Source organism: Alligator mississippiensis, chromosome 4, assembly GCF_030867095.1.
Source record: "Alligator mississippiensis isolate rAllMis1 chromosome 4, rAllMis1, whole genome shotgun sequence".
NCBI classification, from domain to species: Eukaryota; Metazoa; Chordata; order Crocodylia; family Alligatoridae; genus Alligator; species Alligator mississippiensis.
This window is the reverse complement of record NC_081827.1, coordinates 159,395,378-159,502,682: the sequence shown is the minus strand read 5'-3', so window position 1 is coordinate 159,502,682 and position 107,305 is coordinate 159,395,378. Positions and strand designations below refer to the sequence as shown.

The following is a 107,305-nucleotide window of genomic DNA, read 5'->3' as shown; positions in this document are numbered from 1 at the left end:
TGGTGGGCTAGTTAGAAGTGAGCAACTAATTAGCACGCTAATTAGCCTGCTTGCAATGTCATGGAGACACTTCTATTTTTGGAGGCAGTGAAGCAGGCATGCGGGCACCACTCTGGAGGATGGAGAGTTTCCCATGTTGACATGGCTGCAGGTTTTCTAAGGCATTAAGTCCTAAGAGATGCAGATGGTTCCTTGTGGGACACCAAAAGGGCCAAGTTCCATCAAAATCAAGGCAAGTCAGGAGTCTTCTTAGCTTATACACTTCTGGAGATCATAGTGAGAGCTTCACACCATCTTTTGGCATCTACATATTTTGAAAATCTGGCACTGTAGCACTTGGAAGCCATAAGTCATACTCACTTGCAGTGAGATTTATGATAGCAGGGGCTCTTCATTTTAAGGGAGGTTTCCAGGCTCTTCCAGTAAAAGCGATGCAAATCTACATGGACACACACATAGGCTTATGTACACAGCAGGCTTATGTTTGTTTAGCAGCTGATCAGAAGAACTCACTTGTCATTGCCTAAAGCTAATGTAACGCAACGCTCTCTGGGATAGATGCAAGCATCCTCCCAATGAGTTTCCATAGAACTAAAATCATATAGATGTCAGCTGATGTGTGATTTCTAGGCACAGGTGAGGACTTAAGCACAATCTTAGAATCAAGCCTTGATGAGTCAGGGCTTGGTGCAGCAAGGGGGAATCCAGGGTACCAGCCACCAAAACTGGCAAAATGGGGTCTGACTCAACTCCCACTAAAGCCAATGGAAAGAATCAAACTGGTTTCTATGAGCTTATACATGCCAGACCTTGTCCCAACAGCTGAGAATGGTAGCTTCTGGTTGATGGAGTAGGACACACAGAGTCCAGGTATACTACCATTCCCTGCTTATCTCCAGACTGAAAATGACCGTGCTGTTATGAACACAAATGGATCTGAGGTTCAGACATGCTTGTTGTTCTCTGGGTGCTGAAGTGGCATGGCTCCACCATGCTCTTCTGTGGCCATTTACCTGGTACAAAGTGAACTACAAGCTGCTGCTACTGCAACCTTGAAGCATTTTGCAGTTGCTTCATGGTGGCATAAATGACTGCATGAGGGCAGGGCAGCAAGAGTCCAACCCACAAGCTCCGCTAAAGGCTTAAGCAGTTCAGGAAGGGAAACAGAGCCTTTCCCTGAGCCTGAGTCTGAATTCCAGCCTCCTGCTAGCACAGGAGTCCAAGACATGAGATAGCATGCGCTCTGCCTGCCTCGAGTATGGGGCATGATCCTTTTCCTGGAATCCCCTGGGCATATGCTAAGCAATAACTTATCTGCCATCACAGTGGCAGGTCATTGGCAGTGCCCTTGTCTCCTCCACTTATCACCTGTACTGCATTGCTGGGTGTTTGGGGCTTGGTCTCATAGGGTGCTTTGTGGTGCAGCATGTGTGAAGGGTTGCAGTGGACAATTTTGAGAACTCTTTGGAGAAGCAACTGCCCACAAATGTGGGGGACTGACTTTGAGAGGCCCCTTCCAGCACTAGGCTTCCACAGTACCCAACCAACTAGCAGAAGCCCTTAGCTTAGACAAGAAAACCAGAAAAAAATCAGCTTCTTGGAAGCCTAGTTTGTTTGCCTCTGGAGATGGTTTCATGCTGCTCTGCCAGTATGTTATGTCAGTAACGCCACAAAAGACTCACAGTGGAGACCCAGCCTTTGAGGACACCAGACTCAGGCTCAGAGGCCTTTCAGCATGTGTTTGAATGCAGCCCAGGAAAGTGCTGTTATCATCCAATTGCTCTCCAGTGACCAAGTTGCTGACTTAGTCCTGTTCTCAATGGTCAGCCCCTCACCATGGTGACTACATCTGCAGCATAGTGGAAACTACAGACCTTTGGAGACTTAACACCCCATGGGATGTGCCCTGTTTATACCCTTGCTGTCTGTACCAGGATACCACAGCTCTCCTTAGGTGCAGCAGCTTTAGACCCCAAAGGGCAGGGAGAGAAGACAGTGGCAGGTGTTCATAGGCTGATCCCAGGAAAGGAAGTGAAGTGCTGTATTCTCAAAGCACAAGCCCCAATCCATCACCACTTGAGGACATGAGACCACAGGCTTATAGTTTCATAGCAGCTAGGGTCAGGAGGGACCTGAACATATCATCTAGCCTGACCCCCTGCCACAGGCAGGGATGAATGCTGGGTTCACAAGACCCCAGACAGGTGATCATCCAATCTCCTCTTGAATTTGCCCAAGGTAGGAGCAAAGACCACTTCCCTGGGATGATGGTTCCAGATTTTGGCCACCCTAACTGTAAAATATTGCCTCCTGGTCTCTAACCTAAACCTATTCTCCATCAGCTTATTACCATTGTTCCTTGTCACCCCAGGTGGTGCTGGGGAGAAAAGGGCTCTTCCTATTTGCTGATGATCTCCCCTGATGAGTTTGTAGGCAGTCACCAGGTCCCCCCTCAGCCTCCTCTTGTGCAGGCTGAACAGGTTCAGGTCCCTCAGTCTCTCGTCATAGGGCCTGTCCTGCTGCCCTCTCACCAAGCAGGTAGCCCTCCTCTGAATTCTCTCCAGGCTGGCCGCATCCTTTTTAAAGTGCGGCGCCCAGTACTGGACGCAGTACTCCAATTGCAGCCTGACCAAAGTCGCATAGAGGGGGAGTATCACCTCTCTGGACTGTCTTGAGATGCACCTTTGGATGCATGACAAGGTATGGCTGGCCTTGCTGGCTGCGGTCTGGAATTGGCGGCTCACGTTCACCTTGGAGTCAATAATGACTCCGAGATCCCTTTCCACCTCTGTGCTTTCAAGAGGGGAACTCCCCAGCCTGTATGTATACTGTGGATTCCTTCTCCCATGGTGCAGCACCCTGCATTTATCTACGTTGAACCCCATCCTATTCTCATCTACCCACTTTTGTAGTCTGTTTAAATCTAGTTGCAGCTTCTCTCTCCCTTCAAGTATGCCCACCTCGTCCCATATCTTAGTGTCATCAGTTGTAGTGGAGTGCCTGTGAGTAGGGTGGCCATCATAAAGGACATTCCGGTTTTCTCCTACTCTGTCCTCTGTCCTCTATTGCTACAAAACCCGATGCCTTTATGTTCTCTATTTTTCTCTTGAAGAGACAATGGTCTCTTGAAGAGAAAAATAGAGAACATAAAGGCATCGGGTTTTGTATCAATAGAGGATAGAGGACAACCAGACTGTCCTCTATGATGGCCACCCTACCTGTGAGTGATAAAGGCCCCAACTGAGATGGGCACATGGCATGCTTGGACTGGTGTAATCAATCTTTATGCTGATATAAAAGAGAGAGCAAGCAGACACATGACACAGCCTTATACCAGCACAAAATTACTCTAGGAAAGTGTGGTAAAATTACACAGGTATAAGTTAAGACTTGTATATCCACAGCTGCACCCAGGTAGCCATTTGTTATAGACCATTGTCTTGCCCCACCTAGACAGCCTTTTCTCCCACTACTCCATTCTCCAAGCCTTCATAGGGAACACCTGACTATCCCCAGCTGAGCTGGCTGATTGCACACAGCTTGTACCAGCTAAGGGCTGGTCACCCCATCACAAGGGTCCTGGGCCCTGTGTACCATGGGAGTGAGTGCCTTCTGAATTGCTAAGATGGAAATAGGGGTGTGGAGGGATATCCAGGGTGCATGGAAGTGAATTATCCAAGATGACAAACACAGGAGTACTAGGAATCACATTCCAACCTCCTCAGATCCAGGTCAGTGTCCTGCACACCAGATCCACTGATTCTCACACTGCTGGACCCGGATACTGGCTATGGTGAGTCGCAATCCCCATAAGGCCCTGGCACCAGGCAGCAGGAAACCTTGCTCTTTGTCTGCATGTGTTTTTGTCCAAACTGATCAGAAGACAGAAAACAGCCCTTTGGCTACAAAAGTGAGCTTAAACTGCTGCTCCTGAGGTGCTACCCACCACCAGCCCTTCCCTCTGTCATGCGTGAGCTGCAGTCTCCCTCTAGAGGTAAAATCTAGGCCTGGCGCCTAGATGGTGTCTATTTTTGTAGGGTTATTTATAGACTCCCTGCTTAGCCAGCATCAGCTTGTCACAGCTGGAAAGCAAAAGTGCATTTGGGCATGGAAGAGCCAGGCCATCCCCACCCCTACCACTGCACATACTCAGCACCCATCCAGGAAAGGGCAAGGAGGCTGCAACACAGACAAGCCACTCAAATACAGCAATGCAAAAACAATGCGGAGCATCCCAGCCATCCACATGTCCCATCCTACAGTGAAACTCTCTCTCATAGATTCATAAATTGTAAGGCTGGAAGGGACCTCAGAAAATCATCAGGTCCAGCCTCCTGCACAAAGCAGAAAAGACAACTGGGGTCAAGTGACCCCAGCAAGGTGACCATCCAGTCTCCTCTTGAAGATTTCCAGAGTAGGCAATTGCATCACCTTTGGAAGAAACTTATTCCATAATCTGGACACTCTAACTGTGAAGAAGTTTTTCCTTATGTTGAGCCTGAAACGGTCTTCCAGGAGTTTGTGGTCATTACTCCTGTTTTTTCCCCAAGGGTGTCCTAGTTGTTCACCGAGCATTTGATGTACTCCCCTGATGTAGTGGTAAACTGCTACCATGTCCCCTCTCAACCTTCTCTTTTCCAGGCTGAAGAGGCCTGGGTCCCTCAGCCTTTCTTCGTATGGCTTGCCACGCAAGTCTCTGATCATACGGGCAGCCCTTATCTGGACTCTCCCAAGCTTTACCATGTCCTTGTTAAAGTGCAGCACCCAGAACTGATCTGCTGGACAAAAAGAGTGTTCCCAGGTGTTGGTCCCACAGCTTCATCCCTGGGGTATAATCCAGGAGGTATGATCCAAGGTGATACTTCCCCTCTATCAGGTGCTGGTCAGACCGCAGTTGGAGTACTGTGTGCAATTCTGGGTGCCGCACTTCAAAAGGGATGTGGATAACCTGGAGAGGGTCCAGAGAAGGGCCACTCGTATGGTTAAGGGCCTGCAGACCAAGCCCTATGAGGAGAGACTAGAGAAACTGGACCTTTTCAGCCTCCGCAAGAGAAGGTTGAGAGGCGACCTTGTAGCTGCCTTTAAGTTCCTCACGGGGGCACAGAAGGGAATTACAAGAAATAATGACCACAAGCTAGCAGAGAGCAGATTTAGATTGGTCATCTAGACCCAGCACTCTTTCCTGCCTATGCAGGGGATCAGACTCGATGATCTATTGAGGTCCCTTCCGACCCTAACATCTACAAATCTGTAAGGCTGTAAATCAGTCCCAGTGGAGTAGCAGCAGTTCAGCCCGCCCAAACCTAAGTGTTTCAGCAGAACTTATGAAGGTGCCTGGCACCCACCACCAGGCCCTGAATGCCAAGGTGCCCAAGGATCCTTTTAGGCACCTACCTAGGGCCCAGACATCCAGGACTCTTAAGCTGTGAGCATCACAACAGAGCTCCTTCCCAAAACCATCTGTCCTCACAGCCGTGGGGTGGGGGTTCCCAACCCCAGCCTAAAGGGGCAGGACAGCTAGCAGAGGCCATGCAGGGTGGTGAGCTCTCCTGGAAAAGCCTGGCCACGGGTGTCAGGCCAGAAAGGCCCATGCATGCAAGGAGTTCACTCAGAGCACTTGAAAGCAGCCCCTGCTAGGCGGGAAGTAGGCTCTCGCCTGGCCTGGGGCAAAGGTGGCAACTGCCCCGCTCAGTAGGGGCAACAGGCAGGAAGAACAGGCAAGCCCTTGTAGGATACCAGGGAGGAGGCTGCAACCCTAGAGCACTACATCACGAAAACCACCCTACCTACGACTCCCTGGGCGTCCCCTTTAAGGCAAGTAGCGTGCACGTGTCCACCGGACAAAAATTCCTTAAAGGGGAGGTGCTGCCCTAACTAGGGCCTAACAAGACCAGCCGGAAAGGCGCCCTATCCCCGCCTCGCCCCTAGCAGAACCCCCGTGGCCACGGGTTCGGGTCCCCGCTGCGGCATAGGGGCCGGGGCCTGCCAGGCCGCGGCACATGGCGGGGGGGGACGCCGCACTGCTGCCATGGTAAGTCCCCCGGGGGGGAGCCGGAGTGCAGGGGGCCGGGCGCGGGGCGGTGCTGGGACTGACGTCTCCCCCTGCCCCCAGGCCCGCCGCCGCCAGCCGCTCTTCACCCTGGACGGGGACTTCGAGGACGAGGTGAGGAGCCGGGGCCGGAGCAACGCCCCCCGGCCCCTACCCCGCCCGCCAGCCGGCCCCTCGGGCCCGCCATGCCTCCTTCGCTGGCCCCCAACGGGCGCCAAGCGCCGGCGCCCGGGGAGCCCCAGAGCCAGCCTGCCTGCAGGATGCCGGCGCGGTCCCAGACCTGGCCACGGCTGTAACAGCCCCCGGCGCGGCGGCGCGGCTCGGGGCGCGCTGGGAACGTCTTGGCTCCAGGGGCCTCTCTGTGTTCAAAGGGCCGGCCGAGCCACCCCAGTGGAGCGTCCCAGGTTGGGGGGTGGCTGACCTTTCGCGGTGCTTCTTGTGCTCTTGCAGGACTTGCTGTCAGCGGTGGAGGATGCAGAGAGCCAGTTCTCTACTCCGGCCCCTGTGAAAAATACAAGATGCCTGAGGCCCCTCTCCTCTGGGGCAAGGGCTGCCGGCGGCATGCTGCCACCAGCCCAGGAGCACCCTTCCTCTGCAAGCCCCAGCTCTTCGAGCATGCTGTCCCCAGGCTTTGGGCTGCAGAACCTCCCCACGCTGAGAGCTGGGCTTGACGGCTCCTCTGGGAAAACAGCTTGCCTGAGACCTCTCTCGGCAAAGAATGACCAAACTGTGGCTCCTTCAGCCATGGGCTTCAGGGATCCAAAGGCACAGGTGTCCCTGGGGCTGGCAGCACAGGCCCAGCACAGATCTGGGTCCAGCTTGGCCGGGGGCTGTGCCCCAAGCCACAGCTCCATCGCAGGGTTCAGATCTGTGCAGGGAAGGCCAGCCACATGTCCGGTCCAGGAAGCTGCCACCGAGGAGGAGCTGGACAGTGAGCTGCTCCTGGCAGCCTGTATGCAGCTGGACATGCCCAACTTGCAGCCAGATGCTGGGCCTGCCCTCACGGAGCAAGGGCAGCGAGGGATGCCCCTGCGGATGAACGCAAGGGATGAGAGCCTCCCAGGAGGGACTGTGCTCAAAAAGCTGAGGGTGGGAGATGAAACGGTAACTCCAGGCCGGGGCTGCTCAGCCCCTTTGCAGCATGATGGTGCCTGGGCCAGCCCGACAGAAGCAGGCAAGCCACAGAGTCCATCTCCTTTCCAGCAAGCAGATCTCTTGCTGAAGCTGAGGCCTAGCATGGCAGGTTCTTGCTCTGCTCAGTCTGATCCAGCAGCTCTAGCAAACTGGCGGGCAAATGCAGTCTCACAAGGCAGCACTGGTGTAGGTGGGTCCTGGGATACCATTTCTATTCCCAGGGGCCAGATACCAAGGCCTTTTCAGGCATCTCTTGGTCAGTCAGGAATGCCTGCAGTAAGGGCTCCACATGTTGCTTCCCCCAGTAGTAGGCATCCAAGGCCACCAGCACCACAGATGCCAAATCACAGCTGTTCCACGCCCAGATTTCCTGGCAGCGGTTGGCAGCCACGCACAAGGGTCCCAAATAGCCCACAACCCTTGATGGCTTGCATACAGTCCCCAGCTACCACGCCACGGACTCCCTGTTCTGGTGCTGCCACTGCAGGGACCTTACAGACCCCAGTGGTCACCAATCACCTTGTGCAGCTGGTGACGGCAGCCAGCAAGACACCCAAGGCCACTCCCCGCTCCACTCTGCGAGCAAAAACCCGCTGCTTCCCAGGACCAGCAGGAATTCTGCCTCGCCAGGTGAGCTGCGTTGTGGGGTAGGAGCGAGGGTGTTGCTGAAGGGAAGTCTAGCTGGAGAATCCTCACAGTAGGTGAGAGGAAGGAGTCCAGCATGACCCAGATGCCAGCTGGTATATGCAGGGATGGCATTTAGAAACTGCATCTCCCTACTTAGAAGCAAGGGTCTTCAATGGCTCTTGGCTGTGCTGGTCATGGAATTGCTTTTGTGAGTTGACTGCCGTAGGAATGTATATAATCACAGCTGTGTTGCTCCCTCCCCCTTTTTCTAACAACCAAACTTGGCCCTGGGGTGACCTGATGACCTTTAAGTGAAATGATCCTGGAGTCAGCTGGGGTGAGGGTTTGACTGGCTTGATATGGGGAACAGCTGTAAAACCAGGACTCTGGCTCAGACCTGGGTCCTGTTTCTTCTGAACCTTTGGGTTTGATGTTTGGCACAGCTCCAGAAGCAAGTTATTTCTAACGCCTGTTGAGCTCTTATAAAACCCTGGGCATGCTCTGAGAGCTTGCAGGTGTGCACACCAGGAGATTATCTGCATGACCAAATGCCACTTGACATGCTCTTGAGCATTCAGGTTCATGAGCTGTCCCCTTCTGGTGCCCCCTGAGATGCTGATGAATCTCACCCTGTTTTGCTGTTCCATTCCCACTTGTTCCTTGTGATAGCCACAGGAACCTCCCTCTCATTAGGGAGCTTCCAGTTTACACTCTGGGCAAGAACTGTTATCTCAGTTGAGGGAGCCAGGCTCATGCTCTCCCATGACCTTAGGGCAGCCTGTGCCAGAGTCCAGCCCTGCCCTATCACTTGTTAAACAAGATTTATAGCTAGGCTTTTTTCCTTTTGGAGTGATTGCTTGCAAGGCCCCAGAGACCAACTAAGAGATGTAAAACCTGTTAATTGTTCTTGACAGCTTCCCCAGTGCAAGCTGTATGCTGCTCTTGGCAGGATTAGATGCTTGTAAATAATGTATGTGTCTTGCTTCCCCCCCCCCCCCCCCCCCCCTTAGCATGGTGGGAAAAATCTGGAGGAAATCCTGATTTCCACACCTCAGACTCCAGCTCATGGTGCACTGGCAAAGCTACAGACAGAGGTAATCCCCCTTTTCCCCCCACAACTTTGTGCCTCTAATAGGAGCAGCATTAAAGTCTGTCTCAATACCTCCAAGCTTTATGATGCTTCTTCTGGGTACCAACACCCTCTTTGGGTTGAATTCTGTCTTGGCAAAGCCAGTTGGGGATCCCAAAGCTTTGCTTTACATTCTGAATGCCCCAGGGGTCTAGGTGCTAGACACCTAGAGGATCCACAGGAACATAAGTCCTTCCAGTGCAGCCCTGGTGCCCTGTGTTTCTTGACACTTGGGTTCAGCAATCTAACGTTCTATCAAGTAAGGGGCATGTCAGGAAGCAGCTGATGTAATAGTTCCCTTATGTGCCCTCAACACCCAACTTGCAGTGCAGGTTCTATTTGTGTGAACTGTAAGGCCATAGTAAAAACTAAACATAACTCTGAATACTCCAGGAAATGCCCAATTCCCAGCAGTCAATAGAAGATGACTTTGGAAAAGGCCCCTGGATTGCCATGAAGACTGAATTAGGCTTGGATGAGAGAGACCCGTCCTGCTTCCTTCGGACATACAGCGTAGTCATGGTGCTCCGGAAGGTAAGAAGGGGCTGTTATGGGGGAGCAGAAAGAGGTTATCAGCTCCCCTGTGTTGTCTCTGCCTTTGTTTCCCCTGGCATTTTGCATACACTCTGTGCCCCCATATGGCTGGGTGGCTCATAGGAGAGGGCCAATTGTAGATCCAGGATCTGGTACTTTCACTGCTCACTCCCACATCTCTGCTGTACCTGCTAGGATATGTCTGAAGCAGCTGCAAGGGAGGAAGGTGCGTGATGTTTTGTGATGCCTCTTATTGGACTAGCTGTATAGTTGGGAAAGATGTTAGATGAGCCTTTGGGCCCAAAATGCCCTTCTGGTTTGGGAATGAAGCATGCATAACCTTGGCTAAAACCCAGGAAGATCTATTGATTTTTGTTTGTTTGTTTTTTGTTTTTTTTTGTTGTTGTTTTTTGTTTGTTTTAAACCCTTTATGAAAATGAGTGGTTACTAGAAAGGTGCAGTTAGCAGTATCATCCAACACAGCTTGCTGCTTGTTTTCCTCTGGATCAGTGGTTCTCAATCTTCTTGGAGTCAGGGCACCACTCCATAACTTTGAATTTGGCAGCACCCTGGTTGAGAACTCCTGTTGTGCTGCCTCAGCTTATCTCAATGGTTCTCAATTGGGGTGTAGCTGCTGTCACTGCTGCCAGGTAAAAATGCCCTGTGGAGCAGGGCCTGGGATGGGGTATGCATTCATGCCTGCAGTAGGGTTTTCTGATGAGCCTAAAGCAGGCAGGAGCTCTTGCATCAGCTGTGAGGCACACAGGACAGTTCCATCTGCCTGTTTCTGGGAGATATTGTGCAGGGTCAGATGGGAAAGAGCTGCAGCAAGAGCAGGTGCTCCTGCATGCTTTTGGCTTGTCAGATAGCCCTAATGCAGGTGGAAGTGGACATGTACCACAGCCCTTCCCGGTCCAGCTGTGCAGTTCCACCTGTCTGTAGTTGGCAGTGCATACACTGTAGCACCCCTGAAAACCATTGCTCCCCCACTTGAGAACCATTGCTCTGCACTGTCACAGCTACAGCACCACCATTAGGCAGGAAGGTGGCATTTTCCAGTTGTCATTTGAGTGCTGTGACATGAGATTGAGGTGAGCAAGCTTGATACACAGGTCTTGGCCACAAGAGCTTGGATTTCTTGTGACATCATCTTAGCCCAGCTGTTCAGTGTACAGGTCATTCATGGGTGTCATTCTCACAGCCACAACAGTGTCTCTGCTACCAGCCCTAGGAGTTAAGCCTTTGCTTTACAGTGTACAGTCCCACAAAGTGGGATCCCATCATTCCAAGACTACTCCCCACTGAGATGCTGTGGCAGAGGAAGATTCTCTCCCTGCATCAGATGGTGTTTTAAACTTGGTTATCAAAGAATAATCTGTTACAATGTGTGGGTGTCTATCATACAGGGGACAGCACTTCTATCTTCAGAGGAGTGTGTAGCAGATTTCCTAGGTGTGTGTCAATCAGGTGACTGCACTGGACTGACCACATTCAGATGTGCATAGGTGCTTCTGCCTGATCCATTCAGAACCCTATGCCTTGCAGGAACCATATATTCCTATATATAAAATGCACCCCTTGAAAGGAAAGGCATTGTGCACCCAAAAGCCTGAGTAACATCTCTCCCAGCTACACAGTTTTTTCAATAAAGGAGAGCACCAAAAAATCCTTGCCTCTCATTTAAAAGAAAAGAAAACTCTTGGGGGGAGAAAAATGTAATGTGTGATTGATTGGATGTAAGTCAGTTTTTATTACTATAATTTAAATTTAATTTTGTCTTGTGGCTTTAGGTATAACCATAGAATCATCAAAGAATAGTGCTGGTAGGGCCCCCAGGAGATCATCTAGGTCTGCCTGCTCCAAACAACATTAGCTCTAAACCAGCCCTACCCAGGGCTTGCATCAAGATGCAGCTTTTAATTTTAGACCTTTTTCTTGGGGATGGGGCACAAAAATGTCTTGTATCTGAGCATACCACCCAGCTGTCAGCTTAGCCAGCCACAGATGTGTATACTGGGACCTGTAGCTTCCTCTTACTGTCACTCATTGCTCTTGCCTTTAAATAAATGATCAGATCTTGCTATCTGTGGCTTTCTGGGCTCTTTATTCTTCTGCCTCTTTCAGAGGCTTTGGCCCCTTAATCTAATTAATACAGAGAAGCATCTGCAGACACACAAGTGAACAATTCTAGTGCTATCTTGCAGCTCTCTGGGCCAACTGGTAGAAACTGGGGGGAGAAGAAGGATTCAGAGAAATAATTTAGCTCTTGATCAGATTAATCAGAGGAGCCAGTTTGCCTAAGACTGAAGTAAGTGGAAGGCTCTTTGTCATTTGAATAGATGTAGGTTCTAGCCAGGCTGGAAATAAACTGGCTTATAAAAGAAACTACATGCAACAGGACAGTTTTGAAAGCTATGCTACCATTCCTATATGCCCTGGTACAGGTAAACGTATACATAGGGTTGGTGTGGCCTGGCCCAGTGGTATTTTGTTTTCTCAGCCTGAAGCTACTTGGATTTATTCCCAGAAGGAGCTGTCCCAGCCCTTGAGTACAGACTCTCTACACTGTTCTGCTCTCTTCCTGCTACCTGGCAGGAACAGCTAGGTCAGTGAGGGAGGCAGTACTGCCTCCCTGTAATGGCAAACATGGGTCAGATGCATCCTTGTTAGACTCCCAGGGCATTACCACAAGACTGGAGTATCAATCAGCAAGGGCTCCAAAAATTCCCCTATGGTCTGAAACATTGGTTACAACTTGTGTTATGGTAACATCCACGGACCCCAGGTTGGTGGGCACTGAATAGGCACATTGTCTGTCTGTGCCCCAGGGAGTTTCCATTCTAGCTAGATAAGGCAAAGGGGGCATCCTCCCCACTCTATTATAGAGTCCTAGGACTCTGGCAGGAAGTGTGTGGCAGAGCCAGGAGGTGAATCTAATTTCGGGCCCTTACTCTGCTGAGCCTGCACTTCCTCTACTTAGGACATGCTACAGCCACTAGTTCTCCATGTTTCTGTCTATACAGGCAGCACTGAAGCAGCTCCCGAAGAACAAGGTCTCCAGTATGGCTGTACTGATCAAATCCCTGTCACGCAGCAACGTTGATGCTGGTGCAGTGTTCAAAGACCCCACTGGTAAGGGCAGGGGCCAGCACCTCTGGGCAGATGAGCAAAACCTGCAGACTGCTTGAGGCACAGCTACAAGCAGTTACCTGTGGATACCAAAGCCTAGTTTCCCAGCTGGAAATCCACATGGGGCCTGCCTGCCAGCTCTTCCCATGATCCTTCATGTTCCCTCTGGGTTCTACTTTCTGCATTGACCCATACAACTGAGACCCTCCTGTCTGCTGATCCCCATCAGCTCTTGGTTGTTCTGTGTGCTGCTGCAAGGACATGTCTGCCTCATGGTGGCAGCAGCAGCGTCCCTGAGCATGCTCCCAGCCTGGAAGGATGGGAGCTGGAGGAGGTTGCTCTAGGGGTGCCCCCTGCAGTCACTCTTGAAACCTCATTTTCCAGCTGGAAGTGACTAGAGAAGCTTCACTGCCTAGTTTCCAGGCTGACCCAGTGGGAATGGGCAGGTGTGGCCTACTCCGGGATGTTATTGCTGGGACATGCTGGGGGTGCAATGTGCACTTTAGCTAGTAGTGGCCTGTGCCTGGTACTTCCAAAGGCATCTAAAGTCCTTTCTCTTAGCTCCTAATTTTCCTGTGTGTGTGCATGTGCACAAGAGAATTTTTTCCCAACTCCTGTTGCAGTTGGTAGATGCTCCTCAAACCTGAGGTTAGCCAGCCCTATATCTTAGCACATGACTAGATTATTGCAGCAAGCCCTGCACAGCTCTTTTCTCTGCCTGGCTGGCTGTGACCTCTTGCAGCCTCTCCATGCTGCATGGAGAAAGACTTGGTACTTGGGCATCAGACACCAAGCTGATCCCCTAGGTTCTACCTGCTGGGGCTAGCACAGGACTGATCCTGGTGGGAGAGCCCCTGAATCTGACTGGCTATTGGGATGGAAACAGTGAGATAAGGTACAGCAAGCAAAATGGTTCTGCAGCCTGAGCCTTTGTCCTCTCCCTTGTCAGGCCTGATCACCTATTCATTCCCTTCCTGATCGCTCATCCCTGTGTTCTCTTAGAGGCTTCCCCAGTTGGTTGGTGTGGCCTAGGTGTAGTGACACAAGGCACTGTTACAGCCAGTCCACTGCTTGGCCCAACCTTGGTCTTTCTCTGAGTGCCCCAATGGCTAATGGATCCTCTGTGCTGCCTGCAGGAGAGATGCAGGGGACGGTGCACCGCCTGCTGCTGGAGGAGAGGTCGAGTGAGCTGAAGGCCGGTGCAGTGCTTCTCCTGAAGCAGGTACAGAGCTATGGGGGGGGCCCAATGTTGGTATTGAGGGCATCTGCTGTAGAGATTTCCTCCTCAAAAAAGCCAGTCACTATGGCAATAAAGGTGCTTTCTGGGTTCCTGTTCTGGGGAGTAGGTCTAACAAAGAGCCTGTTGCTCCCCCGCTTGGAAGTGAGAGGCATGTGCAAGTTCAGCCATCTCTTGCTGCCCTGGTACCCTGAGAGGAAGGATAGGAGGGGACAGGGTGTCTTGGTGCTGCTTTTTCCCCAGTGAAATGCCCTGTGGACAATGACAAGTTGTTCTCCACCCTTCCATCTCTGTTTAGAGGCCAAAGACTAAATAAGCCGTGGACTGAACTCTCCAACCTCACTGGCTGGGATGGCAGGGAAGTCATTTCATGAGCCCCACTGTGCCTGGTCTCTGGATCAGGGCTTCTGCAGTGTTGCCAGTTGCTTCTCACAGAGGCTTCTGAAATCTGTGAAGCATTGTGCAAGCACTAATTCTTCTTCTCATGGCCTCTGCCCATTTCTGCTCCCATGGGCTGGGCCAATGGCAGAGACAAAAGAGCCCTGGTAACACGGGATATGGCTGTCTGCTGCTGTAGGTAGGGGTGTTCTCTCCATCCCACCGCAACCACTACCTCAATGTGACGCCCAACAACCTGGTGAAGATCTATCCACTAGAACTGGGGGAGAAGAGCCCTTCTCAGCTGTCGCAGGAGCCCAAGGACAAGAGAGGGGGGCCAGTGCCGGCATCCTCAGAGGTACAGTGTAGCTTTGTTGTACAGCAGGTGGGGTAGCTACTGGAGTGGGTGGTAACAGTTCCTGCAAATGCATAGAAGTGTTATGCTCAGAACCCGAGTACGGCTTGGAGCTGAGCTGTGATCCAGCTAGGTGGAGGGGCAGGTTTGCTGGCTGGGGAAGAACAAGATGATCCAGGGGCTTAGTGTTAGGATGGGGAAGACATGCTGAAGTGGGACACCAGGAAATGGGAAGACTGGCCTGATTCTGTGTTTCTGACTGCAAAGAAAGGGAGAGTTCCCTGAAGCTCAACTACCTGGCATTTTTGTAGGGCCAAAGTCTACCTGAATTCCAGCCAGAGCCTTCAGCTGCTGTCCCAGGGACTGTCCCTGGCACTAGGGCCACATGGAGCTCCAGCATGGATGGAGGCTGGAGCATGCAACAGTTGCCAGGGGGGTTTCCATCATGTCTGGAAAGTTGTGGAGCTGGCAGACGGGGGTCAACTGGACCTGCTGAAGAGGAGCCCTGCGGGTCTGAGGTCTGCGAGATGGGTAAGGCTGGTTCTGCCACTGAAGTTATGGGTCAACTCTCCAGGGGAGCCTAGCTCACTGGGTACCAGTTGGGGGCAGAGGTCCCTTGAGCTTGGTTCCAGGGGTAGGTGCTGGAAAAACTCGTCCCACATTCTGACAAGGCCTGAGGCCTTGCCCTGCTCCCATCACATGTGGATCTCGCCTTGCAGTCTGGGTACAGAACTCCTAGCACTTTTCTGCTCTCTGTGTCTGTCTTCACTGAATGCATCTTAATAATCAGGAGACAGGTCCATGCACTCAAAAACCCAGCTCCTGGGTTGAAAGGGCTAATCTTTCAGTGAGGTGGCTGCATGGTTGAGAGAACAGGGGCAGGTGAAATGGATGTAAGCCTCTAACCTCCCCATGCTCTGTGCAGATGACCTGGATGGGCTCTTGGGAGAGCTGCCGGAGGACTTCTTCTCCATGTCCACCATGGAGAGCAACAGGTGACCCCTGTGCAGCAGCAGTGTACAAGACAGACAGCTGGTTGGGTGTCCAGCCCACAGTAGGAACTGGCCTGAACTGGAGTGGAGCAGATCAAGGGCACTGACCTGGGAGGTGGCTCTCAGGCCTTTGGCCTGTCCTTTTTTGGGTTTCCTTTTCCATGTTTTGCATTCTGTCCTGCATCTGTGCTGCTAGCAAGAGCCCTGGACTGACATGAAGTGATGGCAGCTTGTTATCCTCACGCTCACTCTGCAGGGCAATGGCAGCATTCCTTGCTGTCCTGTAATGCTCACTGCCCCCTGTAGTTGGCTTCTGCATTAAATGTACCTTGTGACACTACTATGGTCTTCCTCTCCTGCCACTGCTCTGCTAACTCCACCTGCATATCTCTCTCTCTGTCTGTCTCTGTCTCTCTGTGTCTCTCGAATCATGCAAAACCAGGCCCCTCACAGCTGGGAGAATGCAATTCTGTGTGGGACAGCTGCACCAGGGGCTGCAACCAGAGGCTTCTTTTAACTGGAACTTGTCTCCCATAAAGCTGCATCATGGAGCTGGCTAGGTTGTATGGGTAAGGGAGGAGCCCAGGCCTTACTCCTCCCATTGATGTCATTAGGGGGGAGGGGGGGGGTGTGGACTGCAGGATCAGGCCTGAAAAGATCAGCTTCCATCAGATAGATTGGGAGTCAAGGCTGCTTTGTACCTTGTCTGTGGGGGATCTACAGGCCACATTCTTCAAAGGACTGTGCCCAATGCAGACCTCAGAATGGCTCTGGAGGTGGGGCTACTAACCAGGCCACCTGGAGTCCCTGCTTCATGCTCCAGACTGCCTGGATTACCAAGGCCATACCTGCATGCTCAGGTATCCTACCTTTCTGGCATTTTATTTGAGCTTACAGCTCTATTCTAAGGTGCTCATTCCCTAAGCACTACTTGTAAAGGGATGATGTCTCGTCTAGCCTTTAACTCTTTGTTTGCTTCCATGATCCATGCTGGGCAGCTGTGTTAAGTCCAGCCTGACTAGCAGATTGTGGGGGTGTTTAGGTTACAGGCATGCAGTAGGGCCACTAATTCTTGGAAAATAACTTGGGAAATAATTGTTAGGAACTTAAAAGATGCAACAGGGATGTTTCTTCTGCTCTTAGCTATGGGAAAAGGCCAGGCTGGTTCTTCAGTTGATGTAAACTGTAACCATCATGACTTCAGTGGAGCTTTGCTGAAAATCTGTCCCTGTAGGACCTGAATTGTTCCTTCAGTTTATGAACACTGACAGGTGGTGGCTCATGAAGGCAAGACAAGACCCCACGTGCTACTGCTCAAGATGTGACTGGTCTATTAATGCAACACCCTTGGGGCAGCCGCTTTTCTTCTCCAGTCCCCAGCCCTGATCTGTTTTAAAGCTGTTGTTTAATGATTTTTGAGCCCCTTTATCAGCAGTGATAGAGCTTAGAACTTGACTTGTAAGTTAACTCTAAGATGAAGCTAACTGCCTCCCTGCCCCCACCCCTAAACACTTCCTGTTTGGCACTTTGCCTCTTATTCATCAAAGCTCCTGGTTCCCTATGTTGGCACTTTCCTGTACTCATGCTTGATGGAAAGAAGCCAGATCAATACCTCCATGTTGGGCAGCTTTAAGGCAGGACTCTGCAGTGGGTTCAGCTGTGCACTTGCTTCCAACAGTGCAGGAAGGGGCCTGACAGGCCCCGCAGGGTGGATCTGAGGAACACCTGTCCATGCGTAGCTGGTGCCACCTTAGTTGTGGGGGTGCATAGCCCCCCCCTCCCCCCCCCCCCCCCCCCCCCCGGACCAGTCCTGCCAAGCTGGAGGGGGAGTCCCCCTGCGGCCAATCTCACTGCCTGAGCCCGTGACAGCCGATTACTGCAACTGCTTCTGGGAGCAGCTGCAGCGATCGACTGGTGCTTGCAAGGGGGCACTGCTCCCCCCAGCCCATCACCTAAGCAGTGAGCGCGGCTGGGCAGGGGGTGCACTGGCGCTTTCGGGTGTACATGCACCTCTATGTACCCCCTGCGTGTTGTCACTGCCTGGGGCCTGGGCTGTCTGTCCCAAAAGCTACATCTCCCAGGTGGGCCCTAAATCTCACATTGGGGCTGTAACTGCCCAGAGGGCAGTCAAAGTGGAGACCTCTGTACCACGAATGCACGCAGGAAAATGCACTGCCCTGTTGAGGGGCTCAGAGGAGCAGGCGGTGGGGTTCTTTGTGCTTGTTACACCTGTCCTTTGGGGAGCAGGGATATGGAAGTGGCAGCACTATATGTGACTGTGCCCTTGCCCCAAGCTCTGGTTTGTCTGGAAGACAACCCCACACTCCACCACAGAGTTATTACATAGGTAGATTACAGCAGGTGCCTTGAGTGGGAGATCCTCTCTCTGCTCACAGGGAAATTCTCCATAGCTTTGGAGCCAAAGCTACTTTGAACAGACCCTGAGATCTTTGCCTTCCTCCACTTTCTTGGGGAGGCTGACAACCTGAGAGCCCTCCCCTGTGTAACAAGGAGCCTAGGCCAGTCACTTGGCCTCTGGCTATTACAGTGCTCATCATCCAGAGGTCCTTGGGAAAATCGGTGTCTTTATCCATTCTTGCACATGGGGGAGCTGAGGCAACAATGCAGGGGCTGTTGTTTTTCTGAAGGCACCTAAGGTCTTTGGGTGATCCTGCTGCAGAGGGAGAAAACTCCTCACCCCAAGCGTGTTCCTGCAACCCATGCTAGTTCCACCAAATGGAGCTTGTGCCCAGCAGCTCCTGGCCAGGCCCTGGCTCCAAGACCAGCCGCCTGCGGGAATATGACACTGCACAAAAATCTGGTGCCGGCTGGGGCAAGTCTCCCCGCTATTTATAGCTTCCGGCAGGAGGGGCTGGAGGGGGGTGCTCTTAGCACAACCATATTTCCGAGCCTGAGGAAGGTAGCCACGGGCACTTCTTCCCTAAGACTGTCCTGCCCGTCCCTCAGAGATCATGGCCCGAGAGACCTTTGTGTTCACCTCCTCCACATTGCGCTCCCTGCGCCTCCAGAGAGAGCTGCTGGAGCTGGAGGACCGCCGGCGGGCCCTCGCCAGGCAGTGTGTGAGCAGGCGGCTCCCCACAACCACCCGGAGCTTCCAGGCACTGGCCAAGCCTGCTAGGAGACCCCAGTACTGCCGGGACCCCACTGTCCACAATGCCCTGTACACGGGGGACCTGCAGCGGATCAAGAGCATCTTCAAGGATGAGGCCACCGCCAACGTGATCATGGAGACCGTCAGCGAGGAGCTGTTGTGGTCGGCAGAGCTGGGTACGGAGGCTGGGGGCAGGTTGGGCTTTCAGGCATGGCTGGGATCAGTGCAAGGCTGGAGTAGCCTGTTGGTTGCTCCTCCTGCCCTGGGGAAATGATCCCTGCAAAGGAGGCAGAGACCTTTTACTCCCAGGCTTGTCAGGGCCTGGTACCAAGCAGGCTTAATCAAAATCCCCTGGGAATGCCTGGGTTTTCTTCCTGGCTGTAAGGGGGGGTCACAATCTGCTAGTGAGAGCCAGGGCCTCCCAGCAGGGCATCATTGGGCTTATTTGCATTGCGGCAGCACCAGAAAACCCTGGCTGAAATGTGGGTTGCTCTGTGCCAGGCGCTGCCCAGAGATCCCCTGTCCTGCAGGCAGCTTGATCAAGCAGGACATGCATGTAAGAGGAAAGCACCAGGCAGCATGTCCATGGCAGAGCCAGGAAGGGAGCCCTGCTTTCCCCAGCTCTCTGGCCAGAGCCTGCAGACTTGTCTCTCTGGTCTGAACCAGCCCCCACACCTTACCTGGACCTTCTCTTCCTTTCCCCCACACCCTGAGGGGGGTGTGGGCAGTGGGAGCAGTAAGTTAGGTCTAATTCAATGACAGTCAGCTCTACCCAGCTCACATGAGCAGCCAGTGTGAGCCACACCACCACCAACAACAAACCTCTGGGGTAACTTGAGCACACACCATCCATGCAAGAGACCCAGCTTCAGCCCATGTGGTCACATGTGCATGCTCCAGTGGGGGTGGGGGGCACACTGTGTCTAAAAGTGCTCAGCACATGTTGCGCTGCTCACAACAGGGGTAAGGGGAGAGCCACACATTGAGCATCACTGGGCTCAGAGATGGGGTAGGGTGAGCCCACCAGGCCCTTTGGAAGGGGCTCTGAGAAATCCCATTCCTGACCACTGCAGGCCTGTGGGTGCTGAGTCCGCAGAAGAAGCACACGTCCCCCTTGAGGATCACAGCGGCCCGAGGCTACGGGGACTGTGTGAAGCACCTAATCATGCAGGGGGCGGACACTGACTCCTTGGTTGGGGGGAGAGCCGCCCTGCACGACAGTTGTACCCACCACCGCGCAGAATGCACCAGGCTGCTCCTGAGCTATGGGGCCAACGCCAACGTGCTGTCAGAGGAGGGGCTGGCCCCACTGCACTTCTGCACCACCCAGGAGACTTTCCAGTAGGTGCTGCTGGGTGGGTGACGGGTGCTCAGGGTGGGTGGGCTCAGCCAACAGAAGTGTGTCACATTAGGACTAGGAGCTAGAGAGCAGTCACAGCAAAGCCATTGTTAGCCTTCAGAGTCAACAGGCCGTGTACTGGACTCGGGTCAGGGCGGGGGCTAGGAAGCCTGTTGGCAGACTTGGACAGATGTTACTGCATCACTTGCTCCTGGCTTCTGTTGTGAAGGCTATATTCCAGCCAGGCAGGGCTGGAGGTATAGGCTAGCCTTCCCAGATATGGCTAGGTCTGGGGTGGCCAATTTGAGACCAGTTAAGGAGACCTAGTTTCCAGGTAAGGTTGAGCACCAGCCTTATGAATCTCTAGTCATCTCCAGGTGTCTTGGGGTGTGTCCCCCAAATCACTAGGGCCCCACAGGATTAATATTCCCTGCCCTCAAAGAGAAGGAGGGATTTAGTAGCCAAAGGAAGGAGAAGGGTGAGGAGTGATTTTGGGGACTAATGCTGTGGTGCCATTGGAGGGATCCCTCTGGAGCAGCAGAGAGCTCCCCATGCTGCTCATCCCACAACAGCTGTCCTCTCCTCTCCCCCAGTGACCCCAGCTCTCTAGTCAGTCCTGACACCCACCCTGTGACCAACCTCTGGCTCATGTCCCTCAGTCACACAGGGCCAGAGCATACTACAGCTCACCTCCTGCCTGGAGTCTGTCTACAGTGCTCAGTGTATGTCCCTCCACCCCTTGTCCCAAACCCCTGTGCCTGACAAATTATTCTAGGCTAGGCTTGTGGTGGGAGCTCTGGAAGGATGGTTGGTGACACAGGGAGCCTGTACCAGGGGAAAATGCCACAGTCCCTGGGGAGCTCAAAGTACCACGTGCATTGAGTATGGTCCTGCCCATTCCAGGCTGCAGGCACCCTCCTCGCAGCTAGTAACCAGCCCAGTTTCTCTCCCTCTGCATACAGACATGTCTCCTGGGATGACCCATGCCCACATTCTCCCATGGGGCAAGCCCCACTGTTGCCTTTGGTCACACACGTTTATACCCTGCCTCTGTATATGTGTGTGTGTGTGTGTGTGTGTGCGCAGGTGTGCTGAGCTGCTGCTGGAGTATGGGGCCCTGGTGAACCTGAGCACCAAGGACAGGCGGACAACCCCGCTGCATGTGGCTGCCAAGCACGGCCTGGATGAGCACGTGAGGCTATACCTGTGCTACGGCGCTGACCTCTCCCGCCGCAACCGGGAGGGTGAGACGGCCCTTAATGCCGCCTGCGCTGGTGCCGATCGGCCTGAGGAGGCTGAATGCTACTACCGTGCGGTCTGTAGGCTGCTGGAGGCTGGGGCCAATGCCAGGACAGCAGGCAGAAAGAACCATACCCCACTCCACAATGCCTGTAGCAACTGCCACCTCCGCCTGGTGGAGCTGCTGCTGCAGCATGGGGCAGATGTCAATGTAGCCAACTGCGCTGGCTACACGCCCATGGACTGCGCGCTGCAGGCTGTCGAGGACTACCACCAGGGGCAGCCCGAGAGGGTCATCGCTGCCCTGCTGGATCACGGGGCAGCACCTGTCAACCCCAAGGTAGGGGTCCACTCACTGGTGAAGAGAACAGCCATGAAGGGCCCCTGTGCAGCCTGCCAGCTAGGACTCCTGGGTTGTAGTCCCTGCCCAGGGAGAGGAGGGAGGTCCAGTGGTTAAAGGAAGGAGACGTGGGAGGAGCTGGAGCTTCCAGGTTCTGTCTTCCCTGACTGGCCGCGCGTACAAGGCATCTGTTTCCTCATCCGCACAATGGAAATGTTGTCTCGCTCACCCACCACAGAAACTGGTCCTTGCTGAACATACCAGGCTTGGCTCTGATTTCCCCCACGCTGTGAGCTGGGAAGCACTGAGGGCCCCCGAGCAGAAAGAAGCCAGGCTGTCAGCAAGAGACATGCACACATGCCTACCCCCCTTCTCCACAGCTGTGCGCTGAGGGAGAATGGGTGGATAATAGGCTTTCTTCATCTCCTACATGTGGTACAAGGTTCCCTTTGTGCCCAGTGGTCAAAGTTATGCACACAGAGGCCAGCTGTCATTTCCTGAGGTGAGGAAGAAACTACTTCTCTGGCATTATCACTGTGCCCTTAGCACAGGGTGGCTGTGCTCAGCCTAGCTATTCCCACAGCACCGTGTCTTCTGTAGGGCCTCAAGCCCCTTGTATACATATGCTGCAGAACTGTACAAAGGCACCCACTCTGGGTAGGAGCATGGGGCTGGCTGTACTCAGAGCAGGGCTTGGGCCTGCAAACAGTGAGCTTAGTATTTGCAAGTGGCTTGCTAGGGTTTGAACCCATGACTGCAGGGAGCCCCCACACTCCCTGACAGAGGCAGCAGTCTCCTCGCTATCTGGCTCTGTAGCTTCTTATTCACCAGGTGCACCCTGTATTTCTCTTCTCCTTCTCTGCCCTTCCCTTCATGCCCATGTGGTCCTCAGATGCTGAAGTTCTGCTCCTTGTGCCCCCGGGCCCTGGAGGTGTTGCTGAACTCCTATGACCGGATCCTGTCCTGTGACTCGTGGGTGGAAGCAGTGCCACCTGAAATGTGGCAGGTAACTCCAGTCTCCTGCTTAGTGCCCTGCATGCAGGGAAGCTGATCTGGTGATGGGGAATGGTGCAGGGGGGGGGCATTCTTGCAGCCTGACTTTGTTTGCAAATTAAATACAGCTGAGGTGGTAGCAAGACAAGCTTCTCTCGTGTGCCGGCTGTCATCAACCCCCATGAAAAGGGTTGATTCTCTGCAGCCCGCTCCACCTTTGCCCCCCCACCACACACAACTTCCCAGCCTGTGGATCTTGCCAGCTGAATGCCTGCCCATGGGTGCCCCTGGCACAGGATGAGGTGAGATGGCTAGAAGACACCTATACTATTTTTGCACCAGGTGCAATTAGCACAAAAGTAGTGATGATCAGCCCAACTGAGCAGCAGACTCAAGACTGCTTGCTGGGTTTTGTCTTTATGTGCAAGGGGCTCAGACGTGATAGTGGTGGGCAGCAGTCTGAAACCCACAGCATGAGGCTCCAAATGGGGGCTTTGTTAGCACACTCACGGCCTGCATTTACCCTGGGTAACCTCAGAGCCCAGGCCTTCAGTGAGCTCTCCCCTAGTGACTAGACTAAAGTCTTTTGGCTGTGGCATCTGGGGGTCAAGTTCCCCTGGAATAAGCCAGTCCTCCCTGGGGACCAGTCCCCCATTGATTCAAGGGAAAGGCATGGACTAGCAGCTCCCAGATCCTGAGAAAACATAAAGGCTGGTGAGTTCCCGGTGAGAGGAAAGTTTCTGAAGAAAGGGAGATGCAGGGTGAATTTCAACGGAGCTGAGGGCCTTCACATTTCTAGAGAGGACCAGGTCAGAGGTAATGCCTGGGGGATTTGCTTCTGGGCAGGTGGAGAGGGGGCAAGCTATGCTGAAAAATATGGTGTGCGTTCATCTTCCGACACAACCCACATTGGGCCCAACTGCACTGAATCCCTTCCTGTTTTGGCAGGAGCACAAGGCCTTCTATGACTCCGCTTTGCAGATGACAAACCAGCCCCGCCAGCTGCAGCACCTGGCACGCTGCACCATGCGGAAGTACTTGGGAGCTCGGTGCCATTCAGTCATCCCCCGCCTGAACCTGCCTCTGGCCCTGAGGGATTACCTGTGCCTCCCCCTGGAAGGTTACATCCGGTGAAGGGGGAGGACACTTCACCTCCCCCGGCACAGAGGCTCTGAAATGGCGTGGAATTGCAGAGGGGGAAGTGGGGAGAGTAGTTGGCTTCAGTAGAGACTGGGATTGCAAAGCACTCTGGGCCAGATCCTACAGGTTGTTCAGAATGAGTGGTAGCTCTATGAGTGACTTGGTCACTCTGAGTGAGAGGGGCTTGATCTGGCCCTTGCTGGCTGTAATGGGGCTTGGTTTGTGCTGGCACAGATTTCCATGCTGCTGTGCCAAACAGAACAGAAGCAAAGTGCAGCCAATGCACTCACAGGCAGCTCATTCCTAGGGTTCCCTGGACACAGAGCACAGTCAGTATTACTGCCACCAGACACCGCCCAGGCTGAGCAGGATTCAGAGGTTGGGCCTGCCGCAGGGGGCAAGAACATCTTGCATTGCGAGAGCCGGGGTTTATAAATGCATGTGCCCTCCTGCTTCAGAGCACAGAGAGCCTTGTCTGGGGTCATGTTATCTTGTAGCTGCTTCATGGTTTCTGCATTTTCCTCTGAAGTAGCTGGGGCTGGGCATGGCTGCAGGATCCTGAACTGGACAGCACCCTGAAAACTCCTGTGTCCTTGTCAGAGGTATAAGCCTTTGGTTTTCCTAAACCCCAGCAAGTGGGGTGTGCAACTCAGGTCCTTGGGCTGCTTGTGCAAACAAGCTGTAAGTGAAAACGTGCAAAATACAAGCACTGGTGAAGCCTGTACATGTTTCCCAGCAGCTGTACCTAAAACCTGGCGCACATATGTAGTCCTTTTCAGGCTGTACTGCTTTCTGGCTTGGGGACTAGTATGATGTAAAGACCTACATGGACAGAACCACAGGAATTACTGGGACAGGGACAGGACTAGTCTTGTGTCCCTCAGAAACCATGTCTCCTCCAAAGGAAGAGCAGGAATCCCCATCCCCACAGGTAATTATGGAAACCTGCCTATGGCCAATGACCTTTTTCTAACCCACTGTAGTTAGCATGTGCCTCAGAGCAAGGGGCTGCAAGATAATCCCTCTTTCATTCATGGAGCTCAGCATTTAGACAGAAGGGTTAGCACCATTAGCCCCATCCTAGACTTGGGGAAACTGAGGCACGGAGAAGAGAAGAGACTTGCCTGGGGGAGGGGTCACCTAGAAGAGCCCAGGTCTCCTGTGCTCCAGGCCAATACTCAAGCCGCCGGCCCACACCAGCTCCTTACATAAACAGCCTGTCTTTCTGCCTGAATCTTGATGTCATTAATCTGTTTTCCTAGTGAGCTTAAACACTACAAGCAGTTTGCACTGACATATTCTGTTGAGCCTTTGCACTTTATTACCTGCCTGCAATCTAATTGTTCTTGATAGAAAATAAAGCGCTGAAATATGTTTCGAGACAAAACTGTTTTTGGTCCTTTCCTACACTCCCTGATCAGAGGATCTGAGCATTTAGCTGCACTCAAAAGGGGATTGCTAGCACCAAAGGGACTGTTAGATGGAGCTCCGTGGTGAGAAGGATAAGTCTGAGAGTGAACGTGGTTGGTAGGTGGCCAGAAGAATGATCAATTGTAGGGCTAGGGTTTGCCTGCAAGGTGGAATTTGCACTAGATGGAAGCATTACACCATCAAAGTAGAAATATCAGAGGGTGGCTGAGGAGATATTTAAGCTTAGAGGGAAATCTCTAGGGTTTTTTGGTTTGTTTTGTTTTATTAATATCTTTAGTGTTCTAGGTCAAATCAGCCAAATCAGTTTCAAATCATATTGAATGAACAGAATTAAATCGTTCCAGAAACCATATTGATTGACCAGGCAGAACTCAATCATTCTAAACACCATGTATGGTGCTACAACTGGCCAGCGATCTGTCCCAGGCTCTCACCTGGGGAGGGAGGGGGGTTATTATAAAATATATATCTCTATATATCCATAAAGTTATATATATCTATACTCCTAGTCACACACCAAAAGGGAAAACCATAAACCCGTCACAAAATCTGCACCCATGCACCTGTACAAAGGGCCGCTGGCCACTCAAAATCATTACAATATATGCACCCACACACAAGTCCGCTGGTCTCTCAGACCAGACAGCACAGTCCCTTCATCACCACATGATGACAGGGTCACAAACTCAGATAACCCATTGTCCGTGTTGCTGTCACTCCAGCTCCTGCTGGAGGACTCGCTGCTGTCGCTGTTGCTGTCCTCAGATCCGGTCATCTCTGCCTCCTCTTCACTGTCACAGTCCGGCTCCCTGCTGCAGGGGGAGGAGGGGAGGGGGCTGCGGGTTGGAAGGTCCTGTGCCAAGTGTCTCTCTGCCAGGTGCCTTTGGCCGCATCCTCACCATCCTCTGCTATCGCTGTCTGGTAGTAGGTCTAGAGTTCGTCAGAGCCATTTTAATACAGTCTACCACCTCTATGTCCATGTGCTTGTACATCGGTAGGTTCCTAGCTTTCCACAAGGCACTCCTGATGCAGGATGCCAGCTGGTTGACACGGATTGACAGGCTTCCCTAATGTTTGGAGAGGTGCTTGTACAGCGCCAGCTCTCTGGTCAGCTGACTGACCCCGGTCACCGCTTCACAGACCCGTTTTACCATTTTCCACACCTCCTTGGCGTAGATGCAGAGCCAGAGGAGGTGGTCAGATATTTCCAAATCCACTGGCAGACATCCTACGTGCAGGCCCAAGCCCAGAGGTCTTGGGATTCCGATGGCCCCAGAAACTACAGGCAAGCATCCTCCACCCAAGACTCTCAAGTCTGGGACTTCAGATATTTAGCCCAGAAGAAGCTGAGAAATCTTGGCTTTGTTTTTATAGTTTCATAGTTTGTAGGGTCGGAAGGGACCTTGACAGATTCATAGATTCATAGATGTTTGGGTCGGAAGGGACCTCAATAGATCATCGAGTCCGACCCCCTGCATAGGCAGGAAAGAGTGCTAGGTTCAGATGACCCCAGCTAGATACCTATCTAACCTCCTCTTGAAGACCCCCAGGGTAGGGGAGAGCACCACCTCCCTTGGGAGCCCGTTCCAGACCTTGGCCACTCGAACTGTGAAGAAGTTCTTCCTAATCTCCAGTCTAAATCTGCTCTCTGCTAGCTTGTGGCCATTATTTCTTGTAACCCCCGGGGGCGCCTTGGTGAGTAGAGCCTCACCAATTCCCTTCTGCGCCCCCCTGATGAACATATAGGCAGCCACAAGGTCATAGATTCATAGATGTTAGGGTCGGAAGGGACCTCAATAGATCGAGTCCGACCCCCTGCATAGGCAGGAAAGAGTGCTGGGTCTAGATGACCCCAGCTAGATGCCTATCTAATCTCCTCTTGAAGACCCCCAGGGTAGGGGAGAGCACCACCTCCCTTGGGAGCCCGTTCCAGACCTTGGCCACTCGAACTGTGAAGAAGTTCTTCCTAATGTCCAATCTAAATCTGCTCTCTGCTAGCTTGTGGCCATCATTTCTTGTAACCCCTGGGGGCGCCTTGGTGAATAAAACCTCACCGATTCCCTTCTGTGCCCCCGTGAGATCATCAAGTCTGACCCCCTGCCATGGCAGGAAAGAGCACTGGGGTCAAACGACCCCAGCAAGGTGTTCATCCAGCCTCCTCTTAAAGACCCCCAGGGTAGGAGCCAGCACCACTTCTCTTGGAAGTTGGTTCCAGATCCTAGCTGCCCTGACTGTAAAGTAGCACCTGATGTCTAGCCTGAATCTACCCTCTGCCAGCTTGTGACTGTTATTTCTAGTCACTACTGGTAGTGCTCAGGGGAACAGGGACTCCCCCAATGCCTGCTGGTCCTCTCTGACTAGTTTGTAACAGGCCACTAGATCCCCCCTCAGCCTTCTCTTGTGGAGGCTGAACAGGTTCAGGTCCTTTAGCCTTTCCTCGTGGGGCCTGCCCTGCTGCCCCCTGATCATGCGAGTGGCCCTCCTCTGGACCCTTTCAATGCTGTCCACATCCCTCCTGAAGTGCGGTGCCCAGAACTGGACGCAGTACTCCAGCTGTGGCCTGACCAGTGTTGCATAGAGGGGGAGGATCACCTCCCTGGACCTGCCTGAAATGCATCTGTGGATGCACAACAAGGTGCGGTTGGCCTTCCTGACCGTGTCCCCACACTGTCGGCCCATGTTCAATTTGGCATCAATAATGATTCCAAGATCCTTTTCTGCCTCTGCACTGACAAGAAGGGAGTTCCCCAGCCTGTAGGTATGCTGCTGGTTCTTCCTCCCCAGGTGCAGCACCTTGCACTTGTCAGTGTTGAAACCCATCCTGTTCTCATCTGCCCACGCCTGTAACCTGTCTAGGTCCGATTGCAGCCTATTCCTCCCTTCTAGCATGCCCACATCCCCCCACATCTTACTGTCATCAGCAAATCTGAATAGGGTGCTTTTTACCCCCTTGTCCAAGTCACTGATGAAGATGTTGAACAGCACGGGTCTGAGGACCGAGCCCTGGGGGACCCTGCTGCCCACATCCCTCCAGGTCAAAAATGACCCGTCCACCACCACTCTATGGGTGCAGCCCTCCAGCCAGTTAGCGACCCATTTGACCGTGTGGGTGTTGACGCCACAGCCCCCTAGTTTTTTAATGAGAATGGGGTGAGAGACAGTGCCAAAGGCCTTCTTGAAGTTCAGAAAGACTACGTCCATTGCTACCCCTGCGTCTAAGGATTTTGTGACCTGGTCACAGAAGGCCACCAGGTTGGTCTGACAGGACCTGCCTCTAATGAACCCGTGTTGGTTGCCCCTAAGCATAACCTCCCCTGCTGGCCCCTCGTGGACATACGCCAGGATAATTCTCTCAAAAAACTTACCCGGGATCAAGATAAGACTAACTGGCCTATAGGTAAGACTACATTATGCATGTATCGCAGATATGGCACTTCTCTCCTAGCTTCCCAGCTCAGTTCCATCCTCCATGGTTCCATTATATTGGTACTGCAAGAAAACAAGCACCAGCACCCAGCCAGTTATGAGAGAGTCCAGTTATTTGGCAAAGTCTGGTCCTCCTGCTCCTTTAGCCTTCCATGAAGTCAATATTTCACCCAGAGTCTTCATCACTCTCAAATGTATCCCAAGTCTAGCAGAAAGGATAGCAGAAATATGGGGGGCTACCTACAGTACACAGCTGATAATGCCAGAGGTACCTACATGAAGTGTAGGATGGCTTGGATAGAGATGATCCTGCCTTAGGCAGGAGGCAGGACTAGATGACCTATGGAGGTCCTTTCCAGCCCTACTTCTCTTATGATGCTACAAGCATTACTTGAACACCCATCTATCAAGCGCCAGCATCACACAGCTGCACCTGCATAAAATGGGTGGGCACACAGAGTATTAGCCTCTAGAAACAAGCATCTGATACTAATGGACTCTTATGGCTAGGGTCTGGGGGTGATAGGCCTTGGCAGGGCATTCTTAGCATGCAGCTACTGGGGACACAGGAGTAGCCTGATCTCTAATGCTGGTGAAAGAAGCCACAAGGGATCAGATATATATATTTTTACAAAAAAATTTTTCTTTTTTGTAAAAATATATATATCTCCCTTCTATCAGCTTTCCTTTACACACCTCACCCACAAACACCACAAAACCCACACACCCATTACAATACGCACACCAAAGCAGGGCCAGGCTCCACCCCGCCTCGCGTCACCCCCGCCTCACGCCACTTCCGGCTCGAGTGACGTGATGCCCCGCCCCCCGTGTCACCCCGGGGCGCTGCACGCTCCTCCCTCGCCGGCCCCGCCCCACTTCCGGCAGCCAGGGGCGGGGCCACCCATCCAGTCCCGTCCCTTCCTGTCTCTTTTCACGTGCGTCACTAGCAGGCGCCGGCCCGCTCGGGCGGCCTCCCCTCGGGGCGCGCTCTGGTGACGCCATTCTCCCGGCGCCTGCGGGGCTGAGCCGCGTCGGTGTTGTGCGCCTTCCGGGGCGGGGCCGCCCAGCAGCCACCGAGGAAGGTGCCGGTGAGTGCGCGGGGCCGCCGCGGGGCCGGGGCCCCTCTCCCACCGGGCCCGGGGGCGGGGCGGGCGCTGCCCCACCAAGGTCGCGTAGGTGGCCCTGCCCCGCCGCGCCCGTTGGCGGGAGGAGGCGGTGGCCAAGGAGGGGCGGGGCCTGTCTCACGGTCCCTGAGGGGTTACGTGCTGCCAGCGGGGAGGGGGGCGGGGCCGTCTCCCCCGGGGCAGCCCCGGCCCGGCCGACCCCCCCCTTCCCTCCCCCGCGCGGGCTGGCGCTGCTACGAGCCTGATTTGCCGGCTGCGGGCTGCTTTGGAGGGAAAGGGGCCGCGATAGCGCAGGTAGGGCGCCTCCTGGTCCCGTCTCCAGAGGGCTCTGGCACTGGCTTGAACCGGCTGGGCTCTCTCCTTCTTCCCCCTCCCAGCCCCGAGCCCTGGTGTCGCAGTGAGTGAGGAGCTGAGACATGGAACCCCTGGGCGCAACCATCATTGAAGGTATTGGGGATGAGGTGATGGTGGTAGCCAGCGTGTTAGTGGTTGTCCTGGCCCTGGTCACGGCCTGGCTTTCCACCTACGTGGCAGATGGCAGCAGCCAGCTTCTGGGAAGTATTGTTGCCCCGGGAGACTCCTCGGTGATCCGGCTCAGCCCCGTCGAAAGGTACGTGGGGGCATCGGGTACTGTTGAGCCTGCTGAGTCCCAGGGCCCCACTGAGAGCACGGAGGAGAAAGCCGAAGAAGAAGGAGAAGCTAATGCACCAGTGGTCGAGCAGGGGGGCAGCAGCAGCAGCTCCTCTGACCCCAGCCTCGACCACCTGCTAAACATACAAGGCTTGCCTAAGAGGACATCATCTGCCCAGTCCGGCGTCCAGGAGTGCATAGGCCAAGACAGCCAAGGAACTTCTGCAGGGACGCACGCTGCGGAAGAGAGCGAGCCGTGCCCCGGGCTCATCAAAGTGCGCCTCAAGTTCCTCAACGACACAGAGGAGGTGGCCGTGGTGAGGCCAGAGGACACCGTGGGCATTCTCAAGAGGTAAGGCCCAGGGAGAGCCTTTGAGAGGAGGAGCCCACTTAAGGCTGAAGCACACAGATGGTCGCTTCCTACCTGTCTGTACAGCAACCTACAGTGGAGCCACTAGGCCCTGCTGCCTTTTAAGCCTATATTAATCTAATACTTTTGTAGCAGTTTGAATGATGCACTTCCTGGTTGGGAGGGTTTGTATCTAACAGTGGCCCTCAACCTTTTAGAGTAGTGGGCTGGGTGCTTGCAGCCCAGGTGCACTGCAGGTCACCACCTTGCTCTGGTAGGGGAGGGGAGTGGGGGGAGAGAGTGTACCTAGGGTAGGCTGCCCCTGTCATAGGGGAGGGGAAAGAGGGAGACCAGAGAAAGCTGCAGAAAGGGATCAGCACAACATAGAGCAAAGAAGGACGCACGCTGAGCTGAGCTGCTTGCAGCTGACTCCTCGAGCTGTCGGCTGGATTTAGTTACTTTGGTGGCTGGATCTAGCCCGTGGGTCATAGGTTGAGCATCACCAGCCTAAAACTTTCAGAGTACTACGAGTGCACAGAGCTCACTACAGCAGGAGGTTATTACCTATGTCTCCTCACCATGCCTGTTTCCCAGTCTGGAAAACAAGGAAGGGGCTTGCTCAGTGTCTCAGCAAGCCACCAGCAGAGGCAGGCATAAAACCTAGGTGTCCTGAATACTGCCTAAGGACACAAGGAATAATATGGTGCAGATCACTGATGCCCAATCCTGGTTGGCACTGTTAAATGATCTTTTTTAATGCAGTAGGGACCAACCTTTTTAGCAGGCATGCAACAAATTAGTAGGGGTGTACCGGTAGAGATTTTGGGGGCTGATACTGGTAGCTGATTTTTTATGGAGGCATATCGGCTGATACCGATCTGATTTCTGAGATGGCTGCATCCAGCTGGTAAGTCTGTTGTGGTAGAAGGGAAAGGGAATGGGGGGAGCAAATCAGTGCCCCCTATGGTGAGGGAGGGAGTGGGGCTGGGGTGGGTGCTGCCCAAGCAGAGCATGGGATGGAGCCATGGCTCAACTGGGGGGGGTGTGGGGAGGGGGGAGGCCTTGTGGGGCTACGACTAAATTTGGGGTGGCTGCAGCCTGCACCCATAGCCTCCCTCCCAGTGCCACTGCTGCCTGCCCGGGCCCCCCCACAGCCAGAAAGAGCCCAGTGTGGCCTACAGCTGCAGCCTGCCCTGTCCCGCTTCACACAGATCTGGGGGCACATACCCCCTCTCCACCCCGTGCCCTCCTGGGGTACACACAGTGGCAGGAGTCGCTCCCCCCCCCATGAACTGTGGCTCTGTCTGCTGCCCCGCCCTGGCTGGGCAGTGCCTGTGCCATCCCCCAACCCCACTCCCTCCCTCACTGCAGGGGGTGTTGATCTGCGCGCCCCCCCCCTTCCCTTCCCCTTCCCATCCACCACAACAGACTTACCAGCTGTATGCAGCATTCCATGCTGCTGGGCTGTGCTTCTTGTTGCCTGCACGCACGCACGAGCATTTATCAGCCAAATTATTGGCCACAGCAGGCCGGTTTTCCAATATACTCAATTTTCTTTATATCGGTGCTGACCTGATATCAGACTGATGTATCTGTGCACCTCTACAAATTAGTCCTGCATTTTGCCCAATCTCCCCCATGCTGCTTGGCCCCAGTCCGCTGGGGGTCTGCCTGTGCTGCTTTTGGCATGCGTGTCACAGGTTGGCCATCCGTGCTCTAATATACACAACTGAGTGGCTACAGGACTTCATGGGTTGAAGTCCCTGTTACCTTCAGTGCCACCTGGGACAGGCAGAGCATGTAACTTCACTTCTCCATATGCTTTGGCTCCTCATAGGAAGTGGCTGATACTGTGTTGTAGGAGAGGAGCATTATAGGACAATAGGGGTGGAAATGACCTCACAAGTTCATCTAGGCTAGCCCCCTCCTCACAGCAGGATCATCCCTGCCAGGTGTGTGTCCAACCTGCCTTTGAATGTTTCCAGGGATGGAGATTCCACAACTTCCTTAAGTAGCCTGTTCCAATGCCTGACCATCTTCAGAGTCTGAAAGTTCCCCCTAATCACCAGCTTAAATTTCCTCTGCTGAAGCTTGTTATCAGATACCCCTTCAGTCTTATTTTCTCCAAGCTAAATAACCCCAGTTCTTTAAGTCTTTCCTTGTAAGTCTGGTCTCCCACAACCCTGATCACTTTTGTTGCCTTGTGCTGGACTCTTTCCAAAACTGCCCACATCTGTCTGGGTGTGTGGGGCCCAAAACTGAACATGGTACAGCAGGTGAGGTTTCATCATCCATGGTGAACAGAGCAGAAAAATCATTTCCCTTTATTTGCAAGAGAGACTCCTATAAACACAATCCAGGCTGCTGTTGGCTCTTTTTTTTTTTTTGCAACAAGGGCACACTGTTGGCTCATTCAGCTTATGGTCCACTGTAACCCCCAGGTCTTCCTCTGTAGAACTGAAGCCTGGCCAGTCATTCCCCATTTTGCCTCTGTGTATATGGTTATTCTGTCCCAAGTGCAGGACTTTACTTGTCCTTGTTGAATCTCATCTGAGGAGGATGTAGACTGCCCCTTGTGAGTGGTCATATTTGGACCCTTTCAGTAATGTGTGTCCTCTGCAGCACAGGCTGCATAGTTAAAGCAAGGTAAGCAGGCACCTCTGGCCTCTTCCCAGCCTGTCTCCACTGCAGTGAGGGCCTTGCGTCCCAAGCATCTCTGACCCTCTGCCTTTCTCTCTCCCTCTCTCTCTTCAAAAAGTAAATATTTTCCAGGCCAAGAGAATCAGATGAAGTTTATTTACCAGGGCCAGTTACTCCAGGACCAGGCACGGACCCTCCGCTCCCTCAATATTGTGGACAACTGTGTCATCCACTGCCACCTCTCGCAAACCACTGCCTCCAGCCTCCCTGATGCAGCAGGCACCCCACCAGAGACTGGGGGCATCACTGTGAATGTCGGCAACCTGATGATACCAATCTTTGTGGTGATGCTGGCTGTGATCTGGTACTTCCGCATCAATTACCGTCAGTTCTTCACAGCCCCAGCCACAGTCTCCTTGGTTGGGGTGACTGTGTTCTTCAGCTTCCTGGTGTTTGGGATGTACGGACGATAAGGGGGCAACTTCCCCTTCTCCAGTTGTCCCTTTAACTGGAACCCAGCACTTGTTTTATAGCTTCCATTTTAAATGCGCCATGACAAATGGTGCAATGGAAACTGGTAGCCAGGAGCCGGAGAAACCGTGTGCCCTTCTGGAGGACACAGCCTGTGCCCATGCACAGTGGAAGAGAGGCCTCTGGTTGGTTTCCTCATCTTGCTGCTGCTTCATGAGACTTGTCCCCTCTGTGGAAAGGGACAGCTGTGCCAGGTGCTGCTTCCACTCTGGCTTGCTTAGTTTTACTGTGAGACTAATCACTCCCTAGACAAAAGCCTCCCCTGCTAAGGAGATGCAGCCGTTCCTCTCAGGCAGAGGGGAGGGAGGGAACTGACCTTCCTGCTCCCCTCAGCACATGCATTCTGAGTGAGCCTCAGCTGTATGAAGGAGTCCTGCAAAGAGCTGCATCCCAGCTTGGCAGATTGCATTTGGTTGAGGCCTTTTGCTTCCCTCTGGTACGCAGGCCTTGGTAGAACCCAGCTACTCTAGGTTTGCATGCTCAGGCTTGTGCTAGTGGGCTGTAGACCATGCTCCCCTCAGTGCAGCATATAGAGCAAACATAGCATGCTCTGCACAGAAGGGACCCTGGCTGGTGCCTCTCTCCTGTCAATTCCTGCCTCCCCCTCCCATGCCAAGATTAGCTACAGTTCTTGCTCACCCAGTACCATAGTGCAAGTTCTGAAGTGCTGGCAGGTTCCCACTGCTGCTGACATGTAGCAGCTCTCTACTTCCCAGCCTTCACTTGCTATTCACTAGGCCCAGTACTCCTGCTTCTCAAGACCAAACTGACTGTCTGGCACCTTATCAAGCAGGGAAGAGACTTTTTAAAAGGACTTTCTTTCTTTTTTTTAAAAATAAATAAAAGATTGCAACTTATGCTGAGGTCTTTTGGGCTCTGCCCAGTAGAGCTGGTCTCTGTGCTTAAGACCATTTGGTGACACACATTTTAACTTTTTGTAGCCTGTTTCCTATGAACACATTGAAAGACAAGGCTGGACTGGACCTCATTTAAAAAATGAAGTCATGAATGTGTGGGGAAGGGATGTGGTTTGTTTGACGTTCCTGCAGTGTTTGAGCCACTTTATGTTCCAACTCGAGTAGGTAAGATAGGATAGAAGGCACTGCTGTTGAAAGCAACAGCTTCTTCCCTTTAGAGGGGTAGAGTGCTTATACTAACATGGCTTGTTCCATTTCTTGAACTAGATTAAGCAGTGCTATTATAAGCCAGCTTTACACCTACCTCCATTCCTTATACAGTGTGTGGTCCATAGTCCTTCAGAGACTGAAAGCTTCTGTGACCAAAACCACAGCATTGGCTTCAGCCCCAAGTCACCACCCTACCCTCTGCTTCCTTTCTGCTCAGAAGGGAGTAGGTGCCCTCTGTTGTAGATGATGTCATTAAAAGAGGCTCAGATACCAAGTCAAGATGCATTTTTATTTACAGGGGCAGCCACAATCCACTAATAGGCATACACAGCTCTTACAAAGTTGGAACTACCTGTACAGAATGGATTACATATGCAAAAATAAACATTTCAAGACCACGCAGTACAGTACTTACCCCACCTTCCCCATGTGAGCACTGCCTGCGCCAGGGCCTCCCGTGGCCACACTGACATGAACACGTAGGGAAGTCACACAGGGGCAGCTTTTACATTATTACACATTAAAACCCTCTGGAGAGTGGTATCATGATAGAATGCAGGGTTTCAAGTGAAGCAGGCCTACCTTTAAAATAAGAGGAGGAATGCAGAGCCTGTGATTAGAAAACAAACAGCCATGAGGATTTTCTCCAAGGCTGCACTGAAAACAAATGCATCTCTGCCTCTCAGTCACACGGTAGCAGTCTTCAGCAACAGGTGGGGTAGTTCAGCTAGTGCTAGCTTGCATTTTTTAGCTCCCAGGCCTGGCTTGGCAAGTTCTCTCATACCTCTATGCTTAGGGATTGAAGCACTGTACACCACTGACTGGACACTGCTAGGTGGTGGATGGATCCTGCTTAGAACTAGTTGAGCTAGCTTTGTCCTTGAAGGATTGCAGTCCCATTGACAATCCAGCCGTTCTGGAGGTTGTGTGAATAAGTGCAGGAGGAAGTTGGACCCCCTGCCTTTTAACAACTCATTCTCTTAGGTAACAAGCAGTTTAAGCTTAGAGGAAAAAGCTTTCTTTGCCCTGTTTCCAGACAACACTGCTTATATATATTTTTAAAGACAAGGTTCCTTCAGTCTGGTCACTGCCACCTCCAACAAATCTGATCTAGATCTAATCAGCATGCAAGACCAAGCCAGACCTAGGCCCTTGCAATTAAAGTTGCTGCTTCTCTCAACAAGCCTAGAGACCATGTTCCCAGTCTCTGCATCCTATAAAACATCCATGCAACAGGACAGACTCAGGCATCTAGCAAGGAAGCCAAGCCACATTCAGGGTTTTCCCATGGTCAAGCACTAAGGCTGGCTGGCACTTTGCTTGGCTCCTTTGGGAACAGCAGGAATGGAGGGAGGCTGCAGCTGCACTCTTCAGGCTTGCTGGAAAGATAACAGAGGAGCATGGTTGAGCTAAAACAGACAGTTGTACACCAAGGGTAGCTGCACAGGCTTATTTAGGAAGGGGCAAAGCAGAAAGTGAACCAAGTTATGAGCTTAGAGCAATGCAGAAGTGCAAATTGTTTCCCAGCTCCAGGGGGCCAGGGCAGAGGAAGAGCATTAGCAGTACTGTCCCAGCAGCCAAGCAGCCTGGGTGAGCATAAGCATAGGCTCCTGCTGGCACTCGGCAGTCTTCCCACCAGTTAGCAGCAGTCAGAAAGTTAATCTACAATTCAAGAGCACCATGATTCCTAACCTAAATTAAAAACCCAACTTGCACCCCTGACCCCCAAAGGCCAGCATCAGCCAGTGCCACCTCCTTCCCACAAGAGCCACAGCTTCCCCCTTCCTACCCACCCCACAAGTGGCCTCATTCCCTATGGCAGGGCCATAAGCAGCACTCCTCCCTCCCCCCCTCCTGCTTCCAGGCCTCAACCAGCATTTCCTATGGGTGCTGACTGCATGCACTGGCCATCCAATGAGGCTGCAGGCTCTCTGGCCAGCTGGGGATCAGGTCATGCTTGCCTGCCACTCCCTGAGGTTTATAAACCCTTTTAGGGTTCTGGCTATTACTGCCTCACTGCAATCAGTTTGCCAGTCCTTCTCACTGGCTGCCGGGAATTGCTACCATTAACAACTGAGCAGCACCTGTTTTGAGAATGAGTTGGGGAGAGCCCAGGATTTCTCTAAGGCAACATGGGAGAAGCAGGAGCCAGGCCCTTCCTCCCTCCCCAGCTCCGCTTGCTGCAGTGGCAGGCAGCTCTGGGCCAGGAAAAAGCCTGGAAGGTGTGTGAATACTGTAGCCACAGCAGGCAGAGCACCCAACTGGATCCAAGGCACCACCCTGTGCCAGCCACACACTTCCTGTCAGAGCTGCCTCCTTCCACCCCAAAAGGAGCACCCTGGCCCTGCTCTTTGTGGTCTGGATACAGCTGGCTTAGCTCACTCAGCATGATCCAAGCAGCCCACTTGTTATGTGGGGCAAGGGAGCAGCCCCCTATTCCTCCTGGGCTCCCAATGCACTGCTGACACAATCCAGCTGTCCCATCTTGCCAAGACCCTTGGCGACCAAAAGTTGCCTTCAATACAGAAGAGTAAACCTGTGCATGATCCCGCAGGATGGGGCCAGGCCTAGGGAAGGGAGTGGGGGCAGAACCATGTTCTACCTTGTTAGCATCATGTAAAATGATGGCAGACAATTTAGCACGATACAAACCAGGCCTTCAGAGGGACAGGGGATTCTGGGATTGCAGGCATGGAATTGTGGAAGCAGAGCTAAAAGATCTGGACCATTGCACGTCCTTATCACCAACACCCTAAGTCTCAGAAACCAAGTTGCTTTGGCTACCCCCACTCAGGTACCACATCATCATGTGGTAGAAAGGGCAAGGAGGGAAGAGATAGAAAGAGAGATGGGAGTCTGGGATGGGGTTCCCCACGGATTTGATCTGGGGGGGATGGGGGACATGCACAGGTGGGAACTCAAAACGGAGGAAGAGCTCCAGCAAAAGCAACCACTTGGCATCTCGCATATGGCAACCGGTGCCCCCCTGGGGGAGATAAGCAGCAAAACAGCCCAGGGGATGAGGTCAGACCTGCCAGAGACACATGGGGAGTTGAGGCAGCTCTGAGTTCCAGCTTGGCCCAAGTGTCCCAGGCAGGGGAATGGGCCTGCCCCAAAAAGCAGGGGTGGCTGAAGAACACCTGGGGGGGATGGAAGGGGGATGGGATGTGTGGGGTAGTTCAGGCCAGCCCAAGCTACTTGACCTAAGAGGTGTTTGCTCAACCCTCCCAGGAGCCTGGGGATATGCTCTTGAAGTGCCCCATGGTGAAACACATCTCCCCCACACCAAACCATAGGGCAGAAGCCCCTCACCCTGCCAGGATTGTCCATTACCCCCTGTGGATCCCAGCATCTCCCAAGGGCCCTGAGCTTGCTGGTGGGGAGGAGAGAATGGGTAGATAGCAGCTTCCCTGCCCCACCTCTGAGCACCTGAGCAGGACCTCTGGAATCTCAGAGCCATACACAAGGGCAGGCAGCACCTACTACCATCCTGAAGGATGCTTGCAGCAAGCATCACAACCCCCCATTCCCTCACACACACCAGTCCCACAGAACAGGGCACCATGGACCGGATCCCTTGGCCAGTGGGCGCACCAGGAGGCAGTGGGCAGCCAGCCCAGGGAATTCTGCACCCAGCGGTACCAAAACAAACTCACAGCAGGTTCACGGAGAAAGCAGCAGCACCAGCAGGTACCACGATGAGAGCCACAAGGGGAGCTGCTGGAAGGGAAGGTGCTGGACACAGATGAGCCAGCCACATCTTATTGCAGCCCCCAGCCTGCACTCTCAGCATGATGGAAGAGAATGGGCAAGCCCTCAGAGCCAACACCCAGACTCCTCAAGGATGGCATCCTCCCCTCCCAGCTGGTGGAGGAAGGGCTGGGGGGGGGGGAGGGGGGGGGCACGGCACAGCAGCCCTGGGGTCCAGTGCAGAGGCCTGCCTCCCCACATCCTGGCCCTTTCAGCAAGGGCAGGCACAAGGCTGTCCAGCAGGGCCTGCCCCAGCCTCTGCATCCATGCTTTGCTCCAACGGTTGGGGCATCATCCACTCACCCCGTTCCCTGATGAACAGTCTCTAGTGTTGCTTAGCAGCAGGCGCCACCTTACAGTCATGATTGGACAGCCAGTAAAATCACAGAATAAATAGAGGTGCAAGGGGGTGGCAGGGGGCACTCCAGCCTGGCTTCCCCCCACTCTCCCCACAGGCAGCAAAGTTCTCCAGCTCCACAGTGCCTCCTCTTAGGCTGCTGAGGGCAGTCCAGCTCCCAGTGCTGCCCCCTACAGATAGGGCAGGGTGACAGCATGCTCCAGTAACTGGCAAGTGTGCCAGTGGGGGTACAAGGTGCCCGCCTGGATTCCCCCAGGGCATGACCAGAGTCCAGATGATCAGGGGTGAGGAGGGAAGGCAGGTCAGGCCTTGTAGGTGCCACGGCAGCTGCTGTCCCTGCAGCCCCTCAGTTGATATCATCATAGATGCTGGGCGTGGGGGGTGCAGGTGGCTTAGGCTTCTTCTTCTTGCTGGAGCTTATCCCCGGCGTACCACCCACTAGGCTCATGTGCGGCTTCTTCTTTTTGGTCTTGCGGGACTCCGAGTTGTTCGTGCCTGCGCCATGGGAAAACAGGGCACATCAGCGAGACCTGCAGACCCAGCTGCCCAGAGTGGACCCCAGAGCAGCAAAGGGGAGGAAGCACACCCATACTAGCAAACCCAGGTCAGAGGTGGGAATCTGGTCCTGCTAGAGCTCCTTACAGAGCCATCCAGTCCCCTGACCACAACTACCACCCTCTGCCCCCACAAAGGGGTTTGGTGCAGTCTCCTTGGTGGGAAGTCTCTTGCCCCCTCTGCAGGGCAACCAAGGGAAGAGTGTGAGGGGAACTATTGCCCAGCCCCTGCCCAAGGCACCATGGGACTGGGAACCCCCACTTCCAGTTCCTCAGTGGACTTTGCCCCTTGAACTCCAATAGCACAGAACAGGTCCCACTTGCCCCTCTTCACTCATTAGCACACTCTCCCTCTCCATCACCCAACAAACCCACCCACCCACTAGCACTTACTGGCTTTGGATGAGGCTGAGTCCGAGGGCGAGATGTCAGAGGAACCATCCCACTGCAGCCGGCTCATGATGGCCTGGCTCTCCGCCACCTCAAAGCTGTCATTCTCCATGCTGCCCTCTGCTTCTGGGAGTGAGCTGGGGAAGGAGCACATGGGACCCGAGTTATGGAGGCTGCATACAACACCCTCCCCGCCGATAACTGCAGGCAGACATGTGGGCTCTGACCTTGATCCAGACAGGGTGATAGGAACAGGGGACCCTTGAGGAACCAAGGTCATAATCAGGTGGTGCAGCAATTTCTCAGGTCACAAACCTGTGCTGCTCTTCAGTTCCTGCCACCAAGGGGAGGTTAGTCGTCCAAGGTGGGAGCATAAGGGAGGGGGCAACCTAAGCCTGTTCTGGCCTTTCACTGGTATCAAAAGCAAGGGGTGCTTTGGCTCAGAGCTCTTTGCAGAGAGCTGCCTGTGCACGTGTACCTGTGCATGTGTACCTCCTGCAGAAACAGTGCTGCAGGGAGAGGCCTCCAGCACCACAAGGCCTCAAGGTGACTGCAGTCATGGGCTGGGGCAGTATCCACAGAGCTGCACAGCTTCTTCCCCTCACTTGAGCTCTGGCTTGCTGCTCCCTGGATCCCCACTCCTAAAGTCCCACTTGTCTCCTCCCTGCTCTCCCTGATCCCCTATTCACCCTCCTCAGACAATGTGATGTCGGGCAAATCCATGTTCTGTGGTTTTCCCTTGTATTGCTAGATCTGGCACTGGACACTGACTGGTCTGCTCAGGGCACCAGGGCACTGGGGAGCAGCTGCACCCTGCCTTTCACAGTGGGGAGCCAGCCAGCCCTCAGTAAGCTCCATGCCACAGCACACCCACTGGACCCCAGAGCATGCCAGGCCCAGAGGCACTGGGCAAGAGCTTCTGCCTCTAGAGCGGATACCGCTCGGCTTCTCACACTTACGCAGAGGGTCCCAGGAGGTAGACCCTGACTGACCTCCGCTGCTCATCCGTGTGCTGGGGGCAACGCAGGGACCTGCAGGGAGTGGACACAGCAGTTCAGAGCCCTGGAGTGCATGGCAGGCTTTGCATTTCCTCTGCACTTTCCACCTCCTAGTCCCCCCAACCCAGCACCACAAAGCCTGTGCCCCACAATTCCCCCTGGCTGATGGAGCGTTGGGTAGAGGCACCTCCCTACTTGAAGGAAGGCAGCCAGACATGGCAGGGACAGGTGCCTGGGGCACACAGGAGGCAGCCCTGGGCTGCTGCTTGCCTTTCCTGGCCCAGCCCAACCTGCCCAGCACAGGGAGCTCTCACCTGGTACACATCTTCTTGGTGTGTTCAGAGATGACCCCACATTGCTAAGGAGAGAGCAGATGAAGCAAATGAACACAAGAATGTGCCAACATACCCATGCAGGGGTAGAGGTTGTGCCCACATCATGGGAGGGTTCCCACCCTGCCACCATGGGTCTTGTTAGCTGGCATAGGGCCGCTAGGGCCCTTGGTTGGATTTAGCACAGCACTATGAAAAACAGGCTCATGGGGGCAAACAGGAAGCTCTTTTACAGCATAGCTGTATACAGCACAGACAGCGGTCCAGGCTACCTGGCTGCTACAACGTTTAAGCTCCTGAACCCTTCAGGATGGCTAGAAAGCTCCTGCCCATGACCTGACAGTGCCATCTACTCAGGCTGCAGTGCAGAAGGGCAGCTTCCATGTGAAGCCAACTGGTTTGCAGCTGCTAGGGAAGGTCAGGGGTATTAGAAGCAGGAAGCAGCACCAGAGCCTTGTGAAGGCAGCGGGGCAAGACTGAGGAACAGCAGAGTCGCTCTCTCCCCCTGCACCCCCAAGCCAGGCCTCCAACCAGCTGCCTTGGCGGCTACAAGTTCTCTAGATGCTTGCTAGCAAGAGGCCGATGGACAAGGCAAGGAGCTCAACCATCAGATTCCAGAAAGGGCCCTCCTGGGTTACCATGCCCAGCTGCTACTGTCGAAGCAGCAGCTCAGAGCAACCCCTCCACAAACTGACAGGCCTCCATCCTAAAGGTCATCAAGTTAACCTGCTGCACAGCTTTGACCAGGAGGCTGCAAAAAAGCCTCCCTGCATTGCTGGTTATGCTGCCAACTGCGCAGCTAGAGCTGGCTGCAGCCACATCACCCTACACCTTCTGCCACCCCTCTCTTCAGTTTATCCAGCTGGTGTCCCTCTGTGTGCTTATGGACAGGGCTTAGAGCCCTCCACTTTCATCCTGCTAAGCCAAACCAGCCCAGCTCTTCTCACCTCTCTTAGTAGTGTCTTGCTCAGCACTTGAGCCAGCTAGAGCTCATCTCCTTTGAACCGGGGGGGGGCTGGAACTGCACACAGGATATACTCTCACTAGCACTGTGTGTAACAGCACAAAAATTTCCCACCTCTGCTGGAAATGCCTGCCATGATACATCTGTAGGTCCAAATCTGATTTTTCATGGCTGCACCATAAGCACCTCACAGTCACCTTGTGACCAATTAGTGCACCTGGGTTCTCCTCCCACCCTACCCTAGGGGCTCCCAGCTCAGACCAGGAATAAAACACAAGGACCCCATGCAGGACCCTGCATTCTGCAATGCTCAGCTTCACCCCCTCCCATCCTTATAGTCTTCTGGTCCTTCCCATGCAATATCCTGATCGTCCTGTTCATGGACAATGCCACCCAACTTGGCACTATCAGCCTGCTTTCACTTCTCACACCTCGTCCCTAGAGGAGCTCTACTGGTGACCTCCCTCCAGTCTCACCCTTCCCCCTCTACCACCACTGACAGACACATCCCCAAGAGCCAGTGCTTACCCTCCTACTCTTCTTCCACACCACTGACTTCCCACATGCTCTGCACCAGGTGCTGTACTGAAGGGAGGGCCCTGGTCAGAAGCTCTTGGGGAAGGGGTGCTAGACTTTCCATTAAGCACCAGGCTTACACTGTTTGGGGTCACTTATACCCTGGTACAGGGGGCGGCCACATTTTGCTGTTCTGGGCCAGAGTTTGCAACTCAGCCCCCTGTTGTAGGTTACAAATCTGCATCCCTGGTCCATCCGCTTGTGCTTCCCTTGCAGCAAGGTACAAGACGGTAGCAGGGAAGGCCACTGAGGCGGATGGTGCAGAGGGCATGGGTGCGTCAGTGCCCAATTACCCATGCCACTCTGAGCCAGGTTGGACTTTCCCAGGCCAGATTTAACTTCTTTGTGGGTCATATCTGGCCTGCAAGCTATAGATTGCTGACCTCTGCCCTAGCAGGTATCACTCACTGCCCCTCTAAGAAGCACCCCTCACCTGAGGTCCCACAGCTGCAGTCCCTACTGACTATCAGCCTCCGTCTAGCTGGCATATTGCTCCCAGAAGGGCACTCTAGTGTAGTCCCAGCCCCAACACTGGGCACTTACACAGCAGTGTGCAGATAGGCTAAGAGGACATGAAGGGAAAAAAACAACTAACGACCAGGCTAAGCAAGTCAGCATCCAAGCTAGAAAGAACCAAGGAGTCCTGGCCCCCAGCCCCAGGCACCAAGCGTGATTTTCCCTTCCTCTACTAGCAAGGTGCAGGAGATGCAATTCCCCTCCCCCACTAGCTGGGCTCTGCCCCAGGCAGGCACTCACCGTGGTAAGCAGGGTGCGTAGCTCCTCAGGGCCCAGTGTCTCATAGCTGATTCCAGACGAGTTGCTGTACTGCAGGGAGACAGCAGGGCGGCATTAGGGCTAGGGATGGGCTGCGGGGTGGCAGGCCTAAGCTATTTCCAAGACGGGGTGGGCAGGGGGATGATTACAGTTCTATTGCAGTGGCCAGCCTTGGTCAGCCCCCCACCACCCCCAGCACACATTGTGAGGAGGCAGCCCCTGCTGCAGAGCTCCCAGCTGAAAAAGAAACAACAGAGAGTAACTGGTCCAAGGTCATGCTGCACATCAGTGGCAGAGGCAAGGAGAGACACCAGGCAGTGTCTTACCCCTTGACCCAAGCTGTCCCCGACACAGGCCTGGTCACACTCACCTTGAACGGATCTGAGTTTGCACCAAGCTCCCCTGAAAGAGAGGATAAGTAGGTGTTATGTTGGGCACCAGAAGCCTCTCTCCTGGCCTCTGCTGCAGAGCTGCTGCTCCTAGTACTGCCCTGCACCTGGGCACAGCCACACAGAAGGCACAGCCCCTGCCCCAGAGCCCTGTGAAGGCAGCAGGGCAAGGCACTGGGAAACTCCTGACCCTTCTTCTTTTATAAGAGAATTCAATTGGCACCTGTTGGGAGTCCCCTGCCCTGGGATGAGCTGGGGATGCCTCAGCACTGCCAACAGTCTATGGTTGCACCATCCCATTGCAAACCTGTCAGCCACAGCTCCAAGCCTTGCCCAAAGGGAGCCCCAGAGCCTGAGGACCAGTAGGGGCAGGGTAAACACAGGGTGGGGGAGGATCCGCAGTGCCAGGGTGCTGGAGCTCTGAGGTGCCAGGTAGTAGCTCACCTCCTCCAAGAACTAAGGACCAGAAACTGGGCAACAAGAAGGCTGGAGGAGCAAGAGGGCTAGCCATCCCATATCCAACTGCCTGCTGACTCCCTGCATCTCTTCCCTGGAGCATCTGTGCAAGATAAAGCAGTCCCTGGGGCCAGAGATTGCTGCATACATGCTCTCCCCAGTGCTGCAAGCCTGGGGCTGCTGCTGGGTTGGGTAGCTACCTGGGTAAAGCCCAGTGGCAGTGCCACCCCCACCAGGCCTGTCTTATAGCAAGGAGGGAGCTCCACTCTGGTAAAGGGATACCCAGCTTCCCCTGGATTCATAGCCCTGCCCTCTCCCAGGCTGCCCCACCCCTTCAGTGGGACCATGTCCCCTCACCACTGACCGTTTTTGTGTTTCAAGGACTTGGATCGCCGGGGCGAGTTGGGATTCTGGAACGAGACAGACAGACACGCTGGGAAAGGGTATCCTTCCCTCCCCTGCACCAGTCCAGGACTGGAGCGGCCAGTAAGCGTAACCTCCTATGCTCAGTCTGATATGGCTGCTGAGGGAAGCAAGGGCCGCACTGCAGGCACAGACCTGGGTGCTGTAACTTCACCCATCATGTTCCCCTCCACACTGGCTGTGTGAGGGAACGCGCTGGCACCAGAGACCAGCACAGACAAGGAACAGAAGCTAGTAGGGCCCTAGGACATCCCCAGCAGGCACATGCTTCCCTACCCCTACCCAGAATTGCCATGGCCTCCACCTTCTCCACCAGCTGGGGGAATGAGGGCTGGGAACCACCACCCAACAGCCTCCAGGCACTTTCTCTCTACCTTTTCTCCATGTGCTCTCCATCCTCAACCCCTGCCAACAGAACAGATGCAGCCTGGGGGTCTCTCTCAGAGTCACTGAGTTCAGTGTGCTGCCCCTGGGAAGGCCCTATGGAGACACCCCACTGGGCACCACAGCAGCAAGCTCCAAGGTAGGATGCATGGAACATCTTGCTCCTCAATCCACAGCCACTGGTGGGGTCACAGGGCAGACAAGTCTCTGCCAGCAGAGGGGAAGCCTGCTCCTGGCAGCCTACTGCAGGGGACCCTCTGTAGGGGCATGTTTATCCAAGCAGGTCCCCAGTGCAGCCCTGGCTTTCCCTGCCACAGTGCCAGGCTGCTCAGATAGTGGACCCCAGAGATGACTGCATTTTGTCTGGACTGCTAAGTAACTGGGGTCCTGTAGCACCCCGATACCCCTGGCTGCCCCTCACACCAAAATTCCTTACTCCCTGCAGCAGCGATCATGCAGTCCTTACCTTATCGGATTTTCTCTTCTTTGCTAAGGAAAGAGGGGAAGGAATCATATTAGCCTCAAGAGCAGGGCCAGAAGATCCAAGCCCACCCCACGGCTGGGCAGCCCCTAGAAAGGGTGCTGCAGGGAGAGGAATCACTTCCAGGGTATTACAAGGCTCAGGCCATGCATAGTGAACAGGGAGGTTATAGCCCCCAAGAATGAGTGGGAACCAGGGTTGGGCCATCAGACACTCCCAGATGCCTCGGTTTAACCCTCTGGCTGCCATTATTCTCTGAGTGGCTCAGGGGTATTCGGCAGCTTCAAGCCATGAACTCTCCTTCCAGGTACTGCCAGCTTCTACGCTGCCAGCAGGCCCAGTGGTTGAGCAAGGATGCTCAAGCAACCAGCAGAGAGAGGCTGTGATGCTAGGGACAGACTGCAGAGCCAGGGTCGGGGTGGGGAAGACACACAGATGATTTCTTGGCATGTTTCCTTAGCCATTCCCAGCCTTCTGTGGTAATGCAGGACAGGCTAGAGGTTGGGGCAGTGAGACATTCATCTCTGCCTGGGGCCTGCCCAGATGCCTCAGGCCCTTTCCAGAAAGGCTGGACTGCACCACTTCTCTGAACACTGCAGACACAGGCAGGGTCCAGCCAGGCTCACAGAAAGTTTGCCAGGCTCGAGCTCTGTCCCCTCCCACATGCCCCAATCAGAACCAAAGGACTGTGCATCATGGCCCAGAAGGCACCTACAAGACCTCCATACTCCAACTGTCACTATGGGGGTGAGGGATGGAGGTGGGGACGGGTCTGGCCTTATCCATGTGAAGACAGTTCCAGTGAAGGATCCCTACCATCCCTGCCACCCATCCACCCCAGGGCTAAAAATGGGCAGGCACCTTCTCCCCCCTCCTCCTACCTTTCTTCTCAGATCCGTAGGACCAGTCGTTATCATTAATGTCATCATTGTCCTCCTGGTCGCTCTCTGACTTGTTCATGTTGTTGCTGCTGGCTATCCTGTGGGGAGCAGGCACCCGGCTGCTCACGGCACCATATGGGGGGGTGAGTGTCTCCCCTGCACCTGCCCTTGTATACACCCTCCCCTCCCTCCCCCGAGGCATGAAACCACCCACCTGCCCCACAAGGACAGACAGACAAACCACTACAAGACAGAGGGCTCACATGAGACAAATACCCTGCTTTAGGTGGACTATAGGCAGGCATGGGTCTCCTCCTCCCAGTCTTAGGGAGGGAGGCCCACTACCTCAACTGCCCACGTACAGTAGAGAAGACAATGCTTAAACAAGCGTGAAGACGTTAACAGCAACTAGGGAAAGCAGGACTTGGGACATCTTGGTTCTGTTCTAGACTCTGAGGAGGGCAACTCACAGACAGAGGCAGGACTGGCAGTCACAACTCCTCCATCCTGTTCCCAATGGTGGGAGGGGAGTGTAGTCCAGCAAGTGAAAACAGGGAGAGAATTAGGATGCCTGGGTTCCTGTCCCAGTGGAGAGAAGGGCATGCCTGAATTGGGACTTCTGGGTTTTACACCTAGGTCTGTCACAGAACAGCTGTGCCCTTGGCTATGAGCCTCAGAGTTGTTTTGAATAAAGAAACAAAAGGATTTTTTAAACCTAAACTGGATTTTTGATCCTATATATAGATATATAATCTTATACATGACAATAGTATATTATATATAGATATAAACCCTTTTAAAAATGAAATCTGAATGGAAAGCAAGCTATACAAGGCCCACTTATGTTGATGATGTTGGTGGTGGCAGTGGTGATCTCTCCAAAAATTTAAAAGAAAACCTTCTTCTGTAGGGTCCAGGAGGCTTTCCCCAGACCTCTGTTATAGGCTACCCACCTAGTGACTGTGATCAGTGTGCTAAACACAGATTAACTAAAAATCAATACACCCCAAGGAGCTTTGCTGTGGGGAGGGGATGAGAAAGAGAGAATGGGGGTTGGGAAAGGGCGATGTGTTTGCAGTGGGCTTTGTGCGCCAGGGCTGGGTGAGTCCCATGACCTGGCTGCCAGGCCAAGGCAATGGAGAGTGCCCCTCCCCCCAGGTGCCCACCTCCTGTTAGCGATCCTGCTGCTGTTGCGGCCCATGCCCAGGCACTTCTCCAGGTGGGGAGCAAAACGGGAGGCAGCGATGCTGCGACTGCAGTTGGGGCACACACACTCCTTATTCTTCCACTGGTTGTACACCTGGCCAAAGATGTCCACGCCAGGCTGGTCCACAATTTCTGGGGAGGGAGGAACCAACATTATGCCTCCACTGGCACCATGGAGCAAAAGCAGGTTGGCGTGGGAGACCAGAAGCTCCTGCAATCACACTCTAGATCTCACACTTGGCACTAAGAGGCTCTACAACAGGGGTGAGCAATTATTTTGGGTGGAGGGCTGCTTACTGAGTTTTGGCAAGCCATCGAGGACCGCATGACAGGCAGCCAGGGGCAGATAAATATTAACTTTCTACATTTTTAGGGGCCCTGCAGAACGGATAGAATAGTTTGGCGGGCCACATCCGGCCCATGGGCTGCATTTTGTCCACCCCTGCTCTACAAGACCCCAAGCCGCAGCTGCCAGGTGTCACATGGGACCAGAGTGAGATGCTGGAAAGGTGCTCTAAGTCCCATGGGCAGCCCCTTCCCAGAGCATGTTTGCTTTCTCTGCCCAGCAGAGTTGCCAGATACACTTAGGATCAGAGAATCCCACCTCTGTCTCCAACCACACACAACCATCTCTCTGCCTCTTTCCTCAAGACCAAAGTCAGGGACCTAACACAGGAGCCGAGCAAACAGCACCATTTCTACTCCCTGCTCTACCACCCACTTGCTGCAGAACCCGTGCATGTCCCATCTCCTTCCTGGGCCTCTGCTTCCAGCCTCAGTAGTCCAGACAAACAGTTGAGAGGGAGACTGTAAAACCTTCTGCAAGGACATGCAGCACCCAGCATGGCATTGGATACTGTAGAGAAATCCAGCCCTTTAAGGAAATTGGAACTCAGCTACACCTCTACCAAGCTTCACCCACTCCTCAGATGAAGGGATGAGCACAGGTGTCACTGTGTGTAATGGGGGTACATAAACAAGAGACAGGGTTGTGGAAGGATGGGGCTGAGAAACCATTATCAAGCATTAGTCAGGGTTGGGGCATGCTGGTCTGACACTGCAGTGATAATTGTAACTCCCAGAAAGAGGAAGGCGAGAGTGTTCAGGCAATGCAAAGTTCAGGGGAAGGAACTGAGGCAGAAGCAAGTTGCAGAGCCAGGCAAAACAATTGCCTCTGCTCAGGCAGGGCCTCCCCTGCAATCCAAACAGGCCGCAGCAGTGGTGAGGCTGAGTCAATGCCAGGAGTGGCCACAGGGCCACATAGTGTTGTAACAGTGTCAGCAATCATGAGGCCAAGATGCAGAAGGAACAGAAAGTGCTGAGTAAAGGGCAAGTTTGTGCCGAGTCACTCTCCCTGGCTACAATGAAAAGCAGTTCTCTTCCCACCCTAACAGGCTCTGCCACAGAGCTGGTCCCCAAGCAGCCCAGCCTGTAGACCCAGAGAGACACCCACAGTCCTACCACTGGATGGCTAGGATGTGCTTTTCAGCCCCAGCATGCCCATAATGGCTCCCAACCAGCCATGCCCATGCCCTTCCCATTCCAGCCTTTCTCCTTCCTGCCTAAAGGGTCTATTCAGTGGATGAGGCTTTCCCCCAGGCCATAGGTGCTTACAAATGTTTCTGTTCCTTGAACTGCAAATGGACAAACCGTGGGCACGGGCCCTCAGACTTGGCAGCAAGGTCCAAATAATGTTTTATATTCCTCACTAGGAGTTAAGTGTGGGATGGGACCTCTGGGACCATCAAGCCCAGGCCCTGTGCTCACAGGTGATCCTTAACTCAAGGAATCCTCACCATCACCACTTCAACCCCACCAACCCCTTCCTTTACACTCCTACCAGGCACAACACTCAAAACACCACTGCCACCCTCCAACATGGCACAGGCAAGAGCCAGGGAGATGGGGGCATTTGCCAATGCCTACCACTGCAGCAACAGAGAAGGAACTGGTTAACAAATGCTCAAAAGATCCCAGACAAAGGACCCTACCATGCACTATAGAGGAAGTCAGAACATCCCCCCAACCCCACCCCCTCACCACCCACATGCCAAGTTCATGCTGCTCTGACCTGAGGGAAACATCTCCTTCCTGACTCAAGTGTGGCCATTTCTCTGAACCAGAGCAGAAAAGCAAGGCCCTCCTGCCAAGTACCTTGGGGTTTCCCAAGTGTGTGCAGGAACACCAGCAGCCCATGCCCCCCTCCAGGCAAGGAAAAAAGTCTCATGGACATAGGCAAGGAAAAAAGTCTCATGGACATAGGTCAGCACTTCTCAGAGAGACTTCAGTCCCACTGGAGCTGCAGAGCAAGAGCCAATGTGAAAGGGAATTAAAGCCCCTCATGTGCATCACTGCAACAGACTGCTTTTAGAAGGTGACTCCCCTGAGCCTAGTTTGACAGCATGAACTTCCTGCTCCTGCAGGAAAGCCCAAAAATTTCTTGCTGCCTCAGCTGCATCACTGCCTAACAGGGCCGCCGTGCAAAAAGCACCGGGGTAGGACATGAGCTGGCATCTCTGCACTCTGACCGCCAGCCATGTTTGGCCTCCCTGCAGATCACGATGCATCTCAAACTGAAAAGGGGGACCCAGCCTGAGCCACAAACCACTTACACGGGTGAGAGCCATGCTCTGAAAACCACTGCTTTCTAGAAACCTGCTTAAGCAGAGAACCTTTTGCCAAAGATTTGTACTTCACATAGCTCCAAAATAACACTGCTGATTCCCCGCAAGGCCTGGTGGGACCATCCATGTCATGCACTGGTGTAACCTGAGCACTGAGGAACTATAGGAAGCAGGCGGAATTGGTCTCATCAGTCCAGGTACCAGCATACAGTGATGCTGCTTAGAAATGGGGGTGGAGGTGCCTTGTGCTGGGACAGCTGGTTGGCTTCCCAACCTGGAACAAGCTAAGCTGGTACACAAAGCACCTAGATGCCAGAAGAACCAGCCCACACAAGGGGCAGCTGCCACTGCACCTGCACAGCAGTGGTACCTTTGTGCCTGGGGAGGTCTCCCAGGTTGGGTTTACATGCCAGCTCTCTGCCGGGGCAGACAGGTGCAAGGAGGGGGCTCCTTGATAGCTGCTTCACAGATATGCAGCCCTAACAGCAAACTGCCCAGTGGTCAATACAGCTGCCTGACTTGTGAGGAGCCACTGGCACAGGGCATGGCTCTGCTACACCAGCTTCCCCCAGATGACCTGCACCAATGCAATGCATCCAGCAGAGACCTGACCTCAAGGCCCCCTAAGGAGAACCACCAAGAGTAAAACCCCACTCACCAAGGTAAGCCCTTCTGCTGCAGGATGGAGGGAACAGGGCCAGGTTACATTGTACCCAGCTGACCTGGCCTCTGGCAGGCAGGATGCGGTCACAATGGCCATCTGGATGAGAACAGGGTCAACTCCCTGTAGACCAGCCGCTCACTGGCCTCTTGGTCAAGCTGACTTCCTTGCTGCCCTGGGCAGCACTAGTCTGGCCAAGCCTTCCTGAAATTTCTTTCACATTGACCTCTGCAGGAGAACGACAAAACCTTCCCTCAGGTCTTTCTTAAAGAGCTTTTCAGGAAGGACCAGGCCAAGCTATCAGGAAGGAACTCAGAACACAGGATTATCCACTTTCTTCAGACAACTTTCAGGTACAGCTCTGCTGCTTTAGGTCCAAGAGGAAACTCACCAAAGTCCTTCATGCTGTCAGGGTCTGTATCGTCCAGGAAAAAGTAGCCACACTTGACCGCCCGGTGCACCTCGAAACACAGCCCCAGACAGGCGTCTTCCACCAGGTCCGTGTAAATGTCATGAGCAATGGCCTGGAGCACAAGAAAACCCCAGTGCCAGTGAAGAGGGGCTAGGCTACCCCCACTCCAGTGCCCAGAATAGATGTGCCAGCACATCAACAAGATCAAAGATCCCTTTCCACCAGCAGGGGCCTGCTCTGGGAGGGGCCAACCTGCAGCACCTTGCAGGGGAGAGGTGGGGGAAAGATAAGATTGTGGCTCTTTTGAGGCCATTCCATTCTTATCAGGATGATGGTCAGAATAGCAAATGCCCCTGCAGGGCCCTAACTGATTCTCAGCAACCACAACCGCACAGTGGGTGTGATGAGCTGATTCAAGGCGACTCCTGGCAGTGGAGTTTGCTGCAGAGCAGCAAAGGGTTTGTTCTCAGGCTGCCACCCACTGCTCTAAGCATCTCTTAAAAGGCAGTAAACATGCTCCATTTAGCAGAGATCCAGCCTTGCCACCTCATGGCACTAGGGATCTTGTATGCAAGGTGTCTCAGCATCCTGCATGTTGGCCAAAAATGCCCCACTGCAGGAGCACCACCCTAACACAGCTTAGTGTGACACCATGTTTGTACCAGGATAAGAAGGGAGAGCTGCTCACAGCAGGCAGCTACTACAATGTTCCACCACTAAGTGGCAAAGACAAAAGTTAGTCTGGCTTTAGCAAGCAGATGAACAAATGCTAATAGACAGTATCTAACCCAGCGTGACTTACTGCACTGGAGCTTTACTCCCTCTTTCAGGGGTAATTCTGCTCTAGATGGGGTGAAATTACCCTGGTATAGGAATCGTCATAAGATTGGTGTCATCTATTGGCAACTTCTTCCCCATACCAGTGTAAACATGTCTGCCATCCGGGCCCTGCTTTGATGATTTCCTCAGCCCTTTCCCATTCCTGTCCCAGAAGACTTCACAGCACCTACTAGTGGCTATGCAGGACAGCCGACACAAGCTACACAGGTACTACATGTGCCTTGGTCCCATGGAAATAGACTGCATTCATATCCAGCTGCAGGGGGGAAAACAGCCTTCCGCCAAGATAACCCACAGTACAGGGAGGGTCATCCTGCTTCCCCTGCGCTTTATCTCCAGCCCAGATCTTTTCCTGTCAAGGGCAAAGCAGGCAGACGGAGCTTGCCCTGGGACCGACCAGAGCACTTGCATTGCCCCACAGCCTTTTCCACCAACAGAAGTCAGCTCAGCATGGCCAAAGAAAGGTAGAGGGCTAACTACATGAGCTCACCCTCCCAGCTGCGTGCCCCCATCCCTGGTAGCCTCACCCCTCCAGCTCTCCCCAAACCTATTTTAGCTGCTGCCCAAGTGAGAATGGGAGCTCATGCTCAGGCCAGCCATCCCAGGGCAGGGGGAAGCCAGCTTCTGCAGCCTGGAGGAGGCATCCCTCATTCCCCATGCACTTGTGTACCCCCAGGGGACAGCCCAAAGCCAGGCCACCTGCCCAACTACTGGTATTTCCCATGGACCAGCCCAGGACCACACAGGCAGCTACAGGACCCAAGGAGTCATGCCAGCTACCAGATCTCATCATCAACACTACCAGACACCCTCAAGAGCTCTCACTGAGCATTGTGCCCCCTGTGTCCCCTTGCAAGGGCAGCAAAGGGGCCATGGATGGTATCATAGGGGTCCACCCTCAGGGCTTCCACATCACTCCCTGGCAGGCATGGAGAGAACCATCATCTGCCACTCACTTGCAATGCCCCAGCTGGGATCTGTGAATCCCACCAGGCCTCCTCCATCACCCAAAAAGATGCCATGCACACAGGGCTGCTCTAAGGCAACTGAACTGTGGGGATGGGCCCTGCCAGGGGAAGGCTACAGGCAGCTACACGGCTGAAGCCCAAGGTGAACTGGAAGCAGCTGACTCAGGGGTGGGGGCAATGTTTGAACAGAGTGGAGCTGTGCTGGGGAATGGGGGAAGATTCTCCCAAGGAAGCTGCCTTGGAGCCTGGCCCCAGCCTGTACAGGCCACTCACCTCCAGTTTGCTGTTATCCAGGCCAGACAAAGACATTTCCTCCATTTTCATTTGCAAACACTAGTGGAGAAAACACTCCAAATGCACATAGCACAGGCCAGGCTGGGATCCTGCTGCAACAAGAAACAGGTTAGCACCGTACTTACTTCAGACACTTGTATGAGCTCCCACTGCCTGCTAGGCCAGGCCATCAGCCCCCCCACCCTGCCAGAGAGGGCAGCACAATGCCACAGCACCCTCAGAGCCATGCTGCGTCTCACAGGAACCAAGGATCCATGACCCAGCTCCGTGCAGCCCACAAAGCTCTTTATCTCCAGTGCCAAGACCAGTCACTAGGGAACCAATTGTGCTGAACCCCAAGGGTGCACAACCCCACCTAGAGCAGAGATGAGGCTGCTGCCCCTTCCCACAGCAGGTCATCTATCATCAGGGGTCACTAGGCAGGGTCAGCTCATGCTAGAGCCTGGAGGTGGCAGGAGAGTGATGAAGTCATGGTCTGTGATCCTGAGGTTGTTCTGTCTGGAAGCCACAGGCACCAGTGTTTGTCAATGGCTCCCTGGTCCCTAGGAGGGCCCCTTCTACACAAGAGCTGCTAAGACGACCCCACAGAACAGATTCTCTCTTTGGAAGCCCTGCCCCCATCCTCAACCCATTAACAGGCATGGGAATCAGAAGCAGACACCAGGCCAGACAGAGCCAGGAGCGGAACCTGCCCCTGCCCCTGCTGCCAAACACTGTCCCTCCACCCCACTGCCTGCAACACTGCCTTGCCTGCCCAATCCTTTTAGGCATCAGTAAGCAAAGTGTTTGCAAATAAAATCTGGTGGAGATGGGGGAACACAATGCCCTGCCAGCTTCAGCCAAGTCCAGCACTCTCTACACAGCACAGAATTTGTATGTGTCAACCACTAACAGTGAACATCCAACTCCACTTCTGCTCTGCAAACCTCCCTTTCTCCGGCAGAAAGAGCGGTGGTCATGGCAGAGCACAGGGCAGTCCACAGAACCCCTAGTGCAGGGCACAAGGAAGGTCTGCAGAGCCCCTGAAACACAGGAGAGGGCAGGGCCCAGGGAGCCACTGGGGCATGCACAGAGCTCCAGGGATACTTCAGGGGGCATTTTCTCCATCCTGTGTATGACCTTGGCCTAGGCAGAGAAGGCAGATATCATGACCTATTGATAACAGAGACTTAGGACACCTGGGTTCCCCTCTGAGCTGTCCCTGCTGTGTGACCACTGGCAAGTTGCTGCCCCTCTCTGGTCCTGTCTCCCCTCCAACCTCCTGGCTTCACTGACAGTCAGAGGGGCTGTATAAAGATCCTTTACCATCCCCCTGCCATGAGAGCAATCCCTGCCATCAGGGCACAGCTGTACTAACACCTGCTGCAGGGGGGGGAGAGGGGGGAAGAGTGAAAGCAAGTCTTAAACCTCTCCCTTCAGCACATGCTGCATCTACACTGACTCTGTTGACATGACCAGCATGGCTGAGGCTCCACAGGGAAGAAGATCCCCTTGTCTGGCCAGCTGAGACTACAGGCTCCTCAAAACAGGGAACATCTGTCTCATGGGATGTGCTGCATCTCTCAGGGCAGGGCCCACGTCTTGGTGGGAGTCTCCATCATCATTGCAGACTCCCGTTACAGATGGATACCAATAGTGGGCACCCGCCTCAGCATGACACCTGTCAGCTGCCCAGGGGTGCCCAGCTCCAGGCTGGAGGCACCCAGCCACAGGAGCCATGGCATTTCATCCCCCAGAAACTGGGCCTGTCCCTCAGGCCAGCTTGCCGTGGTAAACAAGGCCTCTCCCAGGCCAGCAGAGGCCCTCCCTAGAAAACAGCCTCCCTGCCTTGGCAGCCAGGGGGACAGGGAGCAGCAGGTGAGTCCTGGCACCTGGGCACAGCACGAGTGAGGACGGCCAGGGCCGAGGCAGGCTCCGCACCAGGACGGAGCCAGAGCTGGGAGAACGGGGTTTGCTGCCAAACAGTGGCCCAAAGACGGCTGCTAGGGGCTGTGCTGTCCTCCGCCAGCCAGACCCGCAGAGCCGGGCCGAGCCGGCCGGGGGCTGCTTCGGGCTGCACTGCCCCGCCACGAGTGCGGCCGGGCCGGGCCAACGCAAAGGGGGGCATCGGCGCCAGGGCTCAGCTCATGGCGGGGGAGCTCCCCCCGCAGCCTCCGGCCGCCGCTGAGCACGGCGCCGCTGCTGTGCGGCCGGGGCGGGGCGGGGCGGGCCCCCGCCGCGCCAGCCAGGGAGGAAACGCCGCGGCTTCCTGCCCCGGCCCGGCCCGGCCCGGCCCGGGCGGCAGGGGCAGGGCCCTGCGCGCATTGTTCCCACGGCCCCGCCCGCCCGCGCGTTGACTCACCCCGGCCGTGCCGTGCCGTGCGGCGCTGCCGGCGGCCGCTCAGTGCCGGCCGCCCCGGCGGCGCCCGCCCGGCCCGCGCCGCCCCATGCCCAGCCCCCGCCTCCCCATGCCCGGCCCGGCCCGGCGGGCGGTGGCCGAGCACGCCCCGCCCCGCTCTGCCCCGCCCCGCTCCCTCAGCCCGGGCCGCGGCGGCAGTAGGACTGGCAGCCGGGGCGGCGGGGCGAGAGGCACAGCCTACCCCGCTGGGCGCGGGCGGGCCAATGGGCGGGCGAGGCGGCGCGGCGGCGGCCAATCCGCGAGGCCGCTGTGTTTCAGGCTGCGGTGCGCCGCGTGGGGGCGGGGCCGGGGGCGGGCGAACTGCGCACAAAGGGGCCGCCAGTTCTCCGCCACCCTGTCGCGGACCGTAGGGAATCCACAGCGGGAGGGAGCCGTGCCCGTCCGCGGGCTGGTGCTGACCTGCCGCTGTAGATGCCTCTTCCCTCTCAGTAGCCCCGCGCTCGTGCAGCTGGAGCTTGGCCGGCCCTAGCAACCGTTACCAGGCAGCCCATAATAGCAGCCCGGGTTCTGTTGGGCCGGGGGGCTCCGGGGCTCCCCAGGGATGGGAGGGGAGACTCCCCCTGCTTGGCCTGCCATAGCAACCGCTGCCAGGCAGCCCATAATAGCAAGTGTTCCGTTAGGCCAGGGGGCTCCCCACCCACACGCCCAATGCTGCCCTGGCTGCCCCTGGGCCTGCCCATGCTGCCTCCCCCGCCACCAGCCCCTGGCTTGCAACAGCTGCCCAAGAAGGGAGAGGCCCCAGCAGCAGGGAAAGGGGAAGGGAGAAAGCTGGCTACCCCACGGCCCCAGTGCCGCTGGCGCAGCCTTGCTAGGCAAGCACAGGCAGGCGCCAAAGCTGGTTGCATGCGCTCCCACCAAGGCAGCTGCTTCAGGGCCAGAGCCTGCCCACTGTTTGGTTTGAGGGCACGCAGGCCTCTCGGAGGCAGGAGGACGGGTAGTGCGAAGGCAGGGCCGCAAAGCAGGGATCAAATGGAGGGGGGCTGCAGGTACCTGCACTGGAAAGTAGGAAATGGGCTGGGGTTTACTCCCTACTCTGATGCTCGTAAAGTGTGTCCAGACTGCCTTGACCCACCATCGAGCTCAGAGCTATTAGCCCTTTCTCCAGAGCCAACAGCCTGGTTCCCTTTCTAGTGAGGTACACCAGGGCAATGGGAGCAAAGGCTCTCCGGGTCACCAAGCAGCTGTTCCCTGGTGCAGAGAATGTATAAATGACTGCTCCCAGTCCAGCTTCTGGGGTAGCACAGCGACATCTAGTGCCACTCTGGAGCTGTTAAAATACAGGCACAAGAAGGCCAGTGACTCAATCCCCTCCCCACATGCCACTTCCTCCAGCACCCACATGGCCTGGCTCTCCACCGCTGTGCACCTTGCCTCATGCTTACAAAAGGCAGTGCAGTGGCCCTTACACATCTGAAAGCCCATCTAAGCTGTTTGGAGTACCTGGATGAGGCAGGCAGGTCTTTTAGAAGGCAGTGAGGGAGTTAGGACCTAAGCTTAAAATATTCTGGACAGGGCTGCAGCAGCAGGGGAGCTGCACGGCTGACAGCCCTTGTGCCCTGCTGAGTGCAGATGCTTGGCAGCCCACTTTGCTCCTCGCTTCAGAAATCATTTGCTCAGTCCAGTCCCTTGGTGCCATACAATGGGCAGATCTAGGAATTCAAGGGGGTGTAATAGATGCCACCAGCACTGCAGGCCTGGATGCAGCCCCCACAGCCAGGCAGACAGGTCCACGGCAGCAGCTGCCCAGGACTTTTGAGTCCTCCCTGATAAACCTCCCTCTCCTGACCCTGCTCTCACCACCACCTCCCCTCCAATGTGGGCACCACTCCTTCCTTCTCATTCCCTCCCCTTCTCCAGCAGGGTTTGCCTCAGTGCTGGAAGAGGGAACCCCTCCACTGCTGCCACTGTTTCCAGCTGAACCAGGGGGAAGGAAGCTCCAGGGCTGCTCCTATGTGAAGCTGCACAGGGTGCTGGGCTTGGCTAGGGATCAGAGGTGGTTGGGGGTGTCCCCTTCCAGGCACTCCTGCTCCCTGCCCAGTCACTCCAGATGTTCCCCACTGGTCAGGAGCAGGTGCTGGAAGGGGGCATTACCCACACCATGCTATTCTCAACCCTCCTGACACCCCACAGTCACTCCCCCCAACTGGAGCCCCCATTCCAGCAGGAGAAAACCCAGGGGAGAAGACAGGGAGCAAGGACCCATCAACTGCTGCCTGATATGAGCAGCTGTTCCCCACAGGCCCTGGTCTGAAGCAGCGTAAGAGTGGGCCTGTAGTTTTCCCCAGCCCCAGGTTAGCTAGAAACAACAGGAGCAGGAGTTCATCCTCCTCTTTACCTGCTCCCTGCTTAGACCCCTGGGTGTCCCACCAGCCCTGGGGCCTCCAGCCACAACTTGGACTCTGCAAAGGATCACACTGGGTGGGTCCCTGGAGAATTTAAGCTACGGGCATGTGACCTACACTGAGGAAGTGGGGATGTAACTGTGTTGTGGCACATCCTAGACCAGGGGTGGGTAAAATGCGGCCCAGGGGCCAGATGCGGCCCGCCAAACCATTCTATCTGGCCTGCGGGGCCCCTAAAAAATTTAGAAAATTAATATTAATCTGCCCTGGGCTGCCCATCATGCGGCCCCCAATGGCTTGCCAAAACTCAGTAAGCGGCCCTCTGCCCAAAATAATTGCCTGCCCCAGCCCTAGACTCTGCCCCTAGTTCCATGAATCAGGGTCTGCTGTGCTAGATGCTGTAAAACCATCTTCCCACCACCCCCTTCCCTTCTTGACTTCACAGCTGCTACCAATGTGCACAAATGAATTTGAAGTTTGCAGGGTCTGACTTAATGGCCAGGAGGCCCTTTCCTACAGTGTTATATGTAGGATCAGGTCTTTGGGAGTGTTGAGATCCTTGGGCACTCTCTCAACTAAGGCCTAGTTCTATAAAGATATGTTGTTGGCATAAGCACTAAAGCCAACACTGAAAAGTTATACTAAAATTCATAGATGCTTAAGGCCCATTGTTGAGTCCAGGGGCTATCAGTCAGTGAGTGGGTCATGACCCCCAGGAGAGGTGGGAAAGTGGGGGGTGAAAGTCCCAAGGTACAGAACACTTTACATTCTAAAGCAAAGAAAATCTCCCTCCTTCACACATCCTGACCCCAGCTGAGTCATGTGCTCTCCATCGGCCTCCTGAAACACATACTTCCCCAACTCTAACGTAAGGAAATTACAAAGATTTAATTTGGAATAAGGGGCTGTGAGCCTGAAGAGGCTGAGGAATACCCGAGTAGTTCAACCCACAAAAAAAGCAGCCCCGAAAATTCCACCCCTTCAAGTCCACCCAGCATTTCCACAAATGACCAGTACCTGCGTCTACATGGCAAATACCTTTGGTATTAGGTTGAACAAATCTATGAAAAAACACAGGGAAAAACTGCCTTACACACGTTTTTTCCTAAAGTTTTATTTTTTTATAGTAATGACATGAGAACAGAAACATTATTTTTCACTTTATTATACAAAAAACCCAAAACAAAACAAAACAAAAAAAAAACCTCCACAGTTTTAAGTCTGTCCAGACTTGATTTCTAAGTCCCACTGAGCAATACAAATTGAAGTTGGGTTTTTTTGTTTGTTTTTTTAATTATTTTTTTAAACCTACAAAAACACTCTTTAAATATTAGAAAAAAAAAAAAAAAAAGGATTTGTGGTTTTTTTTTGTAATTCACAAGAACTTCCATCTAAAGTCTCATTGTTTTTTGTGGCAGTGCAAAAATGCACTTAGCTTCAATTCTCTTACAGTACAAACTATTTTTCCCCCCTGTAACTTTAAAAAAAAATGTCAGTACTGTAAGAATTTTTTTTTTTTAAAACAGAAAAAATTATTTTTTTTTTTTGTAATTTTTTGTACTAAAAACACATCCACTAAAATACAATAGCGCTGGGCACATTCAGCAAAATGAAATCAGTTTCCCCGCTGGGGGGGAAAAAAAAAAAGAAAAACAAAACAAAAAGGACTGAGTTGAGTTGAGGTGGGGTGGGGACATCAGGACAAGGACAGACAGACGGGCACAAAACAGCAGGCGGGGTGATCAGACATCATGGGCACGTCACATTAACACACACACACACACACACACACACACACACACACACACACACACACACACACACACACACACACACACACAGAGTGAGAGGAGGGGTGGGTGGACAGGACCCTATGTTTTCCCTCACCACTGGAGTCCCTTGGCTAAATCTACAAGGATTGTCTGTTTCTCTTGAATGGAGCAGGGTCCAAGCACCCCAGGAGCGGGCTGAATGACATGCTCACTGCAGCCCCTCATGTGTCCCACTTCCCCCATTCAATAGGTCCTAGGAACTAGGCCAACAGCCAAGAAAGCAGGGGTATTTCTATCTTGACAGTCCTAAGGGCTGAATGCAGGACAGCACTTCAGAGCCCTTGCTTCAGCCTGGTTGACAAAAAGCATGCACTTTCCTGAATTGGGTCCTGCAAGAGGGGCCCCGGGGAGAGAACAATGCCATGCAATCCAACCCTCATATTGTGAAAGGGAGGAAAGTGCCGGCTTTTAGGAGCTCGGGCCTGAACAGCTCACATCCTGGCCCAGACAAGATCACAGCAGAGCTGCATCCAGCAAACTCCAGTCCAAGAGGAGCGTGAGTTTGTTTCGAATTCCCAGCAGAAAGGGGTCCTTTGTATGGTGACCCCCTCCCCCTCTCTATGCTGTGACCCAGGTGATTTACTGGCACTGGGCACTTTCCCCCCTCCCTACCACCACTGCCACTGCTCAGGTAAGGATTAGGAACATGAAATCTCTCCCCACTAGGCTCTCCTGACCCCTCTAAACCCCAGAAAGCAAAAGCTGCTGAGAAGACCCAGGCACCTCTGCATGTTGTGTGTGGAAAGGCCACCAGGCTGAAATTTAAGCCCAGCAGGACCCCCCAGCTTCATCTGAGAGAAGTGGGGGGCTGCAGTGGACAGAAGGGGGAGGGGAGTGAGACAGAGTTGGGGGCCCCCGGGCCAGCAGCTAACCCCTCCATCTGCTGTGAGACTTCCCCCCTTCTTAGGCCTGAGCCCTGCCAAATGCAGCCAGCCCTCCTGTCTGCTCCCACTGGTGCCCTCAAAACTCTTCCCAACCCACCGTTTAGACTGACCCCCTGCCTGGCCAGACCCCCAAGCCAGGGACTTCATCCATCAGAAGGCAGACATATTTTTCATATAGGAACAAACAAAAATGCAGCAGCACAGCCCACCCAAATGTCATAATCCCCTGCTGGGACTTCACTAGGTCCAGCACAAGACACCCACGCCGCAAGCTGAGCCCTCTAAAGAACAGTTACCATCCAAACACTGTTCCTCTTCTCTGCCCTCTTGCTACAGACCAGGCATGGCAATAAGTCTGCCCTAGGGGAAGGGAGGAGCCATGTCCCTCATGTCCCTGAGGGGCAGCAGGGGTGGCAGCTCAGGGAGGGGAAGCAGAAAGACTCCAGTAACAAGCTAACCACTAGCTGTTTGGTTCTGTTCTGTTCCTGCTAAATACTGTCACTGCCCCCCCTCCTAGCCTCCCCAGCCAGGGGGAGAGAAAGTAGCAACGAAATAGCTGGTTTGCTGGGGGGCAAGAAGGGACACAACAGGGACCCACATTTGTTCTTCTGCCCAGCTTCAAGGGTGCAGGGGACCAAGTCATGGGAAGGGCGGGAGGGGAGCAGAATACAGCCAGGTGACAGATGAAATTGCTGGTGCTGTGAATGCAGAAGGGGAAAGAAACACGCAAGTCCCAGGATACACTCTGCTGGCATCACCACGTGGCTCCTGCTGGCCAAGACAAACATCCAGCAGAAGTAAGACACCCCAGAAGCCCAGGGAAAGTGTGTGGAAGCACAAACAACATGGCCCTACTGCCCAACTGACTCCCCACTCCCATAGAGGGTGCAAATAGACACCTCCTGTTATTTGCACCCAGGAACCTCCCTCTTCCTGCCCCTGGAAGAAAAGCCCCAGTCTGGCATCAGGGAAAGTGCCAGACCCAGGACCTGCTGATGGGGGAGCCAGGGGCTCATGCCAAAGCTCTACATGGGGTGGACCTCACCCTCATACATGTAACAGCCGATGGGTCGGAGCATGAAGCAGGAGGCTCCATGGGCCTGTTCTCTGGCAGGCCCACCTAGAGCACTCATGGAGCCCTCTCCGTGCTGGCTAGCAGCCCTAACCGGAAAAGGAGAGGGATGAGATGCTAGTTATGGCTCTCAACTGAAAACAAAGACAGCCGTCCATATCTATATAGTAACACATAGCCCGTGATACACCAATATATAAATCGGCAGCTCCTCTCCCAGAGGAGTGGCCTGCCTGTGAGTTCAGATCTCAGCCGCTGGAGCCTGAAGCTACTTTTCCATCATTCCTTCAAATTAATTTAAACAACGATCATTGGGGGAACACAGGTCAGCGCCTCCCTCGCTACCTGCTTGACTGTGGAAATGGAGGTGGGTCTGCACCACAATCCCACTCCAGAGACCCTGTTGTGGTACAGCTGGGGCTTGCCCCCTCTCAATCCCCAGTTCTTTGCATGGCGGGCACTGAGGCCAGCGCACTGCAGGGGGCAAGGGGGTGCAGAGCCATCCAGCTAGCCAAAGACTGAGAGTTTGGTTATAAAAAAAAAGATGGATCTTCCTTGTTTTATAAAAGGAAAAAAAAAAAAAAAAAGAACCAGAACAAAAAAAACCAAACAAACAACAACACAACAACCACCGACGACACAGACAATCTCTCCTTGTGGCAGAGCCCCTCGCCCAAACCCTCCCGGAAACACCATCAACAAATGCCCCATCTTGGTACAATAATTGGTCACTTCATTATAAAAAGAAAACAAAAAGTAAGATATGGGACCCACCTGCCACCAGCTCTGTTCAAAGGCTGCTCTGGCAAGATGGGCTGAGTGCCATTTGGGCAGCTGATGCCACTATCAGCCCCTAATCAAAGGCTCTAGCTGCCATTTTGCAGCCTTGGTGACCCCCTCCCCACAAATGTCAGCCCCTCCCTACGCCCCCCCTCCCAAAAATATACTGGGCAACATCTTCTTTGAACTCCCTTTGCACCCCCCGCCCCTCCAACACACATGCACACATACACACACACACACACACACATACACACTCACCCACACGCACGCACACAAAATTTCTCCCCCTGTCCCCAGAGGGAAATGCTGTGTGTGAAGTTCATTACGGGAGCTCGTAAGTGCAGTGGGACTTTGCTCTCCAGGAGCTCCGGGTGCAGCTTCAAGACTGTACAAGATTGTCCCCTCCTCGCATCAGAGAGGCAGAGGGAGATCGTCCCCGCAGCCAAGTCCTGAGCTGCGGTGGCTTGCAGTCCAGAACAACGCTCCGCGCCTCTTGCCAGGACGTATCTGTCGTTGTTTGTTTTTAAAAAGGATTTTGTTTTGTATAAAGTCCGGAGCTGGTAGCTGGAAGTTGGAAGGGGAGAGAGGCAGCAGGAGGCAGGACAAGGGAAGGCAGTATGAAAAAAACAAAAATCATCCCCCTCTCTTCCCTCCCCCCAAAACAGGATTGAGCACAAACTCTATGGAGAAAAACACAACACAGAATAACCCCCCCACCCCACCCCACCCCACCCGCAACACTGCTCAAAAAGCCTCCATTGTTTTTGCCAGCTGCTTCCTCTTAGCTTGAAATTCACTGCGGGGTGGGGAGGTGGAGGGGGAGGGAAATTAGCCACAGTGATTCCCCTCTGCCCCGCTTTGCAACCAGCAACCCAGGACTCCGGTCAGGATGTTACTGTTCCAAAGAGGGGGAAGAATATTACTAAGAGTATGGCAAGAAGGTGGCGGGTGGGCGTTTCAGTTGGAGTCCGAGTCGGAGGAGTCGCCTGAAGAGGAGGAGGAGGAGCTGCTGCCCTCGGAGTCGTTGTCATCGTCGTCGTCATCATCATCCTCCTCATCGTCATCTTCATTCTGGGGTGGGAGGCGAAGAAAGGCTTAGCAGTCTGGCTGCACTGGGGGTAGGAGCCTGGAGGTAATTTACCCTTCAAAAGCCCCAGTGTGGGGTACGACACCAGTGCTAAGTGTGGCTTGCACACCTTTTCCCACATCAGACCAGTACAGACAAGGCCTACCTGTCAAATTAAGTCCTGTCCGACTCCAGGCAAGTCCAGCAGCCCAGCACCCCCAAGCACCAGCCTAGGGCATCAGCACTGGGGAGGCTCCACAAATACCAAACTACTGAATCACTAAAACCACTTCCTGAAGTCTGGGTCTCCCATGCAAGCTCTGCTCCAGTCAAATTCTGCTTGGCATGCCAGAGCTGGCAACAGCCAGAAAAAGGATGCCTACTGACAGAACTGCACTTCCTGGCAGCTTATTAGAAGGTGAATCAGTCACTGATTAAAATAGACTGAAACTTGGCCCCTTCACTCCAAAACACTCTCAAGAATAAGAAACAGCCTGAGATTTTGTTGCTATTAGTTTGCACGTTGTTTGGGGCAAGAGGGATTGTTACAAGCACTCAGCCATTTGGTGCTGGCCAGCTGATTTTAAAGTTTTCTCCTCCTCCATGGAGAAGATGGGGCTGGTATGTGGCTTAAGCAAAGGGGGCTGATTCCTAGGCTCTATATCCTGGGTTCTAGTCACAGCTCCACCACTGCCTTGCTATGTTCTGAGGCAAGGCACCAGTCCCTCTGCCCACCTTGGTTCCCCACCTTATAGCATGAGGAACTAACGTAACCTGAAGACAAGTGAATTGAAGACTTTTCAAATCCTGCTGCAGCTCCCTCCTGTGGTTCCTGTAGGGCTGTAACCCACAGCACAGAGCTCCTGTTTCCAGTACTACTAATCAGATTTTGACTCGTCTGCCACCAGTATGAATCCAGAGCAACTCCTGTGTCTTCAGTGACTCACTTCACATTTGCCCCAGAGTACCCAAGATAAGGGTCAGGCCCCAGGTATGACAGACAAGATACTGAATAGTCTCAGGCAGCAGAGTGCTACAGGCTCCAAGCTGCAGTCTCTGAGCACACAAGAGCAATGGCTGGAGCCCAGGGGATTTCTGGGCTTCTCTGTGCATATATTGCACCTGGGTTGCGGTTCCCTGCATTGCAGAAAAGGCTGGAGGCCATCAACTTTTGATTCAGCCTCAGGACCGACTGACTGACCCCTCTCCCCCAGCTGCTGTAAACAGCTGCAGCAACTCTGAGGTCAATGGGATTTACACCCTAGATGCAACCTGAGCATTGGACCCACTGCGTACCCAAGCCCTGTATTTACAAAGGACAGGTTCTCCCAAAAACCTAGTGCTTCCCATGTCCTGGGTGCTGGGACCCCAGGATGATGGACCAGCATAACTGGCCTCATGGTCCCCACAGAGGCCCAGACTCATCCCTGGTGCATATCAGGTAGCCTCACCTCATCCCCATCCTCACTCTCCTCCTCACTGCTGGACTCTGATGAGTCCCCACCTTCCTCAGACGAGTCCCCATTCTCATCATCATCATCATCTTCTTCCTCGTCATCATCATCGTCCTCATCCTCCTCAGATTCCTGCGGGTCATGCAGAACTCAGTCTGTGGTTTCGAACGGGTCTCATGGCTTGCCCCGCTCCTCCCGTGGATAGACTTTTCCACCCCCCAAGGGCAGGAACCCCGTGAAATCCTCACAGGAGCCACCATGTGCCTAGTCCCACCAGTGGTCCTAGCTGACAGATTAGGGCCATCAGCAAAACTGGAAACCTGCCCCAGCCCAGGAGCTGCCAGGGAAGCCAGAAGCTCCAAGGCTTTTGGCTATACTTGAAGGCTGGAGCTCTGAACTGCGCTTATCCAGAAGAGCTGCATTAAATCTCTGACAACGAATTGGGGACCTGCCCCAAGAGGTGGTTTTCAAGTCTGCTACTTTCCAGAGCCCAGATCAGGCAGGTGCTATGGTTGTCAGCCCTTGGCTCAAGCTAGTGGCCCACTACAGTTCACATCCCCCCTGCCACAGTGGGAAAGGAACCTGCATTACCCCATTTTCTCTTTAGGGAGCCAAAGCATAGAGTAGACAGAACTCCTGGGTTCTGTTCCCAGCTCCCAATACCTCACTACATGCCTGTGGGCCAGTTTTACCACCTGCCTGTTTCCCCATCGGTCAACTGGCAGAAGAATGACCCTGTCCACTCTCTTCATGAGGCCTCAAGCTCTTCAAGACCCTTAGGGTAGAACAAGGGAAGCACAAGGGTATTATGATATGCTCTCCCAGCCCTGAATACAGTAACATCTCCCTCTTCCAACTCACACTAACACCACAGCTGCTTGGGGACTTCTCCTTGCACCCTGGCTCTTCAAGGAACTGCCCTTCTAGGGTATAGCTCTGCAGGAAGATTAGCCCTAGCAAGGGTTTCCGGGAGGGAGAAGGGCAGGCACCATTCCAAGGAGCCATCCTGGATAGGAGGCAGCAGGGCAGTACCTACCGACTTGGACTGCATTGTGGGCTTCATCTTCGGGTTTGGCCCTCTCACCTTCCCCATGCTCTTGCGCTTCTGCACAGAGTGAAAGAGAAAAAGCAAACACTTCAGCATGGCCCTGAAGGAGGCTCCTCTGTTCCCCAAGCACAGAACAGAACTGGAAGGAATCTCAGGAGGTCATTTAGTCCAACACCTGCCTGAGGCAGGGGCAGCAATGTCTAAACCAGCTCAGTCAAGTTTTTGTGCAGCTGATCTTAAAATATTTCTGCAATGATTCCACAACTGCTCTATGTAATAATCTGTTCCAATGTTTAAATCACCCAAGTAGTAAAAAAGTTCTTTCTAATTTCTAAACTAAATTTATCTTGGTGCCATTTTGGACCATTGCTCCTTGTCCTGTCCTCTGCAGCCACAGAGGACAGTTTATCACCATCATTTTTATAACCACCATTCAGGTATTTGAAGACTGTTATCAACACCCCTGCTCCACATCTCCTCTACCCCAGACTAAATAATCTTCATTCTTCCAACCTTTCCTGGCAAGTCATATTTCCTAGATTTCTGATTACTTTTGTTGCTCTCCAGTGGACTCATTCCAATTTGTCCACATCTTTTTTGAGATGTAGGGCCCAAAACTGGACACAGTACTCCAGGTGAGGTCTCACCTGTGCTGAACAGAATGAAAGGATCACTTTCCTTGACTTGCAAGTGATGGTCCTATCAATATAATTCAACATACTAATGGGCTTTTTTGCCAAAATTGCACACTGCTGGCTCATATTCAGTTTATGATCCACTGTAATCCCCAGCTCCTTTTCTGCAGCACTGAAGCCTAACCAGCCCTTCCCCAGTCTGTACTTGTGCACGTAACTGTTCTGTCCTAAATGCAGTGCTTTCCACTTGTCCTTATTGAAATTAATTCTGTTAACACTAAACTATTTCTCCTGTTTATCATGTGCACCCCCACCCAGCTTGGTGTCATCTGCAGATTGAGAGGTGAGAGCACCAACCATCAACTACTGAAAGCCTTCACAGTGGGATGTTATTTACAGAGGCTATAAATGTATAAACCTGTATCTACCTCCACTTTTGCCACCAACTTGCTGTGTCACCTTGAGCAAGTCACTTCCCCTCTGGTTCATCTATTTAGAGGGGAAGCTCTTCAGGGTCCTGACCTGAACCCTGTTGAGGCCTCTGGATGCTACTGGACTATTAACAAAGGAGCATGTTCCCTCTGTAACAGTCTCCTGAGGGCTGTAGGGGTGGGCACAGATCCCTCCAGACAGCTGGGCAGGAACAGAACTAATCACAAGCTCCCACCTCATCTCCACCCCAGCAGGTACTCACATTTGAGGTGTGCTCTTTGTAGGCTGCACGCTCTTGAGGTGACAGGCTCTGCCAAGACAGAAGAATCCCATGAGCCCCCAAGGAAGGAAAGGCAAGGTCATAGCTACACAGAGAGGTAGGGGTAGGGGCAAGTCTTACCAGTATTGCTGGCTCTAGAACAGGGCTGTGGATGGGAAACAAAGCTTCCCTATACCAGCAGATGACAAACCCTTAACAAACCATGGGCCAGAACAACCTGGCTCCAGCCCAGTGTGGGCTGGGTAGCTGTAAACTGTGTCCACACTACTGCCACTTCTCCCTGCTTCCCACAATTAAGTGCAGCTGGAAGGTGCCAGATGCTGGTGCTGTTCCCCACCAGCTAGAAGCTGGACCCAGGCTGCAGCTGGAGGTAGGAAAGGAGGGGGTGAGGAGAGAAGCAGCAGTAGGGTGGGCACACCTGAAGGCTGCCTACCTCCATCACAGGTGCTCACTGCCCAGCCCTGGCACAGGTGTGGGCACAGGCACAAGCAAAGCCTTCCAGCTTTACAGGCCAGATGTGGCCAACCCCAGCCCTACACAGCACTGCCCCTGCTGCCCAGAATGGGAACTGCTCGAAACTCAGACAAGCTGGGAGAAATGGCTGCCTATATTGCTGTGCTTGTTCATGTTCTAATTAGAATGCTCCCGTGGCATCTCACCATCACATGTATTAAGCCCCTGTGTGTTTTAAAATGGCCATAGGGGCCCTTTATCTAAACCTCATCAAATGAGGCTTAGATAAAGCACCCCACAGACATTTTTAAATGCACAGGGGCTCAATACGCATGACAGTGAGGTGTTTTAATTAGAGCAGCTGTCCAGGAACCGCTCTAGCTAAAATGCACCCTGCACTCCCAAGCACATGTATAGGCAGCCAATAGTGTTAAAATGGAGCCTGGAGATGGGCCCCCTCACCCACATCCTGCTGCCGCAGTTCAGAGGGGAATCTCTCTGGAGATACCATGGGGCAGAGGCGCAGACTGGAGGCCTGGTTTCAAGGGACAGCATCCATGACCGACAGCCCTGCCCTCCAGCAAGAATCCTGAGGGTGACAGCCCCAAAACCAGAAGGGAGAGACTGCCTGGACTGCAGGTGGTCCCACCATGCACTTACCTTGAGCCAGATGTCCAGGTGCACCTTGTACTGCTTCTGCTGCTCCTCAGCCAACTTCTTATAATGGTCCTTCTGGCTCTGGGAGATGCGTTGCCAGCGGCTGCCTATCTCCACCATCCGCTCTTTCAGTGGCAGGTGGTTGAGCTCCCCGTTGGACAGCAGTTCCTGGGAGAACTTCTGGTAGCCATTCCTGAGAGGCATGGGGGCAGAAGTGAGAGGCAGCTGCATGGTCAACCCAAGAGGGCCCTCCCTCTCTGGGAACAATGCCCAGGCAACCTGTCCTGCTGTGAGCCCCAAAATAAAGTCTCTTCCAGGGGCAGGAAGCAGAAGCCAGGTGGGCCCACTGCCTGGCCTGCTGCTGTAGCCTTGAAGCCACACACTCCCTCCCTGCCTCCCAGAACCCACAAGTCCTGATTTTGCTCCTCACGCTTTCCAACTCTCCACCACTGGCCTTTACCCTACAGGCTACCAATCCCTTACAGCACTCAGCTAAGTGTCCCTGTCCACAGCCATGGCCCAGCCCAGGCTCTCTGGCACATCTAGGCTATTGGCCTGTGCTTTCTAAGCTATTCTGGAGCAAGACCCACCCCTCCTCCCACTTCCCATTCTTCTACCACCCTACTACACATCCAGCTCCCAGGAGGACTAGTACTCACATAGGGGGTTTCTTCGGCTCTCCTTGGAATTTCACTTTCTTGGAAGAGTTTGCAGTGCACGGAGGGGCCCTCATCTCACTCAGTTCTCTCTGGGGGATGGAGGGGGACAGGGATGGGTAAGAGGAGGCTGCCATCTGCCACTACATTCAGAGCAAACACCTAAGTCTGTGCAGAATCCCTCAGGCCAACCCTTACAGCAGGAAACTTCATGCGACAAGACGACGTGTTGCACAGGGCAATTCCACCCCTACTCCCACCTGAGTCTCAAAAATGAGAATGAGCAGCATCAGGCTCTGCAGTGCACTGTCTCTGAGCCTCTGCCCCAGAAACAGACGCAGACAATGGGTGCCAGTCAAGGGCACTTGGAGAGCTGCAGGGAGAAGGAAGCCCCTTTGCCAGCCTGCCAAAGCAGCACGACTCCCTTGCTCCAGGGTAAGAGAAATTCCCATCCACTCCTGTAAGCTCTCCTGGGAGGCATGGCCCCTATTCTTGCTCTGTACAGGAGCCTGTCACAGCACAAGCTGTTCCTTTAACAAGTGTGTAAAGGGCACTGGAAGCACACCATGCCAGTGCTTGGAGATTGGTCCTGGTGCCCTATGCTGGTGCTGAAGAATAGCAGCCTAGGCTGGAGGGGTGGGAAACAAAGCCCCATGGAGTGCAGGGTCAGGGACCCACCTCATATCGCTTCTGGTCCTCTGCCGCCTTTTTTATCCACATGAGCTTTTCTTTCTTCTCCATGTTGTTCCAAGTGGCCTCCATGGCTTTCAGTGCCTTCCCCCGGTCATTCTGCAGCACAGGGAGACAAGCAGCACTCCAGTTATATACGCAGGGGGAATACAAACCTCTTGCAGCTAAAGCGCAGACTCCTGAGACCTCTCACCAGTTCTTCCTTTGACTTGCTGGTTGTGCCCTGGCAAGTCACTTCTTCCAGCTGGGTCCTGGATCCCCAAGTCATGGGGTACATCTCTGAGTGTTTACTCACCTCCCAGAAGAAAGGGGGCAAGGGTGGGCATTTCCTAGGCATCTCATTTGAATAACATTTCTAAAGCATTTCCTGCCCTCCCACAGGTTCTCTGCTCCCCTAGCAGCACCCAGCCCCATCACTCTACCTTGAGGGTGGGCAAAATGCAGCCCGCAGGCCAGATGCAGCCCACCAGCCATCCTATCTGGCCTGCAGGGCCCCTAAAAATGTTAGAAAATTAATATTTATCTGCCCCTGGTTGCCTGTCATGCAGCCCTCGATGGCTTGCCAAAACTCAGTAAGTGGCTCTCTGCCCAAAATAATTGCCTGCCCCTGCTCTAGCTAGAGGCTACGTTGAGGACAAGCCTGGAGTGCGGGGAAACAGGTGAAGAGATGCTCTCTCCCCCTTCTTTGCTGCTTGCCTCGGTTCCTCACCTTAAAGCGAGCCAGGTAGTCCCCAATGACGCTCTGCTGCCAGATCTCCTCGGCTGTCTTGGGTGATTCGGGCAACTTGCCACGCTCTTCTTTGTCCGAACCATGCTTCTTCTCGGACTGCGCCTTCATGGCTGCCTCCCGGGCCTTGTACTTGGCCTGAGCAAAGACACACGCACAGGGGTGGCATTTAAGGTGTACGTCACTCCAGCACAATTCCCTTGTCCTGATCTCCTCAATGAGCATCTTGGTCCTCATAAAGATGCAGAGTTGCCACCCCTACAAGGACCCAGCCACAAAACCATCTGGGGGCACACGGCACAGGCTGCCACACATTCTTTCTGATGAGGCCAAGGCAGAGCTGCCATTTTATAGGCAGATCTAACCAGCCCAGGGGGTTACACTGCAGGCTCTATCTGCTGTGAGAACTGTTTGGGCAGCAAAAATGATTTTGAGCACTCTGCTGCAACCACCAGAGATGCAGGATGTACTAAGCAGGGGCAAGGGTGCGGAGCTGCCAGGCAGAGCAGTGCCCTCTCACCCACCTGCCTGATTTGTTACCAAGACCCAGAGAATTTTAGCCCTCGCCCACAGCTCTTGGAAAGAACGCACACATATGTCCAGAAATGCAGCAGGGAAGAACTGTGTCCCCCCACAAGCCACAAAACAGCTTCCCACACAGACAGAATGAAATGCTTCCAAAGTGCCTATAAACAATCAACCCACTCAAACCAGGGCTGTTAGTTAAACCCACCAGGGCTGGACAGACCCCAATCCCCACTCTGTCCCCCTGCCACGCTTAAATCCAGGCTCAAGATCTTCCCCTCCAGGTGGAACCTGGCAGACCTCGATCTCCCAGAGCTGCTCATTATATTTCTGGTGGCTGGTCCCATTTCATAAGAACCAGGCTGCATGCAAAGACGCAAAGGTTTCTGGCAGCCCCACTGCCTCGGAAGGGGCAGCCGGCAAGACCCATCTGTGCCACGCTCTGACACGCTACAGTGCCAGCCACTGGAGCCATTTCCCAAAGAGACTGTTGTGCCACAATGGAGAAAAATAGCTCCAGCATATGGCAGGGTAGGGAAGAGTCCAGTGACTGAACTGTTGGCACCCCCTAAACAGGGTGGAAAGTAAAAGGCACCCTCTGCGTATCCTCCTCAGGAGCAGCTAGGTGCCAATGTGCAGAGTGAGATGCTTAGAAAGAGCATGTCATTGATTCAACAACCTTCTTCTTCTCAGAAAGATCATTCCACATCCGTGCCAGCAGCCGGGTCAGCTCGCTCTCAGACAGCTCGGGTCGCTCTTCCTGCAGCTGCTTTCGCTTCTCCTCCGAGAAGATAAACATGGCAGAAATGGGTCGTTTGGGTTTCTCAGAACCTGCCTGTTGAAGAGCACAAAAAGGGACGTGGTGTAGAGTTTAAAGCATTACAGAAAGTACAAGCAAAAACCAGACTCTGCCAAAACAAGCAGGTGCAGAAACCCTGCAGCCACCTCACGGATGTACAGGAAAGCCAAAAAAATTGGAGTTTTTCCTCTTTTTTTGTTTTGGTTTTAAAAGCAGCGGTTTATTTTTTGCCACTGTTCCTCTGAGCTAACTCAGCGGCTCCCACTGAGGAGCCTTGAAGCTGGTTTAAAAAGGAACTGGCTCCTTTCCCCAATTCCAGTAACACACATATGCAGGCGGTGCCGTGCTCTTTCCATGATCGGGACAGTCCTCACCTTGCCAGCATCTGGCGAGGACTTCTTGGAGGCAGGGCTGGTGGCTCCTTTCTTGTTCCCTCCCAGCATCTTCTCTTCGCCCAGCACCCTCCGCTGTTCCTCCTCTGGGAGGCTCTGCATGCCATGCAAGGAGGGAGAGGCACGTGGGTTAGGAAATTCCATGGCTTGGCAGTGTGAAAAGGAGGGATGTACAGACTGAAAGGGGATGATGGGAAGGACACTAAAACTGTGCTCTCAGTGAGACCTTCCAACTCCAAACATGCTTCCCCCAGGTTTTTCTGCTTCAAGACCCTCCTACCAGAGGACCCCTCATTAGCTGTATAGGGTCTATGACACAGAAGGCCATTTCCCAATGCATCCAGTAGAGGGCGGTGAAGCACACGCATGCAAGCCAGATCATTCCAGTATTGTGAACCTCTTGCAGACAGAAATGGGGCACAGGGAAAGCAGGTGACCAGTGTGAGGGCACCCAGCAAGTGTGGCAGACGCAAAGGGGCCCCAGGAGCTCCGACTCCCAGGGCAGTGACCCAGCTGCTGAAGAGGGCTTCTTCCTTAGAGGGGGGAAAAGGGACAAATGACCTTCCCCAACCTTGAGATATTCAGCACTGTACAAACCACTCTGCCAATGTGCTAGGAGCCGTCTAGAGAACCAGGCCGGCGTGGGCAGAGTCAGCAATACAGATACAAAGCATGGGTCTCAGAGACCGGCCTCTTCTCCCAGCTCAACTCCCACCTACTCAGAGGAAGGGCAACCTCCTCTCTGCCCTCTGCTGCCACAAACATGGGGTGGGGAGGGGGAGGGACCGGCTGGTTTTTCCACCCTTGGTTATGCAACCAAAAAAAGGCTAAATGGAGTCAACATCCCTCTCCAGACATAACACAGCAGCCAGCAGCAGCAGCTCCCAGACATGTTGGTCAGAGCAGCACTGGGGTCAAAATAATCCCCACCCCCATCCTGCCCTGGCAATGGCCTCTCCCTGGCACCAACTGAGAGTAGGAGTTCCCCCACCCCTGGGGACAAGGGCAGAGGAGCAGCTGGGGTGGGGGAGGAAGGAAATAGGAGCTTTCACACTCATACACACCCTCACATGGCTGCACTCCCCCACACCCGACACCAAAAGCATTTCCACTGGCTCATGGGCGACTGGTACCTCCCGAGTCTGGCGGGGGGGGCACCAGATTGCCGACTGGGGGTGGGTCTCCCAGCAGCTGATTGCCGAGCCCGAAATCACCAGCGCCAAAACCAGAAGTGCACTTCCGCCAGCACTTCCGGTTTCACGGCTGGCGTTTCCAGGGGGTGCACAGTCAATCTCAGCGGGTGCACATGCACCCGTGTGCACCCCCTACGTGTCGCCAATGCACCGGCTTCAAGGAACCCATCTGTGCAGCAGCCCGAGCGTGCTCAGGGGCCAGTCTCGGTCACAGACAAGGCCCATGTCAAAACTCCTCTGGTGCCAGCTGCACTGCTCCAACCTGTCTTGTCAAGCATGCACTAACCCAGACATGTTTTCACCATGCCGCCTTTTACCTGGGAGGGGAGGAGGAAGACAACAGACCACACAGGACGTGGGTTATTTCTGTTGTTTAACACATGGCCAGATGCCATTTGGCTGGGGGCAAGATGAGAGCCCATGTAGAACAGAACAGCCTGTAGCTGCACAAGGGGAGGAGACTGAAAAGGGGGGCAACTGGGGCAGGGAACATGGTACCCTCCAGACCTTGGTTTGGCAGGCCAAGTCTACCCCATGCATGCCCGTCACCAGCCACAAGTGCACACAGGACCCCCTCTCCATCCCAGCTGTGAAGCAGATGCACAGATGATTGGCATGCTGAGTGGAGGGCGGCTGGGGCAGGACCCCGCTGCATAACAAGCTGAGCCCCTGGGAGGGGAGAAGGGCACACTCACCTCCAGAAAGCGAAGGAGCTCTATTTCATAATCTTTCTTTTTCTGGTGGAGAAACCAGGAGGAGGGGGAGAGAGAGATGGTTACTCAAAGATGGCACCCTCGGCCTGGTCCCTAGTCCCACTTGACTGCCCCCCCATAAATCAATGGCACTGGGGCTAGAGCCTTGTGATAAAGCCTGACTGCTAACAAGAGGCTGGGGTTATGTATGCACCAGCCTCACTAGACAACACTTTGGGCAAAACATCCCCCACCCCATTTAGCAGTCCTTTGCTCATTCCCATTCACAAACCCCTCCTGGCAGGCAGCCACTGCTAATCCTACCTTCCAGGGGGAAAATTCCTTGCCCAAATGAATGAGCAAGTCAGTGGCAGAACAGGGAATGGAAGGAGCACCAGGACTTGGGGTTCTTTTAGAGGCTGCTGTTTCCCTGTGCCCTGCTTGGAAGGACAGTGCTAGGGTTTGGTGGGGGCACAGTGGGGGTCACAACTTACAATTTAGCTGCAAGGAGCAGCTGCCCCCCTGCTCTGGGGGAGGGAGTTTTCAAGCCTAGCCCTTTCTGTGTCCCACTCCTACCTTTTCTCCCTACCCCAACTCCAGTTCCAGCCCCCAGCTCACTCACCTGGTCACATTTTTTGTGGTATGCATCCTTCTCCTTCTGGGAGAGCAGCTTCCACTGCTGGCTGCACAGCACCATCCGCTCTGTACTGGGGACATCCTTCATGTTGGCCATCAGCTCCGCACAGTACAGGGAATAGCTGTTCCTGTGAACCAAGGACAGCTGCAGGGCATTAGTGGGTCTCCCCTTCCACCTGCAATGTCCACCTGCCAATGTTCACCTTTAGCATTCATGCCAATGTTCACCTTGAGAATACCCCTCATTCATTCCCTGCCCCCTCTCTCATATAGCACTGCAATCTGCTATTCAGTGCCAGCACACTGGCATTCCACCCAAGAGGCTGCATTTCAGCAATGAATTGAAACAATTTATACTGTGAAAACAAACTATACCATTCCCACAAACCTAGAGGAACTGGTATGTTGGCCCTGCTCAGGTTGGTCTTGGGCTGGGAAATCAGTGTCACTTAAGGCTGAATCAAGACACAGGGCCCTGGCTCTGGGAGTCATGCATTTACATCAGAATCTGATGTAGCATCCATTGGCGATGCGTAGGCGGTGCACGTGCACCCTCTGAGCTTGACGGTGCACCTCTTGTGGGTGGTCCTCAATTGCCAGTGGCCATCACTGATGCTGCCGGCAGTGTCTGTGGGTGTTTGCTGACGCTCGCCAGCCTCCCTGCTGCTGACAGCGTTGCGGCCGCCTGCGGGAGCTCACCGCCGCCACACTCCTGCCGCCAACAGCGCCACGGCCGCCTGTTGGAACTCACCAAGCCCCCCCAGCCTCCGGGGGCATGCGGCATTCATGGTAGCATCTACCTGAGAGTACAGACAGCCATCAACTGCTTCAAAGAGGAGCTGCCCTACTGGTGTCAACAGGGTGCAAGTGCAAGACCTGCTGTGCAGGAAGACCCTGCCAGCACAACCGCAAGAGGCTCTGGTGGAGGAAGGAGCCATCTCATCCCCACCTTTCTCCTGCAGCAAGGGCAGGCTATGGGGGCGGTGGCACCCTGGGGCAGGGTTGTGCAGAGTCTCTATTGCCTTGCTCCAGCAAGGTTTCACTGAGACATGAACGAAATATTTGCTGTGAGGAGGAAAAAATTGGAAAAGCTCCAATATTTCTCCCATCCCTCCAGCAAAGAGCCAAGCTATAACCCCACTGCCCCAACTGCAGGTGACTTACGGAGGTGGCTTGGTGGGTCGCCCATCAAACTTGTCCTTCAGCTGGCGTTCTGCCTTGGTGAGGGTGGAGCGTGTGATGCCCTCCTCACTGATATTCAGTTCGGGATGCTTCTGAATGTAATCCCGCATGATCTCCTGTGGACAAAAAACCAGCCAGCGGGTTAGAGTGGCCAGCTTAAGGTCCTTTGGCCAGGAGAACGAGGAGGAGAGGAGCCAGTAACCTCCCTTTGTGGGGGACACCCTGCTGAGGGGTCTTGCCCACATACTCTCTAAGCTGCGCTGGAAGTCTCTGACCTAGCTGGGGACCTGCAGGGAAGGGTCTGATCTAACCCTAGAAATGGAAGGAGGGGCAGCACCTTGAATTCAAACAGCAACCCCTCACGCCGGTTACGGAGAGGGGGTGGCTGACTCCCTGACCACCCTCAGCCAGTAGGCGGGTGGCCAGAATGCGACCTGGACTGGCTGAGCGTAGGGGAGAATGTGGATGGGTAGGCGGTTCCCTACCTCGTACTCCTTCCGCTGTTCCAGGGCCTTATGAATCCATTTCAGCCTCTTTTTGTCCGAGAGTTGAGACCACTGCTTGCCCAGCGACTCTTTCACCTCCTTCGTGGTGGCCTGAAAATCCAAAGCCAGAGGTGAGGGCAGAGGGGTGAAATGCGGGCCCCGCCCGCCCTCTCTTCCTGCCCGATCCCAGTGGGGATCACAGGGCAGCGAGCTGAGCTCAGGGGCGTGGAGAAGACAGCTGCCTTTTTTGCTTCACTGCTCTGGCTCCTGCACTGGGGGTGGTCACCCCTCACACTAGTTAAGTCTGGTACTGCTGCTCCATCCCTCCTACATACACATACCATTTCCTGTGCCAGCGCTCTGTCACCTTACCTGCATCCAGATGGTACGATGCTTCTGCATGGTGCCTCTTCCTTGGCCCACCAGATCCGGATGTTTCTCCCACCCCCATGTGTGTCCCCCATGATGTGTGTGTGCATTCACAGCAACTCCATGGAAAACTTACATCTGGGCGCACTTTCAAGTAGATTTTCTTCTCATGGTTGTACCAGAGTTGCTGGGGAGTCTTGGGCTTCTCAGGGATGTCAGACTTCTTGGCGTTCTGAATGAGATCGGGGTGGTCTTCCCTTCAGGCAACAGAGGCAAGAGTAGAAAGGTCAGAAGAGGCAGTGGCAGGAAATGACTAACCCTGACGTTCTGGTCTTTTGAGATCCACTGTGGGCTGGAATCCCAAGGGAACCACACACCCAGGGGCTCAGACAGTGAGGGCTCCCTAAGAAGGGTGTCGGGAGATCACAAACATTTGAGATGGAAATGCTGGGGTCACCTGGGACTGGTTTCCTTTAACGTACTGAATGACTCAAGCAACAGGGCCCCTATCACTGCTACAGCAGGGGTCTCCCCAACTTCTTCAAAGCTTTATCACAGAAAAGGCACGCACTAGCCGAGTTGCATGCTACCAGACCTCACAGCTTGTGCCATAGTAGTCTCAGAGGCCTGCTGAGCAGGAAAGCTTTCAGGTCCAGCCTTCCTTTCCCTTTGTCCAGCCTTCCCCTCCTCCTCACCCCCCAAGCATTATAAGCAGACAGCCACGATGAATGCACCAAAAATGGCTCCACAGGCACAGCTGGTCAACTTCTTACCTGAATCTTGCCAGGTTCCGCTCAAACTCTTGTTTCTCCCGCTGGAAGTCCTGGATGTATTTCATCTGGGAGAAACAAAGAGCCGGGAGTGAGGTGAGGGGGTGTTAACAGCAGGGCAAGGAGGCAGCAGGACTCCACATATGTTTGGCTACTAGAGGAAACAGCACCCCTTGGAAACCAGGGAGGAGAGAGCAGAGTTTTCTTCACCAACCCTGAAGGCTGAGGGCCTGATCCTGTGACTGGCTGAGCCCCCTCCACTCCTAAAGTCAGAGGGAATTGAGGATGGCAGGATCAAGCCCTGAACAGTAATGGAGAAGTTCAGATGTACAATTCCCCTTCAGTCCACAGGGAACTGGGCCCCCAACTCTCCTTGGCAGCTATGGGACTCTCCCAGCACAGCAGCTGTCTGCAGCAAGGCAGGGCACACCAGGGTTTCAGACATTTATTGCTAAGCTGAGCCAAGGTGCAGTTTGGTGCCAAGGCCTTTGCAGGGACAGGCTCAGGCTTAGTCACAAACTGGATGGCATGTGCAGCTGAACACAATATGCTCTGTGTGCAATTAACCCCAAAGTTTAACACAGATCCATCGAAAGTTGTAACTGTTTCATTGTTGATTGGTTCAGTAGAGTCATGGATCCCACCAATCATCCAATCCCACAGCTCGAGTAACTACCCAGGGGAGGAGCAAGGGAAAATCTCAGTAATCTACGAGAACTAAACACAAGCTTGAGTCTTCTGTAGAGAAGCCAGCTAAGGACTTGCTCCCCCCGACCCAGATCCTAGAGGAGCAGATCCCACAGCCTGTATAACCTGCCCATATCCCATAATATCAAGGAGGTCTGGTTGCATGAAGCAGAGACCCAGAGCCTAATGACACCAGCTCCTGTGGGAGGTCCCTGCATGGACAGATTCCTAAATCCAACCTAGGCTTTACCTACCTTTTTCTTTTCAGGGAGCTCCTTGTACTTCTTGGAGAGTATCTTGGTCAGATCCAGGTTGCTCATTTCTGGGTGTAGCTTTGCGTATTTGGCTCGCTTCTCCATGAAGAAGCGGAAGTAAGGAGTCAGGGGCTTCTTGGGGAAATCTGGGTGTTTCTGAGGGAGAGGTCACAATTTAAGAAAACCTTAGTCCCTCTGGTCTTCACTTCCCTGCTCTGTCCTACAGAGATAACAATACTGCCTGGCTTCAGGTGGTATTGTGCACTAAGAGAGCGAGGAGCTTGGCTAGGAAAAATAACTGGGGCCACATCAAAACCTAGGTAACATCACCGTGCAGTTTTACACAGGAGGCAAGGAGCCTTCAGGCCTTTTACCCACATCAGCCAAGCTTCAGAACCCTTCCTGTGAGGTAGACATGACCCCTCTTTTACTGAGATGGGAGGGGAAACTGAGGCACACAGCAGGGCAATGAGTTGTTTTGCAAGAAAGGTCAACAGCAGAGCCAGGAATAGAAGCGGGGAGTCCTCACTCCCATGCCACACTGTAACTGCTAGGCCACATTGCCTCCTGGTGCCAAGAATAGAACAGAAGTCTCCCAATTCACAGTATCCTGCTCTAAACTTAGACACAGGCTATCAGCAATACGCCCAGAAGTATTAAATGTACTTTGGGCAGGCATCACAACTTGGCCTTGGTGCAGGCCTTGCCACCTCCAAAGCGCCTGACAAACCTGAACTAATTCCCCAGCCTCAGGGAGCAGCTCAGGGTCCCCACATCCCTCATAACAAAGCCTATTTCCCAAGGAGTTTGCCTAAAAATGGCCCTGCTGACCAGCAAAATCATTCCCAGCAAATCTCACATATAAGACTTGCCTTATGATGCAGCTTCCTGGGTTCTGAGCAAAAGACCACCTTTCCCTGTCTATATCCCACCCCAAATAGTAGCTAAGATACTTCGGCAGCCCCTTGCAGAGCCCCTCGGCGGCAGCAGGACATTGGCAATGCCCTTGTCCCCATACTTTACTTGTGGCAGGTTAAGGACAACATACCTTGTTTTGCAGTTTTAGGAACAGGTTAGACAAACATCGGTATGGGTTGGGTTGGATAGGGACACTTTTGCTTTGAGCAGGGGGTTGGACAGGAGGACCTCCTGAGGTCCCTTCCAGCCCTACTTTTCTGTGATTCTAGGAAACCCAAGTCCCTGTTTGATGCTACTGGACTCCTCCCCAAGAAAGCCCTACCTTGAGCTTTTTGCCCTTGTAGGGATTCTTTACGTGTTCTTCAGCATCCAAGATCAGCTCTGTCAGGGTTCGGAATTTTCTCACCTAGGGGGATAAAGAGCATTCATAGCATATCAATCAGGGGGCTGGACCCAATGATCTCATGAGGTCCCTTCCAGCCCTAAACTTCTGTAAATCGATATGTGATATCTACCCAATATTGCCACACTGGAGAGAATGCAACAGGCTGCAAGCTCAGGGTCAGAAAGCCAGCGGGGGCTGCACTTACATTTTGTTCAGCACCAAGAACCTTGCTGCTAAAGCGTGATTGACACTAAGCAATTCACCACTAGTACTACAGCGTTTTACAACCACTAATCAATTTCCCCCTCCCACCATACACACTCCAGCCTGGGAGATGGGTCAGTATTATTCCTGCCCCCATTATACAACAAGGGGGAGGAGATGAAGTGCCCATAATTATCTAATGACAAAGCTGGGAAGAGAGCAAAGAGTGGGACAGCAGGAATTAAAATAAAATAGGAAAAATATCAAATCCTGTGGCCAACAAATCAGCCTTTGGTTTAAGTGGGCGATATTTGGCTCCCAGACCCCTGCTCAGACCATAAGGTCAGCCCCCCCAAATCCATATACAGAAATGGCTCCATGGCACAGGGACCCAGGCACAGAAGCTATGACAGTGAGCACTAGGGCAGTACCTCATTGGAGATCTCCATCCATTTCATCTTGCACATGTCACCAGAGAAATCCTTGAAGGCCACTTTGTCCCAGTCCAGATGGGACTCAGTGGTTTTGAATTTGCTGCCATCGTTGGAGGGCAGGTTGTTTTTCATGCACTCTAGCAGAGTCAGCATGTCCTCCTGGGACCAACGGTCTAAGCAAGAGAGGAAAAGGATCAGCTCTGAGTCATGGGCAGACAGCCCTCCCCCACAAGCTGGAGGGGATACAGGTTGGTGTACAAACACTTTCTGATCCTCAACAGTGCAACAGCCTTTTCACTCAACGTGACTGCAAGCAGACACAAGCAGGATAGCGCTGCAGCACCTAAATGTTGCCAGGCACAATTTGCACTGGTGGCACCTTTATCCCAGAGGTGCAGCACAACTAGATGACAGACCACAGCAGGCAACTTGAATTTTGATGGAGACTGGCCAAATGCCTGCTGGAACCTGAAGTCCCCAGGGGCTATGTCTTCAAATAAAGGGTTAGCAGGATCACCCACTATTTCCATCATCTTGTAACATTTTCTCCAAACATTCCAGCTGGGGCTAAGAAATTTCCCTCTATTAAAAAAAAACCAACCCTCTGGTTTGTAAAGATACAGCAGCATATAAAATGATGTCTATTACTGTGCAAATACTGGGGGGGTTGCTTTGCAGCAACAAGGCAAGAGTTACTGAGTTTACACAGTGAGTTCTGTAAGTACTCATTTTCTCTCGCTTGCACTCTCCCTCTCTCTCACCTTGGCATATATGGCAATCTACACCCTAATTAAAAAGAGATGCCCCAGGTATGAATAAATCATGGGCATGGAGCTTCCAGAAGCTTGAAAGAGCTCAGACCCATTCATGGGTACAGTGCAAAGTAGATGCCAGAAAAAGATCCATGCTAGGGGTTAATGGATAAAGCCTGAGGGCACAAAGTGGATGCACCTCGAGTTACACCAGGGGTAGAAATGGGCATAGAATGAGGCACAGCACTAAAAGAACATGTAGCACTGGGCTACCATGGACTGGGCAGCTATGGCATGGCACCTTGGCACAGTGTAGGCTATACCTCACAGCAGAATGCTTGGGGGAGGGAGAAGACATAAATACAGCCCAGGATCCCCGAGATATTGATGGGGCTCCCTTCCAGGAGGTAAGAGAGGCAGGTCATGCTCCTTTGGAGCCCTACTGTCATTGTGATAGCTGACACAGCAAGCTTTATTTATTGGTGCATGTGAGCTCTTCTACACCTGCTAGGCTGGCCATTGAGCAGATAGCTGGCACCCTGGCAAATTCCAGAGCAGAGAGCTAGTCTGAGCAGAGCCAAGCCAGTGCTGCCAGTTTTATGCCACCTCTATTAGAGGCCTGGCTGCCAGGAGAGGTCTGGAGTGGGTGGTGCAGAGAAAGAACAGCCAAGGTAATCTTGTGCTGTGCAACCTTGCAGAGCTCTGGGGGGAATAGGGAGGGGGCGCTCATGAGGCATCATGGTTCACTCCCTGCAGCCTCTGAACAGAGGCACAAATTGCCTCTCAGTAAGGAAACATCCCCCACCCAAGACCATGTGACAACCAACCTCTTTGCTCTGTGGTTACTGCAATACTCAAGGCAGCAGCAGCGGAAGCTGCTGGCCAGTATCAGGGGAGCAGAAGACAAACCTGGATGGTGCCCCCAGCAGGAAGTGGTAAACTGGCCAGAGAGAGGGTGGGGAAAAGAGGCCCTGAAGTATGGGGGTGATAAAGAAGGGTGCAGCAAGTTGAGCCTGGTGCTTGGGGAGGTTTATTTCTAACCTCAAACTAGCTTGCAACATGTCTCCACTATCTCGGGCTTCAGAAACCAGAGCTGAAAGGTGAAAAGGCTCAAGCAACCTGGCTCTTGCCCTCCCCCTGTGGAACAGGTCCAGGTCAGGGAGATCTTACCAGGAGGGCATCCCTTCTTGATATTCAGTTTTCCACCCCACTGTTCCTGATGATCACATGGCCCTGACCATGACTCTCCCCCTACAGCCCTTCATACATGTCCTGCAAACACTGTGGGGCCTATAAACATCTGCTTACAACAATCTATGCATGTCCCAGGCAGAGCCCCACAAAGAACAACGGGTGAGGGAGGATCAAAAGTACACAGCTGGAACACGGAGCATCTAACAGAGCTGCTGGAGGGATTTGACCTCCCACATGCATGCGTGGCTACAAAAACCCTCCCTGCAGAGGCCTTGCTTATCCCCAACTACCAAAATGCATTGCACTTACAACCACCCCCTTTTTAATGACCATTGCAGTGAGCAGGGCCATACCACCATTTCCACTTGAACAGTCCTCACATGAACAAGCCATCATGCCTGATGTCCAGGAGGTCAGACTAGAGGATGTAAATTGGGTCTGGGTGCAAAGAAACTCTGTGCCCAAGCAAGACACACATTTTAGCAATGTCTACAAGGCAGTTAAACAGAGCCTTCACCACCTTGCAACACTTAACCTTCACAGTACCAGGGGACCTGATCCTGCAACAAGCCATGAGGACTTCAGGGAGCTCATTGCAGTCCTCTTCAGAAAGCCTGGAAATAACCCTGCAGTCCACCTTGCTGGCTAGAGCTTTGCATTAGTGCAGAGCCAAAGGCACTACCCACACAGGTGCTGGGTTCCATCAGCACACAGCTGAGACCACCAATCTGTGCCACTCTTTCAGTGCTTTTCTGTCTTAAGTTCTTCTTCCTCTCTGGGAAAGCCCTTGGTCACCAAGGAAACCCACGATGGTTTAATTTCAGGACATCATAACTCCCCCAAACTCTCACCTTGTCTACAATGGGCCTTTATAAAAAATTTGGGAGGAGTCTGTACATTTGCAAAGGGAGATAAATATATAATGCACAAGTGAACAAGCATGACCCTGCTAATTAACAAGCTATCTGTCTGCCAAGTCTTCCCCACAGCTAGCTGGAGCTAATACAGGTTTGCACTCAAGCTCTGAGCTGAAACCTATTGAAGTCATAAGGCAGAGACCTACAGACTTCAGCAGCAAGGGCTGGATCAGGCTTAGTTCAGGACTACTGGCAGCTGGGCAGTTCAGCTTCTGAAGGCTTTTGATTTTAAGCAAAGTATTGCCAACTCTTAGCCCATGATCTGAAGGAAGTCTGAGGTTTTTCAAATCCACACACAGGGCTTGGGCACCCAATTCCCACTAAAATTTAAAGGGAGTAAGAATACAATTCTCCTAGGCAGTTTTGAGAATCTCAGGCTAAATTGTGGTGTGTTAAGAATCCCCCCTCCACATATTTGTTCAAAAAAATTAAACAGGAGTGAATGTCAACTGACATTTGAAATAATTAATGTTAAATATATTCATTAGATTCCAAATTATAGGCTCCAGTAAAATTATGGGTCACATGGGGCATTCAGTTCACATGTCCAATCTCCAGCAGTGTCAAGACAATTCCACACAGAGCCAGACATAGTCCTCAGCACCACACCATACATATGAAAAGGATGCCAGTGCAGCTTAAAATCTGGCCCAGATACACTGCTTACCTCTAGGTCCGAGGACAGCCAGCAACCCATTTTTCTGCTGGCTTGGGAAGCAGTCTGTACTTGAAAACCAACAAATTCTGCATCCGGAGATCTGAATTCACTCTGGTAGAGGTGCAGTGCTACTGCAATTGTGCCTTTGCTCCGGGTCCCTAAATCCCTGCCCAATCACAAGTGTGCCCCACAGCAAGAAACCCAGCATCATCTGGCTTTGCTGTTGCAGAACCACCTCTCAAAGTGCTTCCCACTTACATTCCATTTACTGACGTCCTCCATTTTGGTGCATGTGAACTAGCTGGGTTCATGTGGCAGTCTGACTACTGAAGTAGTTTTAAAGTAGACTAAACTGTAGAGCTGTCCAATTGTTAGTTTCCCTTTAACAGCTTCACTGAATGCTTTTATGTTCCATTAAAATCACCAAACTCCTCCCCCAAAAACAAAACACCTTTTCATAGCTACCTGATAAACTGATGTGGCTCATTCACATGTATTTTGTGTTAGCAGGTTATCAGATCTGCCATCCCAAATCAAACTGTGCAGTCATCTCATAAGATCTCCTGCCCAGGGCTGTGCTCCATACAAGAGGCTTCAAAAGAAAGGCAAACCCAGGAGCAAACTGAGCAGTGCTTGATGAGGTTGATGAAGGAGGGAGGTAGAATTTCTTTCCTGTGCCTTACTATAAAAGATCTCCTTACATGCCTGAAGTCTAGCCCTGATCATCTTTGTCGTCACCTTGGTTTGTACGACTACAGACTTTATGTTCTGAACTCACAATTGTTAAGCATACAAAACTGAACAGGAGAAGTACCTGGGAGTGTCAGGTATGTGAAGCACAAGGAAGAGGGATTCAGTCATTTTGACCAGTTGTGGCAAGTTGTAGGGGCCAGTATTTCTCTTTAATCTTCATCCAAAAGATTTTTAAAATGCTTCAGGCATCCTCTGTGGGGTATAATTAGCACAGGAAGCCAGATTCTGACCTTATCAGCAAGGATCAGGAGAAGCCACTGAAATTAGTGGGGTTACGCTGCTGGAAAATAATGGTACAAGGTTGAAACCAAGACTAAGGGTGAACTATTTCAGGAGTGAGTCAGAAGATGGGACACCAGGAAACCTGCATTCTGTCCCCGGTTCCTCCCCTGTGTGACCCTGGTCAAGTCACTTTGCAGCGCCATGCCTCAGTTTCCCCATCTGTAAAATGGATATAGTTTAAGGCCTTTGGATGAGGTGCTGATATAAATGATCTACCGCAATACAGTTCCTAGTTGATGGAAATACAGCAGGAAGATCATATTTCGTGTCATTTAATCTGTGAGGCATTAAAAAAAGCTCATAGAAGATAAGAGTAAGTACTGAGAGGCTATTCAAAATGATCGGAGCTCCTGCTGGATCCAAGACAGCAGCCCTAGGTATTCAATTATGATAGAAGGAGACAAGAAAATATGTAAAGGAGAATTATAGCAAAAGACCAGGCTAGATTCAGACCTGACTTGCAATCAGAGCCACTGGTACAAATCTGTGCCCAGCCACCACCTCCATAACCAGTGCCATGCATGGGGGAGATGAAAACTGTGCTAGTGGATTAAACACAAGATCAGAGCCAGAGCTAAATTAAGGGAATTCTGTCTTTTGCTGTCTCTTTGGAATGGCAACAGTAAGATCCTGCCACATAAAAAATGTCTGCACAAGGGAGTCTTACACCACACTTTGGGCAAGCAGGGCCTGACACCCTCTACAGACAATTCTGAGGTATGCCCCAAAGGAGGAAGGATCTCAGCTACGTAGCACTGGGTTGGGGGGGAAGGAACCTATGCTGCAGTCTGCCCTTCAGAGCTCTGACAGCAGCAAGTGGCAATCCACCCACCCCATCTACCTATGCTGGCAATGCTTTCAAAGTTAACAGAGTAAGATGAATGAGGCCGTGTGGAGCTATTACTTCAGGCAATCTGGAGCCTCAGGCCTGGTCTATATTAGGAAAGTTGCACCGGTGTAATTAAATCAATTTAAAAACAATCTTGTTAAACCAGTGCAAACTCTTAATGCACGTGCACTAGCACCAGTTTAAACAAGAACATCAAGGGGGAAAAAAAAGAAAAATCCTTAGGATAAAGGGTGATTTTTTAAATTAAATTAGCAAAGATGGGTCAAAACACCATTTAGCATTTTGTGCAGGGTACAGTTAAAGCCTTAAAAATTCCCGGCCACAAGACAGACCAGGAGGACTGTAGTGGTGTTAACCCAGGCGCGAGGTAGTGTTTCAGCAAACTAACTTCAGAAATTCCCTTTTCAAGTCAATTCCTCATGCAAGGGGATTACGGTTGCTTTTTGTAAATGCAAACTGCAATTCTGATGTCACCAGAAGATGTGGATGTGGAAGTCCCAAGCTGTAGGTCCCTCTGCCTTTCATCCAGGCACACGAATGCAAACGGCTCCAATTCCAGCAAAAATAAAGGGAACCGCACCCGGGTCCCCCCTGTTCCAGATTGGCATCAATGTACAAATTAAACAGGCCAATAAAAGTTAGTCCTTTTTTTTTTTTAAAAGCATCTCACTGGCCGTTTGATTCAGCCAGGCTTGTTGCCATGTCTGCAGCTCGACCAAACGAGTGTGGGGTGGCATATTATTAGGTTTATCACTTGCTTTCAGGGGCCAATATGAAGCATGAAACAATGTTTTCCAGCATTCCCGTGAAAGGGCTAGGAGAAAGAATGGTGTAAAGACCAAATCCGTAACAGGATCTGGTCAACGTACTGGGCAGGCTCTTAAACCCAAACTGAAGGTGTCCTGCTAATTTCTAAGCATGCTAGGAATGGGTGACGCTGCTCTCGCAGCCCCTTCCCCCAGGCGGTTATGCAAGTGCTTGATTTCACACACGGGAGCGTCCAACTGGAACTGCTCACGGGCACAAAACTGGGCGAGTCTTCCAGAGACAGCTGGAAGGGAGGTGTAAAGGGATCTCAGCACCCGGGTCCCTTGCATAGCTGGGGGAGAGCCAGGCATCCTTGGGCAGCGGGGCTACTCTCACCTTGATTTTTGGGAGCTGTCATTTCCAAGTCCGTAGGGCACTCCGCTTCTCCGTTCATTCTCCACCTGTCTGACCCAAGGGCAGTCCCTTCTGGGCCTCCTGGCTCCTTCCGAGTCTACCTTAAATCAAGTAAGCTTCACTCTAAAAGGCAAAGGGAAACCCGAGCTATAAATGGCTTGCAAAAAGCCCCTCTGCTTGGAAGAGGCATAGTCAAGGGAACTGAAACCCCTTGCCCAACTCCAAGAGGAAGCCTTTCCCAGTCAAAAGGGAAGAGCTGGAGCGCACAGCACCCCTTCACCTGCTGGTGAGTGAGTGGAGGGTGGCTCCCGGGGGCCGGGTCGAGGCGGTAGCCCCCGAGGGAGAGCAGTGGAAGAGCCCAGCCACGCCAGGAGGTAGGAAAAGCCACCTCCTGGGAGGCACCCCCCCCAGGCTCCTCCCCCGCCCCCAGTCTCGGCCGGGCACACCTGAGCGCCCGCGGGGTCCCGCCCCTGCCCCGGGGCCAGGCCGGCGGGGTGGGGGGCGGCGGGGCGCCCCCATGCAGCAGCAGGTAGGGCCTGCAGCGCCGTTGCGGGGCCGGGCCGGGCCGGCAGGGGGGAGCCAAGGGAGGCGCGCGCGGGGGGGCGGGATCCCGGGCGGGGGGGCGGGCCCGCGGGGGGGTCCCGCGCGGCGGGGGAGGGACCGCGGCGCGGGGGGGCGGCACGGCGGGGGGGCGGGAGGAGGGATCCCCGCGGGCCGGGGGAGGGGGCAGGGCCGCGGGCGGGCCGGATCCCCACATGCCCTGCGCAGCCCCTGCCCAAATGCAGTTGCGGCCGGCGCCAGTCTCCTCCTCCTCTTCCAGGCAGCAGCACCCGGCTGGGACCGACGGCTCCGGCAGCTGCGCCGCCCTCCCCCACCCCCTGCGGGCCGACGAGGCGGCCTCCTCTCCGCGCCGCGCCGCGCCCGGCCTCCGCCGCAGCTCCGGCAGCGCCCCCCGCTCCGCTCCGCGCCCGCCCCCGGGGAGCTGCGGCCCCCGCTCCGCCCGGCCCCGGCTCTCACCGCAGGGCGCGCGGCAGCTGCGGGCGGGCGGGCGCGGCTCAGCAGGGCAGGGCAGGGCTGCGCTGCGCCGAGCTGAGCTGACTCCGCCGCCTCGGCGCCGGCTGCGGGCGGCCCCTTCCCTCCCGCCCTCCCTCTCTCTCTCTCTCTCTCTCTCTCTCCTCCCGCCCGCCCCTGCTGGCTCCCCGCTCCCGCCTCGCCCGCTCCCTCCCCCGGCCGCCAGCGGGGACAGGCGCCGCCTCAGCCGCGCGGCTCGGTGCCCGCCGGAGACAGCGGCGCGGGGCCGCCTCCCCCGCGCCCTCCCGCGGCCCGGCCGGGGACAATGGGGCCGCCGCGGCTCCGGGCTGGGGCCGGGACTCGCGCCGCGCCGCGCGGGCGAACAATGGCTGGCGCGGCCGAGGCGCCGGAGCCCCGCCGCGGCCCCGCCCGGGCTATGAGCCGCCGCGGCCCCGCTCGGGGCCGGGCAGCGCGTCCTCCCCGCGCCGGCCCCGGGGAGCGGCGCCGCGGCCCCCCCCCACCCCAGCGCCGCAGCCAGGGCAGGGCAGGGACGCGCCCGGGCACGCACCTCCGGATGGCGGCGGCGAGGAGCCGGGCGGGCGGGCGGGGATGGCGACCTCAGCAGCTCCGGCGCGGAACTAGCAGGCTCGGGAAAAACAACCGACCGCCCAGCGCTGGAAGCCTGCCCCCGACAGCCAGCTGCAGCCGCCGGGGAAGGCGGGCGGAGGGAGGGAGGGGGCAGCGCGGAGGCCGAGCAGCCGCCTCGCCCTCGCGCTCTCCCCCCTCGCCGAGCCCCCGTGCGGCGCCGGGCCCCCCGCAGGCGGAGGCACCGCCGGGCTGCGGCGCTGGGCGCCTGCTGCTGCTGCTGCCGCCGCGGCTCCCGCTCCCCCGCCCGGCCCCTGCTCCCGCTCCATTTCCCGCCGCAGGGTCCGGCCGCGATCGCCGCCACCTCCACGGCGATCCGACCTGATCCGATCAGATCCGATCCTCCCCGCCGGGCCGCGCAGCGCGCGGGGATCCGGCTCGATCCCCCGCGCGGCCGCAGCCCCGGTCCCCCCGCTTGCAGCCGGCCCCGGTCCCCGCCTTACCGAGCAGCGGCTGCGAGCTGGAGAGAGCAGCAGCCGCCGGAGCCCGCCGGGGAGGAAACAAAGCGCCTCCTCCAGCCCCAGATGGCGAACCAGAGCGGCGGGTAATGGCGAGCTCCACATGCGCTCCTGCTGCAGCAAAGCAGCCCGGTGCAGCAAGCGTCGCTTCGGATCGTGCCTTCTCCCCCCTCCCCCTGATCCTTCTCTCCCACCCACCCTCCCTTGCAACGGGGGGCTGCATCGGGCGCGTTGGCTGCTGGAGGTCGGAGGGGGCTTGGCTTCTCCACGGCACGTACCTGCAAACCACCCGGGCTGGAGCAGGGGCTCGGGGGCTGCCTTTTTGGGTGCTTTAGCTGGGGAGCGCTGGTTGAATGCTGGCCAGCTCTGCAGCGCTGGCCCCGGGCGTGGACTCGCTCCAGTCCCCGCAGAGAGATTGCACTTCCCCCGCCTCCATCTCTCTGCTTTTTTCTTCCAATCAGCCGGGCTCTTTTCGCTCCTGGATCCTTAGCCAACCTCACAGCCCTTCACAAGTCTCCACTTTTCCATCTGCTCCCTAAGCGGGATTGTTAGGGACAGGCTTCTCCTCTCTTCTTTTAAACTCTCTCTTCTGGCTCTTAACGGGGCTCTCTGTGTCTCTGCCTCTCTCTATGTGCGTGTGTGTGTGTGTGTTTTTTATTGCTCTTTGCTTTTGCAACACCAGCCAAAAGAAAGGAGGAGGGAAAAGGGAGAGAGAGAGAGCGAGGCAGAGAGAGAGAGAGAGACAGGAGGAAAAAAAAATCTTACATTAGCAACAATCCTCTTCTGACACTTCCAACAGTCCTCTTCTGGCGTTGGCAGCAGGCACATGAGCCACCAACAGTCCCCTTCGCTTTAATTTCAAATGCATGGCCGGAAAAAAAGCATAAAAAGATAAAAAGGTTTGGGTTTTTTTCCAAGTCCCACCTAGCACGGAAAGAAGAGAGCATTCGGGTTTTCCCTGCGAAGTTCCGAGGCCCGGGCCAAGCTCTGGCACCAGCGCACGGGGAGAAGCAGAACTTACACTGCAAGTGGCTGCCTTGTAAACAAGCGCACAGGGAAGAAGACAAAAAAAAAATAAGGGGGAGTTTTGTTGTGTGTCTCTTGCACCAGGAAATGCACGTACAGACTGAAGTGCGATCACACTCGTCTCCGGGCTGCGTGGCACACTGGGCTTTCTTAACGAGACCGTGAAATTGACACACTGGTACATTTCACAGCCAGAGGGGCGGGGAAGGGGAGAGTTTTCCTCTCCTTTTTTTCCTCTCTCCTTCTCTCTCTCTCTCTCTTAATTTTTTTAATGTAATTTCTCCAACTCCACCTTTGTTGTTATGGGCGTCATCTGCTGCTAGCCAATCCCCTGCCTGAGCTCTGCCTGTCAAATTAATGGCAATCCCAATAAGCAAACCGCTCCTACAGACAAAAAAAATGCAATTAGGTGTTATGAGCTGTTGGGGGGGGGGGGGAGGACGGAACGACGACCTAATCTAAAATCCGCAGATTGAGAGGAGGGGGTGCATGGCTTCCGTTTCTTTACCAGTGCAAGGATTCTTCTCTCCTGCAATTGCTGTTGTGTCCTGTTGCATTGGATATGCATCAGCCACGAGGGATCTTTATATAGAGAGGATAGTGTGTGCGTGTACACACACATATGTATATGCACACAGATTTATGCACACACGGTTTTATATATATTTTATTTACATAAGTACACACACATTATATATGGAAAATGGAACGGTGTATCAGATGGTCCTGCTAAATGTACTACTGTTTTGTCCATTTATGATGATTAATTTAAAGAGCTAGTGACTAGGGAGAACCTATTTTAGAATCAATCCTACCCAGGATGTTAGGAAACCATGCTTTTAGAGAGACCCCCCCCTCCCCCCACAACCCCTTGGAATTATATACTTGTCATAGGATTCCTGAATGTTTCATTTCCTGCTCTCATGTTGTGCTGTTGAGGTGTGCTAAATGGTGGCTCACCCAGGAGCTACTCTGTTTTGGTGGAAAAAAAATAGCAATCCTCTTGGATTAAGCCTTACAAATTGAAGGTTTGTGCAGTTTGCATAGAAAAGGCCAGATCATTTTTTTTTTTAATCCAAGCAATTCACGTACAGGCAAATGGGCCTGTATTTTTTAAGGCCTATAATTAAAGGTTGCAAGTGCACATTTTAATAGATATTAGAGGTTGGTGAGAAGTGGTTTGCCTATCCCACAAGAGATTTCAAAGTATTTTCTTGTCCCAATGTGTGATGGAAAGTCAAATTTTGGAAGATATTTTTAAATGATTAATCTGGAAAATAACTCAAATTGTGTCAGTTCATAAGTTTCAGTATTTTCATCTTTAAATCTTTTTAAAAAAATCTATATTAATTAAAATAGCTACATTAACATCATTTCAAACCAGAAAAAAGATTAACTGTTTTGCTTGGAAAAATATCTCATTTTGACAATGTAGACATATTTACTACATGGATTTGGTTTGGTTTGTTATTTTTTGGTGTGGGTTTTTTATTCTTAGTTCAGAAAAAGGGACTCTTTTTTTTTTTTTTTTGCAAACAGCTTTCAACAAATTAACATTTTATAGCAACAAAAAATGTTCTGATGGAAAAGTCTAGCCCACTTCTAGAAAAATGCATCTCTAACTACCAGATTTGCATCAGAGCATGGCAGGCCTGAAAATGTGAGAGTACAATTTTTGCTAGCAAAAGGAATGCCAGCCAATTGCTGAGACATTTCAGTAAAGCTCTGGGATTCCCCACAATATCCTCGGTCAAAATTTTCCTCCTGTTGCTGCTGCTGCATAACAGTGTTTGGCTATTGTGATCAGTTTGGCTATTATACTCCACTCCAGATGCAGCTTCCTTTCAGCGGTGCTTACTTTATAGAGGTTTTGTGATGGAGGGCCACAAGTAAAGGTGGTGCATGAATATGCCATTATAGCCCCCACTACTTATAAAGCTCTTTGCATTTAATTTGCATTTTTGCACTCATTTCAACCATTGTGCTGTCAGGTATGAAATGGGGTGAATAGAGCTGTGTAGCCCATGTATAATGTGTAACAATTCCATCAGGGACCACCAGGGCTAGAATTAGAGCAGCCATACCCAAATCCCCCCACCTCCATTGAGCTTCATGCTGGTATTAAGGATCTACCAGTACAGAGCTCATGAACAGATGAGGACCAAAGCCTTTTTTTTTTATTTACACATCGTGTATAAATCCACTGGTGCCAGAGTCTGGGTGAGAGTGGGGCTAAGACCTAGTTCTTAAGTGACATCACCCTAGAAACTCCTTAGTGTCATTATCCTCTTCCTGGTTACAGTTAGAGGGCAGATTGCTGTATAAATAGTCTCACCTAGCTGCAGAGCAGCATCAGGTGCAAGCGACAAGCTGACTGGTTGCAGAGCCAGCTAGGCTGAGTATAAAAACCCAGGCCTTAGCCTACTCAGTATGTTCCACACTGTAATAACTCAGCCTTGCTCTAGCTTGGAGCATTCATATTAACCTATCCTGTCCTCTGTTTGGACTCTCCAGTTCCTGACCTTTGGCCTGACTTGGACTATGAACATGGATATAATTTGGGATTAGAAATGTGACTTTGATTATCTGCTTTTGACTCCCTTGGCCTAGACTGTGGATCTGGATTCTACTGGCTCAGGTACTTGGCTGACCCCACCCTCCACAAGACTGCCCATGTCCCCATCCTTACATTACAGTCACCTATAGAGAGGAGTAAATTACCAGTACTTGGTACCTGATTACTGAGACAATGTTTCTTCCTTCAGGGGAATACAAACTCTTCCCTCCTCATATAAATTAATTAACATTCATGCACTGCTTTGAGAATGTGAAGCTCTTTATGAGTGTCAGGGCTGTCGTTATGGGGAAGACCAAGGGATGAATCTACACTGATGGGCAGATATTAATAATTCTAATAGTAGTAGTAAAACTTATCAATTACTGCTATTAAATATTCACTATTTACAAAATTCATTAATATATAAAATGTTTTGTATACTACTACAATAATACCTAGCAGTTCCAGGCCCCAGTGTACTCACTGCTGTACAAGCAACACAAAGTTGGTCCCTGCCTTGAAAGAATTGTCGACAGCTTCAGATACAAATCTCTTTTCTTGTGTGTAACCTTTGAGGAAAAAAAAGGTTCAGAAAAGCTGACACATGGCAAAGTGCAAGACACTCTACCTTTTGTACTCGTGCCTTTGTTTTGAGTAGATTTGATGTTTCTGGCCACTGGAATAGCATGGATATTGGCATAACTGCAGTCTGTGAAATGTTTCCACTCTTCTTAAAAGGTTTTGGTGAATGAAAGCAACATGTCCTAATGGGTGTCCTGACTCTAGTTGCAGTGCAGTGTCCATGTCCTTCTTCTGATTGCCACTTTCCCTCCTGTGCAGACCTGAGCAAGTCACTTCTGTTCCATTTCCTCCTTCCAAGCCCTGTGCCCCATTCTTGCTTGGGCTTTTCTCTATTGGGAACATGAGCTTTTGGGGGCATTTATGTGGTACATAGCCCAATAGCTACCTATGCTAAGCTTGGGTCTCCAGTTCTCTCATAATATAAATACTAACAGCAATACATTTTGTACCCAACATATGATTCTCAGCTGATCAGTCCAGACTGGCCTACGCTACCAGTTATGAAACATCCATTTGTACACAAATCAAGTTGCCCAAAGGCTGTATTATTCCCCCAAAGTTGTAATCAAAAGCCCTGCTGCTGTGACCTGATTTGTGCAGCTGGTGTCCTGCACTGAAGCGGAGTTCAGCTGCTTCTTCTAGGAGCTTGTTGAGGATGCAAGGGTCTATCCATTTGAACGGAGTTACAGCATCAGAAACAAAACTCAGGTGTCCAAGGCTGTGAGCCTGCAAACACTTATGCACATCAATAACTGTGAGCAGAACCCCTATGTTTGCTGAAGCTAGTCAGGTGGAGAAACTTACTCATAGGTACATACATACGTGTTTACAGGACTGGGGTGTAAAACAATTCACAGCATCGCTTGCTGTCAGTCGCTGTTGGCAGGAATACCACCTCCTTGTATAGGATATGTAGGCCAGCTTCAAAACTTTAATAGCAAACCTCAGTAATTGGCATTTCAGCTTTCCACTGTGTTGGACATTGACAGAGATGATGGCAGTGGGTATCAGATTGGTATTGTCAGCATGTTTTCTCTGATAGCAATCACATCTTATCCTAATTTTTTTTATGTATTTAATGCAAAACCTATGTCTGAGATCTGGAAACTTGAACTACTTTATTATGCTAAGCTTGTTAAGCCTACTCACTATCAACTTAGATCAATGCAACCAATTTTATGCAACATGGTTTGCTTAAAAAGACTATCTCAACCTTGAGGCCTGGATTGGATCAGAGCTCAGCCCTGCCTCTGTAGACTATCCAGTATCCAAGTAGTGATGAATACTTGAAGTCACAAACTGGGAGTAGCATTCAGCTCTACCACAGAATCAAGAACCTGTCCTACAACAGGGCATGAGCCAGTCCTGTTGAATCCAAATGGAATGACTCCCATTCATATAGTTATTCCTATAGACATAGGAATGAACAGCCTTTCTTCTGACTCAATTGCCTGCCCTTATGCAGGGTGCAAAGTCATGCACTCAAATATCAGATGCCAGAATTCAGGTTGCCAGGGCAACCCTGATGTGCCTGTGCATCCTGGTACAATCTTTAATTATATGGCCGCTCACGATTTTCTCCAAGGGAGCCCTGATTCCTTCAGTGCTCAGGATGGAGCTGGATGCTGGGATGTATCGGGGTTGTGCAGGGAAGGGTGAAACGGGAGCCCTGCAGCTAGCCTCCTCCTCAATATCCTCCTAAAGCTTTGTCCAGCCATCCTTAGTTGCCTCACGACCCACATTCTCTCATTTTCCCTGCTTCAGGCTCCTTTTCCTAAATTGCTCCCTTCCTTAAACTCCAGCTCTTGTTGCCTTTGCATTTTTTTTTTCAGGTAGCTTCCTTCTCCTCCGTGCTGCCTGAGCAGCAGCAGTAGGGGCTTTGCAAGCATAGGAGAGACAGGCTTGTTGCTCTCTCTTCCAGTACTAGGCACCATAGCAACAACCAGAAGAAACTATAGGAATAAAGTCCATTTGTCCCTTGCAGCTCTGGGGTGGAGCAGAGTCAGCTGCCCTGAGGGGATGGTGAGGGCTCAGTCTGATTAGTAGTAAGAGCTCTGAGAGAAGAGAGCATGCTCCATGCAGACAAAATCTTAGGAAAATGTAGGTACCAAATTCTAGCAAGCCTGTAGTGAGCATGTGCAAACTAACAGGCTTTGTAAAAGCTTATAATAGTGCAGGCCAAACTTCTTGGTAGGCATGCCACAAATTAGCCCTGTTCCTCCCTGGGTGCCACTCTGATCCCCTTCCCCTGTCTGCTCTTCTGTTCTGCTTTCTGCCCTATTTACTGCTGTGTTGCCTGTCTCCTCTGTCACTTGTGACATCTGTGCTGCAGCTTGGCCACCCCAGCTTATAACTTGATCACTTCTTCACAGGGTCATCAAAAATCCCCTGACCCCATTCTCTGCCCTGCCAGTTTCAAGTGCTCCAAATCACAGAGGCATCAGGAAATGTTTTCCCTAATCTCTTTCTGAAAAATGGTTCAACTACCTTTTGTTGAACATATCAAAAATATTTAGCCTGAAACAGAGATGCTGCGTGGGAAATTTTAACCAGAACCCTAAAAAGTTTGGCAAACTTAGGAAAAATTGAAAACAAGGTATGAGTGGAAAGTGTCAGGCAACACTGGCTATTGCTATCATTAACTGTAAAATATGTGTGACATTGTTACCCCCGCCAGTAATGCATCAGTATTTTTCTCCAAATGTGTTTTTAATGGAGTATGGATAAATTATTATTAAAAAGACTAGAACATCTATTTTATACCTAAGTCCTTGCCAGTGTCATTGCAGCTGGGAAGGTGGTCAAAATCTTTCATTAACTTCTGCTTGTATGATAAATAGCATTAATTCATCACTTTTCTTGTGAAAAGGGGGTAGGGCTGAGTGTCTTTCTCTTTCCTTACTATGCCCCCCAGAATGGGATTCTTCAGAAGTCAATTCTTCTTGAAATCAGTGTTCAATAATTAAGCCAATGCTACACACTTGAAAATCCCATCCCAAACTTGTCTGAATCAGCCTCCAGATTAGAAATACATACCTGCTACAGAATTTATATGCAGTCTTAGGACTGATTTCAGCTTTACCATTCAAATGCTACTCAGACTATGATGACCTAACCAGCCAGCAGATTCTACCTAGCTGCTATGGTTTGGCTTGCTTACTTCCCTTGTGATTCCCTGCTTTAAAAAGCACCACAGCAGAGATGTCTTGATTTGTGCCCAGTTGAGTGCGACATCAGTAGCTCATCAAACCTAAAGCTATTTTGCCTAAATCAGGGCTGGCTTCAGTGGCTCCGCTATTGCATGCAGAATGGTTTAGATCAAGATGGGGCACGGCTTGCTTGTAATGGTCATATAAGCCCAGCAGCAGAGGCCACTGAGGACTTGCTAGTGACATCATGTTACAATGGCTTTCTCCTGTCTCATTCTAGAGGCCAGTTAAAGTGGAAGGGATCCCTGCATAGCTGAGTCCTAACTCATAGATGACAGTGAACATCCCCTTACCCCCCCCTTCCCTTGGCACACATTTCAACATGGACACAGATACAACGCTGAAAAAGATTGATTAATACAGAAGCATGCTGCATAGTCTCCAATCTCCTATGCTTTTGTGCATAGGCTGCTTTCTAGCTAAGTGAGGTAGAGGGTTAGATTTCATCCCCACAGCACTCCGAAGGTAGCTTTGTTCTACTTCTTGGAGACTCGCGTGCTATCCTAGGTTGATTCAGTGGCTGTCAGACAGGACCAGCCTCACGGTATGAGGGAGTGTGAAAGTGAGGCCAGGGAATATAGTCATTGCAGGGGAAAATGTCTCTTGGGGACACGTGTCAAGGGGGGAAGAAGGGAAGCTGAATGTCAGCCCTCTGAGCAAAGGTGCCCTACAGGAAGCAAAAACACTGGGAACCCCAGTGCAATCAAATATTTGTGCAATGATGATGAGCAGCTGAAAATCTCTAAGGGCTACTGCAGAACAGGCAGGTCAGATCATGACAACCACTTGTGCAGAATTCCTGCAACAGCCTGGTTCCAAGGAGAGAGGATCTTGAAGTTCAGGCATTGGATTGGGATTCAGAAGGTCTGAGTTAAATGTATGACACTGCCACAGGCTCCCTGTGACCTTGGGAAAATCACTTAAGCTTTCTGAGCCTCAGTTCCCCATGCATATGCTAAGGATACTAATACTTCATTTGTCTGTCCTACCTAATTAGACTGTTGGCTCTTTGAGGCAAAGGACCATCTTGTAACAGATATAAAGAGCAACTTTCCTGGTGAAGACAGACAAAGAATGATACTCCTTTAAAGGGGAGGAATTTACAGCTTGCCAGCTCATGTCAGCTGATCCATTGTAACCATTTCATCTGTCTACTCCTATCCTATAGTAAGTGAAGCTGAACTGTGATAATTAGCACTGAAAGAAACAGGGTTACAGCTGTCTTGGTTTAGCTTTTACTTTCCGCAAGTTAGGAACAAATATGCAAAATAAAGCGTATGTACCTGAATCACAGTAAATCCCCTTCACCTTTAAAAGTGTAACATTTTTCAACCATCCATATCTCATTACATGATAATGAAAATAGTAATTACAACAATAACAGACTTAGATTATAAAATTGTAGGCTTGGAAGGGCCCTCAAATGTCATCTACTCCAAACCCAGAAAGAAGCCAATTGGCCATTACATCTTTGAATTGGGGTTGTCTTCCTTGCAGGGTGAATGCTTCACCCTGTGAGCTGTTCTCACCCAGTCAAGCACACCTCAACCATCAAATGCACTGAAAGTGCTCCTAGCAACTAATTTGCCAATAACGTGAGGTATTGGTTTTTAGACTCATTTTACAGTAGGCACAATTGATCTGATCTTGTTGCCATATGGCAGTTTGTGTCACTGATGCTTGTGCAAGGGCAGTATGAAACATTTGTGTTTGGTAACATTTTTCCAAGAACTTTGTAAGAGACAAAGTGGAGAATCATGCCCGAGGACTCCATTACGAAGGAAGCAAAGGAAGATGCAATTTTAGAATAAAGTTGGATGGCTTATCGACACTACTAAGTTGTGCAATTTTAACTACACTGATGTAGTTTAAAGCAGTATGATCCCCTTGGCATATGGGTCGTTATAATGGTATAAAGCACCTGTATATCATTGTGTATGGGGAGGAGAATAACTGTACCATTAGAAAGCAGAGGGTAGGGCAGAGTGGCACCACTTCTTAGACTAACTGGTTCAGAGTTGTCGCTTTCATAGGCAACAAGTTACTTTATCAGATTCTGTGATACCTCTGGTGTCTGTTCCATGAGAAGTCACCTTTCTATCGGTATAGATACTTCCATGCTTGGGTTACATTGGTGTAATTAGTTTTGAGGGGAAAAAACCCACCTCTAGCCATCATTATACAGGTAATGATGTAGATGGGGCCTTTATTTATCTCACTGGTTATCCAAGTGTTTATGTGCAGAGCACTGCTGGTCCACAGGCCATGGTAGCTGGTAGCAAGACCACAGTGGACCCATGAATCACAGCCTTCCCCTTCCCAATTGAATGTTTGATGTGTGGTGGTCAACGAGACATATTAAGTGTTGTCAGTTGCCTGTTGGAAATACACTTTTTCATCAGAGAACAAAGTAAATATAATTGGGAAATTATATAATCATAACTCCTAGAGCATATAACTAAGGGCAACAGCCATTTTGCCAGACACTTCTGTATTCTCAGGAAACTGTTCCCTCTTGTCCTGGACCTTACATAACCCTATATATCAGGATAAAAGCTCTACCACCATAGTCTCAGAGCATTTAACACCCACCACACACACACACACACACACACACACACACGCTGCATTGGGTTGTAAATAACCACTCACAGTGAAAATTCAGGCCCTGTACATTTGTCACATGATTTTTCAGAGACCCCTTTGGCCATATAAGTATTAAACTCCCAGTGACTTATCCATAAGAGAAGATAAAAAATGATTAACACTCGTTCACCTAGGGCCAGACTGGGCTGAGTGCGCCCCATCTACGAACAGACCATAAGATCCAAGGCCAAAAGACTCTGGGTCCCATCACCTTGTCTAATGGTTGTGAATAGCAAAGCAGGAAAAAAAAAAAATCAGCCAGTTTGTGGAGATCCTGATGCTAATGCTAATAAAAGGGCAAATCCATTGAAGGGCTTAGTGGTGAGAGGAGCAATTTCACATGGCACGAACGCCAGGACACTATCCCATGTGGGATGTGCCTTGCAGATAGATACACATGAAGATCCGGCCTCTGCCCCAAACACTGGCAACCTAAACGTGCACGTTGCAGAGCGGGTTGGGGAGAAGCAGCTACGTTATTTCCTGCAAACCGTTCCCCTGGCCCTGCTGAGAGAGACCGCTCCACTAGGGGTGGCCCCACGAGCCGGACAGGCGTCTGCTTCTGCTGGGCTCGAGGCCGCGCCGATGGATTCTTACCATCTGTTGGCAAATGGGTGCACAATTCAGTGAAGCCAAACCTCATCCCTACAAACACCCTCTCCAATTGAAGGTCGGCTTCTTCTCCACCCCCTTCCTCGCCCCCAAACTCCCCAGCCCTCCATCCTCAGAGCAGTTAGGTCAAGCCCCACGTCACGTTTACTGCCCCTTCCCTCAGGACCCTGCTCCTGGCAGAAGCAGAAGGACGCGGGGCTCGGGCTGAGCGCAGCTGGGCGGCCGTGCTGGCCGGGGGCACACGCCTTTCTCCGGACACCGCAGCTGCAGCGTGACCTTTGCAACGCCGCAGCACGCTCCCTCCCCCCGCGCCCGAGCACGAGGCCGCGCAGGCGGAGCGACGTCAGCCCGCCCCCGCAGGCCTCCGGGCCAGCTCCTCCCACCCCGCTGCACTGCGCATGCGCGCTGCCCGTCGAGGGGCGGGGCGGGGCTGGCGCAGACCGCCCCTCCCCCGCCCCGCCCCCAGCGTCTCTAGGGGCACGGCTGAGCTGGGGGTGCCGTGCTGCGCGGCAGCCCGCGCGCGCGAGAGTGGCAGTCGCCCTGTGGCCCTGGCGACGTGGCTGCCTGGCGCTGGGGGAGGACTGAGATCCTTTCCAGCAACAAAGCTGGCGGTGACAGGCGGCAGAGCCGCGGAAGGGCCCTCGCCAGCGCTTTGTTATTCGCTGCGCCGCTGCCAAGAGGCCCCGCGCGGGGCGGGGCGGGGCGGGGCAGGGCGGGACGGGACGGCCGCGGTGTGAGGCGCTGCCCTGGCGGGGTGGAGACAGGCCAGGCGGAGGCTGCTGTAGCATCCCTGCGGAGCGCAGGCCCCCGTCCTGCCCTTGAGCCCACGCACCTTCCTGCTGAGCCATGCCAGCTCCGCTCTGTCGGACACGAATGTGAGGAAACGTGATCCCTGACACCTTTCGTGAAGCCGCAGCCACGCTGGCACGACCGCACTTCGCCCGCTAGAGCTTGTTGTGCTCCTGGGCACGGTTTCGCCGACAGCGCTGCAGAGCACAGCGTTTCCTATATAGCTGCGTCCACACCAGCAGTGTTTTTCAGCGTGGCACACCAGTATTCGGGTGCCAGGGAAGTGCTCCCACCGTGCCAAAAGTGGTCGGACTCTGCCACAGCCGGGCACAACATGCTACAAGGAGGGGGGCAGGAAGAGGACCTTTGGGTGTGATGGCGCTCAAAATTTTCCTGTCAGGACGGGAATCCTGCCAGCCAAGCGTTGTAGTGTAGCTGAGGCCCTAGCTCTGCCTCCCCTCACCACCAAGAATAATTGTGCCTCCCCTCTCCCTGTTAGCACCTTTTGTTTTCACACCTTTCTTTCAGCCTGGTCTTTTGATTTTTCCTTTCATGAGTCTGGCCATATTTGGTGTTTGTCTTCTGAAAGCAGTATGATTGTCTCAGCTTTCTGAGAGTCTCACAGGAAACACAAGGCTGTAGTCCTCTGCAAAAGCTTGCAAACATGCCTTTCCTCTCCCCTCTTCCTCCCCCAGGCTCAGAACCCAGGACACCAATATAAAGAACCCCACCATGCTGGTTTTGTTGATATGTTACTGATTTTTAAACCAAACTCATGCCCACCCCACCTCCACTCCAGGGTAGAGCCATGGCCTGAGGGGAGCAGCAGCAGTGGCTCTGTCCATAGCAGTGGGTTAGAGCTGCATCCTGTGCGCGCCGGGTCTGACCCCGGGTTGCTTACGTCGCTTTGCACGCGGGCTGTGGCCAGCAGCCCAGGCAGGCCGGGTCGGAGAGGGCGGGCGCCGAGCTAGAATTAGGCACAGACACGTAACGGTTGATTTTAAGATTATTTTACTTACACCGAGATGGTCGTGGTGTAGGCTGAGAACTTGCTTGAGTTGCGGTTACAACAAAAAACACTAACACACGTGGAGGTTGCAAGGCTCCACGCAGACAGAACACAACAAACTCCGGATGTCCAGGACAAGCGCGCATTAAACTCGTCGTTATGTCCTATAGTAGGCTCAGTTCGAGGACGGGAAGAGGTGGGCGGTGGATCAGGCCGCCAAACTCCTCTGAGCGACACACAGGGTTTCTATTACCCTGCCGCGCACACCCAGAGTCCCCACGAGGTGGATGCAGAGTCCTCTTCGGCTTGGGCGGAAACTGCTCAAGCCTCTTATACGGCTAGCAGGCCAATCGCTAGCCGCTACGTGTGAATAATTTAGCACTAGCCAATTGCGGGGCACAAATTTGCATACGACAGGCGGGAAATCTTTGCACCGTGCATTTCTGTGCTGCAAAGGAAATGCACCCTGCAAAGATCCCTGCAAAGTGGCGGGAAAACTTCTTTGCACGCAGGTTCTCTGCGCAGCAGAACTCCTCCGTACAACGAAGTTGTATACCCACGGGGATAATTCTTAGTGCCGAAGCACACACAAAAAAAAATCAGACCTTTGGGTCATGACACATCCCAGTGCGCGAGTGGCTGGCAGTGGGAGAAGGCAATTGCAATGTGACCTCCCCCTCATCCATTACTCCTCATGCTGCTGGCTGTGTGGCTGGCACAGGGGTTCTGGTGGAAGTGACAGCAATGAGTCCCGCCGCCCCACTCTGCCCTCCTGTGCCAAGTACCACCCACTGGGCTGCAGAGGTGGCTCCGGCCCATGTCAATCCAGCCAGACTGCAGCCCTGTGCACACTGTGCGTGCACAAATATGGGGGCACAGGGGGTCAGGAGTGAGGAGCACGGGCATGGCCAAGAGGCTGTTTTCTACTTAAACTATTTACTGGGTTGGGATTCATTGGCGATGTGTAAAGGGTGCACGCAGGTGCATGTGTACCCCCTACTAGTGAGACTTAGGGCTCGCCAGCATTGGGGTTGATTGTATGGGTGTAGCTGCATGGATAGACTTATATTGGTTTAAGCACTCCATACAAGTGTGGCATAACATGGCATACAGGGTGTGACCATCTGTAGCCTACCCTCATTTGGAAGCCATTGGGGTGGTTGCCACCTTGCCTCCACCCTATGAAGACAGGCTCTAGAGCAGGGGCAGGCAGTCTGGCCTGTAGGCTGGATCAGGCCCATGGCGGACTCTATTTCCCAGCTGCCCCTGCCTGTGTAACTGTGGCTGGCCATGACTGTGGGGCCAGCGTTTCCATGGAGACCAGCCCTAGCAGCGCTGGCAGGATGTGCGGCTGGTTGGGGAGCTGCTTGGGGCCAGGATCTTGCAGTGGTGACAGCACGGTCTGGAGCCAGGACAGAACTGCAATCTGCCCTGGCTCCAGACCACGCTGCCACTGCTGCAAGATCCTGGCCCTGACCCTGGAACAGCTGTCTGCCCAGCCACAAGTGCTGCCAGTGCTGCTGGGACCAGTCTCCATGGAAACCCTGGCCCCAGGCTGTCACAGCCCCACTGCTGCTGGGCTCTCCATGGAAACTGGCTGCAGTTAAGCAAGCAGGGGCTGCCGGGAAATGGAGTCTGGCTGCCAGCTAGCTCCAGTCCATTTTGCCTACCCCTGCTCTAGGTTACAGCCCCTTTGGAAACTGTTTCCTGCCTGGGGCGGGTCTTGCAGCAGATAGTTGGGTTTTCTGGCTTTGCACATGAAGCAGCTGTGGGACTTGTTATCTGGCCTAGGTCTTGCACACCCAAGGCTGAACACTGATCTGCACCATAGAGATTGGAACCTATTAACTAGTTTGGGTGGCAGGCGCATTTCCATCCCTGGCACTTCAACTTATGGTAGGGAGCTGGGGGTGGTATAGGTATTAAGGTGCATGGTTGACAAGCCAGAGGTTGCAAGTTTGAGGCTGTAGCAGAAGTGCTTATGCGGTGACCTGTCAGATTCCAACAAATCTGTGAATTTTGCTAAATACCTTGTCACAAGGACACACACACAAAAGGAAAGGAATTTATAGTAACCCACAAACTTTTGCAGTGTCACCAACCCCAACCTTCACAAACCACAAGCTAGGCTCCCCATGAGTTTGGTTTAAAAATCAATAACATAGTAACAAAACCAGCATAGTGGGGTTCTTTACATTGGTGTCCTGGGTTCTGATCCTGGGGAAGAAGGAGGGGAGGGATAAGGCATGTTTGCAAGCTTTTGCAGGGAACTGCAGCCTTGATGACTGGCGTGTCTCCTGTGAAACTCTCAGAAAGCTGGGATGATCCTCTCATCCCTTGCCTCCCAGGGCTGGGACTTCCAAAAGACAAACACCAAATATGGCCAGACTCATGAAAGGAAAAATCAAAAGACCAGACTGAAAGAAAGAGGTGTGAAAACAAAAGGTGCTAACAGGGAGTAGGCAGACAAAATTATTCATGGTGGTGAGAGGAGGTAAATAGCTACTAGGGTCTAAGCCATACAACAACGTTTTGCTGGCAGAAATCCTAGTCCAGCTCCTCTGAATTAACCACAGGCAGAATGCAATTACCCACAAGCCCTCTGTAGCTGAAGTCTTTCAAAGTGACCTACAAAGGACAAGAGACCTGTTGTGGAGCCCTTCCTGGTGCTTCTCTCTGACCCATAACAGGCCTCAGAACTGTATTCTCTTAACATTAGGAACTCAGGCTCTGCAGAGAACTAGCGGGGCTTTGACTTCATAAGTACGAAGGTAGTAACAACATGCCATGGTGCCACGGTGGCACTTAAGACTCTACTGTGCGCAGGTAGTGCAGACCCATGATGAGTGTCATATGAGTACCTAGATCCCTATTCCTTGCGAGGGGATAGGCCATTTAATCAGACTGTTTCTGTGATTTTTCTCCTGATCTCAGAAGAGCTTTGTGTGCTAATGAATCGGCAGCCCTGATCCTTTTAACAAGCTACCCATCTCAAACCTGCCCAAGGGATCCACCTGCCCAGGAAAGACAAGACTGCATATCCTTGATACTGGTCAAACCAGAGGGTCTCAGCTTGGGGGAAGGGAGTCACAGGACTTAAGCGCAAAGGTCCCCAGCCCATGTCTTGGGGCAACATGTTGCCTGAGCGAGCTTTTGAAGGTTTTTGCAGCTGCAGGAAATTTTGCTCTCTATGGATCCCTGTTTCTCAGGTTGACAGGGCAACCAAAGCTCAGTGTTGCCCACAGCATGCTGCTTGCTCAGTGTTGTTGCCCCTGTTACTCTTCCATAGGGGTAATTGTGAGATGGATCCTAAATAGATCCCAGCTACATGGGAGAGAGGTTGTGGAGATGGCTCTGGTATGGAGAAGGGGTTCCAGGTACAGAACAGGTTGGAGCTCCCTGTTCTGCAGTAAAAGTATTCAAGAAAAATAACCTGTGTTAACATTTCAGACCTTTTTGATGCACAAGCCCCAGTATCTTCTCATTTCTAAAGTCCTGGTGTCCAATTTTAGCCTCTACCACAGATGGCCTCTGCTAGGATTCTTGGCCATGCAGGCAGCCTGTGGAGCTGCCCACAGCCAGTGCTCTTTTTTGTCCATTAACTCAGGACATGACACTTTGCAGGTAGCAGCCTTTACAGGCACCTCCTTCCTCCCTCCCTCCCCAGCCATGGTCCAGACAGCTCAGAGATGGGCTTTCAGGCCTGTCCAGGAGTCAGCTGAGTGGCTGAGGAAGACCAGGATTAGGGGATACCAGAGTCAGGGACTCTGCCCAGAGGTGTGTGGAATATAGCAGCCAGAGCTGGAGGCAGCTGTGTATCCGAGCTGACTGCCGAGCTGGGCAAACCTTGGCATAACCAGGCTCTGGCACAGGTCCAGCATTGATCCCCTGAGCACTGGACATAATGAGACAAAGTCTGTGTGAGAGAGGCCCAGGACTGCACACGGGGGCTGAGGGAGCTCCCCAAGCAGGGACCAAACACTCTCACTCTTTCTTTTTCTAGGTCAAGGTTGAAGGAAACAGTCGGAGCAGAGGGGCGGGTGGGGGACGACTGCATGCATCTGTCTGCAGAGTGCATTCCAGCCTCAGGGCTTCAGCCCAAGACCTGCTGGGAGCTGCCAAACCCCAGCCTGAACTGTCCAGCCTACTCTCAGCAGCTGCCACAGACACTCAGAGGCGGTGGGCAATACAATAGGGAGGGACAGGATTGGTGTAGCACCATTTCTCCTTGTAGTCAACGGGAGCTCAGCATTTCTCAGGAAGCCACTTAGGTTAAAGCTCCCCTGCTCCTTTGCTACCCTTCACTCTCAGATCTCCCTTCCCTGGCTACATGCCCCTCTCACCCACATCCAAAGGAACCTTTGGCCTTTTCTTTTACCTTGCCAGACTCCCCTCCTTCCACTTTCATCAGACCTGTTGCCCTTTCCCCAATAGGTGCTTCAGCATTCGCTGCTGTATCAGCTCCTCAGAGCTTAGATCTGACAATGGAGCCACAGCAGCAAGTGGGGCCTGAGAACCCAGCTTCCCCGCGAAATGGGTGATCTGTATCCAGGAGATACAATGGATATTCACACTGTACACTACTGGCTTGTCCTGCTGAAAAGCAAGTGTGTATGATCCTGGGGAGAGTGTCACAGTCATACAGCCCTGCCTCTGGCTCTTGATCTGGCTTGATCAGAGCTAGTTTGGGCAGTGGTGATGTATAGGGGGTGCACGGGGGTATATGTGCACCCCCTGAGAACACTGATGGACCCCCTGACCGGCCACAATCCCCGCTTAGGCAATGGGCAGGCGGGAGTGCTGATGCCCCCTCTGCAAGCACCGGCCGGGGAGTGGGAGTGCCAAATGTAGTGCCGCAGCCGCTTCTGGGAGCACTGCAGCTGCTTCCCAGTCAGTGAGTTTTGCTGCAGGGGAAGTCCCCCCCAGGTTGACAAGATTGGCCACAGGGGACCCCCTTCCCCTCCGGTCAGTGAGATTGGCTGTGGGGGGACACCCCTCCCAGTTGGCCAGATTGGATGCAGCCCCCCCCGGTCGCTGACTAGTCGCTGGGGGGGCATGTGCCCCCCCTGACTAAGGTGGCACCAGTCGCCCGTGAGTTTGGGTATTGTTGCACTGTGCTGTACAGACCTAGCCATAGCTGAACTGCTGGCCTGGGAC

General features: G+C 53.1%; 5 protein-coding genes across 12 annotated transcripts; 3 read left to right on the top strand and 2 right to left on the bottom strand.

The window, feature by feature from the left end:
* Window positions 1-5,867: 5,867 nt before the first annotated feature.
* On the top strand, window positions 5,868-15,904 carry HROB (homologous recombination factor with OB-fold). Of its 2 annotated transcripts, XM_014609239.3 has the most exons (10): window positions 5,868-6,031; window positions 6,113-6,163; window positions 6,500-7,813; window positions 8,821-8,904; window positions 9,333-9,473; window positions 12,497-12,605; window positions 13,739-13,824; window positions 14,417-14,575; window positions 14,884-15,103; window positions 15,498-15,904. In XM_014609239.3, exons 1-10 carry the CDS (start codon window positions 6,029-6,031, stop codon window positions 15,569-15,571), a joined length of 2,241 nt encoding a protein of 746 aa, XP_014464725.1. In that variant the 5' UTR covers window positions 5,868-6,028; the 3' UTR covers window positions 15,572-15,904. The 2 variants fall into 2 exon arrangements, with proteins under 2 accessions (XP_014464725.1, XP_059582861.1); XM_059726878.1 differs by lacking the exon at window positions 6,113-6,163 and having other exon boundaries at window positions 5,871-6,031.
* An 87-nt stretch (window positions 15,905-15,991) lies between these two features.
* On the top strand, window positions 15,992-24,883 carry ASB16 (ankyrin repeat and SOCS box containing 16). Its single transcript, XM_006271550.4, has 5 exons — window positions 15,992-18,852; window positions 19,750-20,017; window positions 21,102-21,594; window positions 22,487-22,600; window positions 23,536-24,883. Exons 1-5 carry the CDS (start codon window positions 18,537-18,539, stop codon window positions 23,719-23,721), a joined length of 1,377 nt encoding a protein of 458 aa, XP_006271612.2. The 5' UTR covers window positions 15,992-18,536; the 3' UTR covers window positions 23,722-24,883.
* A 4,648-nt stretch (window positions 24,884-29,531) lies between these two features.
* Window positions 29,532-34,718, top strand: TMUB2 (transmembrane and ubiquitin like domain containing 2). Its single transcript, XM_006271551.4, has 3 exons — window positions 29,532-29,675; window positions 30,089-30,693; window positions 33,449-34,718. The coding sequence occupies exons 2-3, from the start codon at window positions 30,128-30,130 to the stop codon at window positions 33,801-33,803; spliced, it is 921 nt and encodes a 306-aa protein (XP_006271613.1). The 5' UTR covers window positions 29,532-29,675; window positions 30,089-30,127; the 3' UTR covers window positions 33,804-34,718.
* Window positions 34,719-35,258: 540 nt separating this feature from the next.
* Window positions 35,259-56,228, bottom strand: ATXN7L3 (ataxin 7 like 3). 3 transcript variants are annotated; one of them, XM_059726875.1, is made up of 13 exons: window positions 56,045-56,228; window positions 53,683-53,792; window positions 51,581-51,713; window positions 47,865-48,036; window positions 46,699-46,817; window positions 45,803-45,825; window positions 44,894-44,939; window positions 44,055-44,086; window positions 43,667-43,735; window positions 41,353-41,396; window positions 41,000-41,071; window positions 40,044-40,177; window positions 35,259-39,591 (listed from the first exon to the last, which is right to left on the bottom strand). In XM_059726875.1, exons 2-13 carry the CDS (start codon window positions 53,731-53,733, stop codon window positions 39,443-39,445), a joined length of 1,044 nt encoding a protein of 347 aa, XP_059582858.1. In that variant the 5' UTR covers window positions 53,734-53,792; window positions 56,045-56,228; the 3' UTR covers window positions 35,259-39,442. The 3 variants fall into 3 exon arrangements, with proteins under 3 accessions (XP_059582858.1, XP_059582860.1, XP_059582859.1); XM_059726877.1 differs by having other exon boundaries at window positions 46,699-46,796; window positions 56,045-56,141; XM_059726876.1 differs by having other exon boundaries at window positions 53,683-53,795; window positions 56,045-56,122.
* Window positions 56,229-59,537: 3,309 nt separating this feature from the next.
* On the bottom strand, window positions 59,538-90,087 carry UBTF (upstream binding transcription factor). 5 transcript variants are annotated; one of them, XM_006271553.4, is made up of 21 exons: window positions 89,997-90,087; window positions 87,587-87,727; window positions 81,035-81,210; window positions 80,337-80,420; window positions 79,097-79,252; window positions 78,159-78,223; window positions 77,522-77,642; window positions 77,017-77,127; window positions 76,514-76,647; window positions 75,336-75,477; window positions 74,717-74,758; window positions 72,811-72,924; window positions 72,317-72,472; window positions 71,095-71,250; window positions 70,374-70,484; window positions 69,699-69,787; window positions 69,043-69,232; window positions 67,912-67,959; window positions 66,571-66,639; window positions 65,532-65,666; window positions 59,538-64,085 (listed from the first exon to the last, which is right to left on the bottom strand). In XM_006271553.4, the coding sequence occupies exons 2-21, from the start codon at window positions 87,642-87,644 to the stop codon at window positions 63,972-63,974; spliced, it is 2,271 nt and encodes a 756-aa protein (XP_006271615.1). In that variant the 5' UTR covers window positions 87,645-87,727; window positions 89,997-90,087; the 3' UTR covers window positions 59,538-63,971. The 5 variants fall into 5 exon arrangements, with proteins under 5 accessions (XP_006271615.1, XP_014464687.1, XP_059582856.1 ...); XM_014609201.3 differs by lacking the exon at window positions 89,997-90,087 and adding an exon at window positions 89,704-89,793; XM_059726873.1 differs by lacking the exon at window positions 89,997-90,087 and adding an exon at window positions 89,184-89,273.
* Window positions 90,088-107,305: the final 17,218 nt, after the last annotated feature.

What these genes read in the sequence shown, in the direction of transcription:
- HROB (XM_014609239.3), top strand. An exon ending in CAGGAATTCTGCCTCGCCAG is followed by an intron (nt 7,814 to 8,820) that starts GTGAGCTGCGTT and finishes CCCCCCCCTTAG; the next exon opens with CATGGTGGGAAAAATCTGGA. An exon ending in CAGTGCCGGCATCCTCAGAG is followed by an intron (nt 14,576 to 14,883) that starts GTACAGTGTAGC and finishes GCATTTTTGTAG; the next exon opens with GGCCAAAGTCTACCTGAATT.
- ASB16 (XM_006271550.4), top strand. Translation starts at nt 18,537, where the DNA reads ATGGCCCGAGAGACCTTTGTGTTCACCTCCTCCACATTGCGCTCCCTG. An exon ending in GTTGTGGTCGGCAGAGCTGG is followed by an intron (nt 18,853 to 19,749) that starts GTACGGAGGCTG and finishes TGACCACTGCAG; the next exon opens with GCCTGTGGGTGCTGAGTCCG. An exon ending in CAGCACCTGTCAACCCCAAG is followed by an intron (nt 21,595 to 22,486) that starts GTAGGGGTCCAC and finishes TGTGGTCCTCAG; the next exon opens with ATGCTGAAGTTCTGCTCCTT.
- TMUB2 (XM_006271551.4), top strand. Translation starts at nt 30,128, where the DNA reads ATGGAACCCCTGGGCGCAACCATCATTGAAGGTATTGGGGATGAGGTG. An exon ending in ACCGTGGGCATTCTCAAGAG is followed by an intron (nt 30,694 to 33,448) that starts GTAAGGCCCAGG and finishes CTCTTCAAAAAG; the next exon opens with TAAATATTTTCCAGGCCAAG.
- ATXN7L3 (XM_059726875.1), bottom strand. Translation starts at nt 53,733, where the DNA reads ATGAAAATGGAGGAAATGTCTTTGTCTGGCCTGGATAACAGCAAACTG. An exon ending in CTACGGATCTGAGAAGAAAG is followed by an intron (nt 45,826 to 46,698) that starts GTAGGAGGAGGG and finishes CTCTTTCCTTAG; the next exon opens with CAAAGAAGAGAAAATCCGAT. An exon ending in CTCAGCCTCATCCAAAGCCA is followed by an intron (nt 39,592 to 40,043) that starts GTAAGTGCTAGT and finishes CCCATGGCGCAG; the next exon opens with GCACGAACAACTCGGAGTCC.
- UBTF (XM_006271553.4), bottom strand. Translation starts at nt 87,644, where the DNA reads ATGAACGGAGAAGCGGAGTGCCCTACGGACTTGGAAATGACAGCTCCC. An exon ending in ACTACCTGGCTCGCTTTAAG is followed by an intron (nt 70,485 to 71,094) that starts GTGAGGAACCGA and finishes CCTGTGCTGCAG; the next exon opens with AATGACCGGGGGAAGGCACT. An exon ending in AGAGTGAGGATGGGGATGAG is followed by an intron (nt 64,086 to 65,531) that starts GTGAGGCTACCT and finishes CTCCCACCCCAG; the next exon opens with AATGAAGATGACGATGAGGA.